The sequence below is a fragment of the Haliotis cracherodii genome, unplaced genomic scaffold (genome assembly GCF_022045235.1).
Source record: "Haliotis cracherodii isolate W230 unplaced genomic scaffold, xgHalCrac1.p SCAF_1, whole genome shotgun sequence".
NCBI classification, from domain to species: domain Eukaryota; kingdom Metazoa; phylum Mollusca; class Gastropoda; order Lepetellida; family Haliotidae; genus Haliotis; species Haliotis cracherodii.
Window position 1 is genome coordinate 27,521,951 of NW_027266264.1, and position 121,183 is coordinate 27,643,133.

The 121,183-nt window shown below is 40.7% G+C and overlaps 2 protein-coding genes across 6 annotated transcripts; one reads left to right on the forward strand and one right to left on the reverse strand.

Moving 5' to 3' along the window:
• Positions 1-7,135: 7,135 nt before the first annotated feature.
• LOC139475333 (transmembrane protease serine 3-like) lies at positions 7,136-41,459 on the reverse strand. 4 transcript variants are annotated; one of them, XM_071258581.1, is made up of 15 exons: positions 41,322-41,459; positions 38,426-38,680; positions 28,915-28,977; positions 28,654-28,764; positions 28,342-28,455; positions 26,405-26,512; positions 20,558-20,665; positions 19,767-19,877; positions 18,470-18,599; positions 17,269-17,391; positions 15,253-15,302; positions 13,929-14,100; positions 13,194-13,489; positions 11,296-11,429; positions 7,136-10,728 (listed from the first exon to the last, which is right to left on the reverse strand). In XM_071258581.1, the coding sequence occupies exons 2-15, from the start codon at positions 38,622-38,624 to the stop codon at positions 10,552-10,554; spliced, it is 1,896 nt and encodes a 631-aa protein (XP_071114682.1). In that variant the 5' UTR covers positions 38,625-38,680; positions 41,322-41,459; the 3' UTR covers positions 7,136-10,551. The 4 variants fall into 4 exon arrangements, with proteins under 4 accessions (XP_071114682.1, XP_071114662.1, XP_071114674.1 ...); XM_071258561.1 differs by having other exon boundaries at positions 28,915-29,304; XM_071258573.1 differs by lacking the exon at positions 41,322-41,459 and adding an exon at positions 40,962-41,019 and having other exon boundaries at positions 28,915-29,304.
• A 3,659-nt stretch (positions 41,460-45,118) lies between these two features.
• LOC139462585 (tRNA-uridine aminocarboxypropyltransferase 1-like) lies at positions 45,119-51,547 on the forward strand. 2 transcript variants are annotated; one of them, XM_071244426.1, is made up of 6 exons: positions 45,119-45,202; positions 45,993-46,182; positions 47,069-47,203; positions 48,221-48,320; positions 49,944-50,255; positions 51,129-51,547. In XM_071244426.1, exons 2-6 carry the CDS (start codon positions 46,009-46,011, stop codon positions 51,371-51,373), a joined length of 966 nt encoding a protein of 321 aa, XP_071100527.1. In that variant the 5' UTR covers positions 45,119-45,202; positions 45,993-46,008; the 3' UTR covers positions 51,374-51,547. The 2 variants fall into 2 exon arrangements, with proteins under 2 accessions (XP_071100527.1, XP_071100531.1); XM_071244430.1 differs by lacking the exon at positions 45,119-45,202 and adding an exon at positions 45,440-45,579.
• Positions 51,548-121,183: the final 69,636 nt, after the last annotated feature.

Consider the following 121,183-nt stretch of genomic DNA (forward strand, 5'->3'; position numbering starts at 1 on the left):
TAGCTGGAATATTGCTGAGTGCGGCGTTAAACAACCAACCAACCAACCAACCAACCAACTTACCCTGGGACGGGAATCGTCAGTCTAACGCCGCTGAACAGTATTCCGGTTATATCACAGCGTGACGTGATGCAGGTCTCAGACGTTTACCACTTCGGTGAAACCCACAAGCGCGGGTATGGTGCTGACAAACCTAGAAACATAATAGGGGCGAACCGGGATTCGACCCACAACCATTGGCTTCTGGCGTGCCCAAGGGACACAACTCGGCATAGGAATAAAATAGGTTTCGTTCAGGACATTTTTATTCCGGGGTTAGAGGGGTGATATAGAAAGGTCAAGAGTTGAGGTAGAAAAGTTGTACGTTGGTAGGAAAGGGGGAAAAATAGGTAGTTAATGAAGGTATGTCACCTGTTGTGTTAAAATAAACTCGAATCGCGGCGCCTTAGACGACTGGGCCACCCGTGCCCCCCATTAACATGGAAAGATCAAAGGTTGTATATAATCACTCACACGGAAAGCCATAGGTGCATCCCATAGATTAAAACACCATTTTTTTCATAATGATGTCCAAGTAAAGTTATCAATCAAATTGTTTAAAACACTCACAGAAACAATAATGTTATACAATTGTGAAGATTGTGGTGAAGATCTTGAAAAAGGTATTGATACACTTCTTTAAGGAAAACTAAAAATTCAGTTATATAAATCATAACTAGCAGAAAACACATAACTGGGCCAGTTAGGCAGAACTTGGTAAATACCCACTGTAAATACCAGTATTAAAGAAATAATTTGGTTACAAGTAGATAACTCAACAAATGTCATTCTTGCTTTGGATCAAATATCAACCTTTCTGGTCAAAAACGTTGGCTGTGTTCAATATAATGAAATAAAATGAAACAAACTTTTGATAGATTTGTTATCTACATTTTAAATAAATTCCTTTCAATAGCTTTGCTCTTATTTCCCATATTATTGGCGAGGTAGTTTAACGCGACTCTACGCCATTAATTAGACCAAGTGATCATGTGTCAATACAACCCCAAATCTGAAACGCAATGTTTACCTGTACCTGAAGTAGTGCCTGTATCCAATGTAGTGTCCGTACCCGTTGTAATGTCTGCACCCAATGTGGTGTCCGTACCCGTTGTAATGTCTGCACCCAATGTGGTGTCCGTACCCGTTGTAATGTCTGCACCCAATGTGGTGTCCGTACCCGTTGTAGTGTCTGCACCCAATGTAGTGTCCGTACCCGTTGTAGTGTCTGCACCCAATGTAGTGTCTGTACCCGTTGTAATGTCTGCACCCAATGTAGTGTCCGTACCCGTTGTAATGTCTGCACTCAATGTAGTGTCTGTACCCGTTGTAGTGTCTGCACCCAATGTAGTATCCGTACCCGTTGTAGTGTCTGCACCCAATGTAGTGTCTGTACCCGTTGTAGTGTCTGCACCCAATGTAGTGTCTGTACCCGTTGTAGTGTCTGCACCCAATGTAGTGTCCGTACCCGTTGTAATGTCTGCACCCAATGTAGTATCTTGACCGTTGTAAAGTCTGCACCCAATGTAGTGTCTGTACCCGTTGTAGTGTCTGCACCCAACGTAGTGTCCGTACCCGTTGTAAAGTCTGCACCCAATGTAGTGTCTGTACCCGTTGTAGTGTCTGCACCCAATGTAGTGTCTGTACCCGTTGTAGTGTCTGCACCCAATGTAGTGTCCGTACCCGTTGTAATGTCTGCACCCAATGTAGTATCCGTACCCGATGTTGTGTCCGTACCTGATGTAGTGTCTGCACTCAATGTAATGTCTGTATCCGATGTAGTGTCACTATCTCATGCAGTGACTGCACCCATTGTAGTGTCTGCATCCGAAGTTATCTGAATCAGTGCAGGTACGAGTGGACCTGACTCCTACAATATAGGACCTGACTGTGGTTACAATATATAGGACCTGACTGTGGTTACAATATAGGACCAGGCTGTGGTTACAATATAGGACCTGACTGTGGTTACAATATAGGACCAGGCTGTGGTTACAATATAGGACCAGGCTGTGGTTACAATATAGGACCAGGCTGTGGTTACAATATAGGACCAGGCTGTGGTTACAATATAGGACCAGGCTGTGGTTACAATATAGGACCAGGCTGTGGTTACAATATAGGACCTGACTGTGGTTACAATATAGGACCAGGCTGTGGTTACAATAAAGGACCTGAATGTGGTTACTGTATAGGATCTGACTGTGGTTACAGTATAGGACCTGACTATGATTACAATAGACTATGGATCGTATCAAAATCTTTATGGACAAGAAATATGAATACATTGGAGTGAGTGAGTGAGTTGGGTTTAACGCCGCTTTTAACAGTATTCCAGTTATATCTCTGCTTGTCAGCTTAATGTGGGAGGAAAGCCTGAAGTGATGCAGGTATCAGACGTTTACCACTTCAGTGAAACCCACGAGCACGGGTATGGTGCTGACAAACCTAGAAACATAATCGGGGCAAACTGGGATTCGAACCCACAATCATAGGTTTCTGGCTTGCCCAAGGGACGCAATTGCGGCACCTTAGATGACTGGGCCACCTGTGCCCCCGAATACATTGGAGTACAGTTGTACACAAACAACACATTAGACTGATAAGATCATATAAAGAGTTTATTAGTGTCAATAAATAATCATAAAAAACAAGGCATAGACTTCTTCCTTAAGAGAAGCATTTAGAAGCACTTATCAATGTTGGGCAGCAGAACCTGGAAATATGTGTAGGTAATAAACATAGAGACAGACCAGAACTGACATTGTCACATTCATCAAGGCTAGAAATACGCTTGACAGAACCTCCAAAGAATTTCAAATCAATATATGCAAACAACATTCCAAAAAGTGAGGACTCATAGTTCTCAAGGCAGAATTTTTATAACAGTTTGGAAATATTCGCACAGGTTGTCATAAATAGCACAAAAATAACATTCGTAATTTATCTATTTTCACATGACTCAAACAAAAATTCTATACATTATTAATGAACAAATTTTATGAAAGAACCTCCCTTCCCAGAGTTGTGTATTGTCTGGAGAATGGAGATTGATACAGACACCACACACTGGCTGTTCAGACAACTACATAACTCTGTGAGAACAGGCAACATTGGCTTGGATGGAAGTGACTTTACGCCAATTGGGGGGATTTTTTATAAGGGCTTCACACACCTTTCAGATATGTGGAACTGAACCCAGGTGTTCATTCCGATGAACCAACACCTTTACCACTGGGCTATACCACTTCACTTGGTTGAACATCCAGAACAAAATAAACAAGGAGGCCACAGGTAAGATAAGGATAACAGTGTTCAATAAGACAATGAAAGTCAGCATGTGGCATTGGTAATGTAAATACACAGGATCAATGTAGAAAGACCCAGGAGAAAGGATCAGGCCTGATACCACGATAAGGACTTGACTGGAATGGAATGGGGTCTAGTGCAAGGGTAAAGTGAAAACACTAGAATGACATCACAGAATGTTGACAGAAGCTAAAGTCATGTACTGGATGTCAAGTTTACAAACACAATTTACATCGATCGCTTAAAACTAACGTCTAATTCACAGAGGTAAAACAGTCATTCTACCATGAATTTGGAAATTACATGATTGTTCAATCAGACGTTATGAAATCACAATAAATCCCCTCTCAATAAAACATCTGATTTGACATCCGCATCACCGTAGAAGCAAATATTTATAGAATAGTACCACTTTTTTAGTCATTGTCATTTCGTTTCCAAACTCAATTTTGCAGGGTTAAATTTAAGCTCTACATTGAAATCACAGGATGTTTATCTCCAAATTCAGAGTAAAATACTACTAGATTTACAACAAAACAACATGACTACCTGTGCTACACAACGAAAAGGGCATTTTCATTTCCTTTCAAGTCACCAATGTCAAGGAGACAGAAATTACATGGTTATTGGGGACAGTCATAGATAAAGGAACTGAACTGCCTGATACATCATCAGACCATAAATCAACACACTTCCAGTGATCAATGCATGAAACATAAGACACTGACCAAGTGATGAATTGTACATTTTGAACAAGTGACCGAAAAAATACGTAACAAAAATCCCTTCCCCAGAAACATGAAATGGTCTGACCCACATGTCTTTCTATGAATCAGATCTATTTCTGCAAATAGTGAGTGAGTGAGTTTGGTTTTACGCCGCTTTTAGCAATATTCCAGCAATATCACGGCGGGGGACACCTGAAATGGGCTTCACACATTGTACCCATGTCGGGAATCGAACCCGGGTCTTCAGTGTGACGAGCAAACGCTTTAACCACTAGGCTACCCGACCGGCCCATTTCTGCAAATAACTTTACAGCAGTTCAATATTGCTGTTTCACAATGTCTTAATGTTTCCCCCTATAACTTTGTATTGTGCCAATGAGGACCATTTACATGAGGATCATGCTGGCTGGGAACATGTTGGTGAGATGTTCCACCTTTACTGGACAGTTTCCAGTCAGTGGCAGTGATTTTGCACTTAACTCAATGACACTCATTACATTAACACAGCAGTCTTAGGTTTAATCAATATGATCAATAACCAGTCAGCAGAATTCAGGATCAATTGTTTAATCGATCACAATTTCTTAACCATGTTAACATTAGTGTTGTTCTTGCAATATACATTATGTTTCTAGTTTTGTCAGCACCATACCCGTGCTCGAACTGCATCACTTCGGGCTTTCCTCCCTCATTAAGCTGACTCGCCGTGATATAACTGGAATACTGTTAAAAGCGACATTAAACACAACTCACTCACTCACTCACTGCAATATACATGTATGCGAGTGACTGAGCATGGTTTTACGCTGCTTTTAGCAATATTCCAGCAATATCACGACGGGGAACACCAGAAATGGGCTTCACACATTGCATCCATGTCGGGAATCGAACCCGGGTCTTCGGCAGGACGAGCGAACGCTTTAACCACCAGAGTACCCGACTGCCCCTATACATGTATGTGAGACAGACTCCAATCATCTTTATTGCTTCAAAGCAATGACTCCTGGATATTGAAGTGATTCCCAACTTCAACTAGAGGTGTAACATAAACACCAAGACAATTACATGAGGCTCATGCAGGCTAGGGATGGAAGACTTTGAAAATGTATCCCACACATTGTCTGGGATTTTTAGCATTCATGACCAAGTTGCTAAGCACACTATTCTTTGATATATTCTATTTAAAACTCTGGAAATAGGACGTAACCAGATTCCTGATCAGCAATCCAATAACTGGCACTGGCCAATCACATGCCTTGTTTGTTTGTTGTTTAAAGCTGCAATCCAATATTCTAGCCATATGATGACAGTCGGTAAATAATCAAGTCTGGATCAAATAATCCAGTGATTGACAGCATGTGCATCGATCTACACAAATGGGATACGATGACATGCATCAACAAAGTTGGAGGGCCTGACCACCCAATCAAGTTAGTCACCTTTTACGACAAGCATGGGTTGCTGAAGACTAATTCTAACCCAGATCTTCACAGGGGATGTCTAGAATGAGGGTGGGTTGGTCTCACTGACAGCGATCCAGTCAGTGTGGATTGTTGCTCATGCTGTTAACCACTGCTTTGGCTGGCACTGACTTGATTGTTTGAGGTCGTTGTGATATATTGAGAATATTGCTGACTGTGATGTAAAATGCTGGCCGCTGCATAGGATCATGTCCTTAAATAATAACTCATTAACTCTAGAAACGCACATTTGAACACAACAGTTTAAAAAAATGCAAAACGAAACCACACATTTCTTGATTTCATCCATAACCATCAAAATAATTCTGATATGATTTTCCATCCTTGGAAATATGACACAAGAACTGACCCATCACAAAAGACATCATTGTAATTCACATTATACTTTATGAATCACATCCGAGTGAATGGGATGCTGTTGATGAAAACTATAAAAAATAGTCCTTATGCTTCCTCCACCAATTAAAGCCGTGTCTTCCTGTCTCACACTCATAATGTTTTATCTACACACAAAATTTTCATAATCGGTCTATTTTGTCCTGAGTGATGACTTTGTAAATGAGTCTATTTTCTCAGTTTGAACACTTTTCATCACAAGAATCTTTGTAAAATAATGCATTAAATGAGAAGATATTCTGTGCTGTTATACACATGTAATTACTCCCAGCGACAAGTACATGAACACTTTCCCTGCTGACAAAAGACCACAGTGAAGGACCACGTGATGTGACCATCCATCAAGAGAAGGACCACATGATGTGACCATCCATCAAGAGAAAGACCACGTGATGTGACCATCCATCAAGAGAAGGACCACATGATATGACCATCCATCAAGAGAAGGACCACGTGATGTGACCATCCATCAAGAGAAGGACCACGTGATGTGACCATCCATCAAGAGAAGGACCACATGATATGACCATCCATCAAGAGAAGGACCATGTGATGTGACCATCCATCAAGAGAAGGACCACGTGATGTGACCATCCATCAAGAGAAGGACCACATGATGTGACCATCCATCAAGAGAAGGACCACATGATGTAACCATCCATCAAGAGAAGGACCACGTGATGTGACCATTCATCAAGAGAAGGACCATGTGATGTGACCATCCATCAAGAGAAGGACCACATGATGTGAACATCCATCAAGAGAAGGACCACGTGATGTGACCATCCATCAAGAGAAGGACCATGTGATGTGACCATCCATCAAGAGAAGGACCACGTGATGTGACCATCCATCAAGAGAAGGACCACATGATGTGACCATCCATCAAGAGAAGGACCACATGATGTAACAATCCATCAAGAGAAGGACCACGTGATGTGACCATTCATCAAGAGAAGGACCATGTGATGTGACCATCCATCAAGAGAAGGACCACATGATGTGACCATCCATCAAGAAAAGGACCACATGATGTGACCATCCATCAAGAGAAGGACCACCTGATGTGACCATCCATCAAGAGAAGGACCACGTGATGTGACCATCCATCAAGAGAAGGACCACGTGATGTGACCATCCATCAAGAGAAGGACCACGTGATGTGACCATCCATCAAGAGAAGGACCACGTGATGTGACCATCCATCAAGAGAAGGACCACGTGATGTGACCATCCATCAAGAGAAGGACCACATGATGTGACCATCCATCAAGAGAAGGACCACATGATGTGACCATCCATCAAGAGAAGGACCATGTGATGTGACCATGCATCAAGAGAACAAGGGCATAAGCTGCTGCTGACAAACATAAAACAATTCACAGAATTCATCTCCGCAGCATCAAACTGCAGATCATGAAACAAGAACCATACATCCACCCATCACCAGCACAATACACACCATCAGCTGCAGAATGTAAGGATGTGGCAAACTGATAATGTATCAAGGTACCTATTCATGTTTCATAATGTCAATCTCATTAATATCTGAACTTTTACTCCGATACAATACCTCTCTGCATGAAGATCTCAGGCATCTCCTTTGGAGGATGCACCAGGGGAACTTTCTAATCAACCAATCAGCACCGAGGCTTCTAAATTGTTGGTATGAGTGGTCAAAACATTCAGACCATCATATCTGATTTCTATATATCGAAAATGAGCTACCACAACCTCAATCTCATTAAAATCAGATCTTAGTTTTCACTACCGCTAAACAAAGATCTGAGGACATCACATTAAGGGGCATATCAGAATGACCTTTTGCGAACTTTGACTGATCAATGAAATGACTGACAAGAAATCTACATTAGCTGAACAAGGCAGTTTTCTCGAGCTTTACAACAGTATTTTCAGAACGGCACTATGCTTCGAAACATATTTGGACGTATTCTTGATTAAAAATTTTAAAACTGATAAAAAGAACATTCTGGAATGGCTTATAGATGGCCTAAATTGTATGTTTATAATCATAGAACCCATAACTGTTGTTCGGAATACCCCCTGTTAAATATTTTGAGTTTGCATGATTAGGAAACACATTCTGACTGTCGCTTTTATGATCTCTGGTTGGATGAAAAGTCCTTCTGACATGACCTGCAATAGGATGTCCACAGATCTTTGTTTAGCAATAGCGAGAAGTAAGATCTGATTTTAATGAGATTGACACAGCCTTTTCCAAAAGTTCATAATGAAGGTTGTGCCAGAATATTGTTGTGGATATTTTATACACCTTGTCCTACTCCATGGCATCAACACCCAAAAGGAAGTGCCATTGAAGGAATACTTGTGTCCTGCATGGATTTTCTTTCGTTAAAATCAAAATTTAGTAAAGAAATGAAGCAAAATCATTTAAGGAAGATGACATCTGATTGGTTCAAGAACCCACACATTCTTAATTTAGATTCGGATCATCAACGGTCACTCAATGTTCACCTGACTCGACATCCTATGCAAGTGTTCTCAGATCATAAAGTAGTGAGGTATTGTATCAGAGTAAACGATCTGATTTCATGAGATTGTCATGGCATTTTTTGGTGTTCAATGCCATACTCAAGAATATTCAAGCTATGTAACAGCGGCCTGTACATAATCAAGTCTGGGTCGTATAATCCTTTGATTGATATTATCCACGTCACCACGCCTGAACTCCTGATCTATTACGTTTCCCCTTATTAAGCAACCAAGTGGTTAGAAGACATCAAACATCTCCCCTGTATTAGACAGAGAGGTGTAGTATATAAAAGACCAAGATACTACTAAACACTAACCCACAAGCAAGTATGATATGTAAAAATGATCACAATCAAGGAAAATCTGGGATTCAAAGTTTGAATCTTAAGTTTAAAAAAAATCTTTTCCCGTGAGGTCACGAGATAACCAAATATGGGATATAGTCTCGATCCAAATGTTACAACGCATACACTTGAGCAGATACAACTCATGAATATCAATTAGACTGTTCACTATGTTAACAGATCGTTATTATAACAGAAATAAACATATGTTTTCCATGTAATTCTAAAATGATGTTATTTGTTATCAATTGTCCGGTGAATTAAACAACTTAAATTTAAACAATTCATAATTCATCATATTATGAATACGTAACAACTTGTAATGTGTGTGAAAAGTTGTACTAAAATATGTTATTTGAAGGGGGTGTGGCATAAATGCAAATGTCCTATTGGGTGTTAAAATTTTCCGGACCCCTGGTTCAAACCCAGAATCATAGGATCACGTATGTGTAGGGGATGCAATTCTGAACAGCAAACTTTTGTGACTGGGCCACCTGTGACCCCATACATTTGACAGTAGCTATCGGTGGAACGTAAAACCTGAGGCCCCCCCCACATTTGACAGTAGCTATCGGTGGAACATAACCCCCCCATACAAATCTCAACACATGCCAAAACTAAAAAAATGAACAAGCACACATCAAAAGGGCTTCATAGTACACAAGGAAGATCACTAAAACAGGCTAAGAAAATGCAAATATGTTGTTGCACCTCTGTATAATCATGGGTATCCATCTACCAGTGGTAACCATGGTAACCCTGTAGAATACTATCATTCAGATCACAACCAATGAAATAACAAGTAACACGAAAGACCGGGGCTTGTAACACAAGGTATCAAAATGCACAACCAGAACTGCAAATAAAAACAAGCAATAACATAATATGTACACTGTCCTTGATAATAAATATATCATCAATATACATGTATAATCATATTAGTAACACATGTCAGGAGATCCGTCAATGACACAACCATTGTTTGGATATTGTATGTAAAGAAATACATCACTTTCCACTCACTCCCAGACTAACACTGCTAACGTCATATTAAGGTTATTTTTTACATGAGATCCAGGAAATAATACAACGCTTTCATGTGGAATAATCAAATGTTAATTAGCACTTATAAACTTATCATTAGCCAATTTATATGATACCCAAAATACAAGAAATACTCTCAAACCAAATGTGATTACTGTAATAACATACCAGTCTCACGTCAAAGACAAGATCAGTCTCAGTGAAACGCTCGGCACAGGATCTTTGGGTTTAAGATTGGTCTCATGCCAGTGCTAAGACCAGGAATATGCCAAGGCAAAGATCACAGGTATATGCCAATAATATGATCAGCTTATGTCAACACAAAACCAATAGTATTCCAATACTAAGATCGGTGCAACCAGTGTCATGCGATTACTAAGGCCAGCAATTTGTTAAAGTTCAGTCAGCCAATGGTTATACTAAGATCCAGCTATTACTGAATCTATCCATTGCCTGACACTGGCAATGGTCAATCAACCAATGGTTATACTAAGATCAAGCTCTGACTGACTATCCACTTCTTGACACTGGCAATGTTAAGATCAACCAATGGTTGTACTAAGATCAAGCTCTAACTGACTATCCACTTCTTGACCCTGGTAATGTTAAGATCAACCAATGGTTGTACTAAAATCAAGCTCTAACTGACTATCCACTTCTTGACCCTGGCAATGTTAAGATCAACCGATGGTTATACTAAGATCCAGCTATGACTGACTGTATCCACTTCCTGACACTGGCGATGTGGGCAAACCTGTTGGCCTGGGAGGAGGGGTAGTTCTCGCACGTGCTGGTCCCACTGCTCATCACTCCCGCCAGCACCCAGCCACTTCCTGCTTCCTCCTGACACATCAACGGCCCTCCACTGTCACCCTGGCAACAGAAACGTCAACCATGACATAATGACAGAGACCATGGCAACAACCTTTTCCTCCTCAGGGGTGGGGTTAAGGCATGTGATGGAAGGGTGACAAAAGACACTGAAAAGCCGATGTTTGAGGTCCGCACTCCACCTACAAGGTCCATAAAATGAACCTAAATATATTTACAAGGGGGTAATAAAATATACCCTAGGGGTTAATAAAAAAGACCGAATTCTAACTTAAGATGGAAATATCGCATGCCTGGATATGCATTTATTTATGTTCGATTTGCAGGGGCAGGATTAGTATTTTCAAGATCCACCCCAGAAGTTAAACCATCAGTTGATATCCACCTCCCTTGGACAAGAAGAAGAACTGGTGGGTAAAGAAACTGATCAATTGACTATAAGATCAGAAACTATTGTGGCTTTTAACAGGGAGTGAGAATGGTATTACTCCACTTTAAGCAATTTTGCAGACATATCAGGGCAAGAGATATCATTTCTCGATGTGATGGGACCACCAATATTGTGACTGAGATGTTCATAAGTGTTTAGATTGAGTGTGAGAGCCTCACTTGACAGCCTGCAGGCGGGCCGTTCAGGTAGCCGGCACACAGGGTAGAGTTGTTGCTACTGCCAGTGTTGTCCTTACACCTCTCCCGATCCCACACCAGCATCTTTGCATCTCGCAGCTTCTCAGGGGGTAAATCTGAAACAACAAGTATTTGTCACAAAGTGATGAAATGGCCCCCGCCTGTATATACACCATAGTTCCAAATATGAAGACAATCCAGCGATTAGTTCTTGAGATATTGCGGCAACACCGTTTTCCAACTCCAAAAGCAGATTTGCACAACACAACAATATGTTCACATTGCACACCATTGACTAGTCCAACACTACACCCATACTGCACGCTGTTGACCAGTCCAACGCTATACTCACACTGCACTATACCCATACTGTATGCTGTTGACTTGTCCAACATTATACTCACATTGCACACTGTTGACTAGTCCAACACTTTATTCACATTGCACACTGTTGACTAGTCCAACACTATACTCACATTGCACACTGTTGACTAGTCCAACACTTTACTCACATTGCACACTGTTGACTAGTCCAACACGATACTTACATTGCACGCTGTTGACTAGTCTAAAACTTTACTCACAATGCACGCTGTTGACTAGACCAACACTATACTCACATTGCACACTGTTGACTAGTCCAACACTTTATTCACATTGCACACTGTTGACTAGTCCAACACTATACTCACATTGCACACTGTTGACTAGTCCAACACGATACTCACATTGCACACTGTTGACTAGTCCAACACGATACTTACATTGCACGCTGTTGACTAGTCTAAAACTTTACACACAATGCACGCTGTTGACTAGACCAACACTATACTCACATTGCACACTGTTGACTAGTCCAACACTATACTCACATTGCACGCTCTTGACTAGTCCAACACTATTCTCACATTGCACACTGTTGACTAGTCCAACACTATTCTCACATTGCACACTGTTGACTGATCCAACACGATACTCACATTGCACACTGTTGACTAGTCCAACACGATACTCACATTGCACACTGTTGACTAGTCCAACACGATACTCACATTGCACACTGTTGACTAGTCTAAAACTTTACTCACATTGCACAGTGTTGACTAGTCCAACACTATACTCACATTGCACGCTCTTGACTAGTCCAACACTATTCTCACATTGCACACTGTTGACTAGTCCAACACTATTCTCACATTGCACACTCTTGACTAGTCCAACACTATACTCACATTGCACACTGCTGACTAGTCCAACACGATACTCACATTGCACACTATGGACTAGTCCAACACTATACTCACATTGCACACTGTTGACTAGTCCAACACGATACTCACATTGCACGCTTTTGACTAGTCCAACACTATACTCACATTGCACACTGTTGACTAGTCCAACACGATACTCACATTGCACGCTTTTGACTAGTCCAACACGATACTCACATTGCACACTGTTGACTAGTCCAACACGATACTCACATTGCACGCTGTTGACTAGTCCAACACGATACTCACATTGCACACTGTTGACTAGTCCAACACGATACTCACATTGCACACTGTTGAATAGTCCAACACGATACTCACATTGCACACTGTTGACTAGTCCAACACGATACTCACATTGCACATTGTTGACTAGTCCAACACGATACTCACATTGCACACTGTTGACTAGTCCAACACTAACCTCACATTGCACGCTGTTGACTAGTCTAAAACTTTACTCACATTGCACGCTGTTGACTAGTCCAACACGATACTCACATTGCACACTGTTGTCTAGTCCAACACGATACTCACATTGCACACTGTTGACTAGTCCAACACTATACTCACATTGCACACTGCTGACTAGTCCAACACGATACTCACATTGCACACTGTTGACTAGTCCCCATCCAGCCAGGTAGCACAGGGAGGGGTAAGGGAAGGTCTGTCCCTCGTAAGGCAGACATATTGGCTGGATGTAGTCTGTGAACTCCACCGGTCTCTCCAGCTGCACCAGGGCGACATCCCAGTCCAGTGTCCGGGCACCGGTAAAGTTGTAGTGGTAGCTGATGTTGGCTGCACGTACTCTCTCTGAATGGCTCGACCCGCCCTGTCTGTCCACCGTGCCAAGGAGAATTTCAATGTTTGAGAATGTCGTCACAAAACTAAAACGACCTGGCCTGAAAAATAAAAGAAATAATAGCAAGTTTTACCCAAAAGTGTTGATCCAAACATATGTTTCGGGAAGAGATTTTATGGATGTCAACTTCTGTATTATGAGTTCCTCATAATAAAGAAGTTGACATCCCTAAATTCTCTTCCTTATGTGTACATAGCTTCTAAATGCCTTTCAAAGACTTAAACATATGTTTGCATTGATTTAATTATGTTTGCCATGTGTAGCGGCCATAAAATTTCCGAGTCCCGTGATGGGATTCGAACCAGGGACCTTCTGATCAGAGGTTGGACGCCTTGTCCACATGACCAAAGAGGTTAACCCCGTCAGCAAGCTGACAAGTTAAGGATGTCATCTGTGGGATGACTCCACACCCTGCTACACATGGAAGGTTCATATAAGCAATTAACACTTGATTTTACCCAGATAAGGTAAGTTCTCACCTTGAAGCACAGTGCCCAGCAGTGATCACCCACTGCTTGTTGATGAGGGCACCGGCGCACTGTGCTGCACCCTGGTAGGAAAGGGAGACAACCCAGGGCCACTTCCCTTCCTGTGGTATGTTCCCACCAACAACATAAGGCGTGATGAAGGTGGCCTTTCGCTGTCCACATTCTGTACACGACAACATGGGTATAACATTACATTACATTTATTTTGCAACTACAAGTAATAAGTTGACAGGATAATAGCATCAGACAATACATTGATTACAAATTGTACACTGAATGATGGAAATGTTTCCACATAGGTTCCCAAAAGAATAAACAATGTAACCGCCTCACCACCACCCATTCTGGGTGATTCCGGGGACCTAGTCTACCCCAGAATCTCAACCAACCCAAATAAACCTACACAGGCTCACACTTAGACTGAAATATCAGGCCAAATTTAAACATATGTATGTTTCTGTTTTCCCAATTGACCCAAATCTGAAGACCCTAGAGCTTTTTTTTCATGTGTTGCACTGTAACTTTTATCATCATCCCATATCATCCACAATTATACCATTGTCGTTAAGTTGGTGCACTTCACTATAGAAAAACCAGTAATGTTTTTTAGAAAAAGAGTAACACCCTCCATTAAATCTAAGGGCTGAAATAGTGAGGGAGTGAGTTGGGTTTATCGCTGCTTTTAACAGTATTCCAGGTATATCACGGCGTGTCAGCTTAATGTGGGATGAAAGCCCGAAGTGATGCAGGTCTCAGACATTTACCACTTCAGTGAAACCTACGAGCATGGGTATGGTGCTGACAAACCTAGAAACATAATTGGGGCGAACCGGTATTCGAACCCACAATCATAGGTTTCTGGTGTGCCCAAGGGATGCAACTCTGCACAGTGAATCGCAGCGCCTTAGACGAATGGGCCACCCGTGCCACCAGGGCTCAAAATAGGAAACACATATATATAGTTTTGCTTTATAGAGAACTTGGTTGATTCTTTTAAAAACAATTGTGGAAAGTTTATCCCAAGTTTAAAAGATTAGTGTTGAAGTCTTCAATTTGAGTAGAGAACGATTCTTACAAATAAATATTTCTGAAAATATCATAATGAGGATTATCTAACTTGTAATTTAAAACAAAATACATAATAAAATACATGTTTCATTGTTTACAAATAGACATCTCAATGACAAATAACCACTGCGGTTGCCTCTACATGCACGACTAAAAGAAATACTACACATATAATACAGAAAGGATCTTGAGCAGAACATGGATTTTACGAGTGCTTCTTTGAGTGTGAGAAATGAAGAGTTCTAACCTTGCTGTACACAAGACAGGGCTACAGTCGTCAGTGATGGACAGGCGGACCTGCATGCAGGGAGAGAGAGAAAAGTACAATCACATTCACACAAGCAGCAGCTCTAGGTCAGCCACAGCCTCACTCCATACAGATGGAAACATTCAGGTCAGAGACAGAAGTATCTTGAGAAGTCTAACACAGCCACAACCACACCATAGAAGCTGTCGATAACATTCCTAGAAGTCTCAGATACAGTCACATGGCACAAAGCAAAACTACCTCTTTCATAAAACTTAGTGAGTTACTTTATTCCAGCTGTATATCAGGTCCGTACAGGCAAACCAGTGATTGAAAGCATGAACACCAATGCAGGATGCCTCTGAGTCTGTGGTTCAGTCATATGTTTAATATTCAGATATTCTTGTAAATCACATCTGTCTATGATAATATGAGACTTTCTGAAAGAAAGCAGCTTGGATTCTTTGCACAATTTGTTCTACTCACAAACCAAAGTTCTGGCCATGCTCTTACTATGCAATGAGAAGCAAATGAAACATTCAAGGAATCACAGATGCTGCTTAGACTGTGTTTGGCTGTATCACAGAGATCTCGTGTCCAAAATGGAGCAGGTCGTAGACATTTACCACTTTTGAGAAACTCACAAGCACGGGTGTGGTGCATATTTGTAATGATCATGATGTGGGCTAATCTGTGACTAGAACCCACGACCAGTGGATCCTTGATCAGCCAAGGGAGACAACTCCTCAGAAAAGTTTGGCACCTTAGCCAACTTTTTCACTGACAAACTGAGCAGATTTCATAAAAGCAAAAATAAATATTGCAACAAGAAACTGTATACTGCCACGGTCTCTGATCGAAGCTCTTTTCAGTGTTTAATAATGATAACAACATTTACAGTCAGTTTCACATGCTTGAATTTACATTATACATTTCATAATACTATAATTATTTTGTTTGCAATTTCAGGGTCCTTAATATCTGTATGAGCATGTCAGCTTGAAGTGGTCATCTTCCTGAGGCAGGGGTATAACTGATAATAATTGTCTGGAATTTGGCTGGACTAATGGGTCTTCACATAGTCCAATCAATATTGCATTACGAAATTGACATCATGTTCACAAAGAACATGGTGACAGCCATGCAGATTTCTGTCAAATTACAGGATTTGTAGAGCATGTGTACCATCAACTGGGCATCGATAGTTTCCAAATCTGTTCATGTTTTAAATGAAGGTGCTCAAGTGTTGCGCTACAAGTCACATGCACTGGGTGTGAAATGTGAAACTCTTCTCTGGTTAACTTGATCAGATCGTCATGAATGTGTGCTGAAAATACCAATACCCTGTGTGCAAGCCAATATACGCCCAGCTGAGCCCCCAGTTGACAACTTATATTAGCCAATGACGGCGCCACAATCAAGCCACAAAAATTCCAACCTAGTTCCCCAAGGGTGGAAAATGGACTTTTATCGTCACTTAATTCCCTTGCCTCGGGAAGATGGATGTGGGAAGAAAGTGATGCGTGACTTAGATGTTTTACCACATTGGTGAAACCTACAAGCATGGTATGCAGCTGACAAACCAAGTAATATAATTTGGGTAAATCTGGGATTCAAACCCTTTTGGCACGCCTAAAGGACAGCAATGGCAAGGGAGAGAAAGAGAAGAGCATGACACTTTCTGGGGGAGATTAAATAAAATAAGGATATGGTTATGAGAAATATGAGCCTGTTATGTTTGCCTTAAAAATATTAATTTCTTGTGATTTACTGTAGCTTTAAATATATAAAAACAAAAACAAAACAATTTTTCTCATTGTTGATCTGAGGTGTTGGCAATGTTTAGACAGGGTGTAGACAACTATATAGTGTGAAGGCAGTTGTAGACATGGTGTGGGCTGTGTGAAGACTCTGTAGGCAGTGTGTTGGCAGTGTGTAGACAACATGTAGACAAGGTGTAGGCATTGTGTGGGCAGTGGGAATTTTGTAGGCAGTGCATGTGTAGACAGTGCGTACCTTTGGGTGAAGAAGGAGCTGACTGGTTGATCTCTACTCAACATGGCAGCTGGTTTCAGAAGAAGGTAGGCGGCATTGGAAGACGTGTTTCTTACTTCCTGGAAGCTTGTAGACTGATAGGACCTGTTAAACAGATCCACCAGCATCATAAACTACTCCAAAATACTGAAAGAATCCACATGTTTTACATTCCATAGGTAAATACATGTATATTACATTTAATTTAGTTTTCGTCCATTTGTATCCCTGAATATCAGCAGACTGCTTCCCCCCCCCCATCCCTAACCCCCTCCTCCCCGCCCACCCCCACTTCTTTCTCGGAAAGGATGAGCCAGACAAGCCATCAAGTGAATAGTTTTCTTCAGTGTGTAAAATCCGAGGCAGATTTATTTCTTTTCAATATTTTCAGGGAACACTTTTATTTTCTAATTTTGGAGCAACCTATGTATTTTTTCAGGACATCCAATGAAGTTCTAGTCTGCCTTCAAAATTCATGCTAGTCTGCTAGCCTGAGACTACTAAATTGTGCAAAGGACTAGTAATAATCCAGTGATGGTATGCTCATTGACTGGCACTATTTGAGGGCCATGATTCTGAACTAGTTCTCAATGATTCAAATTTGCTACACATTGAAACTGAAAAAACTGGCAGAAAATGTAAACATATTAAACAGTTTTGTCTTGTTCATCAGGACTACCGGTAGCTACAAACTCTGAGGACTACAGAACTAAGGTTTACACTCGTCCTCTGGATAAGGTTTGCCAGGGGTGTAGTATATCACACCTATTCTGATTGGGACTGATTCCACCTAAAGCAGTCATCTTATATGAGGTAAGATGAGGTAAGGTGAAATGGGGTTTAACGTCGCAACCAAGATTATTACACTTATACAGTGACGTGCATGCATGTGTGTGTGTGGCTGCTTGTACTAGTCCTGACTGTCGATTTTATAGTGCTAGCCCACTGAGATACTATGCCACAGTTTAACATGAATACCCCACTCAGACACAGTCCACGAGCCGACTCGTACTTGTTTTAGCCCCTTAATGCCAAGGCCAGGCAAGTTAACAACAAGTACCATCTTTAAATATCTTTTGGTATGACGGGTACAGGGATCGAACCCTGGACCTTCTGCTCTCTGGGCAGACGCTCTACCACTAGACCACGGAGGCGGTGACATGAGGTAAAGGAGTCATCTTACATGTCTAACTCTTGACATATGAAGTTGCTGTTGGCATCCATCCACTCATCGGCACACACCAAGTACCTAGCCTCATCCTTCTGTATGGTGAGGTCGGATGGAACTGTTGAGTTGGGGTTCCGTAGATGTACTGAAACATTCAATATTACCCATAGAGCCACAGATATTGGTGCAATTATTTTCAGTAATTCTCACTGTGCATCATAGTTTATGCTTAATTATGACTGACTTGATCGTTCTGGTTGTTCCGCTTTCAATCTCATTAAAATCAGATCTTAGTTCTCGTTATTGCTAAACAAAGATCTGAGGACATCCCATTACAGGTCACGTCAGAACAACCATTTATCCGACCAATCAAAGCATCGCTTACCAGATCATGAAAGTGACAGTCGGAATGTGTTTTCTAATCATGCAACCACGTAAACGTTAACACAGGCTATTCAGAAAGACAGTTACAGCCCGTACGACTGATTCCATCAAAATTATCATCTCTCTCTCGCTTCCGTGGGATAAACATTTGAACGGAGGGGGTGTTGCACAATACGTGGGAAGCACTGCCATACAATCGCCATCATATATTAGACATTCCGGAATGTTCTTTTCATTCAGTTTTCACAATTTTAATTGAGAACTGTGTCAACATATTTTTCAAATGTAGTCTGAAATGTAAGTCGCCAGGTCGAAACGAGTGCCGCAAAGCTCGAGTAAGCTGCTTTCTAATTTGCTGAAATCGACTTCTTGTTAGTCATTTCAGTGGTCGGTCAAAGTTCCCAAAAGGTCGTTCTGACGTGACCCGTAATAGGATGTCCTCAGAATCATTGTGGAAAATAATTGAATATGATGCCATCCATTGTTCATGACGATTTTATGTGACGTCATTCCCATACAAGGCCAACTGAGCTGATGCCTCTATTTGAGATCAAGAAACCCAGATTTTTCTATTTTTTCTCAGAAAAAAAGACTATTTGTAAAATATAGAATAACCGACATACATGTATCACCATGTAAACATATAACTCAGTTGGATTACTCAGTATTCACCTAATGACGGGGAAAGAAGTAGTGTTGTGATATAGTGTCGAAGAAGCTGTTATACCAGTACGGTACAAGTGACCTGTAATGGGATGTCTTCAGATCTCTGTGTAGAGGTAGCGAGCATGAAGATCTGATTATAATGAGATTGGGGTATACCGGTACATTGCTGGTCTGCTATCACAGCCAGCAAACACTGCTTGGTGCCTCTCCTGGCCCTAAATCACCATCATAATAAGGTTGTGGAATGTTTGTGGCAACTCACCGCACTCACGTTCATCCTCCCCGTCAGCACAGTCAAACACTCCATTACACACCAGACTGTAGTTGAGACACTGGTAGTCCTTGCACACAAACTCACTCGCAGAACACTGGTCTGAATTGTCAAAGTGAAGCAAGGTCATAAGTTATGCTTTATGTTAACCAGAAAATTGATAAGTTCTACAAGTGTTGCCCTGAGTTAAGAATTCAAGAAGATATAGATTAATACACCTTACTGTTCATGGGGAGTCAATATGAGATAATATGTAGAAGAAAGTTACCCTCTTACTCTACTGACAGTAGTCCTGTTGTAAAATGTGATATCTTGGTATCTAGTCTTCAGTTCTTACAAAACAGCTTCATTGTTAGCTGTTACAGAGATACAAGATCAGAGCTCCTATATGAGCAAACAGTTTGTTTGTTTGTTTGTTGTTTAATGCCGTACTTAGCAGTATTCCAGCTATGTAACGGCGGTCTGTAAATAATCGAGTCTGGACCAGACAATCCAGTAATTGACATCATGAGCATCAATCCACGTAAGTGGGATGCGATGAGGTGCATCAACCAAGTCAACGAGCCTGACCACCCGATCCCGTTAGTCGCCTCTTCAGACAAGCATAGTGGCTATTAGTGGCAAACATGGGTTGCTGAAGACCTATTCTACCCCAGATCTTCACGGGTCTAGCAAACAGTAATACACCTGTAAACTGTACCGGTAATACATCTGTAAACTGTACCGGTAACACATCTGTAAACTGTACCGGTAATACATCTAATGAAAGAAAAATGACATACTGCAGCCTTCCTCATCCGTGCCATTGACACAGTCAGGGTAGCCGTCACACATCCACTCCCTCATGATACACTTGTCATCCAGGCAGGGCACACGGCCTGAGTGACACCCTGCAAAATAATGACACTGTTACACTCTGGGACACACTGAAACATGGCAGGACACTGTGACACCCTGGGATACACTGAAACATGGCAGGACACTGTTACACCTGGGATACACTGAAACATGGCAGGACACTGTTACACTCTGGGATGCACTGAAACATGGCAGGACACTGTTACACTCTGGGATGCACTGAAACATGGCAGGACACTGTTACACCCTGGGATACACTGAAACATGGCATGACACTGTGATACCCTGGGATGCACTGAAACATGGCATGACACTGTTACACCCTGGCATACACTGAAACATGGCATGACACTGTTACACTCTGGGACACACTGAAACATGGCAGGACACTGTGACACCCTGGGATACACTGAAACATGGCAGGACACTGTTACACCTGGGATACACTGAAACATGGCATGACACTGTTACACTCTGGGACACACTGAAACATGGCAGGATACTGTTTTACCCTGGGATACACTGAAACATGGCATGACACTGTTAAACCCTGGGATACACTGAAACATGGCAGGACACTGTTATACCCTGGGATACACTGAAACATGGCAGGACACTGTTACACTCTGGGATGCACTGAAACATGGCAGGACACTGTTATACCCTGGGATACACTGAAACATGGCATGACACTGTTACACCCTGGGATACACTGAAACAAGGCATGACACTGTTATACACAGTTATACCTTGGGATACACTGAAACATGGTAGGACACTGTTATACCCTGGGATACACTGAAACATGGCAGGACACTGCTATACCCTGGGATACACTGAAACATGGCAGGACACTGTTACACCTTGGGATACACGGAAACATGGCATGACACTGTTACACCCTGGCATACACTGAAACATGGCATGACACTGTTACACCCTGGGACACACTGAAACATGGCAGGACACTGTTATACCCTGGGATACACTGAAACATGGCAGGACACTGTTACACCCTGAGATACACTGAAACATGGCAGGACACTGTTACACCCTGAGATACACTGAAACATGGCAGGATACTGTTACACCCTGGATACACTGAAACATGGCAGGACACTGTTATACCCTGGAAACACTGAAACATGGCAGGACACTGTTACACCCTGGATACACTGAAACATGGCAGGACACTGTTATACCCCGGGATGCACTGTAACATGGCAGGACACTGTTATACCCTGGATACACTGAAACATGGCAGGACACTGCTATACCCTGGGATGCACTGAAACATGGCAGGACACTGTTTTACCCTGGGATACACCGAAACATGGCAAGACACTGTTACACCCTGGGATACACTGAAACATGGCAGGACACTGCTATACCCTGGGATACATGGAAACATGGCAGGACACTGTTATACCCTGGATACACTGAAACATGGTATGACACTGTTATACCCTGGGATACACTGAAACATGGTAGGACACTGTTATACCCTGGGATGCACTGTAACATGGCAGGACACTGTTATACCCTGGGATACACTGAAACATGGCAGGACACTGTTATACCCTGGGATGCACTGAAACATGGCAGGACACTGTTACACCCTGGGACACACTGAAACATGGCAGGACACTGTTACACCTGGGATACACTGAAACATGGCAGGACACTGCTATACCCTGGGATACACTGAAACATGGTATGACACTGTTACACCCTGGATACACTGAAACATGGCAGGACACTGTTATACCCTGGAAACACTGAAACATGGCAGGACACTGTTACACCCTGGATACACTGAAACATGGCAGGACACTGTTACACCCTGGGATACACTGTAACATGGCAGGACACTGTTCCACCCTGGGTACACTGAAACATGGCAGGACACTGCTATACCCTGGGATGCACTGAAACATGGCATGACACTGTTACACCCTGAGATACACCGAAACATGGCAGGACACTGTTCCACCCTGGATACACTGAAACATGGCAGGACACTGTTATACCCTGGATACACTGAAACATGGCAGGACACTGTTACACCCTGGATACACTGAAACATGGCATGACACTGTTCCACCCTGGATACACTGAAACATGGCAGGACACTGTTATACCCTGGATGCACTGAAACATGGCAGGACACTGTTACACCTGGGATACACTGAAACATGGCAGGACACTGTTACACCCTGGATACACTGAAACATGGCAGGACACTGTCACACCCTGGGATGCACTGAAACATGGCAGGACACTGTTCCACCCTGGATACACTGAAACATGGCAGGACACTGTTATACCCTGGATGCACGGAAACATGGCAGGACACTGTTACACCTGGGATACACTGAAACATGGCAGGACACTGTTACACCCTGGATACACTGAAACATGGCAGGACACTGTCACACCCTAGATACAACCTGACTGTCTATTGTCCGTGGGGACATGTTTGACAGATACAAACACTTGTTTGCAGAATGTTCTAACCACATGGATGTGTGTGAATACGCATATCGTGATGGTGCAGTCAATACTTATGTCACATAATAGCACATAAATGACCTTTAGTTTTGTCCAAGTATACACAGACAATCCCACAACAGACATTCAAAACCTATGATGGCACAGCTCAGGGCAAAGAAAGCACTAAAACAAGTGTTTTAGCAACCATGACCATTGTAAATACCTCGGCCTTGTTTGTTCAGCAATAATAACAGTCCTAAGTACTTAGTGTTTACAATTATTACTGAATGCACTATCTACATGCTTTTGCACAGCGGGATTCGTCATGTTCTCCACAGCAAACATTAATGACTGGCAATTATCATAACATGCCTTTCAATGTTTCCAGTGAAAGGTGGATGATATTGATTTACTGATCATGTGGTAAGCCAAGCTCAACGACAGGTACAGATGTGTCTTTGATGGAAACAGCTTTGGTCTATTGAGTCTATGATAATTTTAATATCATGGGTAGCATTTGACGATATAGCTATTAAAATGTGTTCCATAAACTGAAGTAAGTATTCAGCTGAAGCCCTCACACCTCACATACTTGGTTGATGTGATATTTCAATAAGCGCATTACTATATTTAAGACAGAATGATTGAACATATTCTCCTCTGTCAGGAGAACGAGTGAGTGTTGTGATCGTGCTAGCAATACTCCATCTAAGTGTGGTAATAACTGCCTCTCTACCAGGACACCTGGAGGCTTATAGTATGAGTGACTTTCAACTGGTGTGGCAATACCCGAGAAGATCCGGGATAGATTAGGTCTTCAGTAACCCATGCTTGCCATAAAAGGTGACTATGCTTGTCGTAAAAGGCGGCTAATTGTATCGGGTGATCAGGCTTGTTGACTTGGTTGATGCATGTCATTGTATCCCAATTGCGTGGATCAATGCTCATGATATCAATCACTGGATTGTCCGGTCAAGACTTAATTATTTACAGACCGTTGCCATATAGTTGGAATACTGCTGAGTGCGGCTTTATACAACAAACAAACAAACCAACTAACCAATACAGCCTGTCTCTTATGGTTATACATAGTATTGCTGTGCTAAAATATGTTTGGGGATTAAATATCAAATACAACTTATGTACTGACAACATATTTTATTTCCATAACATTGTCTTGTTGGATATGACTTTCAAAATACTGACATAATGTTAAATCTAAACTCACTCTTTACTTGTGGTATAATATACAATAGCTACATGATAAATCGCAAAGAAGAATGAAGAACGAAGTGTGGTTTATTTCACAATAAAACAGAGTTCTATCATGACTTCATTTCTGGAAATTCGAACATGCGCTCACAACTTGTATATTGGACGACATTATTTTTGAGAGGGGAGTGTCTAGTGAGTTGTTCCCCATAGATGTCACTAGACACTCCCCTCTCATGTTCGAATTTCCAGAAATGAAGTCATGATAGAACTCTGAGTTGTTCCCCATAGATGTGACCTGTGAAGATCCGGGGTAGAATAGGTCTTCAGCAACCCATGCTTGCCGTAAAAGGCGATTATACTTGTCGTGAGAGGCGACTAACAGGATCGGGTGGTCAGGCTCGCTGACTTGGTTGATGCATGTCATCGATCCCAATTGTGTGTATCAATGCTCATGATATCAATCACTGGATGTCACCATCATATAGCTGGAATATTGCTGAGTGCGGCGTAAAACAACCAACCAACCAACCAACCCATAGATGTAGCTGGGCAATGCAGATAAAAACGATGGCTGAACAATCCCATCCAAAAGTAGGCGAGATATGACAATTGGTATTGGGAGAAAAGGTACAGATAATCACTGTGACAATTGTGAGAATATCCAGGAAATAACAATCTACTCCCCACAAAATAGACTTGTCTGACCTTGCCAAGATCGAATTGTATTCAGGGTGTCATCATTATTTAAATACAAGAAAGTATTTTCAAAGCTTGTTCTTTTTTAACTTGCTTAAAGAGGCTGTACATTATGTTGATATCTCATACATAAGATAAACAACTTGTGGTCGTTGTTTATCGTAGAATTAACAACTCCCACCTGTTTATTTCTTGACTAACACACATTCAGCCAGATCACATTGTGGCACATTAACACATATTCAACCAGGTCATGCCATTCTTCCTACTTTTCATTGTTACACAGGAGAAATGATACAAAGTATCCCCTGAAAAAGCTACAATCAATTCTGGAATTATGTTGTCAATAGTGAAACAAAAGAAATCCAAGTCTCTTGTCCCAGGAGGAGTACTGCATGCTCATAATCCAATCTCATTAAAATCAGATCTTAGTTCTCGCTACCGCTAAACAAAGATCTGAGGACATCCCATTCGGGGTCACATCAGACCGACCTTTCATCTGACCAATCAGAGCGCCGTTTACCAGATCATGAAAGTGACAGTCGGAATGCGATTTCTAATCATGCAACCTTGAAAAATTTAACACTGGGTATTCCAGAGGTAGTTAAGGGCTTAACAACTGAATCCATACAATCTAGACCATCTATTAGCCATTCCAGAATGTTCTTTTGTTCAGATTTCAAATTTTTAATCGAGAACTTGTCAAAATATGTTTTGAAGCATAGTCCCCAATTTGAAATTAGGGCCGTAAAGCACGAGAAAGCTGCATTCTAATGTTGACATCTTGTCAGTCATTCCATTGGTCGGTTAAAGTTCGCGAAAGGTCGGTCTGACATGACCTGTAATGGGATGTCCTCAGATCTTTGTTTAGCGGTATTGAGAACGAGAATCTGATTTTAACGAGACTGGCTCATAATCATGTGAATAATGAATAATGGTTGGACAAACTGTTTCTCGTGGTCCCATGGAGTTGGTTGTACTGTACGTTGACAGCAGAAACAGCATTAAAACAATATGTTCAATATACCGTATTCGACGCAATAAGCGCTCAGGTCGCTCTCAAAATTGGAAATGGGGGGCTCTTAATAGAATGTTATTTTGGTGAAAAAAAACAGCCTTGAAAGATAAATTTTGTAGTTTATGCTGACAGCCTGAAATGTTTATATACGACAGATATATTTTTCCAGAATTTAATTGCGTGTTATACGCGAATAAATATGTCTTTTGTACATTGATCAATCGGAAGGGGTGCTAATTGGGATTGTTCACCAGCAAATATATTAGTAAATATCGCCGTGGGCACTTATTAGAGCAGGGCGCTTATTACGTCGAATACGGTAACATGTTACGTAACCATAGAAACTTACGACAGTCCTCTTCATCACTGTTGTCATAACAGTTATCAACGCCGTTGCACAACAGCCCTTGTATAATCTGCATTCCATTCTTGCACACATGGTAATTGCTTCTACGAGCTGAAGAAAACATGAAAATATGCATATGAATCAGAAATGTGACAGTTGACAGCTGGGGTTCAAATTTGTCTAAAACCCACATGGCAAATGACAACTGAATTTGTTGTTGCCTGAAACTTTTCCTTTGAAAAAAGTGAAAAACACTAATGGCTACTTACAGGTTGATCTCTGATGGTTAACTCGGGTACAAGGGTACTCAGGTCGTATGGGTCCTGAATAGGACCCGGGTACCCACAGTACTGCCCGGACCCGTGGTTTGTCACGTGATATATCGTTTAATGACAAAAACTCACTAAAGCTCAGTGGTTACACTACAAGTCGCTAATGTGCGCATTTCTTTCTGATGATGCACACATTCTTTTTCACTTGTATATGTTTGAGTAAAGATAAAACTTCAGTCAACTTCAGTGTATGCATGATTCAATCGTTTCATAAGAGACCATATATCTATTATAATTCCTCTTGAGACCTACAGTGGGTACCTGGGTAGGGTCGAGTGAAAGGGGGTTGGGTACCCGGGTAATAAATTTGGACTCGTCCCAGCCCTACTTTCAGACATGTTGGGCAATGTGTCATGATTGAATATTGTTGCATTCAGCCTAGGTGAAAATACAGCCAATACTGAACCATTGTCTTTTTATCAACAGGATACCATTTACATAGTCTTGAATCCCCAGAAGGGACCCTGAACATCAGGTTGATGAAAGTTGAGTTCCTCATCATATTTGTGTAAAATGTAACAACCTGGTGAAAGAAATGGGGAAAGGTAGGAGATGTCTGATAAAGAAAACAATACCTAGTCATAACATTCATTGACCTGTACTGTGCAAAGACATCTATAGCATCAAACACAAGTGCAACCCCTGCCCAGGTATACATATAAATAGATTCCAGAGAAAGCATCTCCTAAAAGATTTTGTCTCAACATATGATAGGGCTGACAGAGTGCAAAGGAGTGAGATGGCAGTTAGCTGTTAATCAACATTTCAGCAATATCATGGTAGGGGCACCAGAAATGTATATACATTGTAGCCATGCAGGGAATAGAACACAGGCCTTTGGCATGACAAGCAAACGCTTTACCAACTAGACTACCCCTCTGCTCCAGAGTGCAAGGAGACCTGATAACTATTTGAAAGCTCTATTCGAGCACCAGATCCAGTGACATTTAGGGATTTGAACCTGGAGTTTGGGAATTGCTTTAACCACTGGACTACCCAACCAAGTGCAAGTAGGACTGAAAACTAGCTCCAATATGTGAAGTCATCATTCAGAGGACTAGTGCAAATGTCATGTTACTGTCCTCAGAGTTTGTAGCCAGTCCTTCATGAATGAAACAAACATGTTTACTATGTTTACATTTACTGTCAGTTTTATTGACTTCCAATTAGTAGTGAAACTGAAGCATTGAGAACGGGACAGAATAATAGTCCTCAAATGCTACTCGTCAATGAGAATTTCTGACTTGTCCTCAGCACAATCTGGTAGTCTCGGTCAAGTAGACTAGAGTGAACTTAAAGGCTGCTGTGAAATACATGCACATTTAAAACATTATTACTTGGTTGTTACTAGAAATGACTGAATGAGTAAATGATATATACTGAACATTAAAAATTAGGGGTCATAAATATTTTGGGGGATATTCTTTCATAGTGAAGACTGAACAAACCATTTCATAAAAATATCCCCATAAATATTCACGATTCCTAACTTTTTTTGTGCAGAATATTATTTTGTCAAATATGACAAAAATCATACACCATAGAAAATAACATTCTTAAGCAACACTGACCTGCTCCGTTCATAAGTTCAAAGTATTATTAACTTACGACAGTTGAGTTCATCACTAAGGTCGGCACAATCGAAGCGTCCGTTGCATCGGCGCTTGCCGTCCCACAAACACAGGCCTGAGGCACACTGGTAGCCTCCTGACTGCTGACATTCTGGAATAGTACCATCACATAACATGTCAGTGGCTGGGAAAATGTTGCTGTATGAAAATTAAAAGCAACTATTGTTTGAGGCAAGCAACTATTTTTTGAGGTGACTTGGACATCTTGATTTGATCACCTCTGACTTGTTTCACTAGTCAAACAGGAATAAATTCGTATTCAAGAGTCAAACAATGGTAAGTTACAAACCTGAACAGGAGGTTTCATCGGACTGGTCAAAGCATTCAATCTTCCTGTTGCACCTGGAGCTGCCGTCTACACACTGACCACTGTCACAGCGGAGCTGGTCAGACCCACATGCTGGAGTAATATACACACGTCAACGTCAGGGGCAAAAGTAGGCAACATGATCTTAGTACATACAAATAATATTATCATACCTCCATGTCAGAATGATGAGAACTAGCTGACAAAAACAGATTTTAAGGCCTAACATCTATCTGTGCCTACCTGGTAGAGTGGTGGTGTCAAGCACTCTGGATGATGTTGTCGGTGCTGCAGACGAGGTCTCTGCTACAGGAGAGGATGCAGTTGAAGAAGAAAGAACAGAGGTATGAGTTGGGGAGATATGTGCTGTAGAGGTGAGGTCACTCTCACTGGAAGAGATCTGGTATGTATGTGACGGAGAAATAGCTGTTCCTGAAGCTGTGGGAGATGGCTTTATGGAGATCGTACGAGTGATGGGAATGTGAGTTGTCTGGGACAGCGACGCTGAGGGAGAGGTTGTGGTTGGTGGAGATGGTGGGGTTGATGGTGTTGGGGAAGATGACACAGAGTAGGAGATGCTCAATGTTGATTGCATGTTAGCCTCAGCAGCATTCACAGCCCTTCTGACATCGCCTGTAACACACAGAATAACCTGACATCATGCACAACTAGAGACAAAAAGCTGATGACATCGCCTGTTACACACAGAGTAACCTGAAATCATGCACAGCCAGAGAGACAACAAACAAGCTGATGACATTTCCTGTAACACACAGAATAACCTGACATCATGCACAGGCAGAGAAACAACAAACAAGCTGATGACATTTCCTGTAACACACAGAATAACCTGACATCATGCACAGGCAGAGAGACAACAAACAAGCTGATGACATTTCCTGTAACACACAAAATAACCTGACATCATGCACAGGCAGAGAGACAACAAACAAGCTGATGACATTTCCTGTAACACAAAATAACCTGACATCATGCACAGGCAGAGACAACAAACAAACTAATGACATCGCCTGTAACACACGGAATAACCTGACATCATGCACAGACAGAGAGACACAAGCTGATGACATCGCCTGTAACACACAGAATAACCTGACATCATGCACAGACAGAGACACCAGCTGATGACATCGCCTGTAACACAGAATAACCTGACATCATGCACAGCCAGAGACACCAGCTGATGACATCGCCTGTAACACACAGAATAACCTGACATCATGCACAGGCAGAGAAACAACAAACAAGCTGATGACATCGCCTGTAACACACAAAATAACCTGACATCATGCACAGACAGAGACAATAAACAAACTAATGACATCGCCTGTAACACACGGAATAACCTGACATCATGCACAGACAGAGACACCAGCTGATGACATCGCCTGTAACACACAGAATAACCTGACATCATGCACAGACAGAGACACCAGCTGATGACATCGCCTGTAACACACAGAATAACCTGACATCATGCACAGGCAGAGACACCAGCTGATGACATCGCCTGTAACACACAGAATAACCTGACATCATGCACAGGCAGAGACAACAAACAAGCTGATGACATTGCCTGTAACACACAGAATAACCTGACATCATGCACAGGCAGAGAAACAAGAAACAAGCTGATGACATCGCCTGTAACACACAGAATAACATGACATCATGCACAGCCAGAGAAACAACAAACAAGCTGATGACATCGCCTGTAACACACAGAATAACCTGACATCATGCACAGACAGAGACAACAAACAAGCTGATGACATCGCCTGTAACACACAGAATAACCTGACATCATGCACAGCCAGAGACAACAAACAAACTGATGACATCGCCTGTAACACACAGAATAACCTGACATCATGCACAGACAGAGACACACGCTGATGACATCGCCTGTAACACACAGAGTAACCTGACATCATGCACAGACAGAGACACACGCTGATGACATCGCCTGTAACACACAGAGTAACCTGACATCATGCACAGACAGAGACACACACTGATGACATCGCCTGTAACACACAGAGTAACCTGACATCATGCACAGACAGAGACACACGCTGATGACATCGCCTGTAACACACAGAGTAACCTGACATCATGCACAGACAGAGACACCAGCTGATGACATCGCCTGTAACACACAGAGTAACCTGACATCATGCACAGACAGAGACACACGCTGATGACATCGCCTGTAACACACAGAATAACATGACATCAGGCACAGACAGAGACAACAAACAAGCTGATGACATCGCCTGTAACACACAGAGTAACCTGACATCATGCACAGACAGAGACACAAGCTGATGACATCGCCGGTAACACACAGAATAACCTGACATCATGCACAGGCAGAGAAACAAGAAACAAGCTGATGACATCGCCTGTAACACACAGAATAACCTGACATCATGCACAGACAGAGACAACAAACAAGCTGATGACATCGCCTGTAACACACAGAATAACCTGACATCATGCACAGCCAGAGAAACAACAAACAAGCTGATGACATCTCCTGTAACACACAGAGTAACCTGACATCATGCACAGGCAGAGACAACAAACAAGCTGATGACATCTCCTGTAACACACAAAATAACCTGACATCATGCACAGCCAGAGACACCAGCTGATGACATCGCCTGTAACACACAATATAACCTGACATCATGCACAGCCAGAGACACACGCTGATGACATCGCCTGTAACACACAAAATAACCTGACATCAGGCACAGCCAGAGACACCAGCTGATGACATCGCCTGTAACACACAGAATAACGTGACATCATGCACAGACAGAGACACACGCTGATGACATCGCCTGTAACACACAAAATAACCTGACATCATGCACAGCCAGAGACAACAAACAAGCTGATGACATCGCCTGTAACACACAAAATAACCTGACATCATGCACAGACAGAGACACCAGCTGATGACATCGCCTGTAACACACAAAATAACCTGACATCATGCACAGCCAGAGACAACAAACAAGCTGATGACATCGCCTGTAACACACAGAATAACCTGACATCATGCACAGACAGAGACACACGCTGATGACATCGCCTGTAACACACAAAATAACCTGACATCATGCACAGACAGAGACACACGCTGATGACATCGCCTGTAACACACAGAATAACCTGACATCATGCAAAGGCAGAGAAACAACAAACAAGCTGATGACATCGCCTGTAACACACAGAGTAACCTGACATCATGCACAGACAGAGACACCAGCTGATGACATCGCCTGTAACACACAGAGTAACCTGACATCATGCACAGACAGAGACACACGCTGATGACATCGCCTGTAACACACAGAATAACATGACATCAGGCACAGACAGAGACAACAAACAAGCTGATGACATCGCCTGTAACACACAGAGTAACCTGACATCATGCACAGACAGAGACACAAGCTGATGACATCGCCGGTAACACACAGAATAACCTGACATCATGCACAGGCAGAGAAACAAGAAACAAGCTGATGACATCGCCTGTAACACACAGAATAACCTGACATCATGCACAGACAGAGACAACAAACAAGCTGATGACATCGCCTGTAACACACAGAATAACCTGACATCATGCACAGCCAGAGAAACAACAAACAAGCTGATGACATCTCCTGTAACACACAGAGTAACCTGACATCATGCACAGGCAGAGACACAAACAAGCTGATGACATCTCCTGTAACACACAAAATAACCTGACATCATGCACAGCCAGAGACACCAGCTGATGACATCGCCTGTAACACACAATATAACCTGACATCATGCACAGCCAGAGACACACGCTGATGACATCGCCTGTAACACATAAAATAACCTGACATCAGGCACAGCCAGAGACACCAGCTGATGACATCGCCTGTAACACACAGAATAACGTGACATCATGCACAGACAGAGACACACGCTGATGACATCGCCTGTAACACACAAAATAACCTGACATCATGCACAGCCAGAGACAACAAACAAGCTGATGACATCGCCTGTAACACACAAAATAACCTGACATCATGCACAGACAGAGACACCAGCTGATGACATCGCCTGTAACACACAAAATAACCTGACATCATGCACAGCCAGAGACAACAAACAAGCTGATGACATCGCCTGTAACACATAGAATAACCTGACATCATGCACAGACAGAGACACACGCTGATGACATCGCCTGTAACACACAAAATAACCTGACATCATGCACAGACAGAGACACACGCTGATGACATCGCCTGTAACACACAGAATAACCTGACATCATGCAAAGGCAGAGAAACAACAAACAAGCTGATGACATCGCCTGTAACACACAGAGTAACCTGACATCATGCACAGACAGACACACCAGCTGATGACATCGCCTGTAACACACAGAATAACCTGACATCATGCAAAGGCAGAGAGACAACAAACAAGCTGATGACATCACCTGTAACACACAGAATAACCTGACATCATGCACAGACAGAGACACACGCTGATGACATCGCCTGTAACACACAGAATAACCTGACATCATGCACAGAGAGAGACAACAAACAAACTGATGACATCACCTATAACACACAGAATAACCTGACATCATGCACAGACAGAGACACACGCTGATGACATCGCCTGTAACACACAAAATAACCTGACATTATGCACAGGCAGAGAGACAACAAACAAGCTGATGACATTGCCTGTAACACACAGAGTAACCTGACATCATGCACAGACAGAGACACAAGCTGATGACATCGCCTGTAACACACAGAATAACCTGACATCATGCACAGACAGAGACACACGCTGATGACATCGCCTGTAACACACAGAATAACCTGACATCATGCACAGACAGAGACACCAGCTGATGACATCGCCTGTAACACACAGAGTAACCTGACATCATGCACAGACAGAGACACACGCTGATGACATCGCCTGTAATACACAGAATAACATGACATCAGGCACAGACAGAGACAACAAACAAGCTGATGACATCGCCTGTAACACACAGAGTAACCTGACATCATGCACAGGCAGAGAAACAAGAAACAAGCTGATGACATCTCCTGTAACACACAGAGTAACCTGACATCATGCACAGGCAGAGACACAAGCTGATGACATCGCCTGTAACACACCCACCAATTATGAAATGACTAACAAGAAGTCACCAATCATTAAACAGCTTGCCCGAGCTTTCGTCACTAATTGTACCAAACTGGTGACTTCCATTCCAGACTACACTTTGAACCATATTTAAGTTCTCAATTCAAAATTCAAAATTGCAGAAAAGAAAATTCTGGAATGTCTAACAGATAACTGAGTTTATATGGCAGTCATTCCCACGGGTAATTGAAAGTTTCTTCCATTTCAAATATTTATCTTATCCAGTATGCACAAATTTAAAGAAAGGACGCAAAAGAAATAAAAATTGCGTGACAATATTACCATGATTACTTGTGCTACATTTTGCAGTTATAGACTCAGCGCCTATATGATTCATTTGTTGAGAGTTTGAGGTGGTTTATTAGGAGAATATTAATGAGTAACTCTTCTCTGATGTCAAAAAGCTGTTTGTGCCAGTGATAGCAACAATTTTATTTCACACAGACCCTCTTTCATAAAATTGCCAGTACTATCACAAAATGATTCAATATTATTCACATTCATTATTATCATGCTCAATGTTTGTTGTTTCAGAGAAATACGCTACCAAATATCACTGCAAATCAGAAATGATTAAATAACAAACAGTTGAAGACTATGGCACCAGTGCTTTGTCTTATTTCATTACGCATGTTAATTCATGAGTTTGTTTCGTAGCTCTGCAGTCAAATGTTATTTCAACAAAATAAATACTTTAAAATATTGCCATAATCTACAGTCCATTGTCAAAATAACAGAAAGTAAGGAAAACACACTCTAATGAATGATAGCTTGTGAAGAATTAAGTTACAAACAGATGAAGGATATGGCATCATGTACAAGGTCCAGCGCATTGTCTTATTTCTTCAGCTGACGATACATTGTCAAAATAACAGAAAATGAAAAAACAAACAATCTATTTAATGATACTGGCAACTTATGAACAAGTTTATCTTTGCATTTGAGGAAATTACTCTTAGACGTGACTAAAAATGAAACCTAAACTTGATGAAAGCCAATAGTGTCCTCATTGTAAGGATGCACACAGTCTACAGTTAAAGTTGGTTAGGCCATTTCACAACAACACTTTTTTAACACTTCCTTTAAGAGATGATAAAAGCAGTCTGTCATTACATGTTTGGCCTGTGTCTGGAGGGTAGGTTGGCAGGTGACATGTAAGTGCTACCTTGCCGCACATAACTTTGAACAGCCTTGTCAAACTAGGCAGCACACAGACACCGCCTACATTTTTAATTTGGGCAATTTCTGTGTCACGGCCAAACAACATGAATGAAGCATGACAACCGGTGTTGTGGCCCCTCTCCCAGCACAATGTTCAGCTGACCTTGATGCATGGGGCGAGTGAGTGAGTTGGGTTTAATGCTTCCTTGAACGGTATCTCCGCTATATTACACTGTGTCAACTCAATCTTGTTTGTTTGTTGTTTAACTCTGCACACACCAATATTCCAGCCATCTTGGTGGCTGCCTGTAAATAATCAAGTCTCAGGGAAATAATCTAGGATTCAAAACTACCCTAGGCTGCGGCAAACTGCATCTTCCCAAGGCAAGGGATTTAACTGACTATAAAAGTCCAGATTCCACCCTTGCCGAACTAGGCTGGAATTTCTGTGCTCGATCGTAGCTCCACCAGTGGTTATTACGAGTTGTGTCCCTTCTATGCCTCTCCTATTGGCCAATCAGATTCCACCTCTTGTATCACTTGCATTTGCTTCAAACAAAATGGCATCGCTAAGCCAAGATGATATGATCAATTATCAAGATCTATATTGTGATAAAACAGATCTTACATCTCAAAGTACATCAAATCACATGAGCACCTTGATTAAAAAAATGAAAAGATTTGGAAAATATCACTTGATGCCAAGTTGGCGGTGCACATGCTTTGCAAATCCTGCAATCGACCGAAATCTGCACAAGAGTTTAAGAACCGGATTTCAATTTTCCTTACGCGATTTTGATTGGACTATGCATAGCCTCGTTAGTCCAGCCAAAATATAACTCCATGATACCAGCCTAGTTCGGCAAGGGTGGAAACTGGACTTCTAAAGTCAAACTGGCAAACTGGGAGAGTATGGTATATTTGTTCAAACTAGGATTTCCTTGAAGCTTTTATTTTCCCAAATTCACAGGTATTTTACCATTGTATATTTACATTGCATTCAAGGCAACTACCGGGACGTCCTGTATTTAGGCCCACACGGAATTATCCTCATGAGCTTAAAAACAGAAAATATTTCCTTATTTAGGTCCATGGGCATAAATTTGGCTATTAATTTCGGGGGATCTTCCTTGAATTAAAACCTTACTCCCTTGAAAGTTAATACGTGGCGATGCATTACACATGACAAATGTTAATGTGCATTCAATGGTAAGTGCAAGTTCAAGGTCGGCATTCTATGAAGTCACTTCCTGTTCAAATGCATAATCCATGTATTATATTATCTCTGTTAAAACAATTTAACAGTTTCTGATTTTTTCAGGAAAGGGCTTCCCTACTTAGATAAGAAAGCTTAAGATGTCAAAATTGAGCCCTGGGCTTAATTTCGGATAAAATATTTTAAAGGAAAAAGTGCTATTTTCCTTAGTTAGGCCTGGGGCTTAAATATGGGAAGTCCCAGTAATGTCTCTTCCTCATAAATGTTCCTGTTAGTGAAATACAAGTTACCTCTACATTAGCTATGTCAGTAATAGCATAATTTGAGAAAGGTTTTATTCCAAGTTGGAAATATTTGGTGACACTGGCTGCAGACTTGGGGCTGACCATCGGACGAATCCCTGCCTAGTCTGGACCAGACAGTGACTGATACTGTGAACTAAGGCTGGGACGAGTAACTCGGGTCGGGTGGGTACTGAGTAGGACCCGGGTATCCACAAGTCTACCCGAACCCGTGGTTAGTCACGTGATATATTGTTTAATGACAAAAATGATCTAGAACTCTATGTTAAAACTACAAGTCACTAGTTTTTCGCAGTTCTTTCTGACAACTACACCCATTCCTTCTAACCTTTTTATGTTTGAATAAAAATAAAACTTCACTCAATTTCAGTGTATGCATGACCAGATCGTTTTATACCTGTATCTAAACACATTTTGCCAGGGCTACGGTCAAACCAATTGGACAGTTTGTGCCTACCCCTTGAGACCTACCGGGGTAGGGTAGGGTAATAGTGGGGTGGGTACCTGGGTAGTAAATTTTGACTCGTCCCAGCCCTACTGTGAACAATGTTCCACATCAGCCTGGTACAATGACACATCATCTACCTCAACATAATGTGAGAGATAGCACAAAGTGATGCAGGTCTTAGATGTTGACCACTTCAGTGGAACCCAATGGTATAGTGCTAATAGAATGTATCACAGTTGTTTCGTGTGGTATGAACGACAGGGGTTTTCGCTAGTACCACAAATAACAATTACAAGAATCACACAACAATCTCTGAAGTTTAAAGCTAGATTTAATAATTAAAACAAAGATAAGTATGTAACAATTCTCAGTTACTGGGCAAGGCACTGAACCACACAAATATACAACGTCACTCAAAACACAGTCAGGGGAATCTGGGATTTGGATTGTAATAAATCCTGGTTGGTTGGCTGGTTGGTTGGTTTGTTGTTTAACGCTGCACTCAGCAATATTCCAGCTATATGATGGCAGTCTGTAAATAATCGAGTCTGGACCAGACAATCCTGTGATTGACATCATGAGCATCGATCCAAGAAATTGGGATCAATGACATGCATCAACCATGTCAGCGAGCCTAATCACCCGATCCCGTTAGTCGCCTCTTACGACAAGCATAGCTGCTGAAGACCTATTCTACCCCAGATCTTCACGGGTCAATGATTCCTGGTAGGCCAAAGGGAGGCAACTATGCACACGGAAACAAACAAACAAACAATATTCTTATACATCAGATGTAATTTCAAAATTGATTAATCTCAACAGCTCAAGTTATGTTGACTGTATTTAAACAGACAGTTTTGACAGTAGCCATGGTGAGTATCATTCCTCCAAAAGGTGGGGTTGGGGTTTCAATCATTGTGAAACCTTCTTTCATAGGGTTAATAATACTGTCGTTAGGTGGAAAATACATTCTCATAACCAAAACCTTCAAACTTGGCATTCATCAGAGTGAAGTGAACCTGGGTGTTACATGCATCACAACAGCAGGAAATAAACCTTGTTTGCCGCCAACCTCCATGCAACACAATCATTCAGTCTGCGTCTTCAGCCACAAGTCCATGAGAATGTATTTGGTCCAGTAAGCATAGCTATTAACAGTCCAGTGCTAGAAACTGGTTTGGTCCTAAGCTCCATGAGGTGTATTGCCACAGTATTTGAATCTGGGTCTATCTAGGAATATGATGACAACCAAGTGAGCAAACCTGACCACCCAATCCCATTTGTCGCCTCTTACGACAACCATGGGTTGGTGAAGATTAATTCTAACCTGGATCTTCACGCATGCAAACCATTGAGAATCAACATTACCTGTGAGTGCAAGTCCAACAGCCAGAGCAATGGTGGCCAAAATGACGGCAGCTAGAACACATACGATCCCCACCAGCATAAGTCGACGAGAGGCTTTGGCACGTTTGGCCGTAGCATTGTCTGGAAGTCCATTTTCATTGACATCTAATTGAAGCATACTAAATCGGACATGGGGGCGGTCGTCCTCCTTCGTGGTCATGTCTTTAGGAATCTCATAATCAACAGGTAGAAGCCTGGGTTGATGTTTGCCTGCATCTGAAAATAGATTCTGGGTACTAGAAATCCAAGCACCTGCAGACAATGATACAGCAGAATGTCAGTTCTTATACCATACATTTTGACTTTAAGTTCCATCTTTCCTCAATATAAGAATCATCGCCTCATTTGAGTAAATCTGAACATAATTCATGTACAGGCTTTTGGTACAGGCTGCGATGCAACAGTCGACTACACATGAGATATGAGTGAGCGAGTTAGGTTGATGCCGGTTTGAACAGTATTCCAGTTATATCCCAGCATGTCAGCGTAATGCGAGAGGAAACCCCGAACTGATGCAGGTCTCAGACGTTTACCACTTTGATGAAACCAACGAGCACGGGTATCGTGCTATCCAACCTAGAAATATAATTGTTGGGGAACCAGAATTTGAATCCACAATCATAGGTTTCCGGCATGCCCAAAGGATGCAACTCTGCACATCGACTTGCAGGACCTTATACGACTAGGCCACCCATGCCCCCCTAACATGACATATGAAATATGATATATATACCAAAACATCTGATAAGATAGCATAGCTAACATAGCTTTGTTCTGAGACTGGTTCGAATAACACAACACATAAAAAATCCAATCAAGTTTCACTATTCTTCAATGATTGAGTCAAGCAGTGACATCAGTAATATTCTACTCGCTTTAATTTGTGCTGTCTCACAAACATCCTGTAGCACAAGGCATTCATAGCTGGTCTTATAACTAAAGAAAACATCTTTTCCACCTAAAAATATTTTCAGATGAAATATATCAATCACTTGTTCATATGAACCCACAATTTTTAATGTAGACCTGTGCCCAAATCTTGTTAAAAAGAATCCTTTTGATTGATTGCTGATTTCAAGCTCCTAAGCGAGAGATATCTGTGCTAAGTTTGTGATAAGACTATGGTGGGATAACGAGGAAGGATAACAGAGGATGCTCTAAAACATGATGCACCATATTCCACACCTTCCTCAGCAGTTATCACATAACAATCCTATGATAAAATAGTCTGAGGCTGATATATCAAAGTGAATAGATAAATACATTTTTACAAACTAAATTCTTATTCAAAATGACTCACATTTACAAAACCTTAAGATATAACAGTTTTTGCAAACAGATATTAATGGTCCTAGTGGTCAATCCAGACAGGACTGTTTCCTCTGAAATCATACAGATTAAAAGATCTCGACATTCTGTTTATTGTGTTTGTGTGTATGTTGTTTTATTCTGCACACAGCAATATCCCTGCCATATGGTGGCAGCCTGAAAATACTGATTCTGGATCAGACAAATGAGTGATTGATATTATGAGCATGCTGTCATTAATCATTAATCTTAACCAGTTAAATGTGACTAAAAAGTGAAGATCTTATTCTGTTTCACTGTACCAGCACTTTTACTTTAACAAGATTAAAATGACACAATACATTCCTTAGACAGTCTAAAACCAGTACATCTAAAGAAAGTCCTTGTTTGATAGGCATTACTTAGAAGTTGACGGATGACAAGATAGACACAGTTTTTATGGATTAAAGAAGTTGTTATCCATAAAAACTGTGTCTATCTTGTAAAGAAAGTCCCTCTTTCACTGTCTGATGCCCATTGTCCGACGTCTCCATGTTATCATGGTATTTATCAACTGTTTCACTGAAATACCAAGTCTGACTACATGAATGTTTGACTTAACTGACGAAGGAAATCTGAAATAATCTGTGTTAGAAATTATTTCCTATTTTCACAAGTCCACAAAAAATGTTTGGCAACGAAGTAAATTGCCATCTACCTAACGGTAAAACTGGTAGCCTACAATGATATATCACCAAATAGTGAAATAATAATAATAACTTTCTGAATTTTACTGGTCGCAGACTTGCGGACTTATGTTAATTTTGAAACTTGAATACTTAAATCCAAATGGAATGCTAGTTTGACAGAGCATATTTCTTTAATGTTGTGACTATGATCATGCAGTTACTCACGTGGCAATGATTCCCCTACTGATTATTATCAACACCTACAGCATCATAAAAACAAATTATGTTATGGGTATATACATACAATTTGAAGCATGGAGTTGGCACAAAACGCACCGACCTACCTGACAATACTCAGTGACGTACTGCATCTATGGATAAGCCATGTCATCACACAACAAATATCATCTGCTAAAAGTCAACAGAAATGCCTGTGAAACCGCAGAGAAAGAGCTAAATCAACTGTAACAGAAGTCTTATGTGTGGTGGCAAAGCGACACCCAAATCAAATGACAATTAACCTCATTTGGGGCCCCGCTGTCATGGTCACCTGCCCTCACCAAGTGTTCGGCCCCTTACGTTCTGGTTGAGCTGTAGAGTCTTGAGAAACGTGAGAAATATTTCCCTTGACACCGTAAAAAAACGACTTATAATATATACATAGAAAGAATACGAGCTTCAAGTCGCACTTGTCATTTTATGACGGGTACAAAGGCAACAGTACACTTCACATAGTCGGCAGGGACCCCCTATGGGTTTCTATTCGCACAGGTATGTGACCCTTAACCTCTGGAATGTCAACTATGCAGACGCCGTAACCTGACATAAACAAAGTCAAACGTGACAATAACTTAAGCGTTTTCACATAATCTGATAATTACCATGCTAGAGTCGCCGTATGTCGACAAACACTTGTTTGGAATCGGATAGGGTGTACTTTTCGAAGCATTATCAGTGGAGTGTAACTATCTTGTTGATATCTGCGTCTGCACATGGAGGACTCTTCAGTCACATTTGATTTTGCCTCCACCCACCTGTCGGTACTTACTATTAGTAAATGCACTTTTGTGTACCCAACGTCAAACGAACAGGTCTCCCGCGAACGCAGCCTCGATAACAACTATACTGCAGTATTTTAATATGTATAAATCTTGCTGTTGGGCGTTTAGTTTCCTGCATGTAGTATGAAAGCATGAAAACAAGAAAACAGAAACCTTTATTTGCTTATGAACCAAGACCTGCATGCATGGTGTCTGATCAATTTGACAATTTGACAAATTTGCAGTTATTTCAAGAATTATCCAATCAAACACAATTAAAGTTACAAGGACAAAGGTGTTTATCGCGCATTTGATACCTATAAATATCATTTGAAACCGAACGCGTTGGCGAGTTTATGCCTCTGATTATGCTACACATATTTACATCGACATACTCAATCTCTAGCACGTATTTATGCACATATTTACATCAACATACTCCATCTCCACCACGTATGTGTGCACACATTTACATGTCCAGTCTCTAGTACATATGTTTGCACACATTTACGTGTTCAATCTCTAGCACATATGTGTGCACACATTTACATGTTCAATCTCCACCACGTATGTGTGCACACATTTACATGTCCAGTCTCTAGTACATATGTTTGCACACATTTACGTGTTCAATCTCTAGCACATATGTGTGCACACATTTACATGTTCAATCTCTAACACGTATGTGTGCACACATTTACATGTCCAGTCTCTAGCACATATGTTTGCACACATTTACATGTTCAATCTCTAGCACGTATGTGTACACACATTTACATGTTCAATCTCTAACACGTATGTGTGCACACATTTACATGTTCAGTCTCTAGCACATATGTTTGCACACATTTACATGTTCAATCTCTAGCACGTATGTGTACACACATTTACATGTTCGATCTCTAACACGTATGTGTGCACACATTTACGTGTTCAATCTCTAGCACATATGTTTGCACACATTAACATGTACACCCTCTAGCACATATGTGTGCACACATTTACATGTTCAATCTCTAGCACATATGTTTGCACATATTTACGTGTTCAATCTCTAGCACATATGTGTAGATACATTTACAACCACATATTCGATCTGTAGCGGGTCTTTTGGGTAGAGTCATGTTTTTTTCTTCACTTTTAGAGCCTGAGGTTTTGATTGCTTCATAATTGAGAGAGGAGATTTCACATTTCAAATTCAAAATATGGAAAGAATGTTAACATTTACTCACTTTTTCACTAAAACGGTTGGGGTGTAGGTGATTTTAAAACAGTACATTGAAAATTGAAGTATAATAAAGAATTTTGTATATAATAAAAGACCATTTTTACAACACCATGTTTTGGTAAAGCCAAGCGTACAGTTTTCTTCAGATTGGCAGAAAACTGGTCAACTTGACATACTCGAGGAATGTACATTTCAATTACTAAGATTGTGGATGATGGACAATAATAACATAATTTTGATGTAAACTGAAGAAGAAATGTTACTAAACTGAAATTTGGACACAGAATAATGTTACAAAATGTTTGAGAACCAATCTCCCAAACACAACCAAAACAGTTTGCTGAGTAATTAATATACGTGCTACAGTACCCACATCAATGCAACTTGAGTTTGAAGTGAAACTTTGGCTGCACTTGCAGATATGTGTATAAAATCAAAGATTTACTGTTCATTCTCACCCAAGCAGTTGGACAACAGCATGCTAAGATTAACCCTCCAACAGCTAGAGAGAAGAAGCTGTTGGTGTGATACATCTAGGAGCATCACATGACCACGTCGCAAGGAGTATTGGCTGTAGCCTACTGTAAATCACCAGACGCAGAGAGCAGATTCACGCTTTTCCAAGCAGATGGAAGAATTTGTGTCAACGTTCGAGAAGGAGAACATTGTTGCATTTAAGATGTCAGCCGTTTGGGGTGGCAGCATCTGTAGTCCTATCAATGCGACATCATTTGGCCTGCAATGTGGCATCATTAATCGTATTAATGCAGCATCTGCAGCCAAATCAAGACAGATCTGGTGATTTGGGGAGGAAGCATCACTGGGCTGCATTACATTGACAAATCTCTGTACCCTTTTGTTTTACCTTTCTTGAAACCGTCCGTCAAATTAGAGCACGACCAGGTCGCCCTTATAACAAGGATCAGTTTGCACAGGCACCCTGAAAAGAGTGATGTGAAATCCCATTTCTCGTGATCAGACGTATCACATCATCTTCTCTTGTCGAGTTGGGGCGTACATTGATTCCCGTGGTGGCCATACACAATACCGACTGACAATTGTGACATTCTGAAGGATTAAAGGAAGTTTCAAATATTTGTACAAGTATCACTTGTCCCAAACTTGATTCAAATAACTGTTTTCTTTAAAAAATCGAGCCCCCCCCCCCCCATTGCCCCCCTGCTGGCTACGGCTCTGGACGCTACTCTCAGCCAGGCGCAGCATGGTTCGATAGTATATGGACAGGACTACATACTGTCCGGTACGACAACACAGGTTCATTCACAGTCATTCTGACCACCCGATCCTCATTTTAGTCGGCTCTTAAAAATTACAGCATGTATTGCGCACTTGGAACCCGAGATCGACATGACTATTTTTGTTGTTTAATTTTGTGAAGACAGGGAATTTGTAGCTTTCTATATTCGGTCAAAGTTTCTTGTTTCTACTTGAACGTGTTAAAATATAAACTTAAAAATTCCTCCCTTTCAATCCCTTTGAAAACAATACGTCCGGAAAATCATGTGGAGTTGTCATTGTGCAGCCTCTGTTTCTTGTTTATCATGCAACACACGCCGCCAGACCTACGTGGGTGCATGGGCTGTTACAGGTGATGATCGAGTCAGCCTGGCACATTAAAGGCGACACCATCCCGCGGTGGTCAGGCTGGCTGCTTGCGTGTCGACGTGTCGCGATGTGGTGGACCGTTGCTCATGCTTTTGTAGAGGCCATAAAACGTCCGAGTCCCGTGATGGGATTCGATCCACGGGCCCTCTGATCCTTGTCGAGATGACCATAGAGGTTGACCCGTCAGACAGCTGACAAGGCAAGGTTTGTTGTTTAACGCCGCAATCAGCAATATTCCAGCTATGTGACGGCAGTCTGTAAATAATCGAGTCTGGGCCAGACAATCCAGCGATTAATATCATGAGCATCGATCCACGCAATTGGGATCGATGACATGCATCAACCAAGTCAGCGAAGTCATTTTGGGGATCACTTCACACCCTACTACAATTTCAGTCACTGATGTGCTGGGTCCAGACTCAATGGGAATAATGATACACGTGTTGCATAGGACTTCAGAGTTCCAGAACATTAACAAGAATGGTACCCCTTGGAGTAATTCATCTTCATTTCGGATTGATCGGTTATTCTTCACGTTTGAAGAAGTGAGTATTTAAATTTATTATCCTCGGGGAAACGCAAAACGATCACAATTTTATTTTACAGCACATTTATCTCAATTCGCGTACATTTGTTATGTGCCATGAAGACAATGGTGTTGTGTGGCAAAGTTTGGCATCAATAAGAAACCGCGATGGATTTGTGTTCGTTACAGAGTTGCAAAAGTAGTAGTTCCGTCTCTCGACGAACTCCTCACGCACCTGTTAACTTCCGGTAAAGAAACGTGCAGACGCTCTTTCCGTTGTTGAATCATCGCATGGCCTACTTTTCTTTACGAGTTGTTTCATCTTTCATGTTACCTTTTGTGGTATGAATATGATTTTGGTCAATACGGGTTGGGCGGTATGCATCCGTTACGTAAATAGCCAAAGGAAATGAACTACTGACTCTTTAGGCTGAGGACAAGGCCTATCCTTACATAGACTCGTGTTTGTAGCCTGGCTGTGGTTGTCTAGGCGTCTAACCAAGGTTCAAACCGGGGCCAGTCATTGATAGTATCGAATGGTCAGCGAGCCTATATAGAAGTGGCGTCCTGATAAAACAGAATTATTCTTATACAAAAAAAAATTACCTGCTTAAAACAACCTTATTTCCTGTTTTACTTCTCGGTCTTGATAATAATGTTTGATACAGCAAAACTACTCAAAACATAACTGGCCGTATACGATAAGCGCCCTGCAATAAGTAAGCAACTCCTGACCAACTTCCTGGCCAATATGTACTTAATGCGCTCACCGTACTCAGCCAGATAATGAACAGGACCGTCAGTATTTTCTTGTGTTCCGATTTTAAAAAACCCAAACACTGCAGAAGTGGTATATCCAATTGCCTAGAAACTATTATTGATTTGTTTTTAGTTTCATTGATGTCGGGACTAAATCTGTTCTTTACGTCTCAATCTCTGACAACAAACGTGACTTGTACATGATATTAATTAATAAGCGCTCCTGTTTGTCAAGTCAGGGAAATTATTAATTTACACTCGTGAGGTGTAGACCTCAAGGACCCCATCTCCTCGCCTTAATTTATATAACTGTGCAGATAAGAACTGAGTCATTTTACCAGCAAATTGATGGAAATAGTTTGTTGTTGTTCAGATACTGACCAGAGAAGATGACAATGAACAACGAATCACCATTTTCTCACCTGAAGATCGACAACTTTCACAGACTGGATGAAGTGGAAGGACGAACAATATGTGCAAAATGTAACAAATCTCGGAAATACTTCTGCTACACTTGTTACAGTCCAATCTTGGGCTTAGAAGAACTGACTCCCAGAGTTCGGGTATGGGATCCCAGATTCAATAGAATTTATTATTCCACTATTTTGGTAAAAGTAACTGTAGCTTTAATATATAAATTATTGTTGCCTGAAAATTTATCATAATATTGTGATGATATTTGATATGGAGTGTAGTCCTTGACAGATTAATTGAACTTTTTTGTTTTGCTGGGTACACAACAAACCACTTGTTAAGACAGACAAAGATCTGATGCTCATTTGATGCTTATTGTTTTCAAAAGAAAGTCAACTGTCATTTTACAACTGCTGTACATCTCAACCCTATTTTCTTGAGTATAGTGCACACTTTTTTTCCATCACACGTTCGTTTACTGGAATTCGCTGAAGGGGTACGGATTAATTTTTTCTGCACATAATATTCGAATTTTCTTTTTATTCCAAAATTCCGTATCCTGTGTGAATTATACTTGGGTGTGCACTATACTCAAGAAAATACGGTAATTTGGAATGAAAGGAAACTAGACATTATTTGTGTCAAGAATATTTCTAGACAGAATTTCTTTTTGTTTCATTTTTAAGTTGATATGTTTTTAATGTTCAGAAAGTTAATTTAGATATTTGTAAGAGAAAAAAATTGTGTTCTGTGCTTCTGAAAAATCACAAGATATCAACAATGATTATCATTGAGAACATACAACACATTTTTATTACAAATGTTGGGATTGTGTATGTGCTGGTGATGGGCTTCTTTCCGATTCCCTTTATAGATGGGGTGGTTTATAAATAAGTGTCGAATTTGAAGGCTTGTACATGGGGTTGCTTTATAGACAGCGATATACAGTAACCATGGTTATTTAAAATCGGAAGCCATTTGAATGTATTTTATTTCATGCTTCATCTATTTCATATTTGGTTTCATTTCATTCAGCTGCCATTAAAGGTTGATGTGATTAAACATCCCTATGAACGAGATGGCAAGAGCACAGCTTGTCATGCAGCAGTTATTTCCCCTGACGTCAGCATCCACATCTTCCCAGTAATACCAGACTATGACAAGAACAGAGTAAGCAGCCTTCTTCATGCAGTCACAGGGCAGAAATCAGAGACATTCTCGTTAGCATGATTAGTCTCTTAATCTTTGACAGGAGTTTAGAGAAGGGCTATGTTCCACTGCCTGTGTTACGTCCTTGTGCTTTGTGGAACTGAGACTCTCTCTGTAGTGTGGGTAATTCTGTAATGGAAAAATCACTTGAATCTGTTGATTCCGGAAGTAGAAGGGGTTCGTGTTTCCATCATTCAGAATCCTTGGACTCCTCATCTTCCTGGGGCAAGGGAGTTAGCTGACTATTAAGACGCCACCCTTGCCAAACTAGGCTGGAATTCTGGAGTTACATTTTGAATGGACTAACGAGTCTATGGATAGTCCATTTAGAATCACATAATGAACTAGAAATCTGGTTCGTGAACAACATGGGTTTCAAGGTGCAGATTTTGGTCGACTGCAGGATTTGAAAAGCATGTGTACCATCAACTGGGCGTAAACATATAATTTTCTAAATCCTTTCATGTTATAATTAAGGTTTTCAAATGATTTGATGCACTTTGTGAGGTTAGACCCGTTTTAGTACAATATAGGTCTTGATTATCCATTAGATCGGCTTGACTGGGGGCCACCATTTTGTTTGAAACAAATACAAGTGATATGAGAAGTGGAATCTGATTGTCAATAGGAGGGACATAGAAGGGATATAACTCATTATAAACACTGGTGATGCTACGATTGAGCCTGGAATATCCAGCCTAGTTCGGCAAGGATGGAAATTGGTATTTTGTAGTCAGTTAACGCAAGATGTGGACACCTATAGAAATTTATCTTTAGCCTCCCATCAAAAATTTTGAGCGTCAAATATTTATCATTTGTGCTTTTGCATTGGAATGTTATCCAGAAAATGTCAAGAGTATTGTCCAGAATCTGCAACCTTAGAATCATAAATGTTTCTTCTTATTTGTCAAAATTTTTATTTTCGACACACTCAGTTGATTCATACCCCCGATGCACAATCTGTATCACTTTTGCCAGACATTACTTGTGTTTCCTGGTGGGGATGCTGTTCAACTGAAAGACTTAGCAGCGTCATCTCATCGGTCCTCTCTGACGGACCCTGACGCAAGTAAAGCAGGTATGTGATTGATTCAGGCCTTCCTTTCCAATATAGTGAATTGAAGAAAAACTGGCGTTTTCATGGTTATTAACATCCGTATCTTGTAAGAATTTTCGCAATGCAAAGTGAAAACAAATAGATAGATCATAAAAGCGTATTCCTTTCAAACAAAGCCATTTGTAATGAGGGATACCTCTTTTTGTGGAATCAAAAGCGCCAGCAACTGAAACACTTTCACATAGTTTGTTTCTATGTAAAAAACTTGTGAAATGGTGAATTAGCACTACTTCTGAAACGTAAAGCATGAAGAAAATGGCAGACATGGGCGAAGCTGGAGAGGTGGCAAGATTTCTAATGGGTCATCAAAATAGATTAACGAACATGTCTACGAAACTTTAACTGACAGGGATTGTTTTACAAATTCTTCTTCAGGGAAATCTTAACATTGATGAATGTTTTATTCCATACATTGGAAAGTAAGTATTATGGGTGGAAATTGGGAAACAGTTTGGGATTGCGTGGAGGCAAATCCCTAGCCAAGCTACATCCACATGCTTGTCTTCACTGGAAACACCAAAGTTGGCTTGCCATTATGCTAAGATTGACAATAAATACCACATATTGATACTTGGGACTTTCTTGCCACTAAATCAGTCACATTAATATGAAAAATGATTACAAACAGACATAGAACATTGTAAAATAAAACTCTAATGTGCACTGAAATTATTGTTGTCCGCCATTGTCTTCTTGTTGCAATTCCAGAAATGGTTTTGTCGGTCAGCTAAGATCATGCTAGATCATTCACGGATGTGATCAACATGTTTCTATTGCAAACGTATCGCTGGTCCACAAGTGGTTGTGCCAGTGTTCCTCTGCGGATGTCTATATACCCTATAATATTCAATTTGTCCACATTTTTACAACTTTCAGATCAAATAATGCAGCCTTATAACAAATGCGTAGGTAATTAAAAACACCATGTCTTAACTCCAAAATGACGTGGTTAATCCATGACTTTAAAGCTTCAGTTCTACACCACACGTCACAATTATCATCACTTTGACTCTCATTGTGACACTTAAGTTCACAGAGACACAGAGAGTGTTAAATTTCAAGCTTTCTGTTATCCCTAAAACTTTGTATAATATATGCACTTTTTGTCGATTTCTATTGTGCCCAAACTTTATTGTCCCACACTCTTTAAAGTTTGAAGTAACAGCAACTCTGCATTTTGTAACCCATAACTGTACATATCATGATTTTAAAATATCTACTGACAATGAGTGAAAAGTATTTGTTCTTGAAATAATAGCTACTGTCGTGGTGTGGGCGTCAAATAAGCTTGTTCAATCACATGTGGTTCTTGTGATTTGAAATCTCTGATTGACCAATCACAATCAACTGTTTTCCAAAATCATGGTAGAATAATCACTCATCAGATTGTAATTGGCCATTTTCACTTTATATTTTATTGTGATGAATACTGGGCAGTACTGGTGAGTGGAGATAACAGAACAAGGGAGGTAACTCCTGTAACCTTAAGTCTCCTGAACCCGACATTCTGATTGTGTGTATTGGTAACATTGAATGTCCAATTTGTTTTGGATATCAATGTATTTCATTCTATAGCACTTTCAGCTTCAGACAAATGTGAAATCGAAGAAAACACCGAATGTGACAACACACATCATCCAGATTCCAAGAATATTAAAGACAGATTTTGCTCAAGTGATAACATTCCTCCCTGTCAGGCAAATGGCAGTACCACGATAGTTCCCCACAACAGTCCGCCGAACAACCAGTTGTCATCAGAAGATGCGGGTGGACCTAATAGTGATAGTCTGGAGGAGGAGGCCAAGGTAGCTTCAGCTCCACCATTCGATCGTGTCGTCTTCATCGACTCAACATGGAACCAAACTTACAGAATCTCACAGGATGAGAGGCTAAATGGTAGGACACAAGGCTTCTCAAATGCCAGGCCTTCAATGTGAACATATATGGTTCAATGCAGTGACTCTACATCATGCTGCCTTTGGACAGATGTCCAACTTTGCTACCACATTACACAATGTTTCTGCCGATATATGATAGTACCACTGGTATACAATGCTGATACACGATACTTCCACTGGTACACATTGCTACTGACACAATGCTTCTGCTAATACACAATTCTATTGACTCACAATGCAACTGTTTCATGATGCAACTGACTCACAATGCTACTACTAATTCACACTGCTACTGACTAACGATGCTACCGACTAACAATGCAACAGACTCACAATGCTGTTAACCATGGTAGTAACAATGCAACTGACTCACAATGCTTCTGACTCACAATGCTACTGACTAACAATGGAACTGACTCACAATGCAACTGACTTACAATGCAACTGACACACAGTGCTACTACCAGTACAAGTCAGCCAGTCTAGCTAGATAATGTTTTAAAGTTTTAGTTGATTAGTTGAATAGTACTGGGAGACATCTGGTAGCAGAGAGAGAAACTGTATTACAAATTTCAACCAGATTATAGTTTATAGCAAGACAAATGTTACAGCACATCACACAAGTCAGGAATCAGCATTTAAAATCTAAGGTTCAGTTTGGCAGGAATTTCCTTTCTTGTTTCAAACTTTCACATTTGAATAATAATACCATAGCTCATTGCCACAGAAAAGGAAGTTAGGCAGTCTGACTCCATGTACCTACATTGTATTGTCTCTAACCAGAAAGAGAAGAACGTAGCCATGGGCTAGTGGACAGCCACTTATCTCACGCTGGCTCCTACTGATACTCCATACATACTCCCTATTACAGGTTTGCATAAGGTGGAGCTGCAGAGTCGGACCACCAACTTCTGGAGAAGTCACCGAGGCAACCCTGAGACCTACCTCTCCACAATAGAAGCCATCTATTACTTTGTGTGTGACTACCATGAACTATTCCTCTCGACAGCCTATGAAGGACAGTATGACAATCTCCTCTTTTTCTTTGCGTGCCTTCATGAAAAAGTAAATAGTGCAAAAAATAAGAAGAAAAATAAAATCAACAATGTTGAATGAAGTTTGCCATAATGTGTTTTTTAATTTTTGTGAGAGATTGGTAATGATCAATCTTCTAGTTACCATTGTGTGACATTATAGCTGACATGATACATGACTTGATGAAGGGGAGCTCGAGGTAATTAACCCTTGCAATCTTTTGCCCCTAAAATATTGAATTTACAAGCTTGATTAATAAAAGGTACAATTATTGTTATTAATAATGTGCAAGTAATAATCACCTTTTTCCAAATAAATTCAATTTCTCGAAGAGTAAATTCATGTCAGGTTTGGTGTGACCTTTAATATCTGACCTGATTAAATGGATTCAAAATATTTGTGGCTCATTATTGAGCTTGCATTTTTGTCTATTTGTTAAATTCATAGTTCTTATTGAGATGAAAACACTTTATTAAGAATGTGTTCTCATTTTAAAATGAAGGTTTCTGTTAAATACAAGTTAACGCCTGTTTTATCACACAGATCAGCTATGGTTCTCAGTCAGAAAAACACTTCCAACTTCAGATGAGGTGAAGCGAAGGTGACGTGAAATGGGGTTCAAATTCGCGTTCAAGATTATTGCACTTATAAAGTGATGTGCATGCATGTGTGTGTGCGTGCGTGCGTGCGTGTGTGTGTGTGTGTGTACTAGTCCAGACTAAGGCTGGTTTTACAGTGCTAGCCCACTGAGATACCATGCTGCAGTTTAACATGAATACCCCATTCAGACACAGTATACTCACTCCGAGCCAACCGGTCCTTGTACTAGCCCTGTAATGCTGAGTTTAGCCCTCTAATGCTGAGTGTCAGGCAGGGTAACATTAAGTCCCATCTATTAACATCTTTTGGTATGACACGTCCGGGGATCAAATAATTTGAGTTTCTACACATATAGGTTACACTCTGTTTTGAAACATAAATAAATTAAGTAACAAGGGATAGAATCTGTGCACATAATTTGACAAACAAACATTTGCTGGACATGTGGAACCAACCAAAATATCAAAATGCGCTTCTTTAATTCACAACTTAAACACCTGTGGCCTAACCATTGATGTAACATTACAATATCCTTGAGCAATCGCCAGTTAAACACTGTATTTACTCATGTTACAAAATTCAATGAAATCTTTCCTTCTTTTGCTCATCATAGTAAATTGATCAAGAGTATTTGTTGAGGAATACCACCAGTTTGTAGATGTGGCAACATCCCTTATGATGTCACAGTTGAAAAGTGACATCCCATTGCACCATACCTATCCTATGTTGCATATGTTGACACTGGCTTCGAACATTTTACACTTATTCACCTCCTCACTAACCAAAGAGTTTGTTTATATTACTGTTATTTCAATTTTCATCAGTCTGTTGGAAACAAACGAATGGAAATAGTTCCATGTTCAGAGTAGGCTTAAACAGAATTACTTGTTATATTTGAAACATTTTAACCTAAAGCCTATGTTAATTGACCAATGGCAGATCTCGTATCATTTGATCTGGTATCACCAGCCCTTGCAAATATAGTAGTGGATGATCAGACAGGTGAAACGACGGGAAGTCTCTCAAACTCTGCTACACAAATGGAATTTTTCGAATTTCATCACATTTTTATTTGTGCAAATATAATAAGTTTATTTTGTATTTACTCACATTAAGTGGGGCGTGAGACAGTTACGCCCACATTTCCTTTGCGTAACGATCACTGGCCCAATAGTCCCTTGTAGGTATATTGACTGATACACCTCAGAAGGTGGGGGTATAACTGTAACAAGAACTACCAGTACGACCAATGGTTACAAGATTGATCATTACCGATCTGTCACAAAATAAAAACAACAAAACCCAACATGGCAAACTTCATTCAACATACAATTTCATGAAATGTATTATTTTCAAAGGAAAATCAAAGAAATATTTTGTTATAGTCATTGATTCTATTCTTTTTGTGAACATGGCCCAGAACTATGAATTTAACAAATAGACAAAAATGCAAGCTTAATTATGAGCCACTAATGTTTTGCGACCATTTAATCAGTTCAGATATTAAAGGTCACACCCGTCTTTGACATGAATTTACTCTTCGGGAAATTTAATTTATTTCGGAAAATGATGAATATTACTTGCACAATATAAATAACAATAATTGTATCTTCAATAAATCAAGTTTGTAATCTCATGGGGCGAAAGATTGCAAGGGTTACCTCCCCTTCATCAGGTAATGCGTCATGTCGTCTCAGTGTCACAACGATCAGCAAGAGTGGGAAAAAGGACAAGTCTAATCAGGTCGGATGTTTCATAACTGACCTGAAAGAGCTACTGTTTCGCGGCTTAAGGTGTGCAATAAGCCAAAAACTGTCATCCCCAGTTGCGACATAAAAATGCAACGGTCTTTGATTTAACTTTTTGAATATTTTTTTTATTGTTCAGTGCATGGATTAATAGCTACTGCGAATGTAGTGACCCAAAGACGTACATGACCTAATTTCATTCGAGATCCCCATACATCGGGCTGATTGTTTAAGTTGCGCAATAAACGCAGTAATACTTATTTATACCTACTTTCTTATTGTATTTAATAATTACGTGAAGACGTGAAATGAATACGTTCATACGTACCATTCTACACGTGCAGTAAACACATTGCTTCAATCGTGCAATAAGGGATCTCGACAGAACATTTCTATCGCAGTGCTAGTACGGGCACACCTTTCCAATCGTTCGGCTCAGTCACACTAATATTTGTTTTCAGCCAGTAATCCCCATCAGATAAAGCGTCACGCCTAGATTATAGTATTATTTGACAGATTGGGACCTGCCGGTCTCAGCACGAGCTTCTACCGTTACTCCGTTAGTTATGTTTTGTACCCTGTAACCATAGTAACATTCGTACCAACTAAATTTGAAAATTGCACGTTTGAATCCATACCAACCAAAACTGTATAATGCACGCATGAAGCCCTGTGGTGTCCCCGCAGTAATATAGCAGGAACTTTGTTAAGGTTGCGTAAAGCTATACTCACTCACTCACTATATATACAACCCATCTTCACATATTCTGATGTTGGGCAATACATAGTGACTGTGTCCATCTACCGTTTTGTAATTGATAAAAAATGTACTGTTTGATATCACTTCATGATTGGTCACTAAGGGGTGTAGAAAAGTAGTCCCGGACCAAGGATATCGAACTCCGGCCAACTGCGCCGTTACCTCGCGTTAACAAGGTCGGGCCAGCTCCACCGCAATGAGTTGGACAAACGATAAATATACTGCGCATATTGTCCCTACTCGCTTGTGCAGCACTCGATAACAAAGCTGGCTTGATTCGTGGTTATAGGGGTTCACCAAATCGATAAATATAGACTTGCAAATCCCGTAATGCATAAATATTGACGAAAGGCGTGACGCAGTTTACTGGATTGGCGATCATGCCCTACCGTATCTAATGACAAGTGCGACTTTTGAATTTATAATGGAAAACACAATGTCAAATGATGCGGATGTTAGCAAGCACGTCAACGTCCCTGGAACATCGCATATAGTGTTCTTTTTCGTTTATTAATTTAGAATCTGTTAAGATGTACAATAATCATACATACATACATACATACATACATACGTGCTTCGCGTTGAAGCAATATACATACATACATACATACATACATACATACATACATACATACGTGCTTCGCGTTGAAGCAATATACATACATACATACATACATACATACATACATACATACACGTGCTTCCCGTTGAAGCAATATACCTACATACCTACATACATACATACATACATACATACATTCATACATTCATACATACATACATACACGTGCTTCGCGTTGAAGCAATATACATACATACATTCATACATACATACACGTGCTTCCCGTTGAAGCAATATAGCTGCCTGGCTTGTCCTGTCATCGCTTATTACCCATTGTTAGTTTTCGCATGGCATTTCCTGTATTCTGTGTCACTATTTTCCTGTTAGCTCTTCAATGTTGCTTTGTACGACGCAGTTAGCTCATACAAATTGAAAATGTTTCATCACAATGGGATAAACATTCCCAACCTTTATATAAGGGACCCGACGATATACTAGTATATGTGCATGTATCCTGCCAGTTTCAACAACGTTGATTAAATGGCGATGCCAGTGTATAATAAAACCTAATTTTATGGTTTGGAAGAATGTTTTTATAATGCTGTACATAACAGACTCTGATATATATGAAAAAGTAATTATTTTGGAAAATGACGTTTATTAACTATGCGTTGTTTCACAGTTGATGCTGACAGTACGAGCAGTGCAAAGTACAGGGAGGCACTATGTGATGTATGTGCACAATGTGATCTTAGATTGTCAGGTTATCGCAAGTGTTACACTTAAGACACTAAGTAACGAAGTTGCGACGGCCATAGTGCTTATGTTGATTTGTGGAAGCGGGCCCAGGGACGTGAATATTTACGGATAAATGCTATGACATCCTGTCAACATGTCTCATGTTTCAACCAGCTACTTGCACATGACACTTTTTATCGTTGTATGCAATATGAATGTGAAATGGTAACTTGCGAATAGAAACCTCTATTAGACCCGTGCCATATATGACATTTCCTCGCGTTCTTGTTGCGCAGTGGTCTGAGGAACCAGTCCCGTGGGTTGGAATCCAAGATTCGCCCTGTGTCGGCCCCGTACCATGCACTGGCCGTGCGTTTCACTAAAGTATATAGTAAGCGCCTCCCCAAAACGGCGTTGAACCCCACTGCACACTGTGCCGAATACAAGATTACTGGCGTTGTGATAACGGTTATCGTAATAATGTGTAGGATGGGAGACATCAATATTATTTTCGACTCGGTTAATGTCGGCGTCGGCGTTCCCTTCCAATTCCGAGTCATAACTTGAAAACCGTTAAATGTTTTTTTCAACGAAGCTAGGCATATGCATGGCTCATCAACGTAACAACATGGTGCATTTTGCTATTTTGATTTTTTCTAAATTCTATTTTGTTACGTTTCCATGAAAACAGTTTGGACTTTCTCAAACAATATTAGGTTTCGTTTACCGAGCCATAACTCTCAAACTAAAGAATATGTTTGCATGAAACTATACATGCGCAATAACCACTAGCTCTAACGGGCCTTTTTAACAAAAATACATTCTAGTTAGATTATACACATAACTAGCAAAGACAGGGGAAGCAAGGCGCGGCATGGATGCAGGCAATACGGTCATTGTAATACATTCGTATCTATTAAGATGAATTTTTAGTAACTGGTTCAATCTATAGACATGGCATCGTGGCACTCACTAGGTGGCGTGCTACTCTTGGCATGACAGATTAACTAGAGTCATATGACAAAATCGGATGTTCTTTCATTTCTCTTGAGTAGTATGTGATCATTGTGTTGTTAGATTATTTTATTCTCAAGAACGAAATGTACTAAGATGAATATAAGCAGCTTAGAATACATCTGACCGCCTCCGTGGTTTAGTGGATAGAGCCCCTGTCTGGAGAGCGAAAGGTCGTGGCTCGGCTCTGGCTGCGTTACGCCAAAAGTCGTTATAAGATGGTACTTTCCCTGCCTGTCGCTCGGCATTAATGGGATAAAACAAGGACTGGTCGGCTCTGAGTCAGTATACTGTGTCTAAGTGGGATATCTATGTTAAACTGCCGCATGGTATCTCAGTGAGCTTAGCACTACAAAACCTTTTGTTTGTTGTTTAACTCAGCAATATTCCACATATGGCAGCGGTCCGTAACTAATTAGGTTTGGGCCAGACAATCCGGTGACTGACATCACGAGCTTCGATCTACACAGCTAGGATACGACATGCACCGAGAATACCTCTCCACGTGTTATATACAGTTATACAGATTTTCAATGTTTAAATATATTCTACTGTTTTAGACCTAAACAATATAACCCTACCAGACTATGAAGACTACAGCTTTGTCCAGCTCTCTCAATAAGTCTCTGAATGAAGATGATGGAAGCTCCCCAAGAGGACTCCCCGACAGTGATTTTATAAGAACGTTTCTTTGTATCATTTCTACAGCATACGGCAAATTTCACCTCACGCTTTCGTGTGTGCTTGATGTCACTTAGACATATATTAGATGTTGAAACAAATTTGATGTTTGATATTATGATCTAAACCAAACAATTACGGCGAGTCTCGGGATGCCTGCGTAACTGGGTCTGTTGACAAGGACCCGGCACTGACAGGTCACCAGGGAGACTGCTGAGCAAGTAAAAGGAATATTTCGGAGACTCATTGTTACTGATGTGTGTTTTGTTCAAGTGTATGTATCTCGGTCAGAATGGAGGAGGACAATGGAACCAGATTTGATACACTGCTACAGCATCAAGGACGGGAGTCTACAACCCCTGCACACGTGGTCGGATGTCATGGTGCTGCAAATCATCGAAAAGAGACAGGAAGCGGGATATTTTGTCGAGAGTAAGTGATGTTTAACACAGCATCAGCAGTATTTTGAAACAGAAACTCGTCCCCTGTTCTCATGCACACTTGCATCCGGGTAACCTCTCCGACGACCCTTGGTACCCGGATGGCGCTGTTGCCCTTCCTATTGAGGTTCCGAGTGACAGTACCTTATGATTGCCGTATGAGCCTATAATAAAAAAAGGATCGGAACATCAGGTTCTGTGACTTGACTGATTCCTTGTCTAAAAGTAGCCCAACCATTTCCCGTGGTTTCTCACACGGGTTTGCCCGGTCCACTCGACACTGACCGCCGTGCATAGACTATCGCAGACTGTGGCGTTCACTCTCTCATTCATGCAAAATACTTTGCTGTTTAACGCCGCACTCGGCAATATTCCAGCTATATGACGGCGGACTGTAAATAATCGATTCTGGACCAAACAATCCAGTAATTGATATCCTGAGCATCGATCCACGCAATTGGGATGCGATGACATGCATCAACCAAGTCAGCTGAGTCTGACCACCCGATCCCCGTTCGTCGCCTCTTACGACAAGCATAGCCACCTTTTACGGAAAGCATGGGTTGCTGAAGACTGTGTGTTAGCGTGTTCCACCCTTTGTGTATACTCCCGATCTGACAAACGGTAGGGCCATTGCGCGTTAGTGAGGGTGTGTTGCCGGCTGCAGTCAGCAATGTTAGCGAAACGTCACGGTGACTTTTAAGTCACGATTCTGCATGGACCATGCAATCAAGTGGCCGACAGCTTGAGCAACGATACATGACGATGACACACAATCAGCCAGTCAGACATTGTTACCAAATGATCCTCACGTGTCGGCTAACATCTAAGGCCTGCACCACTTCGGGCTTTCCTCCCACATCATGTGAGGTGAAATGGGGTTTAACGTCGCCCTCAAGATGATAAATACATTTATAACCACGTGTGTGTGTGTGTGTGTGTGTGTGTGTGTGTGCCAGTCCTGACTAATGCCGGTTTACAATGCCAGCCCGATTAGATACCAGGCCCCAGTATAACATGTCATAGACGCAGTATACTGATTCCGAGCCGACCAGTCCTTGTTTTATCCCCTTAATGCCGAGTGCTACCGTCTTTTGGCTTGACACGGCCGAGGACAGAAAACGGACTTACCGCTCTCCTAGCAGAACCTTTAACCACTGGACCACGGCGTTCCCCGCCCACACGACGTCATGTAACCTTACCGTTAGACCCAACTCACAAGTCGGCTCTTGTGACAAACATGGAGGAACTGGGGAATCCCCTGCGACGGAGCCCTTCCATAATGACGTGGGAGTCCTTGAGGCAATACACTCTCCTGAATGACATAGAACTGGCGGAAACGATTACAGCGGGTGTCATTCCCGAAGATTTTCTTCACAGCCTTAAACTGTCTCCGGCATGGCGTGTATGGTCCAGACTCGATTATTTACAAACCGCCGTCATATGGCTGGAATATTGCTGAGTGTGGCGTAAAACAACAAGCAAACAAACAAACGTCCTCGAATATAGTCTTTTTATAACTCTGTATATATCAGTCTGGATCGCTCGTTTACATATTTGTTTGTTGTTTAACGCCCCACTCAGCAATATTCCAGCTATATGACGACGGTCTGTAAATAATCGAGTCTGGACCAGACAATCCAGTGATTGACATCATGATCATCGATCTACGCAATTGGGATACGATGACATGCATCAACCAAGTCAGCCAGCCAGACCACCCGATCCCGTTAGTCGCCTCTTACGACAAGCATAGTCACCTTTTACGGCAAGCATGGGTTGCTGAAGATTTATTCCATCCCGGATCTTCACGGGTAACTCGTTTACAGAACGCAATAACAGATTGTGTCAAGATTTAATGAGGACATACATTTTACATAGATGCACGTGTTCATGTACACCAGCACAGCTTCACAACGTACACACGCATTGATGTCATAACCTAAGCCAGTATTCGATCCGCATCCACATGGCCCATGCACGTCATATTAGCGTTGACGAGTTCCCCCTGCGGCCAAGGTCTGCGGTATTTGCAGGCACTGGACCTGGCTGTAGCAAAACAACAAGCTCTGTGTGCGGGCACCTGCTGGCTCCCGTGACTAACTTCCACAGTACAACAAAACATTTCTCAGGTAACAGACAGCCTGTCACCCCAATGCTCCCGTCACTCATGCATTCGTTGGATGCAATTGTTTCATTTTCCGAGCCAACAGAATTTTTTTTCATTAAAAAACGAACTATTATTTGTTAAAAAAAATCGAAATAAATAGCAAATAATCAGAATTAAATGATCTAATACTGAATTCCTTTCCCTAAAATCTCTGCAACATTGTCAATGCGATGTGACATTGTATCTCGCACACTCACTCTCCACTGACGGGATCTGTTTTTTTCTCGATTATCCATTTTTTTAGAAATATGATATAGAATGGTGTCATAATACTCTGGATAATCGAGAATGGGACCACAAGTCATCCGATCAAATCACTGCTTCTCCCCTGACAGTTTGCCAGCTCAAAGCTTGTGCCTAAATCGTGGGTTCCATCACGAACTAAAGGTTCCTCCAAAGTGCTGACGGTCCACCAACTGCATCACTCGGGGGTTTATCTTCTCATATTAAGATGCCAAAAATGCTATCGAGAAATATTTTTAAAAAATAAATAAAACACACCTCACTCTGGGTGGTTACATGGAGCAGGATCACACCCCCTTCACTTTATGCACGCCAGTCTACATCTACAGTTTTTAAGGAAATCTTGTTCGCAAAGTTTGACACTAATGACGTCATAGTTAAAGGCCGCTAACTCACGTAATTTGATCTTGATCATACTGTATTTCCTCGGTTACACGTTAACATGATACAGTATTATTATATAAATTCATTATTCATTTACGTATTTACTCAAATATTTCAATATTAACTTATTTAATCTTGCCCCATAACCATTGAGAAAATCGTGCAGCCAGAATTATTCCTTGCATCAAGCTGCCTGTATATAAGTCAAAGGAAGTCATTACAGAACCTGTCACAACCTGACGGAAATACGTGTGTTGCATTTTCATGTTTTCCACATTCATCACCGTGATGAGACACTTAGTGCTGGACGTGCCCCGCTACAGACAGATCCCGCTGTGATAGTCTTTAGTTGGATGTAGGTGTCTTTATATAAACTCACGGAAACAGGACGGGTCACGATGAATAAGAAGATTTCCGCTTGTTATCAATTTCATTCTTGTTCTGCACGTATCCCGCTGTTTAATACACTTATAATATACTACTCCATTAACAGCCATAATTACATTCAGGTTGTAATCACGTCACTGTCAGATCAGTGTTGTCCTCCCTCTGTTAATCATTGTTCAGTTCAACACAACAGGGAAACTATTGTGACGGTGGGTTTCACACAAGGGGTGAACGTCTATGACCAGCGTCCGCAGCTTTCCTCCCACATAAGAAGATGACAAGTCAGGATTATATTGTTTAACGTTAAATCAAACTCACGCACCCCCTCACAGACCTTGACCTCCTCACACACCTCGACCTCCTCACACACCCCGACCTCCTCACACACCCCGACCTCCTCACACACCTCGACCTCCTCACACACCTCGACCTCCTCACACACCTCGACCTGACACAGCCCGACCTCCTCACACACCTCGACCTCCTCACACACCTCTACCGCCTCACACACCTCGACCTCCTCACACACCTCGACCTCACACAGCCCGACCTCCTCACACACCTCGACCCCCTCACACACCCCGACCTCCTCACACACCTCGATCTCCTCACACACCTCGACCTCCTCACACACCTCGACCCCCTCACACACCCCGACCTCCTCACACACCCCGACCTCCTCACACACCTCGACCTCCTCACACACCTCGACCTCCTCACACACCTCAACCTCCTAACACACCTCTACCTCCTCACACACCTCGACCTCCTCACACACCCCGACCTCCTCACACACCTCTACCTCCTCACACACCTCGACCTCCTCACACACCTCAACCTCCTCACACACCTCGACCTCCTCACACACCTCTACCGCCTCACACACCTTGACCTCCTCACACACCTCGACCTCCTCACACACCTCGACCTCCTAACACACCTCTACCTCCTCACACACCTCGACCTCCTCACACACCTCGACCTCCTCACACACCTCGACCTCCTCACACACCTCGACCTCATACAGCCCGACCGACCCCGTCAGACACCCTGGCACCCTCTAGCATTCCGGGTAGATGAATAGATCGGTTCCTAGGGATGTATTCGCCATTTTTTGTTACAAATGTGCACTTAATAATAAAATTCAAAGTGATAGGACTAGTCTAAGGAATTAAGCGTAACACATTTGAAAAGAACACATCTCTGCTAAGAATGGGCTCCTGTCGACGATCGGTACCGGAGATAACAAGTACCATAAACATTGCCGTGGATGCACCTCGAACGCCAATGATGTCTACAGTGAAACCCCGTTAATCCGGACGATTCCACTGCAACCGGTATAGTCCGGATTAATGAGTATTTACTATCCATAGCAGCATAGGCGCAAGGGACGGCCCCTTGTATATTGAGATCGGTCGGTCTGTGTAGCATGCAACATGGCTCGTTTCGAGATAAGTTTAACAATATGTAAAGGTACTTTAAACTTACCCACAACAAGGAAGGATAGAAGAGGACTGTGTAACCGTGAAGTGGCACCACGTCTAATGACTTATTTCTCTCATAAGCTTAAGCTTGTAAGCTTATAGTACCATCCCCAGTCCTGACCACATATCCCAAATATGGCCGCATCCCTATTCACGAAACTCGACGATCCCAACATTGTCTTCAACCCCATTCCAAGACCGTCGAAATGAATTGCGTTTATTGTTATTGTCAGTATATAAGCAAATTCACAGATGGTTGAGTTACGATGTGCGCCGCTCATAGCAATATCCCTGTCACTCTCATCATGACCAGACACTCAAGTTTGGAATACACGATTGAATAAGTCTGTATCTCGAGTCGTTTTAACTACTAAAATTGGATTATGAAAACGTCTGTCTTAAGATTTAATGTGGCTGTGGTCCAAAACTAAAATTCGTTAACTTTACTCAGTTTTGTTTAGCTCATATTCACATTTCTTCATTTTTCAACCGCCTGTTACAGTCCGGCATTCCGACACTTTACCCCTGCCCAGTACGTATGTAGTGAAGATGTCAACAATAGACAGTAGTGTATTTAGAGAAAGTATTACGATTTTTAAAGGACATATATACGACCATTCTAAGCAATGTACTAGTTTTTATTATGAAAATGGATATTACATAATCGTCATGTCACACAGAAACAAAGGCATATCTTTATGTTGTGTGCATACTGTTCAGGATCTTCGAATTCCTTTTCTAACATAATGCAGGTGTCACATACCTTCGTCATTGTAGAGACGTATGCTTTCCTCGATCATCGATCTTTGAGAAAAGGAAATCCCATTTTATTTGTATTTAGATTCACAACGAAAACGATTAATTGCCTCATTTATAGGAGAAAATAACACTGAAAAAAATGTTTAGTGCATTGTTCTACAAGAACTGTTCCTATTTTACCTTTAGATATAAAATATTACTTAAGAAACATATTTTATTTCATTGTGTGTAGGAAAACGAGTTATTACATGAGTTTAAAGAAATGGCAAGTTCACAAAATGCCCCTTCCGTGCGACTGAGTGAAAAGGAAGACGCTTTTGTACCCTTCACATGTTTAAAAAATCGATCACTCGTCTTATAAAAAAATTGTTTAAAGTTATTTATCTTTCAAATCTGAAGCGAATCCCTTCCAGCTTGGGGGTATATAGTAAAGCATGGGCGTCCTCTTTGATGTGTTGAATCAGCGACAGGATGTGGGAGTCATCGTCGACGCAGGGGGAAGAGGTCGGACAACAGCACAGAGGATCGTACAGCAACGTTGTTTGGATGCACCAGACGCCGCACGGGTCACGTGTTCCCCCTGTTGGACATTCCATTCTCCCGTTCTGTGAGTCAAGGTTACCGATGGGTTTACACAAACTAGACGTCTTAAGGAATTTGCTTTCGGCGAAATTTGAAAAAGAAGTTCGTTGAAAAAGACGTTACATGTCGGCATGCCTGAGTATTAGGCCGTTTATGTGTGAGTGCTGAAAATCAATTTCTTTGTAGTATTAACAAATCAGGCGAAAAAAGATATTAATCATTTTATTACTGAATTTTTATTTTGTAACATTGTTATTTTAATGCTGACACAAAAAAAGTGTAAATCAATCTTCTCAAACGGAATGTTTGGAGTCCTAATTTTCCAATGGTTAACAAAGACGCGTCAAAGCATTGTTAAAAACGACAATAGCTATTATACAGTATCGAGAAGTGATGAAACGTGGCACCATGCCAGGTGTAAATGTCACCATGAGGTAATTAGAATGTGACATTTATCTATTTTATTAACCGTATAAACAGAACAGTATTTCAACGCGACAATTCCACAAGGGTAAGAGGTCGAGAGGAAATACGAATACATGTAGTTTATTTCTGCCATTTATAGAAAGGTTTATTTCATACATTCATGAAGGAAAAGCCGCGTATTCTTTTGGAAAGGCGTACGTATATGTCAAGCAGCTAGCGTACCAGGGTCAGTGTGCCTTGACGTCAGTGAGATGCTGCCTACCTGATCTATTTACCGTATCTGGTATATCACTGTATACAGGCTACATGTACATATAGGCAGACTCTCTTCACCTTATCTGGTATATCACTGTATAGGGGCTACATGTACATATAGACAGACTCTCTTCACCTTATCTGGTATATCACTGTATAGGGGCTACATGTACATATAGGCAGACTCTCTTCACCGTATCTGGTATATCACTGTATAGGGGCTACATGTACATATAGACAGACTCTCTTCACCTTATCTGGTATATCACTGTATACAGGCTACATGTACATATAGGCAGACTCTCTTCACCTTATCTGGTATATCACTGTATAGGGGCTACATGTACATATAGGCAGACTCTCTTCACCTTATCTGGTATATCACTGTATAGGGGCTACATGTACATATAGACAGACTCTCTTCACCTTATCTGGTATATCACTGTATACAGGCTACATGTACATATAGACAGACTCTCTTCACCTTATCTGGTATATCACTGTATGCAGGCTACATGCACATATAGACAGACTCTCTTCACCTTATCTGGTATATCACTGTATGCAGGCTACATGCACATATAGACAGACTCTCTTCACCTTATCTGGTATATCACTGTATACAGGCTACATGTACATATAGACAGACTCTCTTCACCTTATCTGGTATATCACTGTATATAGGCTACATGTACATATAGGCAGACTTTCTTCACCTTATCTGGTATATCACTGTATACAGGCTACATGTACATATAGACAGACTCTCTTCACCCTATCTGGTATATCACTGTATAGGGGCTACATGTACATATAGGCAGACTCTCATCACCTTATCTGGTATATAACTGTATAGGGGCTACATGCACATAGAGGCAGACTCTCTTCACCTTATCTGGTATATCACTGTATACAGGCTACATGCACATATAGGCAGACTCTCTTCACCTTATCTGGTATATCACTGTATACAGGCTACATGCACATATAGGCAGACTCTCTTCACCTTATCTGGTATATCACTGTATACAGGCTACATGTACATATAGACAGACTCTCTTCACCTTATCTGGTATATCACTGTATACAGGCTACATGTTCATATAGACAGACTCTCTTCACCGTATCTGGTATATCACTGTATACAGGCTACATGTACATATAGGCAGACTCTCTTCACCTTATCTGGTATATCACTGTATACAGGCTACATGCACATATAGGCAGACTCTCTTCACCTTATCTGGTATATCACTGTATACAGTCTACATGTACATATAGGCAGACTCTCTTCACCTTATCTGGTATATCACTGTATACAGGCTACATGTACATAGAGGCAGACTCTCTTCACCTTATCTGGTATATCACTGTATAGGGGCTACATGCACATATAGGCAGACTCTCATCACCTTATCTGGTATATCACTGTATACAGGCTACATGTACATATAGGCAGACTCTCTTCACCTTATCTGGTATATCACTGTATAGGGGCGACATGTTCATATAGACAGACTCTCTTCACCTTATCTGGTATATCACTGTATTCAGGCTACATGTACATATAGGCAGACTCTCATCACCTTATCTGGTATATCACTGTATACAGGCTACATGTACATATAGGCAGACTCTCTTCACCTTATCTTGTATATCACTGTATACAGTCTACATGTACATATAGACAGACTCTCTTCACCTTATCTTGTATATCACTGTATACAGTCTACATGTACATATAGGCAGACTGTCTTCACCTTATCTGATATATCACTGTATACAGGCTACATGTACATATAGACAGACTCTCTTCACCTTATCTGGTATATCACTGTATACAGGCTACATGTACATATAGGCAGACTCTCTTCACCTTATCTGGTATATCACTGTATACAGGCTACATGTACATATAGGCAGACTCTCTTCACCTTATCTGGTATATCACTGTATAGGGGCTACATGTACATATAGACAGACTCTCTTCACCTTATCTGGTATATCACTGTATAGGGGCTACATGTACATATAGGCAGACTCTCTTCCCCTTATCTGGTATATCACTGTATAGGGGCGACATGTACATATAGACAGACTCTCTTCACCTTATCTGGTATATCACTGTATACAGGCTACATGTACATATAGGCAGGCCGTATTCACCTTATCTGGTATATCACTGTATAGGGGCTACATGTACATATAGACAGACTCTTTTCACCTTATCTGGTATATCACTGTGTACAGGCTACATGTACATATAGACAGACTCTCTTCACCTTATCTGGTATATCACTGTATACAGTCTACATGTACATATAGGCAGGCTGTATTCACCTTATCTGGTATATCACTGTATATGGGCTACATGTACATATAGACAGACTCTCTTCACCTTATCTGGTATATCACTGTATAGGGCCTACATGTACATATAGGCAGACTCTCTTCACCTTATCTGGTATATCACTGTATAGGGGCGACATGTACATATAGACAGACTCTCTTCACCTTATCTGGTATATCACTGTATACAGGCTACATGTACATATAGGCAGGCTGTATTCACCTTATCTGGTATATCACTGTATAGGGCCTACATGTACATATAGGCAGACTCTCTTCACCTTATCTGGTATATCACTGTATAGGGGCGACATGTACATATAGACAGACTCTCTTCACCTTATCTGGTATATCACTGTTTACAGGCTACATGTACATATAGGCAGGCTGTATTCACCTTATCTGGTATATCACTGTATAGGGGCTACATGTACATATAGACAGACTCTCTTCACCTTATCTGGTATATCACTGTGTACAGGCTACATGTACATATAGGCAGACTCTCTTCACCTTATCTGGTATATCACTGTATACAGGCTACATGTACATATAGGCAGACTCTCTTCACCTTATCTGGTATATCACTGTATACAGTCTACATGTACATATAGGCAGACTGTCTTCACCTTATCTGATATATCACTGTATACAGGCTACATGTACATATAGACAGACTCTCTTCACCTTATCTGGTATATCACTGTATACAGGCTACATGTACATATAGGCAGACTCTCTTCACCTTATCTGGTATATCACTGTATACAGGCTACATGTACATATAGGCAGACTCTCTTCACCTTATCTGGTATATCACTGTATACAGGCTACATGTACATATAGACAGACTCTCTTCACCTTATCTGGTATATCACTGTATAGGGCCTACATGTACATGTAGGCAGACTCTCTTCCCCTTATCTGGTATATCACTGTATAGGGGCTACATGTACATATAGACAGACTCTCTTCACCTTATCTGGTATATCACTGTGTACAGGCTACATGTACATATAGGCAGGCTGTCTTCACCTTATCTGGTATATCACTGTGTACAGGCTACATGTACATATAGACAGACTCTCTTCACCTTATCTGGTATATCACTGTATAGGGGCTACATGTACATATAGACAGACTCTCTTCACCTTATCTGGTATATCACTGTATACAGGCTACATGTACATATAGGCACACTCTCTTCACCTTATCTGGTATATCACTGTATACAGGCTACATGTACATATAGACAGACTCTCTTCACCTTATCTGGTATATCACTGTATAGGGGCTACATGCACATATAGACAGACTCTCTTCACCTTATCTGGTATATCACTGTGTACAGGCTACATGTACATATAGGCAGGCTGTCTTCACCTTATCTGGTATATCACTGTGTACAGGCTACATGTACATATAGACAGACTCTCTTCACCTTATCTGGTATATCACTGTGTACAGGCTACATGTACATATAGACAGACTCTCTTCACCTTATCTGGTATATCACTGTATAGGGGCTACATGTACATATAGACAGACTCTCTTCACCTTATCTGGTATATCACTGTGTACAGGCTACATGTACATATAGGCAGGCTGTCTTCACCTTATCTGGTATATCACTGTGTACAGGCTACATGTACATATAGGCAGACTCTCTTCACCTTATCTGGTATATCACTGTATACAGGCTACATGTACATATAGGCAGACTCTCTTCACCTTATCTGGTATATCACTGTATACAGTCTACATGTACATATAGGCAGACTGTCTTCACCTTATCTGATATATCACTGTATACAGGCTACATGTACATATAGACAGACTCTCTTCACCTTATCTGGTATATCACTGTATACAGGCTACATGTACATATAGGCAGACTCTCTTCACCTTATCTGGTATATCACTGTATACAGGCTACATGTACATATAGGCAGACTCTCTTCACCTTATCTGGTATATCACTGTATACAGGCTACATGTACATATAGACAGACTCTCTTCACCTTATCTGGTATATCACTGTATAGGGCCTACATGTACATGTAGGCAGACTCTCTTCCCCTTATCTGGTATATCACTGTATAGGGGCTACATGTACATATAGACAGACTCTCTTCACCTTATCTGGTATATCACTGTATACAGGCTACATGTACATATAGACAGACTCTCTTCACCTTATCTGGTATATCACTGTATAGGGGCTACATGTACATATAGACAGACTCTCTTCACCTTATCTGGTATATCACTGTGTACAGGCTACATGTACATATAGGCAGACTCTCTTCACCTTATCTGGTATATTACTGTGTACAGGCTATATGTACATATAGACAGACTCTCTTCACCTTATCTGGTATATCACTGTGTACAGGCTACATGTACATATAGACAGACTCTCTTCACCTTATCTGGTATATCACTGTATAGGGGCTACATGTACATATAGACAGACTCTCTTCACCTTATCTGGTATATCACTGTATACAGGCTACATGTACATATAGGCAGACTCTCTTCACCTTATCTGGTATATCACTGTATACAGGCTACATGTACATATAGACAGACTCTCTTCACCTTATCTGGTATATCACTGTATACAGGCTACATGTACATATAGGCAGACTCTCTTCACCTTATCTGGTATATCACTGTATACAGGCTACATGTACATAGAGGCAGACTCTCTTCACCTTATCTGGTATATCACTGTATATAGGCGACATGTACATATAGACAGACTCTCTTCACCTTATCTGGTATATCACTGTATATAGGCTACATGTACATATAGGCAGACTCTCTTCACCTTATCTGGTATATCACTGTATACAGGCTACATGTACATAGAGGCAGACTCTCTTCACCTTATCTGGTATATCACTGTATACAGGCTACATGTTCATATAGACAGACTCTCATCACCTTATCTGGTATATCACTGTATAGGGGCTACATGTTCATATAGACAGACTCTCTTCACCTTATCTGGTATATCACTGTATACAGGCTACATGTACATATAGACAGACTCTCTTCACCTTATCTGGTATATCACTGTATACAGGCTACATGCACATATAGACAGACTCTCTTCACCTTATCTGGTATATCACTGTATACGGGCTACATGTTCATATAGACAGACTCTCATCACCTTATCTGGTATATCACTGTATACAGGCTACATGTTCATATAGACAGACTCTCTTCACCTTATCTGGTATATCACTGTATACAGGCTACATGTACATATAGGCAGACTCTCTTCACCTTATCTGGTATATCACTGTATAAGGGCTACATGCACATATAGACAGACTCTCTTCACCTTATCTGGTATATCACTGTATACAGGTTACATGTACATATAGACAGACTCTCATCACCTTATCTGGTATATCACTGTATACAGGCTACATGTACATATAGGCAGACTCTCTTCACCTTATCTGGTATATCACTGTATAGGGGCGACATGTACATATAGACAGACTCTCTTCACCTTATCTGGTATATCACTGTATACAGGCTACATGCACATATAGGCAGGCTGTCTTCATAAGGGTTTTAGTTACCGAGAAACTGCCAGAGACTGAGAAATTATGTCTGTGTAATTAAGGAAAACTCCATTAATGTGAGTTATACAAATCTGAATTTCCCTTATCACCTAAAAAAAATATTTTAGGTTCATAAATTCAAATACAGGATCAGTTTAATCTAATGAACCATTAAATAGTGAATCAATTGAGAGAGGTTATTTTGTATACGCAATAAGGAATGTTTCATAATCTTTCATCATTTCAGCAACATTACTGCTGCCCAAATAGTAGTGATTGATCATATCATCACCTGTTTCACAAGCATTATGTATAATTATGTGTAATCTTGAACCGCAGTTCCTTAAGCTTATAAGGGGCGGTCGGGTAGCCTAGTGGTTGAAGCGTTCGCTCGTCACGCCGAAGACCCGGGTTCGATTCCCGACATGGGTACAATGTGTGAAGCCCATTTCTGGTGTCCCCCGCCGTGATATTGCTGGAATATTGCTAAAAGCGGTGTAAAACCATACTCACTAACTCACTCACTCCGTCAGCTTATTGGCGAGGCAAAGATCTATAATAAAAGCACATATCTTGCCCCTCTGTGACGAGTCTACAAATATATAAGGCACAGTGATTTTCTTTTCAATGAAAATTGAATAAAAATGTTTAGGCTTTATATGTTCGAATATAATCTTTCCCTGCAGTTCTAGGCGAGCATTAAACAGAAGCTGAATTCGTTGTCTATTGGGGGCAATACATGTTGCACTCTATTGCTCTTTTAACAACTCTTGTAACATTAATATAATATGTATTGGGGATATTCAGATTATATGTCTGTTGTCATTATCCTTCAACTATCATCCAACAAATCTCTAACAATTGCAATTCCAGATTCAACCCAGCATTCAGTATAAATAGACTTTTTATTTATTGTAACCAATTTAGTGTTCAATATTATTTGGTTGAAAATATCATTTTCTATTTTTGCAATTACAACCTAACAATTCAACATGTATTTATAAAAAGATGGTAAAGAAATATTTAGCTAATTAGCATCATAATCTAAAAAAATTGTCAGTGCTCCTGTTTTATCAAAACACAATCCTGGTATCAACTCCCAACAGCCGCTGGAAGAAAAGCACTTGGTACCCATTTAGCAATATTCCAGCAATATCACGGCGGGGGACACCAGAAATGGGCTTCACACATTGTACCCATGTCGGGAATCGAACCCGGGTCTTCGGCATGACGAGCTAACGCTTTAACCACTAGGCTATCAGACCGCCCCCTCTTTAACACAAGGTTGATATTCAGTATTGAAAGTAATAGACAGTTAATTCGTTTTCTTAAATGCATTTCGTTATTATCATCACTTGTTATCACGAAGAGAATATCAATATAGCCAATATCAGCCATCATCATAACTATGATCACGCTAATCGTTATCACCAATATATCACGAGGACGATCAATATTTAGAATCGGTATCATTAATAGTGATATTATTTTTATAGTGCATCAGTAATCATCATCTCGGTATATGTGTTGTTCTCAAGTCTTTGAAAGACGTTTAGAAGTGATACGCATAAGGAACGGAATTCATAGACGTCAATTAACTTCTTTATTATGAGGTGTTTTAACTGTGCTGCGTTGTAACAACGTAAACGGGCTGATTTCCCCTTATTGCGTTGTAACAACGTAAACGGGTTGATTTCCTCTTCGTGCGTTGTAACAACGTGAACGGGTTGATTTCCTCTTATTGCGTTGTAACAACGTGAAAGGGTTGATTTCCTCATATTGCGTTGTAACAACGTGAACGGGTTGATTTCCTCTTATTGTGTTGTAACAACGTGAAAGGGTTGATTTCCTCATATTGCGTTGTAACAACGTGAACAGGTTGATTTCCCCTTATTGCGTTGTAACAACGTGAAAGGGTTGATTTCCTCATATTGCGTTGTAACAACGTAAACGGGTTGATTTCCCCTTATTGCGTTGTAACAACGTGAACGGGTTGATTTCCTCATATTGCGTTGTAACAACGTAAACGGGTTGATTTCCTCATATTGCGTTGTAACAACGTAAACGGGTTGATTTCCCCTTATTGCGTTGTAACAACGTGAACGGGTTGATTTCCTCATATTGTGTTGTAACAACATGAACGGATTGATTTACCCTTATTGCGTTGTAACAACGTAAACTGGTTGATTTCCTCATATTGCGTTGTAACAACGTAAACGGGTTGATTTCCTCTTATTGCGTTGTAACAACGTAAACGGGGTGATTTCCCCTTATTGCGTTGTAACAACGTGAACGGGTTGATTTCCCCTTATTGCGTTGTAACAACGTAAACGGGCTGATTTCCCCTTATTGCGTTGTAACAACGTAAACGGATTGATTTCCTCTTGTTGCGTTGTAACAACGTAAACGGGTTGATTTCCCTTTATTGCGTTGTAACAACGTGAACGGGTTGATTTCCTCATATTGCGTTGTAACAACGTAAACGGGTTGATTTCCTCATATTGCGTTGTAACAACGTGAACGAGTTGATTTCCTCATATTGCGTTGTAACAACGTGAACGGGTTGATTTCCTCATATTGCGTTGTAACAACGTAAACGGGTTGATTTCCCCTTATTGCGTTGTAACAACGTGAACGGGTTGATTTCCTCATATTGCGTTGTAACAACGTAAACGGGTTGATTTCCTCATATTGCGTTGTAACAACGTGAACGGGTTGATTTCCTCATATTGTGTTGTAGCAACGTGAACGGGTTGATTTCCTCTTATTGTGTTGTAACAACGTAAACGGGTTGATTTCCTCATATTGCGTTGTAACAACGTAAACGGGTTGATTTCCCCTTATTGCGTTGTAACAACGTGAACGGGTTGATTTCCTCTTATTACGTTGTAACAACATGAACGGGTTGATTTACCCTTATTGCGTTGTGACAACGTAAACGGATTGATTTCCTGATATTGCGTTGTAACAATGTGAACGGGTTGATTTCCTCATATTGTGTTGTAACAACGTAAACGGGTTGTTTCCTCATATTGCGTTATTACAACGTGAACGGGCTGATTTCCTTATATTGCGTTGTAACAACGTGAACGGATTGTTTTCCTCTTATTGTGTTGTAACAGAATCAGAATCAGTTTATTCTCAAAAAGAGCATATTACAATAAATAATTATGTATATCTACAAAAAGCAGACAAGATGGCAGTTTATAACAACATGTGGTTTCCTAGCATTTTTAATACTGATGGACATTTTTTACAATAAATCTCGATACATTCTTTAGATCCAGTGTGTTTGTTGTTGTTAAGGGTTTTAATTTTTTTAATAATATTTGGCCATTCAGTATGATATGATGAGAGAAATGTTTGCCTCTCTCTTTTAAGAAAAAAACATCTGAATAAGTAGTGAAATCCACCAGCAATAGATGGAGAATTACATAATTTACGGGTTCTATTTTCCTTTCGAATATTTTTCCATCGGCCAGTCTCATTAGGTAAATTATGATTACAGGTTCGAAATCGTAGTATTGGAATTGCTATTCTTTTTTTCGCAATAGAAGATATTTATCGAGAACCGGAGTGTCCTTTAATGTTTATAACATAATCCTTTAGAACTAGAATTAACGTCACTTCTCCATTTCTGAAAGAAATGATCTAAAGTATTTGCTCTACTTCTGACACTAGCCACTTTGTTGTGCAAATTGACGGATTGTTAAATACATAAGATAATCCAATACTGTCTAATATATCCATAACACATCTAACCCAGGGATTTGTTGATGCAATAATCTTATTCCTATTAATTGACAAATATTGATATAACAGCTGTGAAAGTTGATACACACCAGTTTGATATGATAATTTGTGCCAGAAAGAGATCATTCGTTTACAAATTATTATTCTTAATAGCATCCTACCTAATTCGCCATATATCATATAAAGAGGAGTTGAATTTCTTAATCCTGTGATAAGTCTGAGGAATTTGAGGTGTATTCTTTCTATAATTTCTAAATTTTCAAAGCCCCAGATTTCTGAACCATAAGTTAATATTGGTAATACCATCGTATCAAAATCTGATAATACACAGTAAAGGTAAATTTAAATTTCTTGATTTTTTTATCAGACAAAACATTGATTTCAATGCGTTTACTAGTTTTCTATTCCCGCGAAGTACAATTCCTTAATACGTATAAGTGTCGACAGTATCTAGGGTTTTATAAAAATAGTGAAATTTATGTTTCAATGGGCCACCACCGAAAATCACAATTTTTGTTTTATTTATATTTACATGTAATTTCCACTCTTCACAATATTCATTAAAAGTGTCTAAGGCTTTCTGTAAACCTTCTGGTGATTGAAATAATACAGCATCATCTGCATACAATAAAATTATGAACAACGTGAACGGGTTGCTTTTCCTCTTATTGCGTTGTAACAACGTGAACGGGTTGCTTTTCCTCTTATTGCGTTGTAACAACGTGAACGGATTGTTTTCCTCTTATTGCATAGTAAAGTATATGGACAGTTTCACAGTATTTCACAATATCTAAATATATAAACGCGATTAATTATTTCACTATTTATAGCGTAGACGTCTTGTCCTAAATATCAGGACAGACAGCGCAAGCAAGTTAGCAAATGTCGTCATTACCGTTTCCTTTTAATGTTTACCTGTATTTGTCAATTTGTTTGAACGCTTTTGTTAAGATATCAAGTTTCGTTCTTTCCTGTTCGATAGGGAGCTCCAAGTTGATTGACTATAATTACATGCTCAAACGTTCTCTTAACTTTTCTTAAAGATCTAGTGATCAGAATCAAATGCAAATACTATACATTTTATTTTTACATGTGTATCTTGAAATGTTTGCGTGTAATTTGTACTTCAAGGCCATATTGTGAAAATGTAATACAATATATATACACATAAAGAAGAATATTTATGGATGTTAACTTTTTTATTATGAGGAACACATTTTCTGTCAACTTCTTTATTATGAGGAACACAGGATGTCAACAATTTATTGACATCCATAAATTCTCTTCCTTATGTGTATCACTTCTGAATGCCTTTCAAAGACTTAATATATACACACATGTCGATCAATAATGGCATGGATCAGTATTTTTTAAAAGCGCAATTGATTACGCTTCACTTCCTTTCCCATCATAATTAATGTATAGCGCTTCAGAAATGCTGAGAAAATCAAACGTTCTATTTTGGTTGCTTATGAAGGTATGTCTCCACAATGGCGGCTATTTCATGCGGCGGCCATCCCTTAATTCATCCCTGTCTTTTTTTCTGACAGCCATTCCTCAGGTATTTCCTCCGCCGGGGGGAGACTTGCAAAAATGGCACCTAATTCTTAATTCCTGAGATTTGCCCGAGGAAAGGTGGATCCGAATCGTATGCAAAACATGTTGGCAACTGCTAGCCCTCGTGTCTCTAGAACAAACTGACAAGGTGTTGGTAGAATGATACGCATTTACACAGCAGTTGTGGCCCTTTGTGTGGTTACCTTTATCTTAAGGAGCTTTGTGTGAATTACGTAAGGAATACACAAACATGTGACGTTCATACCGATATCATTAGTAAGCTACAACTATTCATTCAAATACAACAGAATGGTTTTACTTCGTGACATGACTCAGACGCATTTTGCTCAGGTAAATCACTAACTCGATTGGAATGCAGCGAAAACAGAGTAGCCTCCCCTTGCACAGGAATGTCGCTACATGCACCGGCTGACCTCATCATTTATCGACCCGCGCCCGACTTAGTGCTGATCTCACTGCATGGAGGCGACACGAGTCTGTCTGTCAACGTGATGTGACTGACAGGTATATACAAGGCCAGGCGCAAGTCAGCTGATTTCTGAACGTATGATACAGACACAGTGTAATGCACAAATATATTTCTACCGGCCTCCGGGCATACTTCCGAATCTGGAGCATTATGGAAATTGTCAGCATGTTTGAATATGACCTAGTCCGTATTTGGAGATTATTTATTAATGACTTTGAAGATGTCATACAGAAATTGTCCTTTTATAATAATATTGAATGCACTATGAAATATATTGTCATGCGAATAACCGTATAAGAATGCTGAATGTCTTTTTAAAATGTTTTACTTCATATATGATTATAATTCCATTATAATTATTGCAAATTAATCAGCAAATGATATTAACACATTTTATACTAGTTTCATCAATGTATTAATTAAATATAGTGAAAAAATATTTCATCGTTATCTTACTTCGACAACAAATTGACAAAATTAATAAATGTTTTCATTAACTCAACTGTGGGTTTAACCTGGTTGTAGTATCATTTCGACGTCGTTTATAACGTGTTTTTCTAGTGTTAGTGAATTAATGTTCTACGTCATAGTCAGCATTGATCCCGCTATATATGTCAGTGGTTGACAGCATCAGCAACGACTGGCATTAACTGGATAGCGAGGATGCCACTCCCAATCAGCCCACCCGACCCTTAATCTAACATGTGATGAAGACAGTGATGGAGGATGATGGGAGGGACATGGCAAAATAACCAGATGTGATGGTAATGAAGTGGGCGGTGACGAAAAAATGATGATGATGATTAGGAGGAGGAGGAGGAAGAAATGAAACAAATGTTAGTTAAGACGAGCTGAAAAAAAATGATGATGATTATGATGATGATGATGAGGAGGAGGAGGTGGAGGAGGAGGAAGAAATAAAAAGACGATGGTTATGACTAGCTGAAAATGATGATGATGATGATGATGATGATGATGATGATGATGATGATGATTATGTAATCATAGCACCGGGGATGGAAATGAAACAATTTAACCTTTAGCGCTGTTAACTTTGCCTACCAAAAGATTATATTTAGATATACAAGTAGTATATATAAACCTCCAAATCCAAATCCCAGTCAACGAAAAGCACAGTGATTAATATATGTAACTCACAATGACCCTTATGCCTGCACTTAGGTTAATGAATGGGCAGTCAAGAAACAACTGCACTTGCCATCAGTAAATACATGGCAAAGGGTTCGTAATTACTGCATACGACCATCCCAGTAGTTTGCCGTTTCCGCTAATGTTTACCAACAGAGACTTGGATGTTGGCTTTCAGTGATGCGAGACAAAGTGTCTCATATATCAAGGGCGAATATCCAAAGGGAAGGGCATCGCGCACCGAGCAAAGGTTCATATTTCATCTTATTAGACGACCCATTGATTTAAATATTTGTTCATTTTTTTATTTCTTATTCAATATATTCGTGATTCATGCGAGTGGTAGCACAGTGGTTAGAGTTGTCGCACTCCAAGTCGACAATACGGTTTTCATTCCCCAGTGGAGTTGTTTGCGTCAAGCCCATTCTTGGTGTTCCTAGTCGTGATGCTGCATGGATGGTGCTCCTGTTACTCTCTCATTCTGTTTCGTTTGTTTGAGTACAGACCGCGTCAAAATATCCTCGGGTAGAAATAACAGTCCTCCCTCCAGAAGTGGTAGCTTTAATTCCGCTTTGAACTCTTTCAGTTTTACGTTCTGGTTTCTGGTTTCGCCGTGATATTGCTGGGATATTGCTAAAAGCGGCGTAAAACTATACTCACTCTCATTTGGTTTTATGTTGGGAAAGACGAGTGTCCTATAGTTCCGTATGCTAATCTAGGATCTGACTTATGTGGGACTCACTCACCCACTCACTAAATTGATCTGATGTAGGAAATAACAAACCTTAGTTTTTGTCGGGACATTTTCTACCACCCCGGATTGTCCGGAGACAGTTCGGAATGTAGTATACAGGATACTGCCATTGCACTCAGTTCCAAGATGTGTTGCCGTGAATTCTGAATTTATATAATCGTGCTGGTATGGCGTGGTTCGTTGCTCGTGTGATGCTCACTGGTTTGCCTGGTCCAGACTCGATCGTGACAGGTCGCTAGCTGAAACTGCAGCCTCAAACACCATTCACTCACTCACACATTCAGATGTATTCATTTGCATAATATCAACAATAGATGTTGTGATGATACTGTACTTTATTCAGTGTGGAACATTATATTTTACAAACTGGAGGGGGATCGCAGTGTTAGCGAATTTCACTTGCAAAAAAGCTAATCAGGACTAAACGCTTTTACCAACATTCATTCTACTGTACTGTCCCTAGGACTAGGATTCAGATAATGTAGTAATAAATTCCAGTGGAACCCCGTTAATCCGGACTGTACAATGAAATCGGCCGGATTATCGAATCATCGGTAAGCGGTAATGTCCCTTTAACGATATATAAACGTTCCCAGGAGTGACAACTTGGTGGCAAAAGGGGTTTCCGGATATACAGGGTCCGGACTAAGGAGGTTGGACTTTAATCACACGACTATTATCCTGCCCGCCTCCACAGTGGCATAAGGGGGGCAGTAGAAGCCGGAGATACAATCGTCGTACATGTATGTAGTACATCTATGTTAAAATATTGACACCGTTGCTCATTCCTCATCCTTAAACAGCCGTGACAATCCTCAGAAAACCTCGTAACTCCTACTGACACTAAGGGAAACGAACCGGTTGTGAACTGAGTGTACCATGTTCGTCACGATCAACGATTTGTTGATGTTAGCCAATGACAGTTACAGTACTGTTGAGACGAGAGAAGGATAGACCGGGGTCAGGGCTGACTGGTTTGACGTCGTTCATGCGGTTGCTGTGCGGGCATGCTCCTATCTAGGGCTGTGCGCTCCAAATCTCTTGTCCTTGAGGTGTTCCGCGTATGTAGAGCACAGATGACACTATACGCCCTTCTATATATATAAATATAACGCGTGGAAAGTTATTCTTGGTATTAGAAATTCATATTCATATTTTCATTCGATACGCAAATATCGGTGCAGATCATGTTCAGTTGAAATGTTACCTTATAAATCGGAAATGACTTTGATATTTGGACACATCAAATGGGCCAGCGAAGTCTAACAGTCTATGCAGTTTTTTCGACCGATAAGCTCATGTTACTAAGAGTATTTATGTTTGTGACGTCAGCATCTCTCTTTGCACAGTTGTTATTTAACTTACGGCTATTTCGGCATCCTGGTATTTGAATCGGAGCTGCGATATAGAGTATATAGGTCCAGTGTTTTATTACAATACAGGTTTTGCTCTGATGTTTTATTTGGTTGCAGTTTGTTTAGACTGACCAATTCTTTATACTGCTTGAAATTCCCGCAGTACATGTTGTATTTGTCCTCTATGGTTCGCGTATACTTCATTCTTGTTATCATTCAATGATGTTTTCATAAAACGGGAAAATATCGTATTTTTCAGGAAAATAAATCAACAGAAAATATACTACATTGAACGTTATTCGGGAATGTCAATCATAAAATACATACCTATAAAACGAATAACATCCCTAAAACAAGTTTCAAATATACAACGGTATTTTATTTTAAAAGAAAACAACCAAAAACAAGAATGTCCTGTGATATATGACTCACATGTCCATATATTTACTTAAGGCTCGTTTAACCCCCGAAACAATATGTGTAAATGACAGCTGAACATTTTTTATAGTTTAGTTTATTTCGGACATTCATCATGGAGAGATACTCGCTGTTCAGGGACGGAGAGGCAGATACCTTCCATTCATTACCTGGGTTAGGCCTTGTCACAACTAGACTGACCGCGTCATACGTTAAAAGATGGTACTTGTTGTTACTCTGTCTGGCGCTCGGGATTAAGGGGCTAAATAAGGACTGGTCGGATCGGTTGGAGTGTTAACTTGGAGCACGGTATCTCAGTGGGCTAGCACAATAAATCGGCATCAGTCCGAACTAGTACAAGCAGCCACACACACACACACGTACACGTACGAGCTCACGCACACGCACACGCACACGCACACGCACACGCACACACACACACACACACACACGTGCGCATGCACATCGCTATATAAGTGCAATAATCTTGGACGTGACGTTTAACCCCATTTCACCTCACCTTGTCAGAACTAGACATACGGCCATGATGCGTGCTAGTCAAAAACATGTGATTCTGTGATAGTTGATGCTAGACAGTTCCTTGTGTTTTATTGGCAGTTATCTAACGGTGAATATATATTTGATGTTGTATGTATAAATGCGATGCATTTTTGGGACACAAATTGCGCCTGAAGCAAATATGCATACGTGCAAATATTCACCTGCACCACATCCTGACAACAAATGCACGTAAAACATTAAAGTAGCCATGTTTAATACATTTGTAAATATATACGTATATGTACGTAAACAAAGTATATGCAAATGTGTCCAGGGTTTAGAGAAAGCCTTCTTGTTGCATCCCCTGCGATCCATAATGGTACACTGCACATTCGTCAAATTTCAATTACGTGAAATAGATATATATATATATATATATATATATATATATATATATATATATATATATATATATATATATATATATATATATATATATATATATATATATATATATATATATATATATATATAATAGAACAAAGAACAAAGGGTTAAGTTTAGACTAACATCTAGTCTCTGAAATGAACATATCGTACAGAAAAAAACCAGTTGTTCAGTTATCTCAATAACAATATAATAAAAGGGAGCCCAGTGATTCTCTTCATGTTCTGACAGTGCAGTATTCTAGACTTGCCAAACATTATAGATTTGCATAGGCTGTATTTGATATATATTTGTATCAGGGTCTGTAAGACAGACTAGGTTAAGTTGTTTTCGCAACTACACTTTATATCAGTGTTCGAAATACCTGCCTGTCCGACCGTCCGAGACGGGTTGATTTCAATTCGGGCTGAGAGATTTTCAAATCCCCCTGCCCGACGGTCAGGTTACATTTCCCGATGATAAGCATTAATTCAGATGTAAAGATGAATGATAAAATGTAACCAAAAAGAAACCCCGTTAGCTTTTAGACAACCTAACATTTAGCAATGCTCTTATGCTACAAGCAATCAGTTTTCATATCTTTAATTAAATGATCCTGAGAAACAGATGACTATAGTGGGCAGGCAGGTTTTGGTCAGGGCTGGCAAGTATTTTAGCTAGCCAGTCTTGTGGTCTGGCTGAAATCTTTGGGAGTTTCATACCCTGTTTATATCCGATAAAATGCCGTCACTCAACCCATGTCTTTGAGTTCATTCAAGGATGGACATCGCACCCATCGCAAACCAAAATGAAATGTGTCCACTAGGTATTAGAAGGCATTTATGGTTTTTGTTTGTTTGTTGTTTAACGACACATACAGCAATATTCCATCTATATGACGGCGGTCTGTACATAATGGAGTCTGGACCAGAAAAGCCAGTGGTTGACATCATGAGCATCGATCCATGCAATTGGGATACGATGACAGGCATCAACCAAGTCATCGAGCCTGACCACCCGATCCCGTTAGTCGCCTCTTACGACAAGCAAAGTCCGTGTGTCCGTGTGTCTGTGTGTGCGTGAGGATGACCTCTGAACTTGACCCAGATCACGATGTGGTGACATTAGGCAACACCCCAATGTTTGACTTTGGCATCCGTATCTCACAGGAGATGACCTCTGGTATATAATATATATGGGTTAACCTGAAGGTTGTGCTAAACTTGCTACCGGCCTTATATACACAGCGCGTCAAATCAGGGTCAGTTTAAATGGCTATTTTAATATCACTGATCGGAATATCTTGTAAATATCATTCAGGTTTAATCTTGTTTCTGACGGTTGTTTCGTTCAACTGTTATGTCAACATAATACTGTCAAATATCAGCGACCGTTCTCGTTAATCACCAAATCAGATACACACCTGTCTACAGGTGTTAAAAGGGCGTGGCCACGTACGTGTGTGCACTAAGCACAGGGATACAAACTCACGATACAGGACCCTTTCCAGGACCCAATTCTTCAGTATGGCTTATATTAGAAAGTCTGAATCGATATATCCTTTTTATTCATTTGATTTTTGGCCTATTACTTTTTGTTTGTTTGTTGTTTAACGCCGCACTCAGCAATTTTCCAGCTATATGACCTCTTATTACTAAACTTTTATAATTTTGCTTACTTTTGTACGCTGCAATCAACAGTTTAAATATATTGTATATTATATAACGTCGGCCTGTAAATAATTGGGGACATTTACATTAGTAGGTAGACACAATTTTATGGATAACAACTTCTTTAATATCGTGAAAAGCGACGTTTCGGTATAGATCCTTATACGGCTGTCAAACAAGAATGAATGAGGGACATAGTACAGAATATATTTAGTAGGTGGAGGATTAACAGTAGAGGATTTACTCCTCCGCCTACTATATAAATCCTATATTGTTAATCCTCCACCTAGTAAATATATTCTGTACTATGTCCCTCATTCAGTCTTGCTTGACAACGGTATAAGGATCTATACCATAACGTCGCTTTCTACAGTATTAAAGAAGTTGTTATCCATAAAATTGTGTCTACCTTGTCATCCGTCAACTTCTAAGTAATACATATCAAACAATTTAGTGCATGATATATTAAGCATCGCCTCACGCCGTCGAGGCGGAAGACATGGAGCCTGAACATGTAGCAGTGTTGTCGTCCCCACATGCAAAGGAGCCCTGGGGAACTATTCTAATTCGGGTTTCCAGGAGGTTCCAGACAGACAAGGAATTAACGATAAATTTGTGTCAGAACAACGTGTCGTTACTCTTGAGAGCGAGGCAAAAAAGGGATTTGAATGAAATGTACCCATGTTTGATCGTCTGTATGCTGTCAATACAGTGCCGCAACTAGGATATCTCATTCAGCCATACGTCATAGCTTGTACGCTATAGAAACGATAATAAATTACAACCCATCAGTGCTAACGTTTTTGTATGACACTATAGCATTTATCGCCTTGATAACGACACATCTTATATAGCATTCCATGCACAGGGACGTTATAGAAACATATCTATATTCTACCTTTATGTAACATCCATTTTTGTATTTCTTACTGACGAAACGGGGTTAGGGTGAATATCTGGGTCAGGTGGGTGTTTTTGCCACCAACTTGAATATATGAGTTCATGCGCCCCTAGCTTCCGCCATGCGTGTAGAAATCAAGATGTTCAAATACCATGAGAACCAGCACACTTATTTTCTTCGCAATATATCGTTCCAGTGAATGATTACATTGTGATAAACTATGTAGCGATTCTTGGACTGTATGAGGGAGTCTTACGTACACAGACCCATGATAATACTGTAATGCTTATGGAACGCAACTAAAGTACATCGATAACACTATAATGCGTGACGAATATGTAACCATGGTTGTGGCAATGCCCAATCACTTTCAACCCACACTCAATTGATCATAAATGTCCTACAGTTTCTGAAAAAAGTCTGCTTCACATATAGGCCCGTAGGAGCATATATATACGTATATTAAGATTAATGATAAGCTTTTCAGGTGTTTTTCTTTTGACTTGATCTCGTAAAGATTTTCCGCCCCCTCGCCGGAAAGTCATATTCAACCTTTTATATTTACGTAACAGGCCCTGTGGCAAAGATCGGAGGTTTCCGTGAATCATCGGCTATATGATGTGATCAGGTGGCGGAAACGCCTTGAGCGACTATAGACACTTCAGATTTCCAGAAAGGGATTTTCATGTTACAAAGTGCCCGACATAGAAGTATGCCTCACGGAGATAGCCGACGGTTACCGACCGCAATGTCCCCCCGCAGTTGACCGCGGCGAGCGATTCAACAGGGTCATGCTTGTCAGTCTTCGCGGATATCCGAGTGCAGGTGACCCATATTCAGATCGTGATCGGTCGTGGGCGTGCCCCTCGCGTCGGCGAGGTCGTTCATGGGTGGAGTCGGTCAAACTGCCTTTAATCAACAATTAGATCCTCGAAGGTAACCATCTCTCAGCTGAGGGAGGGGCTTTAAGAAAATTATAGACATGAAAATACGATCACATCTTAACACCTCCAAAATACATTCAAGTTGCATCGTGATTGAAGTCGATATACTTCAATACCCAGACTCAGGCATATTGCTTGTCACGTATAAAAGTTTTGTAATTTGTGTGAAATATTGTCTATTATCCCTATTCATATTAGGATCACTATCACGAAACATTGTAAATGTTGTGTTATGTGTGGTTTAACTTGTATGGGAGAATATTTTATTTGGTGTCATGCTGACCCAACAATCACACGATATTATATGCTGTAAACTACACATGTATTATATAGCCTTGACAATAATCAGCTGTGTAAGAAAACAAGGAAACCTAAGATCCTAGAACGACATTGATAATTCTCTTTACTGATGAAGTCAGTTGGCTTCCGATGCGACGCTAAAATGTAACTCACTCACATAGATAATGAATTTTCTGTGAACAGGATAATATTCATTGGTGGGAACTATATATAAATATATAACTAAATATTTAGATAGTATAGTGGTATGGTATAATACCGAAACGTCATGTACGTCCCTATATGACATGAAAGCTGCGAATACAATAGGTTTGGCATATTGAAAATGAATGATACATGCCTTGTCAATAATTACATCCGCTGCCTGTCTGTAAGTCTTACTGTAAAAAACCATGGAGTGGGTTGTGAGGAGGTCTGATGAAATCAGATATATATGTTGTTTCAGGGGGAGGACTAGTGGATGAACGTATATTAATAACGATAAAAAAAGAGCAAAATCCTGTTAGTTTCGACTATTACAGTCTTACGATTATGTTAACGATGAAAATGACCCATTTTTGTATTGGCTGTCAGAGATCCTGTCTCCATCCTCACGCTGACTAAAACAAGCCTATCCTGTCAACTATCCGGTTGTGCGTTATCCCACTCGGCTGATTCTATAATCGTGGCATTGCCGCGAGTCGTTACTAACAAAGGGCAGCTTGCTATATTTATCAACAGGTGAATTCTGACTTTAGCGTTCTTTTTCCGCTCTCGTTCCAATTATACACAACGCCCTCGGTAAATCGCCACAGGTCATATCTTCTGTCACGTGGTATACGTTCTGCTTATCACGTGGTAAGGTTGACCTGTGTGACCTCATCGACGACAGTGGAGACGACAGTCACAGTTATATTTGGAGAATATAGAGCAATAGAAATTCTTACGCCAACTTCCTGAACGGCGGATGGGTTTGAAAGTTGAAATGTGTCATCTTGTTGGTAAACCTTCCTGGTGAGGATACTATATATCACACTGTGGGCGGGTGGCTTTCCGTGAATACTACTCTATCATTTTTGTCAGATGGTGTACGTGGAAATGTGCCTTCCTCTTTTAGCTATGTATTCAATCATAACATCTGTAGTCCTTATTAATTTCAGTGTACAATGGAAACTGATACTATATGATATATTTAGCGCATGAAACATGTACGTGTGGCGATACCCTATTTTCTGACCGTGAATAACATCTAGGGTATTTCCGATGTTGAAACTTAATGTCTGTGATGCAGAAAGCTATATTTACTTTATGACATCTAGAGATGAGAGATATCTATGCGAGCAATTCTATTATTAATGGCTGGTTTCAGTTAAAGTTCTGTTCGCAGTGTATGTAATGGGAGAGTTTTAAGATGGCGGTGGCGACGATGATGTCGATTTAAAACACATCTGTGACGTCATTCTATTGTTTGAACGCTCCATTATTTTTCAGGAATGGAGAGTTACGTGTCAACTGTACATTATCTTGAAGCAGCATTTGAATTTTTTAAATATTTTCAACACCAGAATATTTTGTCAAAGTGTAAAAGTAGGGATGAGTTGTAAGTAGGGGGATATCTGCGGGGCCTCTGCTCCATTATTTTTAAGGAATGGAGAGTTACTCGGACATTCCCCTCTAAGGAATACATTCCTCTCCCAAAATCAGTAAGTGAGTGAGTGAGTGAGTGAGTGAGTATGGTTTTACGCCGCTTTTAGCAATATTCCAGCAATATCACGGCGGGGGACACAAGAAATGGGCTTCACACATTGTACTCATGTCGGGAATCGAACCCGGGTCTTCTTTAACCACTAGGCTACCCGACCGCCCCCCAAATCAGTAAGCGGCTGTAGCGATGAGCAGACTTTTGGAGGTGGGGGTAAAATGGATAATTATTATAGCAAATATGCTTGGCAGGGTTATTTATTTTTACGTAAGTTTGGACGTTACTGTAAACAAACTATCTGTAACTATGTTCCAATATTATTTCAATTTCACTGTGATCTGTGTTCGTTTGTTGTTTCACGCCGCACTCAGCAATATTCCAGCTATATGACCGCGGTCTGTAAATAATCAAATCCGGACCAGACAATCCAGTGATTGACATCATGATCATCGATCCACGCCATTCGGATACTATGACATGCATCAACCAAGTCAGAGAGCCTGATCACCCGATCCCGTTAGTCGCCTCTTACGATGAGCAGAGTCGCATGATACGACAAGGATGAGATGCTAAAGACCAATTCTTCACGGGTTTCACTATCTGTAGTGAGTAGATACTATTCATCTCCACAGTCAGCAATAGTCTAGAGCAAAATGTTAAATATTCGAATGAGTGAGTGAGTGAGTTGGCTTTAACGCCGCTTTTAACAGTTTTCCAGTTATATCACGGCGCATCAGCTTAATGTGCATGGGAAGAAAATCCGAAGTGATGCAGGACCAGACGTTTACGACTTCGGTGAAACTCACGAGCACATGTATAGTGCTGACAAACCTAGAAACATAATAAAGGCGAACCCAGTAATGTCCGAGTCATGGTCAGTCAAACCAGTGGTTGATTGCATGAGCACGATGACACACAACTAGGTCACAGAGTCACAGAGTCAACTAGGCCACAACCAACTAGGCCATACAGTCAACTTGGCCACATAGTGTGGCCATGCACCCAATCCTCATACGTGGGCACATGGGTATGGTGGGTACCGGGGACCTATTATTCTACGCCCACGGGGCACACACACACCCCAGAACGAAAACCGGATACTCTGGTTTCAGTTTGGTTCAATATGGGGAAACCGGAAACCGTATTTCCACGTGTGACGTGGGCTCTGCCATGTCCTCGCATAAAACTTCAATCGACATATCGATCAATTGACGATATCTGCTTCCAAGGCCGCCCAAGGATACACAATGGTTACATGCACGAGGCACGTGTGCAACAAGCATATACCCATTCGTGACCAACTCGTGTTATACCAGGACAAGCCGAATAGCGACTCGTGTCCCTCTCATCGCCATTCTTGCGATTGGGTTCCGTCTTAGCGCAAACAGGCATACCTAAAACAATTGTCAACTCGTTGCGTAATGGTTCACATATATTTCCCCATATATTATATTTATTTCAGATTCAGGTTAAAGCACACTGGGACGTGCGGAATTAATCAGTATGATTGAACACATTTAAATGTGTCTTTGGTATATTTTTAGATGCAAGACACGTATAATCAATAATTATTTCTGGGGGATTCTTTGATGAAGAACTTGAAATCATATGCGCATTCTGTTTGGTTTGTCGTATTTTCGCAGGTAACATTCATCGATTGGGGGACGAGTCTTCTTGCAGGTTACGGAAAGGGGCGACTGCTGACGAATGGCATATACCCACATTAACTATGGCTTATTCATACCGGATATCGTCGAAAGTTGTTGACATACATGCTTGTATACATGAATATACACACACATGCGGTTTATTCGGTACAGCTGCCGTCAACTCGGTGTTCGAAATCGACACCAGCCCGTAGGCCCGAGGCCGACAGATTTGTTCTCGGGCTGATAGTATTAAATTTCAGCAGACCCTTACAGCCTGCAGTTTATTTAAGTATTTTTTTATTAAGCATTTTTAAAGTAATGTGATAAACACAACATTCATATTTATAAACAGTAGGATGAGACCTTTCAAATGATGAATGACATGTCGTCGCAATGATGTTTTACAAGCTGATAATATCCTGTAAAATGTATTGACTTCATCTATCACCGCCGAGTCTCTGGGTACTCTGTCTGATAGCAGTTAAAGCTTCTGGTTGACTGGTTGTGTTTTGTAATTTATATTGCGAGAGTATGTCTCTCTGCTTCAGCTTATATACAGTGGCCCTTAAGGGTCTCGGTTTACTCTGCTGCGTTTCAGACACTGCGTCAACTTGTCAGAACTTCCCTTCTTCTGTAGTTGATATTGTGTATTGTGTTCTGACTGGCTTACTTTAATAGATACCCTTTATGGTTTCGTATCCTATTGTCCATTGTCTGGCAGTACCTGTACATGATTAAGAGATGCCCAAACCAGCTATCGAATTTACAATCAACCCAAACCGACACAATATAGATAGCACAGCTGGTTATGAGCAATTGGAATGAATGAATGATTGAATGAGTGAGTGGATGCTGCTTGACGCCGGCCAGCAATAGTCCAGCTGTTTCACAGCGGCGTGTTTATATGTAAGCCTGGACCAGACAAACCAGTGTTAGAAAACATAGCCAACGGTCCTCCATCAAATATTCATCACTGATCGGCTGTTATCATAATCGCTTTAAACACAGGGAGCTACTCCGCCCAATAGGATTCTTAGGGAGGTACCTGCTAGGTAGCAGGGTATGCTCTTGCCTCTGCCCCGGTCAATTGGTGACAGACAGAGTGAGACACGTGGTCGTGCACGGTGACATACAGAAAGGGACATGTAGACGTTTACGGTGACAGACAGAGCGAGACACGTGGTCGTGTACGGTGACATACAGAAAGGGACATGTAGACGTTTACGGTGAAATACAAAGTGAGACGCGCGATGTCACGGTGCACTGGTTTCTTCTTGGAAATTGTACCTACGTCTGTAACTGCTGGCTTAGGATGACAATTGTATCCTTTTCTTGCGTTGAGATAGCCTATTAAATAGATAGGCGGGGTATGTATATTACACGTATATCTTAGATATGACCACCAACAATAGTATCCGATTTACAAAGCGCATGACTTTATTATCAACGTACATTCCAATTGCACTCCGAGCTCATCGGGGAGTATACAACCCAATCATAATGGTGTATATAGTTGAGTTGATCAACCAGAGTCCGCTAATTTTGTTACATGCTAGTAGACATATATATTTGGGGAAAAAGGTAAACGTACCCAGCTGTTTTGGCCATGAGGTTCGAAAACGTGTGCTGGCCCCAAGTCTATGGCACAGAAACCAGAACCTGTGTTATGTCCTGGACAAGTAACCTTTCGTCGATAAATGAGGACAGCGGTCAACAATTCATTGACAAAATTGGTATGGTATTGGGAGCTGCAGGGTGCCCCAGACAGTTTTGGCTGCTGAAAATGACCGCCTTTGACTTCCTGAGACGAGAGATTTGTAAAAGCGTGTATACAGCCTACACGTGCCCAATGGCCGCCCCAATCCTCCTCGTCGTGCCTCCAGTGAAATGCCTAATGCGTTCCTGAGGTAGGTTTTGTCACCGTCGGTGAAATGCTTGTGTTCCTGTAGATTGGCATCTGGGGGTTCCATCTTCTGTATCTGGCGCACCATGATGTCGCAAGCGAACTCATTGCGGATCATGGGATGGTCGTGATGGCGTTGCGCTGGAAGAGCTCTTAGACCCGTGGAGAAGGGTATAGTCTCGCGTTCTCTTCCATATAGACGGGTCTGGAAGCCAGAGTGTGGTTATCAAAATGTGGTCCAACGATCGGATCCAGCTTGTACTCGTGCAGTAAAAGTAAGAGTATAGATTAAAGTTAAGAATATTTTCAAATTGTGTTTGGATTTAGCGTCGTGGATTTATCTTTTTAATACTCGCTGGTGGCTTAATCCAAGCGCTTCGATCTTTTACTGTTCGTGTGATTACCAAACTTATGTTACTGATAACATTCGCGGTCACAGCAGTCCAGGCAGCTCTGGTTTCAGTCTCACCTGTAGATCCAGTGTGCGAAGTCAGTAGATCTAGTGTGCGAAGTGAGTAGATCCAGTGTGCGAAGTCAGTGCGTGGTGTCCCGCTCCAGTGTTGTTGGTGATACGTTTCTAATTCTCATTCAGAAATAGTATGCAGCTTAAAGGACAAGGTCAGGGCCAACGTTAACCATGATATGTAATTACAGACTGACAATCTGTTCAATATCTAATGATGCATGTCGTAAGAGGCGACTTACGGGATCGGGTGGTCAGACTCGCTGGCTTAGTTGATGCATGTCATCGTATCCCAAATTCGTAGATCGATGTTAATTATATCAATCACTGAATTGTCTGGTCCATACTCGATATATGTACAGGCCGCCGTCATATAGCTGGAATATTGCCGAGTACGACGTCAAACAACACACCATCAAACAATAATCATGTAATAACGCACGGACACAAACCGGAATCACACTGACATACAACCAGTCACAAATCTTCACACTGGGTGCACACATATTGTTCTATGTTTCTTGGCCGGGTGAAGGACTGACCTCTATAATCTCGGGGGAGGCATATGATTTTCATCGAGACAAATATTGTTTCTCATTATTGCTTTTAACACAAACTTTTTAACGGAATGACAGACAATGTATTTAGGATAGACATGACGTTATTGCTTACTTTCATCCGGTTATTTATTTCAACCCCCTCGATCCACCCACCCCGCGCCAAGAGTAGGACACGCCCACACACCCTTATTAATAACCATAATATTCATATATCTCGTCATGAGAAAATGTCATTACCTAAAAAAAGTCTACAGTGTGTAGGAGTTTCTGAAACACATATGCAAAAGTTTGTGTTTGTTTTCTGTTTGTATATTTAAAACAAACCAGCCAGCTTATATACATAAATGGTAGTGTTGATATCAGCTATGCATGTCGTACTGACGTCAGAAAGAAGTTGTTTTGATTCAAACAAATTCCGATGACATCGTCATTGAAAGGACGTTACAAAGACGAGACTTGTGACCGAGTATCGTGACGTCATGGGCTGTTGACATCTGACATGTGCGCAGTCGATTTGTGGTTGCCCATAAAAGGTATTAATGCACTACAAAGAAATAACTCATTGGGTACTCGTGTTGGAACACGACAGGTAATAAATTAGTTTAGGGTAATGAAGATATAATGCGTACATGATACATATAGTTAAAACATTCTGATAAACGGCGTCTCACTGACAACAATAATGTAGGGCAAAACCACGTAACCTGCATAAGGAACGTTGAATGTCCCTTTCATAACCACTTAACATTTTCATGGAAACGAAAATACAAAGGGAAACAACTGTCGTGGAACATGCATACATACTAATGCGCTTGAATAACCCACCTAGTTGCTTCGCTTCAGAAATTACCAAGGGCGATAACCGCATCTTACCGCATTCTCGGTACAGTGAACCGTTTGTTTACATCGGATATTTCGTCATACAATGAAATATAGGTCGACTGCCTCGGCCAGTGACTACGTGTCCATTTCTCGAGTCAGTGCAACACAATTTCATCATCTACCGACACCAAGAACCAAACTTCGGCGTTTCATCATTCTGTACCTGTCCACGTGCATATAGGAATGTGTGCAAGTGTTGACATCGTGTTAGGACACACGGAATAACTAAAAGTAGTTCCGTGTCATACTGAACAAATTTATATTTCGAACTCGTTACATCATTCCAATGTCAAATCGTGTTGATTATAATATCCTTGGTTGTGTACGGTTGGGGTACTGTTTATATGTTAGTGTTAATGTCGTGTGCACGAATCACTTTTAAATGTGAATGAAACATGGGCTTAGTGTCACTTTCGAAATGTTCAGTTAAGTATTGATGAATCGGTGATATTTCGTATTAATTGCTACCAGCAGCCATACGTTTCGTAATTTGTCAAAATTGACCCAAATCTTTCAATATTATATGATCTAAATTGTAAAAGTATCATTATTATTTATACCTGCGATTTTGCTATGCTATGCTATGCTATGCTATGCTATGCTATGCTATGCTATGCTATGCTATGCTATGCTATAAACCAGTTGGTGGTGTACAAGCTATAGCAAGCTAGGTCACACATAAGGACTAGAGATTTATTGTCCTGAGAGCGTCCACAACAACGCTCTGTCCTAATCCTGTCATTTGGATGCCACAACACCTGCCCGCGTCACCTGCTCTCGGCGTCTTTTTCGAATTCGGGGTTCTCGCTTGACAAAGAACACACAAGCTCTCACGTTGTTCCATAAATATGTCGCTGCCCGGCCGTATGAACGAATAACGGTACACTAGCAGCATGTTCTGACAAGCACACGTACATGTTTGAAGCTGCCGGGTACTCCGTTCAGTTCACACGGCTGGGCATACTTGTGAACGCTGTCTGAACAGGAACATACGATAAAAAATATTCAAACGCAGTTTCATTTCATGACATATAATCAGCACGTGACTTCCTCCTCTCTATTTTGACTGCTGACTCAGGCACCGAATATTTTATATAACTATATATATATATATATATATATCACGGATAGCAGGCGCCAAACATTTTTTACCCACCGAAAGCAGGCGCCACATATCTTTTACCCTCAACACATTATCTTTTTTAGCACTCCCAGCATGTCCAGTGAATGAATTATTTCTTTTTCTAAAACTTGAGGGCAAATTGTTATTTTTATAGACCCCACACCCCTCTCTCTCCCACGCACGCACGCACGCACGCACGCACGCACGCACACACGCACGCACGCACGCACGCACACACACACACTCCAGAATATCTAATGGGCGTAATATATAGTTATTACGTAGATATATGTCTATTTCATTGGAGTAGAGACTAACAAATATATAATACTCATCTTTGCTAAGAACTATTAGTGACTATATTGGTCCATAGCAAATGCTGAGTAGTATGCAAAAACTCGCGCGTCTATTTACAGGCCATCGTGAAAAAGATGGAATTTTGTTGGATGCTGTTGAATCCTACACAAAATCCCTTGTTCACGCAGTGACTTTGAATGTCACCTGCTCGTGACTAGCCGTGACCTGCTCGTGACTAGACGTCACCATTGCACTGTCAGCATGAATCACATATTGGTGTGTTATGCAAGCAGGTTATTAGCAAACAGTTTAGAGTGTACACACAAAATTTATTTTCTTATTGATGTGGGGGCACGGGTGGCCCAGTCGTCTAAGTCGTATTCGCTGAGCACAGTTGCGTCCCTTGGTCGCGACAGAAGCCTATTATTATGGGTTCGAACCCCGGTTCTCCCTTACTTTGTTTCAAGGTTTGTCGCCCATGCTCGTTGGTTTCACCAAAGTAGTAAACGTCTGAGACCTGCATCATTTCGGGCTTTCCTCCCACATTAATCTGACACGCCGTGATATAACTTGAATACTGCTCAAAGCGGAGTTAAACCCGACTCACTCTCTCATATTGATGTACATATACATATACCATGTTATAACATGCTTCCATTCACCATTTATACTGAATACGAATATTTTCGGGGTGTTTTTTTTTCATTTTATCGCAGTCAAAATGCCATAAGTGGATTATCGTGATCGCGACCGGCGGACTCAAACACGAAGAGCACTATTGCTGACGGGACACGGAAGTCCTTTCTGATCAGTGCAACCTTAGATAAATATATACCTATAATTCAATCAGGAAGGAGGTAATATTCACTATCTGATCAGGAACAAAGAACACAGTATGACCATTTTCCGTTTCGTGATCCGATATGTCGCCGGCACAGGCCACGTGTACAATAGTCAACTGGTGTTCTAGAATGTACGAACCTCTCCTATGCCACGAGATTATCGAGGTTAGCCTACTGCGTCTCAGGTATTGCGCTATCTTTACATAGGACTGTTAACCTTGAACCTGCAGTCGTATGGTCAGATCTAGAATATTCTGTGTTTGTCATGATTCTGCAGTTTTACTCCGATGAGGCCATAATTTGATTCCACAGTGCTATCGTTGTATTGTTTATCCTTCGTATGAAGGGACTATTCAGAAAAATGTACAATGTTGAATAAGGTATAAGTATGGTGGTATATAAGGTATAAGTACAATATTCAGTGAGCTATAAGTATGATGTTAAGTAAGGTAAAAGTATAATGTTAAAATGAACATTTCCGAGTCTCATGTATATGAACATTCATAACGTTCATTACGTTTTCTAGCTAAACGTGTGTAAATAAAAGCGACAGAACCCTTCCCTATTCACAAGAAATCTCTGTCAAAAACACAGTCGATTGTACGATTCCGATTTTATTGTGTTTATGAATCACTATCAAGAGTGACGATACACGATGTTCGCGAAAAGGTGAGCGTAATCCGCTCTACCGCTGGCGACCCCTTCCGTGGTCTAGTGGTAGAGCGTCCGCCCGGAGAGCATCATACCAAAAGACGTTAAAAGATGGTACTTGTTGTTACCCTGTCTGGCGCTCGGCATTAAGGGGCTAAAACAAAGGACTGGTCGGCTCGAAGTCAGTATACTGTGTCTGAGTGGGGTATTCATGTTAAACTGTGGCATGGTATCTCAGTTAGATAGCACTATAAATCGGCATCATTCCGGACTAGTACAAGCAGACACACACACGTGCATGCACGTCGCTATTTAAGTTCAATAATCATGGACGCGCCGTTAAACCCAATTTCACCTCACCTCTACCGCTGGCACCCGTCACAAACACATGCAAAGGCAAGTCAATTGTTCATCTGAAAAATCACGGAAAAATATGGTACAAGTAAAAATAGGGATTTGCATCGGACATCATTTTTGTCACTAATGCGTCAAATTTGGAAATGGCTTCCACAGGTATTCCACAAAACTGTTTGGAAGCTTATCTAAGGCACTCAAGGTTGTAACCGTGATCAAACAATTGATCTGAGCAAGAATTGTACCTCCAAAGTTGTGAAATGTCAACACCAAGGGCTGGAGCTGCTGGAATATTGTTCGACATAACTGGAAAGTTCTAGCCCTTCGAGTAGGCCACAACCGTTCCTTATCTTACCCCGTTCAGTTCTACAATGCTAGTCTTCCATGACAATATTGGTCCATGCTCATATGACGGGATATAAGTGAATATATTATGTACACTATACAAAAGAAGTGAACATGGTTAAAGGACACCCGATTTTGTTTCATATGACTATATGACAGATTAACTACAGTCATACATGTGGTCTTTAACTTCTTTTGAGTAGCATATATCCTTTCAAACCAAGACTTTCTGATTTGTGTTTAGCATGACATAGGAACATACACTACAGACCCGAGTCGTGCGCCCAAAAAGGTATTATTTGTAAAATACTACGGCTTTTGATGATGACGTAGAACATGTCATGTAGGCAGTCAAACCTAGTTCCTCTGTACACACATTTCGATTAAAATAGAATTATGAACGGAGAGATTGATTCGTTCCCATCTATTCTTTTTCTGTTAACTTCTCAAAGAAGACACTATTAAAGCGATTATGCATATACATGTAAGTGTGTTGTTGCTTAAATAACAACCTTTTTGTGATGGAAACTAAACAAAATAATATCTAAGCATATTTTTTTCAAGACAAAAGACAAAAAAAATGTTAAATATAAGCCACTCGAACAAAATCCTTGATTCAAACTCACAATTGTGCAAAAAGCATTCTGAAGTGAGATTTTCCAGGAACAGAAAACACGTTCCTTGTGTTGAAGACTTTCGTGTCCATACCTCTCCTCTGTCACAATTTACTCGCGGCTGCCCATGTGAATACTCTGTCAACAAACCTTTCCGCCGAGGGAGCATTCGGTGCGTGTGTTTGAACTTAACACACAGTATTTTAAAACCCGTCATTGAGATCCCCTGGAACAGTTGAACACGCTAAAAGGATTTTATTTCTGAAAACCAACGGATATCTTTAAATGACGCTATGTCTTTGAAGAATTCAACATCTTTACACGTATTTATAAAAAAAATAGAAACCTTTGAAACGAGTGTTTGAACGTCAGTGGAACGTCTCAATACTTGATGAAATTAACAGTATTGTTTTATTCTTTTCTTTACTAAAACTAAAGGTTTATTGTAATGTATACGCCTATAACATAGCGGATTTATCACGAGTATATTTTTTTCATTTGGTAAATATCAATCGAGTTTTAATTAATTAATTATCATTCGCCGAAATTCTGGCGATGTTTGTCTTTGAGTCAATTTCGAATTCGATACTAGCAATCCGACCCTTTTTTCAACCAACTGACAAAACTGCTTTTGATCTTTTAAATTTTGCTTCACACGACTCTTGCTCAGAAGTTGTTTGATCAGGGCTACAACCTACAAGGCCCCAGTAAAGCTTTCAAAATGTTTATTATTTATGAGCACATTGACACATAAGTGACAAAAATGATGTCCGATGCAATTCCCTATTTTCACTTGTATGCTGCATGTTACCGACTTTTTTAGGTGAACAATTGACTTGTGTTTGCATGCGTTTGTAACGGGTGTTCCCGTCCACCCAGTATCATTAATGTTACACGTAGGTCATAAACACATACTTGATATAGTCTACTCTTGGTAGAGAGTTTTTTTTTATGATAATGGAAATGTTTTTGTCGCTTTCATTCTAACATCAAAGGAATCCATGTTGTTTGTAAACTTCACGTGCACCACAAATTAAGTGCTATTTCCGGTTAATTTGCATAGATGTCATGGAGGTATGACGTAATGTTTTTATATCATAAGATTTTGTCATGGATAAGTGTTTTAGTTAATTGATAACTGAGTTCAGCAATGTATTAAGTGTTATTCTGTGATTATTTATACTTATATCTTGCAAAGGTAACATTAGTTGAAGAGGAGAGGCATTTATATAGCTTCACATTTTGCCAGTACGCTTATAAATTGCATGATTTGGAATAGAATAATATTGTTTAAACCATGGTGTGGCATCTAGCACCTGGCCTCGGGGGATCTATACTTACTGTTTCGTTTCTCCAGGCACACAAGGGTCGGTCGGGTAGCCTAGTGGTTAAAGCGTTCGCTCGTCACGCCGAAGATCCGGGTTCGATTCCCGACATGGGTACAATGTGTGAAGCCCATTTCTGGTGTCCCCCGCCGTGATATTGCTGGAATATTACTAAAAGCGGCGTAAAACCATACTCACTCACTCACTCACTCACTCTCCAGGCACACACAAGTATTACCTAGATATCTCCACGTAATGTTGGCACCACCCTGCCCCTACTTTGCCGTGAGAGTCCCCCAAGGACCAGGTTCCGCACGGTGTAGCCGAGCTTGTTGTATGTGATCATCCTACCGCGTTGGCGTGGATGGTTTCTGTTGCTCTCACAGAAGTATGTTGTACAAAACTCCATTACTTACATGGCGTCAATATCCCTGTAGGCGTAAGAGTGGGTGATTGAGGTGATTGAGTGAGTTGGGTTTAACACCGCTTTTAACATTATTCCAGTTATATCACGGCGTGTCTGCTTAATGTGGGGGGAAAGCCCGAAGTGATGCCGGTGTCTCAGACGTTTACCACTTCGGTGAAACCCACGTGCACGGGTATGGTGCTGACAAACCTAGAAACATAATTGGGATTCGAACCCACGATCATAGGTTCCTGGTGTGCCCAAGGGACGCAACTCTGCACAGCGAATCGTGGCGCCTTAAACGACTGGGCCACCCGTGCCCCTTGTAGGCGTAAGAGATTGACCACTTAATATACTTGAGGAGTGCCTGGGATTTTATCGAAAAAAAGGTAATTACCCCAGAAAATGCTTGAAAAACATCATGCATCAGACTGTTTAAAAGAAATACATTGCCTGCCTCAAAACATACATTGTTTCAGGATGTGTTTTGGATTTTTGTTTATTTATTCCCGTGGTCGTAATTTCCCCGATATTAAATGATCGTTCACTAAAACAACATCATCTCGTCCATTCACTTGAACCAATACGTTCATATATACAACTGTTGAGTAAGTATATATCAGCATTCCTGCATTGTGATTGTGTTCAAACTCATATGTTAACGAGACCATTAAATTATGTATGTGAATGTTCAAATTAGAAACCCTTTTATAAATAGGTTTGAACAATTATATTCATGTTTTTTTTTAAACATATTTTTTATTAAACTACTTGGTCATTTTGTACATTGTGGCTTGTTGACATATGACAGCTGATATGGTCGGGATTCTAATATGAAAATGAACATCAAATATTACAAGAGAATGCATGAACAAATAAATGCCCTCGTTGAAATTGAAAAATGCATGTATATTTTTTTACATCAAAGGCAATTTTAAATGTGGGAATTTTGTTTTAAATGAGTGAGTGAAATTGTTTGCGCGCTATATAATGCGTGTATAAACATATTGAAAAGTTGTATGCAGTTTTTTTAAGCTACGGAAACATGATATAGTAATGAGTGAGTGAGTGCGTGAGTTTGGATTTACGCCGCTTTTAGCAATATTCCAGCAATATCACGGCGGGGGACACCAGAAATGGGCTTCACACATTGTACCCATGTCGGGAATCGAACCCGGGTCTTCGGCGTGACGAGCTAACGCTTTAACCACTAGGCTACCCGACCGCCCCGATATAATAATGAATGAGGTGGTATTAACGCCACTCGTAATAATAATAATAGTAGGTCAGTTATTTCACGGTTTGTCAGATGAGTTTGCGGGGAGGCCCAACTTGAAAGGTGGTTGTAGACGTTTACGACAAAGGCGAAACGCAAGGATCAAAATTAGGGGGTATCTGGGAGTCGAACCCACTGCAAATGAAGGGACGCGCCTCTGCACATCGAGTTGCAGTGCCTCAGACAACTGGGTCACTTGGTTCTCCTCTTAAAGACTGTTTACAGAGATGTCAAGACTTATGCGATGAGACAACCACAGATCAGCGTGTACACACGACTCACACGGAGATCATACACACATAACAACAAAAGTATAATTATGTGCACAAATATACACCGATGCACAAAGAAAATATGCTCACTTATAAAAACCCATATACCCACAGAAATATGCATACTTTGGGATTAACACAGGTAAGCGAAAAGATCTACACATGTTAACAGATTTCGACGTCATCAGGTGTTGTGAGAGCGTCGGTGTATCATACGACGTCATCAGGTGTTGTGAGAGCGTCGATGTGTCATACGACGTCATCAGGTGTTGTGAGAGCGTCGGTGTATCATACGACGTCATCAGGTGTTGTGAGAGCGTCGATGTGTCATACGACGTCATCAGGTGTTGTGAGAGCGTCGGTGTATCATACGATGTCATCAGGTGTTGTGAGAGCGTCGGTGTATCATACAAAGTCATCAGGTGTTGTCATAGCGTCGGTGTATCATACGACGTCACCAGGTGTTGTCATACCGTCTTGGTCTCGGCATTTCAGTATATATTGAGAAACGTTAGAGAGCTTGACTGCATGATTGTTCACGAATTTCCTCGCTACGGCCCATTCTTATGAATAAACGAAAAAAATGCACATCCAAACTATCGTCAGTATCGACTCGATCTGTGTCTAGGCTGACAGTGACCGTGTCCAGCAATCTACGAATTTACCTTGGTGTCTGTTTGACGCATCTTTAATCACCTTTCAATAATCGGTTAGTTGATCAGTGATGACTAACACATGTAACCGTCACAGGTTCATTAACAACTTCGGAAATCCTCCGGTCACGTTTATCGTGTCGGCCATTTTGACGTCTTGTACTTGATGTAAATGTATTACGACGCGCTGTCATTGTGACTGACTTACTGGGGTAGTTCATTACAGACCTTTCTCATCTAATGTGGATATTATATGAACGCATGTATTGCGTAAGATGTTTCTGAAGAGCAAGTTCTGCATCCATACGCTCATGTCACATCTCTTTTGGGGGAACTATTTTATTCCGCGACGACGTTCATACAATGTTTGGCCCTCACTCTATGAAGGTTCATACTCCAATGAACTCACATAAAGTGAAGGTCAATTCTTAATTGTCATAGCGTTGGTGTTTTATACGGCGTCATCAGGATCTGGTATTGTCATAGCGTCGGTGTATCATACGACGTCATCAGGTGTTGTCAGAAAGTAGGCGTGTCATAAACGTCATCAAGTGTTGTCAAAAAAGTCATCAATATGCCAGCTGTATGACGGCGATCTGTAAATAATCGATTCTAGACAACCAAGTGATTGACATCATGAGCATCGATCCACGCAATTGGGATACGATGACATGCATCAACCAAGTCAGCGAGCCTGACCACCCGATCCCGTTAGTCGCCTTTTACGACAAGCATAGTCGCCTTTAACGGCAAGCATGGGTTGCTGATGACCTATTCCAACCCGGATCTTCGCGAATCTTGGCAAAAAGTAGGTGTATCATAAGACGTCAGCAGGTGCCAGGTGTCGGTTGTCCAGGAAGGGTGTCGGGTGTCGTGTGTCGGGTGTCGATCGTGCCAAGTCATTTTGTAAGTTCAGGTGAATGGTGTTTTCACTGGTTCTAGAACATTCTGTGTCTGATCGCCGAGCCGTTATCTGTAGTCTGATTAATGTAAGCATGTCGGCTCATTTCGTGCCCGCTACAAACCTTTCGTGACTTTGCTGCCAGCTAAGTGCTCATTCATGCATCACCTGTTCATCTACCTGCATGTGCCCACGTGTGACATGAAGGTGTACTGACCCCAGGTGTGGTGTGAAGATGCACTGCCCCCCCCACGTGTGGCGTGAAGGTGTACTGACCCCCCACGTGTGATGTGAAGATGTACTTACCCCCACGTGTGTCGTGAAGATGTACTGACCCCCACGTGTAGTGTGAACATATCCTGCCCCCCCCCCCCCACACACACACACACGTGTGTCGTGAAGATGTACTTACCCCCCCCCCCCCCCCCCCATACACACACACACAGGTGTGTCGTGAAGATGTACTTACCCCCACGTGTGGTGTGAATATATACTGCCCCCACGTGTGATGTGAAGATGTACTGACCCCACGTGTGGTGTGAAGGTGTACTGACCCCGACGTGTGATGTGAAGATGTACTGACCCCCACGTGTGATGTGAAGATGTACTGATCCCACGTGTTGTGTGAAGATGTACTTCCCACCCCCCCCCCCCCACACACACACACGTGTGTCGTGAAGATGTACTTACCCCCCACGTGTGGTGTGAATATATACTGCCCCACACGTGTGGTGTGAAGATGTACTGACCCCAACGTGTGGTGTGAATATATACTGCCCCCACGTGTGGTATGAAGATGTACTTCTCCCCACGTGTGGTGTGAAGATGTACTGACCCCATGTGTGGTGTGAATATATACTGCCCCCACGTGTGGTGTGAAGATGTACTTCTCCCACGTGTGTCGTGAAGGTGTACTGACCCCGACGTGTGATGTGAAGGTGTACTGACCCCCACGTGTGGTGTGAAGATGTACTGACCCCACGTGTGGTGTGAAAATGTACTGGCCCCACGTGTGGTGTGAAGATGTACTGACCCCACGTGTGGTTTGAAGATGTACTGACCCCACGTGTGATGTGAAGATGTACTGACCCCACGTGTGGTGTGAAGATGTACTGACCCACGTGTGGTGTGAAGATGTACTGACCCCACGTGTGGTGTGAAGATTTACTGACCCACGTGTGGTGTGAATATATACTGCCCAACACGTGTGGTGTGAAGATGTACTGACCCCAACGTGTGGTGTGAATATATACTGCCCCCACGTGTGGTATGAAGATGTACTTCTCCCCACGTGTGGTGTGAAGATGTACTGACCCCATGTGTGGTGTGAATATATACTGCCCCCACGTGTGGTGTGAAGATGTACTTCTCCCACGTGTGTCGTGAAGGTGTACTGACCCCGACGTGTGATGTGAAGGTGTACTGACCCCCACGTGTGGTGTGAAAATGTACTGGCCCCACGTGTGGTGTGAAGATGTACTGACCCCACGTGTGGTTTGAAGATGTACTTCTCCCCACGTGTGATGTGAAGATGTACTGACCCCACGTGTGGTGTGAAGGTGTACTGACCCCGACGTGTGATGTGAAGATGTACTGACCCCCACGTGTGATGTGAAGATGTACTGATCCCACGTGTTGTGTGAAGATGTACTCCCCCCCCCCCCCCCCACACACACACACACGTGTGTCGTGAAGATGTACTTACCCCCACGTGTGGTGTGAATATATACTGCCCCACACGTGTGGTGTGAAGATGTACTGACCCCAACGTGTGGTGTGAAAATGTACTGGCCCCACGTGTGGTGTGAAGATGTACTGACCCCACGTGTGGTTCGAAGATGTACTTCTCCCCACGTGTGATGTGAAGATGTACTGACCCCACGTGTGGTGTGAAGGTGTACTGACCCCAAGTGTGATGTGAAGATGTACTGATCCCACGTGTTGTGTGAAGATGTACTCCCCCCCCCCCCCCACACACACACACACGTGTGTCGTGAAGATGTACTTACCCCCCACGTGTGGTGTGAATATATACTGCCCCACACGTGTGGTGTGAAGATGTACTGACCCCAACGTGTGGTGTGAATATATACTGCCCCCACGTGTGGTATGAAGATGTACTTCTCCCCACGTGTGGTGTGAAGATGTACTGACCCCATGTGTGGTGTGAATATATACTGCCCCCACGTGTGGTGTGAAGATGTACTTCTCCCACGTGTGTCGTGAAGGTGTACTGACCCCGACGTGTGATGTGAAGGTGTACTGACCCCCACGTGTGGTGTGAAGATTTACTGACCCCACGTGTGGTGTGAAAATGTACTGGCCCCACGTGTGGTGTGAAGATGTACTGACCCCACGTGTGGTTTGAAGATGTACTGACCCCACGTGTGATGTGAAGATGTACTGACCCCACGTGTGGTGTGAAGATGTACTGACCCACGTGTGGTGTGAAGATGTACTGACCCCACGTGTGGTGTGAAGATGTACTGACCCACGTGTGGTGTGAAGATGTACTGACCCTACGTGTGGTGTGAAGATGTACTGACCGCACGTGTGGTGTGAAGATGTACTGACCGCACGTGTGGTATGAAGATGTACTGACCCACGTGTGGTGTGAAGATGTACTGACCCACGTGTGGTGTGAAGATGTACTGACCCCACGTGTGGTGTGAAGATGTACTGACCCACGTGTGGTGTGAAGATGTACTGACCCCACGTGTGGTGTGAAGATGTACTGACCCCACGTGTGGTGTGAAGATGTACTGACCCCCACGTATGATGTGAAGATGTACTTACCCCCACGTGTGTCGTGAAGATGTACTGACCCCATGTGTGTCGTCAAGGTATACTCTCCCACGCGAATAAAAATGGTTGAAAGCATAAACAAGAGAAAAAGCGTTGTGTGAGTATGACATAAAGTTACCAATGGTTCATTATATTGGTCCAATGTATTGTGAAAGGCGGATCTTCTTGTCAAGCGGGAAGTAACTGTCCTCGCACGTTAGCTTGTGTTATACTACATACGCGCACACTTGTATGCGGATATTGTGTAAGTACAAGGGTAGATTATACACCACACAGTCCACACTTCCTGTTTCCAGAAATAGTTCACTGGAACATGCGAACAAACTGAATCCTTAAGTTGTATCCCTGCTGTCGGTAGTTCATTTGCTCCTTTGTTTACTGGTTCATGTGAAGTTCCGGCTTAGACTTGGTCTTTCGCAACCCACCCTCGTCGTAAGAGACGACCAACGGGATCGGGCGCTCAGGCTCGCTGACTTGGTCGATGCATGTCATTGTGTCCCAGTTGCATAGATCGATGCTTATGATGTCAATCACTGGATTACCTGATACAAACTCGATTATTTACCGACCGCCGTCATATAGCAAACAAACAACTAGTCCATCTGCTCATCCATTCCTTCAGATACTCCATTTATTTGTTCATTTTTCTAAACAGTTCTTTTGTTCATTTAGTTGCGAATTTATTCAAACGGGATTGTTACATTCATGTACTTATATGAACCTCGGTTATTGGTTTATTCGTTGACTTTATGCGTGCTTTCTCCCTACCATCATCAGTTAGCCCTGTGATAGGCAACACACAATAACCCGCATCCAGTAGCACGGAGATTGGAAATGGGCAGAATAATGGATTCACATCTTACACAATATAAATGGTCAAATTAGAAAATGATTTCCAACATATAAGTCAACATTTCAAAGGTACACATGACAATATGTCATAGATTCTGATATAAGTATGGAAGATGATGAATCTATATTGCTTCAGTAGACCAAGACACGTGACACCAGGGGTTTATGGCATCTGACTACACCAACAATTGATATAAAAATATTGACTTAAGGGAATAACAAGTTTAAGTTGCAAGTAGTACTATAACAACGATGGCAAGAAGGAAAGAATGTATTTATAATATAATAAAATCCATTCTTTTCGTAACATATAAAAATTTAGTTACAGAAACATGACGCACGTATTCGTTTTCATGTGCGCCTGTACTAATGAGGCACATGCCATTTGCTAACAGGAAGCCTATTCAGCTCTTTTGAATGCTTATGCTTCAGGGGACCCGAAAAAATGCCCCCGCGCCCGGAAGAAGCGTTTAATAGCCTACTACAGCTACCTGCAACGAATGTACATGTAATTGCGAAATGACATCCCCACGCTGTATCGCTACGCGGTGGTTATTTAACGATATATGGAGGCTGCTTCACTGTGATTGAAATTGATTAGTGTCAATTAGCTACCTGCCAATCACAGCCGCTATCTGTCACATGTTGATTCAATGACGTAGTAATGGTCAAACAGCACGTGGCACGTGCTCAATTTGTGGTCAACACATTGACAAATAATCAGTCATGTGTTTCCCTGACCGCGGGTAACAAGTTTGTACACACAATTCGTAACATTTATTCCTATTAAAAATTTTAAACAATGAACGTAATTATACCACACATATTTCATTTTCTTAATATCAAACATATGTTGATGTCAATTATGATGGTGATGTCTGATGTGATATAACTCGAAAATTGTTAACTGCGGACAAAAATAACCCTTATTCACTATCTATAACGGTAATGATATTAATAACAACATGGTGGATATCGATAACGCGTGGTACACTGCAGTCGGTCTATTACGTATAGACCCGCGGAATACAGTTACGGAAATTAATTATTTTATATTCACAGTGTCTCACAGACCACATGTGGCCGGATGACTGTCATATTATTAACGTACGTACTTTAAGTTAGGTACTATAAAACAAGTTGCACTTTAATTAACATTTTGTCTCTTAGTTGTAAAAATAATCACAATTTATTGCATATAAAAGTGCGTATTGGACGAAAGAGATTTACTCAGAAGTGAATATTATAACCGTAATGCATTAAGAGCACACTGTCATCCGCTTTAACATAGTTGTACATAACTGTCTTGTGTATTTCAACCGTTACGCAAAACGTCGGACTAAAGGAAACAAAACCGAAAACAGTCTGTACCCTCTGAGTAAAAGAAATATTGTAAAATATAATATTTTGTTCTGTCTGTGCCAAGTGTTTCCAATGCTTCTTGCTTTTCGTTAGCGATCTCAACATATCCACCATTCAGCTAATAGTCAAATGATACAAATATTGTTATAGAAACACATTGTAGGTTCTTATTAGAATAACACTTACGCTAAACAAACTGTATATTTCCCATGTTGTGTGATTCAAAACAAGTTTTATCATATGTAGTGACGTTCTAAAGAAATCGTGAAATGTACGTAATTGATACAAATTAAACAACCAACTACCAAAAAACATTTAAAGAAAATTACATGACAAAGAATTCTGTTTAGTGAGCCAGGTGCAAAACTGGCTGAAGTTGGCGTAGGAATATGTTGTTCCGGCGGGTGGTAATTAGCAGCTCCCCCGCGAAGTACCAGACGTTTCATGACGTCATAACAACATTTGCATATGGCGCAAGGCAAATGTCGTAATGCTTTGTCCTAGTCGGAATGGTGAAGCATTTAACAATGCCTTTGTTGGTGGGCTTTCTGCACTCGGCATATTCTTTCATGTGCATCTCTATCAGGACTATATTATTTTTATCCTTTGTGAAACAAATGTACTAAATAGTGAATTTCATTGTCTATTTCATACAGTTTTAGACATTGATTATCCGCGACAGATAGAATTAATCGTGATTAAGGATAGACTATATAAGTATATATTTGGAATGAATTCTTTTAGGACGTGTACCCATAAAAATATAATGTATAGTTTAAATGATAATTATATGATTCATACTGAATCATGCTGGTAAAAATATAATTCACTTATCCGTCAATATTGCTAACAGATGCTTGCAAGAAACGAAGCTTGCGTTCGGAAACTTGACGTGTCCTTTAAAACAACTTCCTAAATATTCGATTATACTGTTTTCTGTGTGAAGGTAGATCTTCTTTTGACCTCATTTGACCTGAGGTAGTCGGATCAGTGAATAAAATGCCGCTGAATTATATCAACTGACGCATAAGAGAATCTAATTATGCAAAAAGATAATAATTGGCCTTTTGTAGACTCTTTACATGATTGAATGTCAAACTGACCAAACCGGTCGGCATAATAAGGCTTTGTTCACTCGTAATAATTTGCCTGATAATGTCATTGTGCAAACGTTCAAGCAATTCAAACCTATTTAGTTCTAAAATATTGGGAATAATAGTTTATTTAAAAAAATGAAACTGGCAGATGTTCATTTCTTTAATTGTTCTGATTTGCCTTAATTAGACACGCTTTGCCCCACTGCCTTGTGACACGATTGAAACAAAGACTTTGTTCTGCGGGTTTGGTCGCGTCTTTGTTTCCTAGCGGTATGCAACCGCGCGGACCTCCAAGAAGACAACAAAGCAGTTTCTATGCACAATCCCTCCGCCATACACGGCGTCAACTGATTGGTTGGCGCACCTGGGATGTTCATTTACAGGTAGAAACGGCACTTTTTTAAAGTGCTCTTCATGAAACTGCCGTGACGTGTTTGCCACCACGTTCACGACTTTTATTTATTTTTATTTGAAAATATTCTCTACGAACCAGAATATACACATAATAACTAGTTTCACAAACATTTTGATTTCAACAGCGTTTATCAGAGACCATATAATAGAATATGGTCTCTGCGTTTATCAAGCAAGTATATGCTCTTTCGAACAATTTTAAAACATATATTTTCGCTTTCATTTTGGTAACACAAGATTACTCTTCATTAATCTATATTTGTTTTATTTTTCTGACAAACGTAAACTTATTTATCTATTTATTCATTTTATGTTCTTGTATGTGTTATATAGCATTTTAGCAATAACAGCATTGCCTCATAACCATGACTAAACATCTGTTGTATAAAAACACAATCCTCATTTGTTCAATATTCTACACACAGCAGTGATATCTACGTTAACCGGTCCGTGGCCATGCATGTATACATACGTGGCGCTGCCCGGGGGGTGATATCTATCATGTGTAACGTGGCTTCCATTGTCACGACTTCATGTGCATGACGAACTCGCCGGTCAGCGGTCAGTCACCGCCTCGCCTGACCAGTTGGCCAGGTCGTGGACGCATGACCTTTATACCGCTTATATATACCTAGGGCCAGTCAATCACTTGGGCCGATGAGTCTCCGAGTCACGATTTATGTAGAGATACCACGTCAATAGGTGTCCAGCAAGTTCTGTATCAGTATGCAATAAAACCGTATTATATCATCTGCACATCTTATCACAACACAACTATCTCATTCACTTCTATATGTATAGCAGGGTTGTATCGTTTTACGTCCACACCGATCGTATTGTATATACATAATCTATTCTTATGCATTAAAACCACGTCTGTAATTCACATTCAACGAAGTATATCATTCACACCTTTCATCAATACATGCATAATTTACATTAATATGAATCTCCACACAGTCGATTCAGTTATTTGATAAACATTGAGGTGTGATATTCATGATAACGAGCCGCTCATGGGAGTTGATATCTTCATCATATGAATGGGCTCGGGTTGAGGGACTGCATTATTCACATACAATATCAGTTAATGGGGTTTTCTGATACCGCAATGAGCAGTATGTCAGGCATAGAACGATTTTTAATTATAATATGCATTATTCCACGAAAAAGTGGAATTTATTTTGTGTCAGGGTTCAACCCCATAACACTGTTTACAAAATGTCCGTCTATGTGTGCAACACTACATCACACCCTTCTATAAGTGCAACGCTACCACACCAAACTATGTGTGCAACACTACCACACCCATCTATGTGTGCAACACTACCACACCCATCTATGTGTGCAACACCCACCTTTATGTGCAACACTACCACACCCATCTATGTGTGCAACACTACCACATCCATCTATGTGTGCAACACTACCACACCTATCTATGTGTGCCACACTACCACGCCCATCTATGTGTGCAACACTACCACGCCCATCTATGTGTCCCACACTACCACACCTATCAATGTGTGCAACACTACCACACCTATCAATGTGTGCCACACTACCACACCCATCTATGTGTGCAACACTACCACACCCATCTATGTGTGCAACACTACCACGCCCATCTATGTGTCCCACACTACCACACCTATCAATGTGTGCAACACTACCACACCTATCAATGTGTGCCACACTACCACACCCATCTATGTGTGCAACACTACCACACCTATCTATGTGTGCCACACTACCACGCCCACCTTTATGTGCAACACTACCACACCTATCTATGTGTGCAACACTACCACACCCATCTATGTGTGCAACACTACCACACCCATCTATGTGTGCAACACGACCACGCCCATCTATACGTGCAACACTACCACACCTATCTATGTGTGCCACACTACCACGCCCATCTATGTGTGCCACACTACCACATCCATCTATGTGTCCCACACTACCACACCCATCTATGTGTGCAACACTACCACGCCCATCTATGTGTGCCACACTACCACACCCATCTATGTGTGCAACACTACCACACCTATCTATGTGTGTCACACTACCACACCCATCTATGTGTGCAACACTACCACACCTATCTATGTGTGTCACACTACCACACCCATCTATGTGTGCAACACTACCACACCTATCTATGTGTGTCACACTACCACACCCATCTATGTGTGCAACACTACCACACCTATCAATGTGCCACACTACCACACCCATCTATGTGTGCAACACTACCACACCTATCAATGTGTGTCACACTACCACACCTATATATGTGTGTCACACTACCACACCCATCTATGTGTGCAACACTACCACACCTATCAATGTGTGCAACACGACCACACCTATCAATGTGTGCCACACTACCACACTAAATCACTTTTAAATATTGAAAATAATTTAAGCATAGGTGACCTTCCACAACATTTGAGAACAGCCTATTCTAGATTTTGATTGTCAGATAAGAAAATATAATTAATAATGAAAGATACTGTATGTCGTGCACACTTAAAGAATATTTTGCTGTTGAAGATGAATTGCACATTTTCTATGTATGTCACTCTTACTCTGAATTGAGAAACAAGTCCATTGTAAAATAATTTAGAAAATATCTCACAATTGACAATTTTATATCTATCATGCAGAGCAAGAACATTGACATTATCAGAAACGGCAGTCTGTTCTTATATCATGTAAATATCAAAAGAAACACCCGATTGTAATTTTGTTACAAAATGCGAATGTACGGTCATGATTTTGTCTGTCTGTCTGTCTGTCTGTCTGTCTGTCTGATAATTAATTTGCTTTCACACATGTTTTTGTGACGGCAGGATACGCTCACCTTTTCGCGAACACCTGGTATCTTCACAATCTGATAATCATTCATACATGCTTATGATATAGTCGGAATCATACAATTGACTTTCTTATGATTATAGAAAAGATTGTTTTCTGTTTTGCGTATTGTTATTTGATGCATAGTTACCTTCAGGTTAAGGTAAATGTTCCGCCAATCAATGTTCCCACATTTGGTAAATATATCATTCCACGAGACACCAACCTGCTTATGATATGTATGCTGTAAGTGTTTAATATTATCGACTTTCCTTGCACATTAAGCAAACGCGCCATTATATTCAATACATTTAAACCTAACTCACTCTCTCCTACCTAACGCAGGTGACTACCCCCCTTAAACCAGTGTACGTGTACATCATCCCACAAACCAATCTTCGTTGCAAAATATATTATTGAAATATACAGCAGTACACGTATTACTATATGTGGGTCGGTGAGTCGAGAATGTTCGCCAGGTATATAAAACCATTAGTGGAGCGTGTCATAATAAACACATATTCCATTGCATGAACCGTCCATTTAATGTAAACCTTCCTCACACGTGGGTGTTCAAATGTACATCAACCATTCACGAGGTCGGTTTAAAGGCAACGCCCTTGCATTCTCGCCACGCCCGTTAACATCCCCGCCCAGGTCGTGAGCGTTATTTCAAAGACAAGGGAGGGTAGCGTTCATGCCTAAACAACCATGATAAGACATGAATATTATGTCATTACAAAACACTATTTCGAACGTCTTTCTGTGCACTGAACAAGTCGCCCATGCACTGTCCGCCTACATTGTACCGTCAATACGTACGTCAAGCATGAAATTAGAAGACATATTATAACATGAAGCGAAACCGTACACTATTCGGAAGGTATAGCAAGTTATACAAACAGTTGAGTCGTTTCACTCACGACACGTCTACTGTTGATGAACTGGGGCGTCGTTTGAGATAGATTTTAACAAGAAATGGGGTTTGTGTAATAAAATATACTGATGGTACATACGTCCTTATGACCCGATAGTGTTAACTCGTTATCGACAGTCTGTCGTATTGACACAGTTTCACTATCTCTTTGTTCTTCTATCTTAGTGTGTAGGGAGCTACAACGTACATGCATTCATTTAGCGTGTACATTTGTACTTGATTGTCGCCGGTTTACATGCATACTTGCATGCATGCAAGTATGCATGCATGAATATATAGTATACACTTGTCAAGCAGTACCATACATGCATGTCTTAGATATTTCCCGACCAGTGTTATTATGCATGCATATATAGCATATATTTGTAAGCCATTGTTACGCATGCATATATAACATATACATGTCGACTAGTGTTATACATTCATATATAACATTCATACTTATTAAACAACTGTCATGCATGTTTCCATTTAGCATATTTTTGTCGACCAGTGTTATACATATGCATTCATAGCATATACTTGCTAAACAACTGATATACATGTTTTCATTTGTGCTTGTCAACCAATGTTATACATGTATATATAGCATATACTTGTTAAAAACTATTACACGTGATTTTATTTTATTAGCAAAGACTTGTCGACCAGTGTCATGCATGCATCTATTACATATTTTTTGTCGGCCGATGTTATAATGCACATATAGCATATATTTGTAAGCCAGTGTTTGTACTGCGTTATCTTGACCTTCAAAGGTTTATAAAAAATAGATTAAATGCACTGCGCATGTAATGCACATGCACATAACATATATTTGTAAGCCAGTGTTTGTACTGCGTTATCTTGACCTTCAAAGGTTTATAAAAAATAGATTAAATGCACTGCGCATGTAATGCACATGCACATAACATATATTTGTAAGCCAGTGTTTGTACTGCGTTATCTTGACCTTCAAAGGTTTATAAAAAAAATAGATTAAATGCTCTGAGAGTAAGATTGTGGACAGAGGGCTGAAGAATGAGATACGGCCAGTCGGATATCTATCAGGTGACATGCACATAACATATCACCAGTTATGAGTACTAAGGGTGTGGTCTGTGGGCGCACGGTCGTCTCGTCAAGTTCGAAGCCATGTGTGTCCGTTCCATTTTGCAATGTCTCTAGGGTTCTTGCCCTGTCAGGCTAGTGGCCTTATGGGATATTTTGCTGACATGTGTACTGTTTTACATGTGTTCATAACACGTATCAGTAAATTCCAACCCATATGAACAAGTTACCAGTGCGACTGATGACAGTGATAAGGCACACAGAGGTGGTGGGTGCAGAAGGGAGGGGTGTCCTGCGGCATGAGAGAGATGTGTGATATCAGTCTATCGCCTAACCCAGAACTATTTCAAAAGATGAGCATTCGTTGTTGTTTTTCACTTTGTTTATTGGCTGTTCTAGCGTAGGTACATAAACCTACCATTAATAATATGCCATCGTGACAAAACAAAATGTTAAGCCTTCAACCCTCGTTGCTAATTCGGTTAATATGTAATAGATATTTGAATATTAAGGGAGTATATTTCTGACATATGATGATGATTATGAGGAGGAGGAGGAGAGGAAGAAATAGACGATGGTTATGATGATGATGATGATGATGATGATGATGATGATGATGAGCTGAAAGTGATGATGATATAATCGGTATGTATGCTAGGTTGATGGGTATGTCTGTATATATACGGTCATGATGTATGCTTGGTTGACGGGTATGCGTGTATGCAATATGTATGCCAGGCTGATGGGAATGGATGTATGTGGTATGTATGCTAGGTTGGTGGGTATACATGTATGTGATATGTATGCTTGGTTGGTGGGTATGTCTGTATATATACGGTATGTATGCTTGGTTGATGGATATGTTTGTATGCGGTATGTATGCGGTTGTGTGATTGGGTCTGCTTGTATCGATATGTTTTTGGGATTCTTAATTTTTTCGTGTTCCGTTTGATCTATACATGTGTTATGCTTGTTAAAGACTTAACGTCTCACGGGTAATATTGGCCGGGCATTGTACATACCCACCCGAAATACCTAGCAATTGTTTATGATGTTCAATGCGTGACATTTAAATAAAATTCTTTTTCTACTTCCTCTCCGGGGGATCGGAAAACCGTGATATATGATCACGTGAGCTAAGGCTATTTGAACAGGTCATCGTGACATCGAGAACTGTTCATGAAACACGCGGTTTAATTGCTGGAATCACTTTGCAAATGAAAACCTAGAGATGATTGTTTCCATCAAAACAAAACATTTGCACTGAAAATAGTAAGGGCGGGCTGTGTCTATGCAACTAGGATATTGTTTTCCTATTTTAGTGACTTGTGAACTGAGAAGACAAAGGTGCAGTATATAATTATGTTCAAGAACCCTTAATGAATTATCGGTTTGTGATGTACACGATGTTCATTTATATCATACTCGAGTTTTCAAGGTAGAATGCCATTAACGTAGCTCAGTATTGAAATGTATTTTTTTTACTTATCGATCCGTCGAATTTCATGAGATGAAGTTGAAAAGTTCATTTCATTATCGGTCGAATTGTTGTAGCCAGCCATGCGTGGCAACCGCTTTGGAATCTACCTAAAAAAATATTTATTTAAGACAATACGGAATGGGTGGAGACCCATCTTTATATATATTGTAACATTCTTTCTCTAACAATCTACATATCTACAATAAATTATTTACGACTTTTTACACCAAATATATTATTCAACAATTGTAACAAATATTTTAACAAACTTCACCACTTATAGGAGCTTGGGTTTAAGTATGTTAATTATTGTTTCATTTAGTTTGAGAATCATTTCCTTCAGTCGAACTTTATTCCCATAAGAATTTTTGTTTGTTTGTTTGTTGTTTAACGCCGCACTCAGGAATATTCCAGTTATATGATGGCGGTGTTCCCATAAAAACCACCCACGGCGGTACAAGAGTATAGTTTATACATCATAGACGTATTCTACAAAACACATGACAAGATGGTATGACGGTTAAAATATAGGATTATATGTTATGTACACGATTAAATATCAATTGTATATATTTAGACAGTTTGTTCAGTAACTTTAAATTCTGTGAACCATGAAAGTTGTTTTTTGTTACATAATGCTGGTCATAAATAATAATGTGTATCTAAATACATTATTATTTCATTACGAGGAAGTTACATTTAAACAGAAAATGAAATTCCTCTTCAGTTGTTCGAGAAATACAGAATTGCCGGGATAGACCACGTCATCTTCTCGATGCTACAGGAAGTGTGATTTGATGTTAAATTTAAGTAGGGCATACGAAATAACTTTAGGGGTAAGTATATATTTTTCGAAGGAAGTTAAATGTTTAAAGGAAGAATATTTGACCATAGAGAATTATTTCATGATCTGAAGAAGCGATCTTTCAATGTTACAGTAAACTACGGTTATAACGAACTCAAAGGGACTACTAATTTTAGTTCGTTATAACCATGGTTCGTTATAAGCACATATACAGCATGATTACAGCAAGTAGTCGGGACCAAAAAGTAAGTTCGTTATATCCGCCAGTTCGTTATAAGCGTGTTCGTCATAACCGTAGTTTACTGTATTTCTATAGTTGGTGTGAACCATGATGTGTTGAAGTCTCGGGGTTATATAACTCTTCACTTAATCAACATCGATCAAATATTTGCAATCTTATTAAGCCAGCCATTTTAGCATTAACAATATTAGCTTAATATCTTCACAGTTTGTGCAGTTATGTTTTTAAACAGAGTACTCCAATGTAAAGAAAGAGAGACTCGGACACGAGGAGATTTCTGACATGGAATATGCATATTCCGCTGCAAACCTGCTAGGCGTGTGGGAATAATCTATATGTATGAACACGATCATTTGAGGATGTTGTTATCATGAAATTTGTGCTATTCACTTGTCGTGAATAAAACAGTACTGACATTCAAAGTTTCATTTTTGTCTTTTCACTGCTGCTTTCAAAGTACTGATAAGTCGGAAATGCCGAATACACAGTGCTGATCGGTCGAACACTACTTTCTTATTCTTAACTATATGTTCGACCTATCGGGATGACACCATAAATTTGCAAAAAGACCAGACATACGTGTTACACGTACCGGGTGTACGTGTATACTTTAAAGGTTATACAATGTTTCCCTTGCTATCCATTCAGTTACGCAATCTGGTTTAATGTTACGTCTAGACTGCATACGTTACCACAAGAACATATGACTACCATTTTCACGACGTTGTTTGAGACACGACATGCCCAGCCAAGTGGATGCTAATTGTACAGCAATTACCTTATTCATACGTCAGGCCCGGGTTACGCGTCTATGATCAGCGCTTATACTCAGTAACTCAAGATGACGCAACAAACAGTTGCATGCTGAGAGCCACGTTTATCAACGTGCGTGTGGCAACTTGCAGGATTTACAGCTTGCTCTGCATCATTGTGGGTCGATGTTATTTGTCTCATATCCTTAATGCGCCTCTAGAGGCTGTAGTACCGATGGAAATTAGATACAGTTATGGATGTATTATTATTGTTAGAATTGTTATTGATAATATTAGTAGCAGCAGCAGTATTAGTAGTATTTGTATTAGTATGTCAGTATATACTGGTACCTTTAACAAGGAATAATAATAACAATAATAATAATGTATTGTTTGTGGTGTATAATGCATGACAGGAAAAGTTAAAACGAATAAAAAACAACATGCGGCCTCAAGGTCGTAGAAGCACAAGGAGAACAATATAAAAGCATAAGGTTTAAACAAAATAATGATAAAATTAATAACACAAATTTTACATTAAAATTTCTACAATCAAGTTGAAATCCGTACGTCAGTCCCGTGCGCTGTATTCATATAGTTCTATTTGTCCCGTATTTGGATACTATAATAGCACAACGTATCTCTAGTGCAAATAATCTGATTTCTACGAATGTCGTTTACTTTGATTGGTTGTGAAATGTTTTGTTCATACAGCTGTGATACTGTGGATGACGACACGTGTTGTGTTTATTGTATCAGAATCTGACTGCAGGCGTTTGGTACACGTGTTACGTGTGCAGGAAGTGACGTCGATGTAACGCACGTGGCTCGGGACACGTTCCCGACAGGTAGATGACCCAGCTGCCAGCTTGGATCCACACAAATGGAAACACGTGACTGATATTTCCAGCATGGCATAAAACAGGAGCTACTAAGCATTAACACGTGCCCTTACGTGAATCACGTTCATGTGTACACATGTTTTTAAAAGACAACATGTAAACAGCATATATCAAACGTTTGCGAAAATATTTAAATCGCTAAAAATAATTACAAGGCATTTGCTTTGCAAAATTATTCAAAATACTTAAGTATTACGAAAATTTCTTATAAAGTAAAATATATTTGATCAATTGTAAGGCTAAAAATAGGACGTTTCTCGGGCATCGACGCGTCATTATAAATTGAGCGTCAGTCATATTTATACTGTCCCCAAATAATTTGTTTTTAATAAAAAATATATTCCTACCGCCCTCGTCACGTTTTGAGTTCCCAAGAAGCATTTGATATTTTTATGCAGCCTTCCAAAGGGGAACATGACAGCATAAGTTCAGGGTGTACACATTTATTTCTATTGATACCCTGTACACACACACCAACAGCTGCACGGAATACTGGTTGTGTATCGCATTGTGCTTTGCAATGCACACTGGTTATATCGTGTTAGTCCGATCTCCTATAAGTGAGGCTGCCACCCGTGAGACAGAACGACCCATGCATGTCCACAGTAATTCTGTCATCCAGACCCTTAGGAATAAATTAAAAAATTAACCCAACTCAAATCTAGATTGATTTGTCACGTCTGTATGTAGAAAATAGCATTGTTGGCTCCATCTGTGTTTAATATTGTAATTTGTAGATAAATATTTTTAAATAAAATAACTTTATTACTTGGACTGAATGTTAGCTTCACACACAGTATACCCGTATAGTTCCATGCAAATGATGGACACAATGTTAGCACGTTGTTGTTTTTCTTCGAGATAAATGTATATGTGTATGTTTCTACGATGGAGAGATAAACCGTAGTCTCAAAGACTTCAGTCAGTTCCTGCCTGTGAGGACTAACCGCTGGAATAACTTATATACAAAATCCTGAAGTTGTATATTATTATTCGTTTTTGTTTGTTTGTTGTTTAACGCCACAATATTTCAGCTATATGACGGAGGTCTGTAAATAATAGTCTGGACCGACCAGACAATCCAGTGATTGACATCATGAGCATCGATCCACGCAATTGGGATACGATGACATGCATCAACCAAGTCAACGAGCCTGACCACCCGGTCCCGTTAGTCGCCTCTTACGACAAGCAGAGTCCCCTTATACGGCAAGCATGGGTTGCTGAAGACCTAATTTACCCCGGATCTTCAGGGGTCTGTACATCATTCAACTCATCTATACTGGGAGAAGAATTCCATTATTTGGTTGAGTGTATTGCACTACCCAAAAAAAAGAAGGAAAATCTTTGTAACCTATGTATTATCATATAAATTCAAACTGTAATGTCTGTTTAATGTTTGGAAACAAACCCTTTTACATAAAATTGCCACGTTGGTGCCATGTACACACATACAGATTCCAGTCGTAAACCTTAACCAGTACATTTACTTTTGTACAATAACTCCCTATGTACACGCACCACTGTCAGTGGTCGTGTGGAACAAACCGATTGATTGTGAAGTAGATGCAAGATACGTGTGAAAGATCAAGACCAGGTGAGCTATAAGGTGTGTCGGGAACGCCCAGGACGATCTCCATCTCTGACTAGAATTATCCCTCACACGCCTGATCCTGCGTTTAATCCAGTCTTGTATTTGGATAAACTCATACATGCTCACCAGCGTGGCGGTAAGAAGTGACACTGTTTTGTTATGCCGGCAGACAATATGTCAGTAAATAATATAAAACACCTCCCTAATGACGGATTAACCAGATGTACAAGGGCTTAGCGAATGGGGTTAATTAGCAACAAGAAGCTAAATTACCTAGACTGGCCCTACACCTGCACATGGCATGCTAACGAAATGTTTATTTTACAGAATCCTATTAAATGGTAACATCATTAATCCCTCCGCCAAATAGTCCTATTATTTGTAATCTGTTTTAACGACGCGATCTTCTGAAGATTCTGTGTAGGGAACAAAATATAGTATACATATATCATTCGTGTCACGTATGATAGCTAAATGTCATGTGGTGTACATTTATGTACTTATATATTAGTGAATTATTTGATACAACAACACACATCTCATTTCAATGTGCTTCGTCGCGTCATGAACAATGAGAAAAACATTTACCATCACGTTTTTCACAAGTATTCACAAGCAGCTGGTGTTTCTCGCTGGTGAAGCTGTGAAGGCCATATAAGCAAATTAGGTTTACTTGTAATCAAGGAGGACATTCTCATGATTCGAAATGTGTAAACTGGATAAGGAATAAAAATTGTAACACACTTATGTAGATTTTACATTAAATGTGTTATAATAAGATATATTGTGATTATTATTATTTCCAAGTCAAAGGATTAATGTTCATACAAAAACAAGACGTCAACGCCAGAAATAATTATCTACCTTTTAAGATTCTGTTTGGCATAAGCGGAAAATTAGTGGTGAAAATTAAAGGCAGGCATAACTGATATTCATTGATGACACCAGGTGTTCGCGAATACGCTGAAATATTACCACTGCAAAATAAGTAAATTACGGTTATAACGAACAAAAGGTGACCAGTAATTTTAGTTCGTAATAACCGTAGTTCGTTATAAGCACGCATACAGCATATATACAACAAATGGTCGAGACTAAAAAAATAAGTTCGTTATATGGATCAGTTCTCTATAAGCGTGTTCGTTATAAACGTAGTTTACTGTATCAGACTCATTGAGGATGCACACGCTAGGGTTTATGATATAGATCAGCACCTCCATGCACAGCTATAGCTACACGAGAGTATAGGATCCATGTGACACAGCCACCTCATTAACATGGGATCTCAGCGCTTGCTTCAGCCAGATTGTATCTGTCATCAACGCATACATTCCTTATGTACAGAAGATTGGTGTAAATGTAGGTGTAGGAATTCAAGGCAGATGTAAAGCGTACATGTATGATCAAACCGTACATACGTTGTGTATGGAAACACTGGACTTAAAACAGTGAACGTTCAAAGGTTCAAAACCAAACACACACACACACACACACCCACTCCACACACCCACACACATACACCATCACCCCCCCCCCCCCCCCCCAGCCCCCCCCCCCCCCCACACACACACACCATAACACATGACACAATCACATACACACACACTACCAGACATACACACAATCACATATACACACACCATTACACATATACACAATCACCACACACACACACACACACACACACACACACACACACACACACACACACACACACACACACACACACACACACACACACACACACACACACACACACACTACCAGACATACACACAATCAATCACACACCATTACACATGACCCAATCAACCACACACACACACACACTCCATCACACAAACTACCACACATACACACGGTCAATCATACACCATCACACATATACACGCACACACACACGCACACACATACACACGACATTACATAATTGTACTAATTGTTAATATGTTCAAAATAAGTCAATCTTCTTTAGTCAGACGGACATCGTATGACAGTAAAACGTCAGATTTTAAAAAATTCGAATTGTCCAATAGAAACAATAAACAATTCCTGTTAACAAAAGTTTTATGTAGCCTTCAAGTCAACTTTTGCCTCTCCTTACACAACTGAGAATACTGTAAGATTTATGTCCTGGGCATCACTGTTGGGGACACACATTTCCTGCTGACGCAATCATATCACGAACAGATAGTGAAACGCGATTCCTCGAGAGAAGGATCTTTTAACGACCTTAATCATGACAGAAAACATCCTGCTAGCGACAATGTAAAGTCAAATTCAAAGCTCAAAGTTTCCTTGTCAGTTTGAAAAAAACCCATATAACCCTTGACCTAGATTTAATACACCTATGAAGTCAGCAAAATATACGTAGACTGATGCAACGTTGTGATATAGAGGGCCATTGGTAATGCACCACAGCCAGTCAAGATGTGCGTGGGTGTACAATGATATTACTGTTTGCTGAGTGTCTATATGTATATTTTGAAAAGCTGTGGTATATATATGTCGCGGTGTTCGGAAGCAATCAATGTACATAACTCGTCCAGGCAGGTGTAGATATCATGAAATGACTACCTGCATTCCTGGTGTTAGCAAGGGTTGATTCATGATTGGATATGACGTGGAAATGGAACCTTGAATGTATATGTATATTGTGTAATGCCATACCTGTTTGTTTTACGAACCGTGTATAATGGCTGTTGAAATTGTACACAGTGAAATAGTACACTTACATAAAAAAAAATCAGTTTTAGACAACGCACTGTGCATTCGCCACTTGCAGCTTTGATAAGGGATGCATTAGGGAACGACGGCTGTAACAACATCAATACTGACAGAGATTAAAACATGTCGGGTGACAATTATATATAACACATTGTTAATAATGGGAATGATTGCAGTTTCAACCCAAATCTACTTGAGGTGATAGCTACTACTACTACTACTACTACTACTACTACTACTACTACTACTACTACACTACTACTACTACTACTACTACTACTACTACTACTACTACTACTACTACTACTACTACCGTAAGACTGTTCATAATACATGTATTGCATACTTGGATATAAAACCTACTTTTAGTTTGTTGGGAGGAAAACCCGTTTTGCAATACACGTATATGAAATATTGATTACTAT

Excerpts from the sequence above, each read along its gene's own strand:
- LOC139475333 (XM_071258561.1), bottom strand. The coding sequence starts at position 38,624 with ATGACCACGAAGGAGGACGACCGCCCCCATGTCCGATTTAGTATGCTT. Across the intron at positions 18,600-19,766 it reads GGAGGATGAACGTGAGTGCG|TACATCTACGGAACCCCAAC; the intron begins GTGAGTTGCCAC and ends TGAATGTTTCAG. Across the intron at positions 11,430-13,193 it reads ACTAGTCAACAGTGTGCAAT|ATTTACCCCCTGAGAAGCTG; the intron begins GTGAGTATCGTG and ends TTGTTGTTTCAG.
- LOC139462585 (XM_071244426.1), top strand. The coding sequence starts at position 46,009 with ATGACAATGAACAACGAATCACCATTTTCTCACCTGAAGATCGACAAC. Across the intron at positions 47,204-48,220 it reads CAGACTATGACAAGAACAGA|ACATTACTTGTGTTTCCTGG; the intron begins GTAAGCAGCCTT and ends CACTTTTGCCAG. Across the intron at positions 50,256-51,128 it reads ACAGGATGAGAGGCTAAATG|GTTTGCATAAGGTGGAGCTG; the intron begins GTAGGACACAAG and ends TCCCTATTACAG.